Genomic DNA, 144,179 nt, shown 5'->3' with positions numbered 1-144,179 from the left:
TCTCTGGCCTCCTCTCTGGCCTGTCTGGCTCTCTCCCGCGCTGTGGGTTAAACAAACAAAATGGTTGAGTGTCATTTGACATTCTAATCACTATAACAAGTACATATCATAACCACATTATAGATGTGTTATATATCACACATATAGTATATGGCATTTCTATGTCATCAACACCCAATTGACATCATGTAATATTAATATTAAATAATGTGAAAATGATAACATTCACTGGGCCAGATGCACTAAGCTTCAAAAGTGATAAAATGGAGAGTGATAAACAGGCAGCCAATCAGCTCATACCTGCCGTGTCACAGACTGTATTTGAAAAATGTCAGGTAGGAGCTGGCTGTTTATTACTCTCCATTTTATCAATTTTGAAGCTTAGATAATCTGGCCCACTGTCAATTATGTGTATTTTGCGAAAATACTTACAGCGTTGAAGACGCCGCCTCAAAGCCTGCAGCCGCTCCGGCTGCCGCCTCCGCAGGTCGGACCATCGCCTCTCCAATTGGGCGATGGTCCTTCGCACATTAGTGCGGGCAAATATGCGGCGTCGGGCTCTAACATATGCCCGGCGCTTGTCACTATTTGATATGTAGTTGCCTGCCTGCCCCAGCCTCCTCTCCATCACTGCCACCAGCGCTAGCAGCTCCGCAGTGGAGAAGGGTGGTGCTCGCTGGTAGGCAGCAATAATGCAAGGTGAGAGCGGCAGTGGTGGACTCCCAGAATAATGCAGGGTGAGAGTGGCAGTGGCAGACTCCCGTAATAATGCAGAGTGAGAGCGGCTGTGGCGGACTCCCGGAATAATGCAGAGTGAGAGCGTCAGTGGCGGACTCCTGGAATAATGCAGGGTGAGAGCGTCAGTGGCAGACTCCAAGAATAATGCAGGGTGAGAGCAGCAATGGCGGACTCCCAGAATAATGCAGGGTGAGAGCGGCAGTGGCGGACTCCCAGAATAATGCAAGGTGAGAGCGGCAGTGATGGACTCCAAGAATAATGCAAGGTGAGAGCGGCAGTGGCGGACTCCCAGAATAATGCAGGGTGAGAGCGGCAGTGGCGGACTCCCGGAATAATGCAGGGTGAGAGCATCAGTGGCAGACTCCCAGAATAATGCAGAGTGAGAGCAGCAATGGCGGACTCCCAGAATAATGCAGGGTGAGAGCGGCAGTGGCGGACTCCCAGAATAATGCAAGGTGAGAGCGGCAGTGATGGACTCCCAGAATAATGAAAGGTGAGAGCGGCAGTGGTGGACTCCCAGAATAATGCAGGGTGAGAGTGGCAGTGGCAGACTCCTGTAATAATGCAGAGTGAGAGCGGCAGTGGCGGACTCCCGAAATAATGCAGGGTGAGAAAACAAAATACTGTTATTATCTGCAACTGAGTCCACCCATTGTTATTATAGCCCTGTTTGGCGCTAATGCTCTACCTCGGTGTTTCTCAACTTGGGGTACTCTGCCAACAGATTGGGGGTACTTTAAAATAGTATTTATGAGGGCAGAAGAAGAAGTCTCCTGATGGTAAAAGAAGTCTCCCATTGCCATGGAGATGAATCAATGTGTCACTTCCGGCTCCGTCTGCAACGTCATCAACGTCTCCTCATGCTTTTTGCCTGACCAGCAATACACTGGGAGCTATTTCAGACATAGCTATCATATGCCCCACACTGACAGGAGGGGAGGTAGCAGGGCCATTAATCCTACAGGCAATAGCGGTAATCCCAAAGATGGTACAGACACAGACAAAGAGGGATGAAGACGGAACCACGAAGATGGCCACAGAGGGACCCAATTCCTGGCAACACCTCTGTACTCCTTAATATAATCATGTGTTGAAAAACTTTATCTCCGTCTCCTGGTGGGGAGCGGAGATAACTAGGGGCGCAATGAGTGAGCTGTTCCGCTTTATTTGGCTGATGCAAAAGAGACAGGTCTAGTCAAACCTGAATAATACCAAGAAACAAAAGAAAATAAATGCAGAGCCTTAAATGTAAATAATATATATGAACAATTGCAGTGACTTTACAATAACGTTTATATCGAGAAATAGTATTAGTAATACATTATAATAAAGGGTATATTAAAACACATAAACTACTTTTACTGAGCATAAAATAACGCATGCCTTAAAATAAATGGCAGCACAATGGACACTGTGCATTCCTATATATGCCTGGAAATATCTAGGGCTGACTTGGAATAGTATATTTACCCTCCGCCTTTAGGGAATAAGGGTTCTGAAGCTGAACTTTTAGTTGACACCCGTTGGTATGGGTGAAAAGTAGTCTGTGCATCCAGGCTGGTTCGGAATGTGCATAGGGGGAGGGGCCCTAAACTGCACACCCTGGACATATGAGGTGCTACCTGCTGAGACTTGTAGTGCAGCAAGCAGGAGGAGGAGTTTGCAGGTGCACACTAAATATATATGCTAGACCTTTTAATATCTTGCTATATTGCATTTGAGGTTATTAGCATAGTAATGGCCATTAGTATCGGCTTGTCCACCGCGTCCAGGTTACCTCATTAGGACAAGTCCCTAACACTACTCTGGGACAGGTCCAGGGCACAGGGCAACCTGGACGCGGTGGACAAGCCGATACTAATGGCCATTACTATGCTAATAACCTCAAATGCAATATAGCAAGATATTAAAAGGTCTAGCATATATATTTAGTGTGCACCTGCAAACTCCTCCTCCTGCTTGCTGCACTACAAGTCTCAGCAGGTAGCACCTCATATGTCCAGGGTGTGCAGTTTAGGGCCCCTCCCCCTATGTACTATATATTGTGTATTCATACACACTGGAAGGAACTAGAGACGCCTTCCTCCTAAACTTGCACCCCACCCACCTGTCCCAAATTGATTTTAATTAGGTTGGAGTCCCAACATTCAAGACTGCACACCTCAGCTTGGCACTATGAGGGTAAGTCCTACTATACATATATGCTGAGTGTTAGTCTGTGGGACCGTGTTTGGGGCTCAGGGCTCTTTGGGCTGCTGTTGCTGGGCTGCTCCATGGCATCATATCGTATACTTTCAATCACCCCTTTAGTTTGTTTAATATATATGTAGCACCCTTCACATTTATTATTACTTCTTACCTTGGTAAGTCCTATCACATATAATTTCCCCTATCCCTTTTACTATCACTTTAATTTCACACTAATGTGATGCCATGGGGTGGTTCTGCTGGGCTGGCCTGGGGGGCCCTGTGCAATGGACCTGTCCCAGAGTAGTGTTAGGGACTTGTCCTAATGAGGTAACCTGGACGCGGTGGACAAGCCGATACTAATGGCCATTACTATGCTAATAACCTCAAATGCAATATAGCAAGATATTAAAAGGTCTAGCATATATATTTAGTGTGCACCTGCAAACTCCTCCTCCTGCTTGCTGGTTCGGAATGTGTCCTGATTGAGAAGTTAGTGCCGCCAAGAATAGCTCCTCTGATGTGTTTTGCTTTTATATAGCTTTTCCAAAGGTAGTGTTCGACCTCATAGAGTATACACTATAGTCCATTTTAGGCATAGAATTAACAGGAACAATGTAAAGAATAGTAAGCCTGTAACGATCACATGACGTAACAATTTACATTACCCTTCATACAGTAGAGCAACCCTCTGTGAAACTGCGTAATATTTAAAAGTACTTTAAGGTAAGGAAAGTAACGTATGCTGAATGCTGCTACAATGATATGCATATGTATATTACTGTATAACCTAATGTCCAATACAGAAATGTGGGAACTGGGAGTTGAAAGTAATGCAAATACGTGCAGTATTCACAGTGAATAGTTTCCCAAAGTGAGCAGAAGAAGTGTCCGTGCCTAGAATATAAACGTTTTAGCCACTTGTAGATTACTCAGAACACTAGAAATGTTTCATTAATTACAGCTTTCTGATGTAAGTCAGCCGTTCAGATGGAAATTTACCCACAATGACAGCTTATATTAATGTTCTTTCAGCTGAGAGCTTTTGGATTCTTTGTGAGGAAAGAGTCACACAAAGTTTGAAGTGATTGGGAAACTAAGGAGGTCATTCCAACGCTGCTTGTGTTTGTGAACTGAGAGAAGTTCATTCCCACAGGAACAGAACATTAATAATATACAATATTACACTTGACCACTCAGTGTTATTTTTCGATTTTTTGTTGCATTCACAGGTTTTTTCAACATTCATCTTTTACTTAATGGACTTAGGCCATTATTCTGGTTCACTCACAAAGGCAGATTCCTTCTCAAATGAAAAAAATCATGTGCACTGCAGGTGGAGCAGATGTAACTTCAAAGTGAGATCTATACTGCAGTGTAAAATAAAAACATGGTTTTGTCCATTTGAGAAGGAATTTGCCTTTGCGAGTGAACCAGAATAAAGGCCTTGATGTTTGACCATTTTTATTAGATATTATTTTTCTTAAACTGCTTTGTGAAATATTCATTTTGTTCCACATTCAGATGTGAATATTTGCACCATTCACAAGCAGGAATGGCATTCAGGGGGTTATTTTGGTTGATTTGCAGCCTTGCGAATGTCCGCCCCCGCCCCCCCTCACAGCGTGGGTTCGCCCACAAAGGCTACTGGGTGTTTAGTATAAACATCCATTCATATGCCGCGGGTAACCTCCCACATCTTTCCATGGTCGCCGACCATCGAAAGTTGTGGAAGGTACACGCATATAATAGTGACTTTCAAGTCACTTCCATATGCATGCACGCTGGGACGGATATCGCAGTATGTCAGCTGCCAGCCCCCCACACCCGTGTCACCGCCTCATTACCCCAGCATTCTCATGGGAACGCCTATGTAATGCTGGGCATTCCCATATGGTAATGGGGCATCCCGGCACCACCCACAGTTCTCCGCCTCCCGCACACCATGTAGGGTGCGTGCACCCGGCAAACCGAAAGTTTACCGTGGGTGCACGCACACTATGTCTGCACATGCGCAGAAACACGCCTGCGCATGCGCAGATGCACAACATCGAATGAACTAGAATAACCCCCTAAGTCTTCCCAGTAAAAAGTAATGTATGTGATCTAAGTTTTACTGGTTGGTCCACAAGTTCTAGCCCTAAACCTGTGCCATAAGTTTTTTCCTCTCTCCCATTACAGCTCTCGTTTATGATATAGTATATGGACTGTGGGCTAATGCTTACAAAACTGTTGTCATTGATACACCTGAGGTGGCCATACATCAGAAAGACTGCTATTACAATCATGATTGTGTCAAATTTCCCTTCAACTCTTCAGCAGTCCTTGGTGGTTTTTGGACACACAATGTACTCACAATCTGTTATACAACCCGTCATACAATCCATCTGCTGAATGATTGTATAAGATTGAAGCTTCATTTATATAGGGTCTGGCCTACTAGGATCAAAAGGAGAGGAGTACCAAAGATCCATTTTTTTGTTATTTACAGGTTGCCAGCAATTACCAATCTGCTCACATCTGCTGTGTTATGCCATTATTAAATAGCCCAAATGCAGCAATGCTCTGAAAACTGGAGAATTGTGCAAAAGGACATCCACCGCTCTCTTCAGCCACCCGCCCGTCTGCCACTTGGAAACTTCTGCGGCTCCAAGCATCTTCACTGCCACGTGCTGCCCGGAAGCTGCACCTCTCTTCTCTGCTAGTCAGGGAGGGAGTGTCATATGACTCTGGTTGTATGAGCCATCTAAAGACAAATTGTATGTGCTTAAAAGCACATACAATCTGCTCCCAATCCCAACTGATATGACATGCAGCAGTCAGATCAGAGGACCAATCCACCAATCTCCGGGGGCCGGCATTGTATGATTGTGTGCACACGATGTGCCCTGGTGAGGTCTACCTGCCAATAACAACAGCTCCTGTTTCCATAGGTCTGCAAACGAATCTTACCAGCAAAGCTGTGCAAGACTAACTGTCTTTTAGCAGGAGGACTTACAACTTAGATTGCAGGTGTAAGCTGCACGTACACAAGCAGCTTCTCGGCTGCTTGGCAAAAGCATAGGTTAAATGAAGGACCAACAGGGGCAAATTGCGATGAAAAACCGTCCTGGGAAATTGATGGAAGCAGCCCAAATGGGGGCAGGGCCTGTTGGGTGGGGTGGGGTCGGGTGGCATCTATCGGGGATGAGATCTCTCCTCATAAGGCCTGATTATTAGTAGGAAGCAGTTGCAGCGATCTGTTCATTTTTTATTGCAATCGCATTTAATCCTTCCTTGGTGTACAAGCGTACATACAAATATTCAAGGACTGAGATGTCTACAGAACCTGCAGTTATGCTTTGTGAGTCACCATTGAAATTTTTGCCAGTTCAATGCTAAGTGCAGATTATCCATCTGAATATGGCCTCCAATGTGAGTGATTCAGCATCTCTTTAAACAACTACTATCAGCAACATTTCCCCTTCCCCCTAACACGCCCAAACTATATTACATCTGTATCTTATTAGTGAAGCTCCTGCAACCACCAAGCAATGCCAAACACATTCCAAATACTGTACATTTCCTGGTACATGCATCTGAATCTATGCTCATGCAGATCTGCAGATAGAAGTATATATGCCTTTTAGAAGGTGTATGTGCCTACACACTGACAATACAAAATGAAATAGTGCAGTATGGGTCTCCGACATGAGTCTGATGTTCTTTGGGGGTAGGGAGGGGGGTGGTGATGGCCTCTGTTTATCCAAATGCATTGCCCATGTTGTGGTGGAAAGAGAAGGCCATGATCTCTTGAGATTTCCTGACCTCTTAATTGTTGCTGTAGTAGATGGGATTGTGAGACCCCATGGTCATGCATCTGGCTGACGTTGTAGTAGTTGATTCAGTGTGGCAGCCTAGGACACAGCTCTGATGAGTGAGGCCCCCTGGACCTGCTACATTACCATATTAGTCCTTTCACTGTTGCTTACATGTAAGCAGCAGCGAGCAACTCCAACCGCATCAGAATTAGGCTCAGTATCTGTCACTGTTAAGCCAATTAAGTAAAAGGGCTTCACTCAAGTCTGCGCTCTGTTTGAACCTTTTAATTTCCTTCAGATGACCTCTCTAAACTCTTTTGAATAAGACACACAACTTTGCTGGAAGAATTTTTCATTGATTTCTTCCAAAAGATTGAAGGATCAGTAAAAACAATTGCAGATTACTACTCAAATTTGGCAAGTGTACTGGGTATTTCCAACCAACCCCATCCACAGGTGAGCATTGATAACCTCAATCCTAATGACTTCAGTCACTCCTTCCCCACTAGTGGTTTGATGGTCTAAGTTTAGAACCTATGCCTTCTGATGGTCAGTTTGGGAGGATCAGCCTGTACGGTATTGTTATAGCCAGGGCTGGTGTAAGGCTTCTCAGCACCCTAGGCAAAACTTCAACCTACTGCGCCCCCATCCCCCTGTGGCCACTAATACCCATTTTCCAACCTTTTAAGGCATACAGATGGGGCAGGTCCCATCTTGGCAGGGGATGGCGATTGCGACGCCAGCCGGCATCCCCCGCCAGCACCATCTGCATAACGAGAAGGGGACGTGCGCGCACGAGAGGCGCGTGCGTCCCCTTCCGACGGCGCTTCCAGTCGCTCCCCAGGGTCACTGCCGGCTTGTCGACGGTAACCCAGGGTCCCTGCCGCCTGCCTGCACCCCCCCCCCTAACCATGTCCGTCTCCCTGAGGCGGAGACGGACAGGGTTCCCGTCGCCCCACCGACGGAGATTGAGACGCGCGCGCGTCTCAGTCAGATGGTGAGGCAGGCCGCTGGCGGATCGCCAGCGCTGACATTCTGGTGATTCGCCAGAAAGGAAGAGGCCTGCCCCATCTGTACTTCCCAAACATTCCGGAATGGTAGGGAGGCTCCCCAAAAAAACAGGTGTTCCTCCCAGCCCCCCTGGGAAGGTGGGCAAGTCTCCTGCTTTCTCTGGAGGCCTTCCTTTGCCACCCACAACAGAGTACAAGGAGTTCAAGGGAAAGTATGAAGGTGAAGTTCCAAAGCAACCACCTGCATTAAGTACAACAAGGATCCTCATAGACCTCCTTGATTTTTTGATAGGAAGACTCAATGGTGCCCCCCAGATCCCGGCACCCTAGGCAGTTGCCTAAATCTGCCTTATGGTAAAGCTGGCCCTGGTTATAGCCACCTCTGGCAGGTCTGTGTTACTGCAGCTTTGCTCGTGTGTTTGCTCTGTGCACAAACCTGTCACATAATTAGTCCATTACCATGGGTTTGGCTACTCAGCTGCAGTTAATCTGTCTTTGAGGAGGCTTTTGTTTTTTCAGCCATCCTGATTGACCCATGATCACTATAACTTCCTGGTCTTTATATGCGAGTAGAAGTGTTTTATATTGAATATGGTAAAATACAGGCAACCAATGGAGGGACTGGCAGAGTGGATCAGCAGACGATGAGCGTCTTGCAAGGAAGATCAGCCTAGCAGCAGCATTTAAAATGGATTACAGTGGCGAGAGTATGTTCTTGGGAAGACCAATTAGGAGACTATTGCAATAATCAATGCAGGATATAATTAGTGCATGGATAAGAGATTTAGTAATGCCATGTGTGAGAAATGGTTGTAATTTGGATATGTTTTGTTTAGATGCATCACATGTAACATGATTTGGAGACAGATTGAATGTGGAGAACAAAGTACAGTTCAGAGTCAAGGATGACCCCTAGGCAATGAGCTTGAGGGGTACAAACAAAATGTATCTCCCTGGAACCTAGATAAATCATCAGCTATGTGATTGACTTCTCTTGTCATGACATGTCTCGATGTGAATGTAATGTTGTTTTGAATGCAAACCAGGACCATCTGCCTGATGAGTCGCAGTGCTGAAGGAGATGATGTGCACTGATTGTTGATTGCATGCACTACCCCTAGATTATCACACCACGCAGTAATACAATATGCATGTTTTTCCAACATTTTGCAGATACCTCTGCCGCTATGACTTTTGAGAAGAGTTCTTGCACCTACAGATTCCTGGTCAAAATCTGATGACACCCATTCCCTGGGCCAAGTCACTGCACACCATTGTCTTTCATAGATTGCACCAAATCCATTCTCAACTGCTGCAGCGCTGTGCAGCTGTATTTCTGGGCTAGCTAAATACCTTTTCTGCCATACAGTATGCTAACTTCATATAAATCTTTTGCAAACACCACCCACAGTTTCTTAAATCTATACCTGGTGATGTGGGATCTTTAGCTCATGGTTGCCTTCTCTGTGTGACAGCAGAACACCTTACCTATGGGTATAACCCTTCAGATGAAGTTAGTAATTCATAATAATAAATACATGGACTATAGAGTATTTTTAAGACGGCAACTTCATTGGAGTGCTGATCAGTGGTATGCTTTCTGTATTAATGGGGGGGGGGGGGGGGCTTTGTTAATACCTTTTCTCCTGTTCCCCATCTGCTGCAAATATTGATGGTGCTGTGACATTTACTGTCCGGTGTGCTCCCCCTTTGTTGATAGCAACATCCTGGTTTGAGAAAGAGCCTATTATGCTTTACTTTGTATGCTGATTTATTGTCGCTTCTAACTTTTGGTGTGTGCATTTTGTGCTCATTAACTGTGAATAATATTTCTAAGTCCAGTTTCCCAAAGTCAATATAATGCCCGCCTTCTTGTTTCTTCGCTATAGGTTTCATCATATGCTATAGATTGTAAGCTTGCAGCAGGGCCCTCCTACCTCCAAGTCTGTATGTTGTTACCTAGTTTGTTTTATCACTGTCTACTATTGTAAAGCGCAACGGAATCTGCTGCGCTATATAAGAACCTGTAAATAAATAATGCTAGCCACTTTTCTTAGTCTGTATTAGCCCACATATTGTGAATCATTGGAAAATAGTTAAATACAGAGGCTTTACATCCTCACCCTGTCTTCTCACGGAAGCATGCTGTAAACACTAGTTTATCTCTCATCCAGTCGAAGACGGACTTCTATGTCTCTTCACCGCAACCCTTCTGTCATGAGCCACCACTTTGACTCATTATTTTTATGTCAGTTTCTGTGAGCTTTCCAAGAGTCTGTTTCTAGTATGGGGCTTGCTTTTGGCCTCCTGTGGTGAGTCTGTGCTACTGCATTTCAATCCTGCATGTGTTGCTCTGTGCACAAGGCTGTCCCTTAAATAGCTCGTTATCTTAGGTCTCAGCTGCAGTGTTTCAGGAGGCTGGTTCCTGTCCAGCAGTGCTATTGGTGCTTGCTCCTGTTATAGTCACTGCAGATACAGACCCTGATGCTGGTTATAGCTTCAGATCCAACTCCTGTGTCTTGTTCCCAGCTTCTAGTACCAGCATTTTGCTCACTGCTTCCAGCAGTCTAGTTCCACCTTGGTGGTATTCGCTTGCCCTTCAGTTTGTTCCAGTTCCCTGCAGCAGCTTCTGGTCTCATTTGCTTCAGGACATTCCTGCCTGCTTCAAGTCCCAGTCCTAGGACAATGTAATTGTTTCACCTGGAGCCCTGGTTTATTCCTTTCCTAGTTGTTTTTGCCAGTTACCGTGTGGACGGTATTGCTGTATCTCTCTGATCCACATTGGTACATTCACTCTGGGATTGCCAGAGGATTGATGCAGGTCTGCGCTACCCATTGGTTTATTTCTCACCCATGCATGGTGGTTTCCTGGATACTGCAAGTACCCATATATTTGTGTTGTTTTGCTGTGTCTTATTGTGTGGTGTTATATTATGCTTTTGTGTGGTGTCTTTTTTTATGCTTATGACTAGGTTGTCCTTATATGGTTTTTTTTACTCATTTCCCTGGGATTGGCTCAGGAGCTGTTAGTGTTTTTCCCAGTCAGGCCACTGTTAGTCAGTTTCACCTTTTGACTGTATCTGAAAGATCTCCAGTACCTTGCCCAACCATAAGACCTGGTTGCACCTGAGCTGGGGCAGACTTAATTTGCCTCTTCAAACTTGGCAAGTAAAGGTGAAGCCTTAGCATCTGCAGGTACTGGCCATCATATGAGACAGATCAATAGAGGCAGTGTAGGGTTCGCTGTGGCCATCCTGGACAGCGGCCACAGCTGCCGGGGTAACACTGGTAAACCATAACACCTCCTTTCCTTTAGGGCTGAAAACCTTTTGCTGCTGGTCATGTTATTGCACCATCCGTTGTTGTAGCTACACCTTGACTTCCAACAGTCTCTTAATAAATTAGATAACTATGATAACTTGTGACCCTTCTGCAAGCTGTAGTTAAGCCCTCTTGTTTCACTGATCTGACAGACTGGCACACTGTTCCATCTACTTCAGCTAAACATATCATTGTAATCATCCTATTTGTATCAATATTAAGTTATATTAATTTCTTGTCTGTCTTGATGACATGATGGGGGTGACCAATAAATGTTATGCCTAGGGGCAGGCTGATTACTATATTGCCTCTGCTCGCATTATGTGTGTGCTCATGCCTATGGTGCTTTCCTGTATTCTCCAAACTCAGCTCTTGGCTTTGTCCACAGCCTCATTGCTCACCCATGATGCACCTGGCCTCTCTTCACAGGACCCTTCCACAGGCCTGCTCTGTGGAAGAAAAGGGTTAGGACTTATCTTTATATATTTACCCTGTGGAGTATATGATCTACAATGCATGTCTTCTCTTATATAATTGCTTGATGGATCATATTTCAGGGTAGGGTATAAGGGATAGCTCTCTCCTATATATTGCCTTGTCTCACTATGATGTCAAGTGACCACCTCTTACCTCAATGTCTAACCTGTCTGTATCAACCTTTATGCCATCTGTGGCCAATAAAGAACCCCTATCATGATGTATGCTTTTTTTCCTGTAGAGACTCCCTGTTTGTTACTTGATTTGAATAAGAACTCATCGCTCTGTATTAGTTGTTCTCTGTCACTCTGCTCTGCAGGCCCTACCTGTGGTAACTGATGTGGGGCTATCACATTTCTGCTCTTCTACTCCCATGGGCCCACATAAATGTCCTCACTCACCCTGTCCTTGGCCATATGACACAGGTGCTTTGATTATGGTTCCACAGGGCTTTCTGTTACCATCTGTCAGATTGTTTATAATAATCATAAGGATAAATATGTTATTAAATGATAGGGAAACAGGATATGGTTATATCTGCCTGATATTATATTATTGCTACTGTGAGAGGGATATCGGTTACCAGATCCTCCCCTCATAAACTGGCCCCTGCACTTCGGTGGGCTGGGTTCTGACATATAATCTCTGCTTTGAACCAATATGGTCTCCATGCTGGTGGAGGCAGGGGCAGAAGAGCCACATTTGCTCACTCCAATATGGCTGTTGCATTGATGAAAGGACGGGGCAGTGGACTCTGATCCAACCTTTCCAATATGGCTGTTGTGCTAAGGGGGAAAGGCTAGTTCAAGGGAGGATCACTGACATTAGGTTCTACTTGAGTTGACAAAAGTTATGACAATGTTTTTGCAGTTGAATGTTATTAAGAAAATGCACACGTGTATGTTTTCCACTGTGCATGCCGCAAAGTACAATATTAATTCTGCTTGCAGTGCTTACCTCAATGCAAGCCGTTTGTGGTTGTTGACAGGTAAGTGATGGCAAAATCACAGGCATGTCACAGTTGTGTTTGGGAATGTTGCTGACGTGCCTGTAAATCCATACTCCGATAGCATGGCTGTAGTTTTACTAGAGCTGATGATTATTGAAGGATCTGCATTTATACTGGGAATGTGCACACAGTTGCCATGTAAAGGTTCTATGGTGTAAATTTGCTAAGATGGGAGTTCTATTGAAGATGAGATGTTGCCCATAGCAACCAATTAGATTCCAATATCTTCTAGAAGGTGCAAAATAAAGATCTGAGAGGTTGCTACTGTATCTTCAATATAACTCTCATTTTAGTAAATGTACCCCTATGTGACAGGTCTTCATTACTTGATTTTAAAAAATGTCTAAAGAATCCTAAAACACTACAGGATTTGCGCACACCTCTAATAAAAAGGCACCAAATCAGGTGGTTCAATGTGGCTGTATGAATTTGGGGCCTGCTTCTGAGATGGTCACAGTGCACATTGCTGCTGTTTTTTTGGGTTCCTTGCCCTCAAATGGTGGCAATATGTGGCTTAGGAGGCACTGTGTGTGATGATGCAGGACCCTTTCTGCACATGTGCAGAATGGGTCCTATGTAGGCGCCCCACCATTGGGGATGTATGTAAACCATCGTAGGTTCCCCACTATTGAGTCTATTGATTCCCTGCTGTTGTGGTCATGATCAAGGAGAGTGTGCTATGGTCAGGTCAAGGAGATAATGGGGCCACTCCTCATAACTGACAGCTATTGCAGGTTCAGAACTTACCCTTTCTTGCTCTCTGAAATGCTTCCTCCTATCCATAGTACGGGGTCTGCCCCCTTCAACTAGCCCCTTCTTCCTTCTAGCCCGCTCTCCTGTCCATATGCCCAGGCCAGCTCTCTTCAGCCATGGGCGGGTCTGCTCTTTCCTATACAGAGGACCAATCCCTGTACACTTTTTCTCCACTGTCAATACCTGCTTTCTCTGCTCTGTCCTGGATTGAGAACCAGGCCCCACAGACTTCTTCCCCTAAGTCATTCCCCACTTTCCTTCTAACCTGCTCTGTTCTGGCCAGATGAGCTGTCCCTATCCCTGTCTTCCCCTCAGTCAGTCCCCACTTCAATTCTTCCCTACTTTGTCTCTGCCTTAGGACATCCATCCCTGTTTTCCCTTAAGCCTGCCAACACTTACTTTCTACCCTGCTCAGTACCAGACCAAAGTACCAGACTCCACCTCATTCTTCCCCTCACCCAGTCCCCACTTCCACTTTACCATGTGCTGTCCTGGCTGAAGGACCAAGCATCACCTCCATCTTCCACTCTGCCTGTCATCACTTCTCTTCTGCTCTACCCAGCAGTGTCCTACTTGTTCTACTCTGATGCTTCGGAAAGAGGACTTTGTCATGTTAAGTTCATGTGAAGGGAGTCCCAAGGATGTATCATATAGAGTGTATTGAGTGCTTCACAGTAGGGATCTCTCCTTGGGTGTATACGCTGGGGTCTATCCCTTTTGGATCAAAACATTGAAGCCAAACAATGAAAAGTGGTATACGCTGCTTGGCGCTCCCTTTTTTGTGTATAGAAAGAATGAATATGGAGATATAAGGAAAAAATACATTCCTGTATGTTGCGGGTATCGGTCTTCTTTGGAAAGGATGGATGGTCATCTGGATGCTCTCCCAACCAGATGATAAAAAAGACAACCAATGTGAGGTTTGATCTACCAATTAATATGTGACAAGAAATTGAAAAAATAACAGTATAAGTGGATGATTACAAAAAATGAATTGAATATTCCCTCAGAAAATATGAGAGATGCATACCACAACTCACACAAGAGATGTTGTGACCAAGCGTATCATAAGTATTTTAAAGGATCCTTGAACTGAGGTAGGGGATATAGGTTCATACCTCCACTTATAATTAAGGGGTGATTAACATTTTTATCAAGGTATTTTTCGTATCCCTAGAAAAGCTGTGCCAGGGATTACATAACCTTCCTCTCAGCATTTACTGTACTGTATATACTTACTGCAAACAATGAACTCTAATTTCTAATAGAATAACATAATAGTTGAACCGAGGAATTCAACAGACAGTATGTGATTCCCTCTTTACAGATTCACATAAAGCACAAGAAGTCTCTTGACCTGAGCAAGTCATTTAAATATTTTCCCTAAGCTGAATTAAACAGTTATTTTGACTGATTTACCCTCCTGGTTGATATTCACATATTCAGCGCTAGCTGCTGTGTGGTTAATAGAGTACTGGAGCATGTCAGAATGAACAATTAAACCTGATTGTTATAGCAGACATGCCGTACTTATCGCTGACATTACTGGTATTTTTCAAAATCATGTTGTGTGACACTACATCTACCTCATCATCATCCTGGAATCAAAGGGCTGCATTTCCTTCTTCATTGTGATATATATTTAGTCAATGTTAATGTACAGCTATTGTTCTCTCTGTGCGGCAGAACATTGATTAGTGTCAACAATGGCAGTTCATGTTCTTTTGTGAGCTCAGAATTCAGTTATTGTTCTCTGAAGAAGATGGATTTTGCTACTGCTGTGAGACAAATTACATCAAAGTTATACTTATAGCAAAAACTTAGTAGATCAGTTTCATAAGATAACATTGATGGTGAACATTGTAGTACATAGGAAAATCTGGTTATGCAGAAAATCTGCTGCTCATCTTAGTAGATATACTGTATATGAAAATACAATAATAGAGGACTCCTAATTAGTGCTCTAGTAGAAACAAGGTAAATTGAACAATAATAACAATGGGCCTTATTTTGGTTCATTCTTTCTGACAAAATCCTTCTTAGATGGACAAAACCATGTGCACTGCAGGGGGGGCAGATGTAACATGTGCAGAGAGAATTAGATTTGGGTGAGTAATTTTGTTTCTGTGCAGGGAAAATACTGACTGCTTTATTTTTACACTGCAATATAGATCTCACTTTGAAGTAAAACCCCACCCAAATCTAATTCTCTCTGCACATGTTACATCTGCCCCACCTGCAGTGCACATGGTTTTGCCCATCTAAGAAGGATTTTGTCAGAAAGAATGAACCAAAATAAGGCCCAATGAAACGGACCAGTCACAGAAAGCCCACACTCTGGAGGAAAAGGTCCATAGAAGTGATGTTTGTTCCTTGTAATATTCCTCATATATAAAAGCCAAAGACTGTGACAAACAACAAGTATCATAGTGTAGTAGTTCAATAATTCCAAGGAATATTTTTTTCATCCAAATGGGAAAGAAGGTGAATGGTATTCTTTTGAAGGTTTCCCGTTGTGTAGCTTTATAGTGACTGATGCTCCCACTAGGCTTACATTCATCCAGCAGACTGAAAAAATATGAAGGTATCTTTCACACCAAGCTCTTGGATATAATATGACAAATCAATAAGCTCACATGTATGTGTGCTGTGCATCCTCATATACAGGTTTCTTTACTTGTTCAGTAGTATACCAATAGACTATATGACGTGAGTATTGACAGATACTGTAATAGGAAGAGGGAAATATAACCCAGGTATGGCTCACTATAAACAGCTCTGATGGGTGGATGTCAAACACTCAAAAGTATAAGGGATAAAAAAGGCATTTTGACAACCAGTGTCTTTATCAAGGCATAAAAGTATAACACTCCTATGACTGTATTTGTACTAGTACCTAAATAAGGACTACCAGATATATGTTTGGCTTAATACAGTATGTTGGCTGTAGGTATAACTTATTGCTCCCTATTCATGCAATTTGGTCGCAACAATTCCAGATGAGGGAGCGCAACAATTCCAGATGAGGGAGCTGTTGCATTGTTGTGGTGGAAATAAACGAACCTATGAATCAATCTGAAATTTGGCATGGTGCTGTTTGAAAGATGGTAGTACACAATACTAATACAAACTATTCTCAGCAATGCCACCTGTCTTCAAACACAGGTACTTATTGATCCACCCTCATACATATTACTGCAACACCTACTATAAACACCTAGGCTACCCACTTTATATTTTAGCCAAAGAATTTAGGGACAAAAATTCCTTGTGGGGGTGACAACTACAGTACAGTATATATGTTTTACTACAAATTAGTGAATCTGGTATTGATATAAAGGAGGATTTTCACTGGATGTTGGATAACTGTTTGAGTATGCATTTGCTTTGGTCTTGACATGGTGCTAATACAGGTGTAAGGAACCAAGCCAAACCCAAATTGTAGTTTGCATGAAATCATATACCAGGTTATCAGGTAAAATATCAGATCTACAACAGTGTTGAAAAAGTTCTTACTATACTATTACAGTCGCCAAGGTGTTCATACGGGTAGGGGAGGGAGCGTGGGGGGGGGATGCCCAGCTTTTCATGGGTGTCCCCATTTATGGGCCGATGCCTGCCTGGGGCAGGCGCCTAACATTACAGGACATCAGAACCTACCCCCTCTTCAACTAACATCAGTTCAGACTTTTTTTCCGAACTGTAGAGAAATCATTCAATGGTCGAATGATTTCTCTCCCCTCTGGCCACATGCCGGGATGTGTTCACGTACATGCCCTCGCATGTTACCAAGGGGATTCAGCAGCGGGGGAGAGGTATTAGGACAGATGGCTGGCCGCATTAAGCCGCTCGGAAAGCAGTGAATTACCTCTACTTACTAAGCGGTGTTGAATCACCCCCTTAACTAGCAAGAGTCTAGGACAAGTATTCAAGAAATATTGCTAAATGTCCAGAATACAGACAGGGGTCAATGGCTATGAGACATCAATATAGACAAGAAAGAAAGCGCTCAGGTTTTTAGGTATTGACAATAGCCAGTTTGAATTTAAAAACACACAATATTTATAAACACAGAAAGCAATAAATCAATGTACATATAGCAATAATAAATCTCATTAGGTACCGGCCGATACCAATCATTAGTAATACAGGATAAAAACTGGTTTTACAATATGAGTCAGTAGTAAAATGGGGTATTATGGATAAATCCAATAATAATAATAATAATAATAATAATAATAATAATAATAATAATAGTAAAAATAGAAAAAATGTATAAAAATAAAAATAAGAGTTATTATATTTGGATTGCTCCTTCTAAAGGTTAGTTCCAACTCCAATAAAGTCTTGCTTATTTATCCAGATATTGCAACTTTCAAATAGTTAGTGGGGATGCAGCCAATTTGTTAGTGTTGTATTAGTAAACAGACATTACAGCAATCTGGGTAGTATAGATTGTTTTTTAAAACCAAACAGTAATATATATTTTTTAAACACGATATTTACCAGTTCTCCGATTGTTCGTTTGTATGGCATGCAAGTATCGGGAGAGAAGATGCTCCCACAATTGTATTCCCCAAATCTATTTCTGGATTGCTGTAAACAAGCCAAGCTCCTCTTAGGTGTGCAGTTGAAGTTCAAAAGGAACGCCGGCCGGCTAATCCTTATGGGCAGAGAATGGAATTATCGACGAGTTTCCCCGCCTACTTGTAACGGCGGCTTCTTCAAGGATCAAGTGCACTACAAACAGCAAATAGCGCTACAAGCTCTCAGCCATTGCTGCCTGGATGCATTCCTCGCTGCTGGGAGCTTGTAGTGCTATTTGCCGGGCAGTGGGTGGGAAGCACTGCTGAATTTTAAAAGACTGGCTGGACACTGATTGGCTGAATTATTAGCCAATCAGCATCCAGCCAGTCTTTTCAAATTCAGCAGCGCTTCCTTCCCGCCAAATAGCGTTACAAGCTTTCAGTGCTGCCAGGATTCCACACATGCTGCCCACCAATGCAGCCTCAGCAGCTCACTGGGCTGCCGTCTTCCCCATCGGGGTGGGTCCCTAGAATCCTTCGGCCCCTGGGCAACTGCCCATTAAGCCCAATGGGAAAGATGGCACTGGGAGACGTGGCTAGTCTCACTTACTGGTCAACATTACAGACTAGCACAGTAACATAATAAGTGATGCTGAACAAATTCCATAAAGTTGAACCTGTAATTAATAAGCTTTAACCTGGAGCAATGTAGTGAATTTGTTATCAACATTTATGCCCCTATTCCCTTCATTATTCCAAAAGGGTGATGGTTATAAAACAGAATGTTATTATTCAATAAATACTTCTCCAAACTTATCTTAAATGTATTTTTTGTGTCTACCAATACCACCTCCTCTTGCAGAGAGTTCCAAACCTTTAATGCTCTGACCATAAAGAAACCCCTTCTTTGCAGGGTCCAAAATCTCCTCTACCTTAGTCTAAATGCTAAATGGGTGTTTTTGTGTCCTGGTCCCCGACTTCAAGGTAAAGATAGTTCATTATATTTATGCATGTTGAGCATATTGCCTTTAAGAGTGTTTTCTTGATGTGTAAACTTACCTAATTTGGATAGTCTGTCCTTATAGCTCTAGGACTCCATCTCCATCACCATCTTTTGCCCATCTCTGAACATTTTCCAATTCTAACATGTGTTTTTTGTAGTGTGGGGCCCAGAATTGTACTTCAAATTCTAGATGAGGTCTAACCAATGCCCATTTTTATACAGTCTAATACCCTGCTGGCCTTTTATCACTGCTCCTAGACACTGAGTACTCCATTCCAGGTTGAAAAGTCTGAGCTTGGCAGGATATATGAAAGCAAATTTTGGCTGTTCCATCACCAGGCATGAGCAGATTGGAGAAAAGGGTTTCCGAGCCCGAGACAGTTCCACTGAAAAGTCTTGAAACAAGAACAATTTGGATGATTCCCATAGAACTTCTTTTTTATTCTGTGAGGCAGACCAAATGGCTTGTTTGTGGAGATAATTGAGACAACAGAATAGCACAGCTTGAGGTCGGTTTGATGTGGAAGGGGAGTGTTGGCCTACACAATGAACTCTTTCAATTATCAGGTCATGGCATTCCGCTTCAATGTTTAGAAGTGTAGGTAGGGTATTTCATATGAAATGAGCCAAGGCCGGGCCTTTGACTGATTTTGGTAGGCCCACCAGGTGGATATTATTCCGTTGTGAATGGTTCTCAAGGTCATCGACCTTATTCCATAGTTGGTAATTGCTTTTATCCAATCTGGGAATGACTTGTTTAAGGTGTGAAACATCTTGGAACATCTCACCGACTCTATGTTCAGTTTCCTCTACCCTATGCGTGATGTGTTGCAATTGAGAGGTTATGTCCAAGACTGTTTTAGTCAGTAGTGGACCCATGGTCACTTTTATGGCATCCACTACATCATTATAGGTAACATTGGAGTCTTGAGCGGCTACAGATTTCTTTGACGCCGGTGATAGGGCTGTAGTTTCCAAATCAGATGTTTGGGTCAGCACGTCATTTCTCTTGTCGTTGCTGAAGGTGTTGTGCTGAGGTAGGGGTAGAGAGAATCAAAGATATTCAATATAAAGAAGTGGGTATCAATCTCAGAGTGTCTCTGGGGTAATGACCAAGGGGAGGCCTTATAATAAGGCATTTTATCACATGATATAAAGTTGTTGCATGAGGGGCACATGGATAGGAATGCCTGTGATTTTAGCCAAATAGAGATGTATTAAGAGACTGGAGACAAAATACAGGTTGTATCCTGACCTGCAGGCCTGCAGACTGTCACAGCTCGCAGAATGACTGGCTCTGCACTACTAAGGCTCAATGATGTTTCATATATATACAGAGCAAGACTGGATCACAGAAAATTCAGGGGGGTCTGGTGGAAGATGACAGGTTCCACTTGCAGCTATAGACCAGGGAAGGAGAACACAGTTTTGATATACAATGCAAATCACTGTGTACACAGTAAGACAGTCTTGGAGCCTGTATTTGTTTTCAGATAACTTGGTTCCAGGCTTGATAAATGCCAGAATATGTCAGGCTGGGTTATATAGGGTTTGAGCAGATTGTATAAAAATCTATTATAAAGCCAGGTATCTGCAGAGTGTAGAGAAGGATATAAAAATGGCCGCCAATGTTAAGGATTTATATCTTGTGAAGGGCAGCTAAGTCAGTTCTCCCTTCTCTTATAGCAGAGTAAATGTGGCTCAGAGATCCACTGTGGGTAGAGGAGAGGTTGGAGGGGGAGGAGAGAGGATTTGCTACATTCGAGGGTCCGTTCGCCTGCAATAACCGCTCTGGAGCTTAAATCCCGGCAGGCCTTCAAAATTTAGTCCCCGGCTTTTCCAACGGGGTAGGCCGCAACCCACAGAAATGTCAAGCAGCGTCTCCCGGCTTCACAGCTTTACCCATCAGGAGTCTTTAGTGTCCAGCTGTTGTAAGGGTGTGCTCTGGGGGGAAAACTGCAGTCAGGAATCAGCAGTGAGAGGCAGAAATAAGCAGGTTGGTGGTGGAGCTCTGCTAAAACGCTGCTGCTCTTGGTCCCAGTTAGGCCATGCCCCGCATATATGTATATTTTTACGATAAAGAATTTTTTCATGTTTACATTTTTTTTTTAATTAATGTTTTTTACTTATTGGTTGTTTTGTTTTTGCTATACTTAAGCTGTTTTTTTACCCTTATAGACATGTATAGTACATTAAAGGCTTCAAGAACATATTGTGTAAATCCGTACATTGAGTTCTAGCTAACTCATTTTTTAATCTGCAGCAGCGGTGGTATAATTATTGTCTTATCATTTTTATTATATCCCATTACTAAGCGCCAGCACCTGTCGGCTGTGAGTGGCCCAAAAAAACCACACACTGCCTTCAGAATCTCCCCCCAAAATATTGTGTAAATGCCTTGTGTGACCATACAGTATGTGCATATGGCTAATGGAAAAGCAGATTGTAAACACTACTATACAGTATGTTTTTATGTCAAATAGACAGTAGTGTTGTTCTACAGGAAACTTTGGATTAGCAATGAGTGAATAGTCATCAGCTTATCAACACTTATAGTGTTTCCATAGTGTTATACACAAATACAAGTGTTATATCCTATCAATGGCAAATGTATTTTTAAAGCAGAGAATCAGAATCCCCTTGTGACATTAGTGACAGTTCCATTTATAAAAGTTGTTTGGTGCCAAAAACTCCTAACTACTGTTGTTAGGAAATATTTCGTACAGATTGTACTAAATACATCAAAATGTATTGTACATTACGATTATTTTAAAAGTTACATCTCTGCGACCTCATTACAGTCAGTGGCATACTGAGCTGCAATTCCCCCCCACCCTGGCTGCAACTAGTTTCACTTCAGCTCTTAGACATGTCTATTTGAAGATAGGTGAGGAGGAAGAAGATGAGGTGAGCAACCTCTGGAAAGTGGTGGAGGGCAGTGTACCCAGGCAGATGTCACAAGTAGAGGTAGGCAAGGCAGAGAGCTCACCTGAAAATTGTGTGGCTTCACCAGGGTGGTTCAAGCTAAGGGGCGAGGAGTGTGGCAGATATGAAAGTAATGTGAGGGATCCAGTAGAAGTAGCAGAATCCCAGGTATAATCAGCAGCACCTGGGATTTCCTGATATAAAGGTTTCCAGGGCAGAGTCACATTGCTCTTAGCGTTAGCCTATGGACTATGGGAGCATTTTAAGAGTCTGCTATTGTGAGAGAATAAATGTGTATTCTGAGAGAGCCTGTATGCTACTGCCTTTAATACTGACTGCATGTGGATTGAACCTGCTATACTGTAACCTGCTGTTGAGATCCTTGTCACAATGTTTTGTAATGTTCCTTCTGAATACATTCAATTAATGGGTACTTGTGTATTATCACGGCGCCAGCCTATGCTATATTTTCAGCCTAGTGTAGTCAGTGTAGTGTCCCTTTCATGCAGCGTTGTCACCGTACTGTCCCCGTGATCTGCAGCTCTGTCCCCAGCATCCCTGGCAAGCCTAGTGAGCACCTTTAACACAGCACACAGCACCGGTAACCACCAGATCCCCAGCGCTGGCAGATGCCAGTGGAGAGGCGATCATGTGGGTGCCGGCGGAGAGGCGCTCCATCTGCCTGAAACGCACAAGCGTCTCAGAAATTCTTGCGGCAGGGTATGGCAACACTGCCTGTGTCCACTTCAGGGTGACGGGGTTAGGGGTTTGGTAGCACTTGCATCTTGTGCACAAAGGGTGGTGTGGCAGCAAGTGCATCTAATACACAATAAAGGATGCATTGGCCAGTGCTCCATGTTACATACTGGCAAATGTCTCCTTTTCAAACCCCCACTACCCACGCCAGCCCAAAGCGTGGCAAGGGGATGCAGAATACACGTCAAGTAATCTGCATCCCCTCGCGGGGTTCGCTGCGCTCACCACGCTTCGGGCCCGGTGGCTCACTGCGCTTGCCACACTTTATAAAATCAACTCCATGCCGAAAACATTCACACCTGGCATTTCATACATCTGAAACAGTAATGACGACATGCGTTAACTGGCAACTGGATTTTAACAACAAAGAAGAAGAAAACCAATGAATAATGTTCCATAATAGCATATAACAAGTCCAAGAAACTTTAAAAACAGTCATTCTTCACTTTCTGCATTCCCATGAAATGCAGATAATGTTGATGCAGCTGAGTCAACATTCCTGTCGGCTGGTTTGTCGGCCATTGGGACCAGAGTTAGTGCGTGTAATATACACAGGAAAGCGGTCTCTGCACCAAGGGTGTTGAGCCATATAAACTCCTGCAGGTAGGAGTCAAGGTATTGGCGTGCAGTGCCCCTCTGTCTCTTGTTCCTCCACTTGCATGAGCCCCAGAGCCTTTCAATATTTTGGGTATGAACCCCAGTGTCTGGGTCCATGAAATTGTAGAGGTGGTTGACGCGTGCATGATGGTACCCCACCTGCTCAAGTTGTTGTGTGTTGTACGCGCGCCAACAGTCTGAGTATATGGTGGTACCTGGTTCAATATGCATCTGGATGGTGGACATCAGGGTGCTGGCATCACGGCTGGTCACTGGTGTTATGAAACATTCACCTGTCTCATGGGATATGCCACCAAAGAGCCACTGCATGATTTTTGCACTGGACAAATAGACTTTCGTCCACCTCTACAATTTTGCAGGATCCACCAATCCGGCGTTGGGGCTGGGACATCAAATTAAGGGTGCAGGCCTCATACATCAAATTATTATACAAAATGGTGGGGTTTTTTTTTTACAACTTTAGGTGTCGCTCACAAAATGAAATGCTTGTAAGCTCCTCTGCCCACGAAAACATTAAACGCAGAAGGGTCAGAAACGTGTTGCAACAGCCATGAAACCAATGTGCCGCACATAGACTGACCTTCTTTCTGCATTTTTTTATGTGGCAGCGCCACATACACTCCTTTATGCTCAAAAGCATTGGGTGGCCATTGAGACAGGTTTGCGTCTGTGGCAGCAAGTGGTGCTCTTAAAAAAAATGCCGCAGTCAAAGTCACTTCACCTTCACCTCTGACTGAATACGCTAACTGCGTAAGCGTTCTGACTGACTACGCTGAGTGAGTAAAGCTCCACATGCGCAGTCGCTTCACCTTCACCTCTGACTGAATACGCTAACTGCGTAAGCGTTCTGACTGACTATGCTGAGTGTGTAAAGTTCCTCATGCGCAGTCACAGTCACTAGCACAGTCACAGTAGCTTCATCTCTGACTGACTATATTGACTGCATAAGCATTCTGACTGACTACGCTGAGTGCGTAAAGGTCCGCTAGCTTCGCTTCGAAGGGACAGAAATACAGCCGCAGTCAGTCGCTTCACCTGACTGACTGAATACGCTGACCCTCAAGAGGGATGCTATGCTGACTACCTAACTGGACAGTACAACTACGCTGACACTACTGGCGCCATGATAATACACAAGTAACTGCCGCTATGCTGACTACATTGACTACGCTGGCCACAAGAACACTGCGCTGATTTTGACAGGGTCACTAAACTAACTACTTAACAGGTGCCAAGATAAAACACACGTACCAATTATTGTTCCCCCAAATATTGTATGCACTTAAACAAACCATCAAAACAAATTATCCCTAAATAAACTTTTAAGATAATTTATGTTTTATATACAAACCACAAACACATTTTGAGTAAATCTCTTTACAAAAAAACAAAACAAACACAAATAATAATCATGCTATGGGAACCTTTATGTGCAGCTCTTTGTGCTTACAGCACCTTCTGCTGGGCCACCATCATCTGGAAGTGCTCCTTGCTAACCTGCTTGCATTCCCATGTCACCTGCATTTGATCCCAGGGACCTGTGACCACTCCTGTGTCAATTCCTGCAAGCATCTATTTATTTGTCACTTCACCTGTGAGAGAGGGATGCCCTGCGCCACGGCCACTGTCCTATTGTTGCAACACATTAGCCACCCAATATGGTCCATTTGACTGATTTGGCACTCCATAAACACCATCAGTTGCTCCCAAGAATACTTGAGGGTCAAGGCCTGTTTATCCAAAGTGTATTAGGTAATGGTGGTTACAGCTGCTGTGGCAGTGGTACATGCAGGGCCATCTTTTCATATGGGCTTAATGGGCACTTGCCCATGGGCCCAAGTGCTGATAGCTGAGGATCCCCTTTTTCCAGGGATACCAGAATTTTGAAAATCGGCCCTGGGGAACTGGAGATATCCAACTTCAAAGCAGTAGCCCACATCCGACCTGTTAATTGCAATTCCCAGTCATATTTATCAGGTTCTCTCTGACTTAGAGATTTTCTGAGAGTATATTCCAAAAGCTGGGACTATCCCCTTTCTGTCTCTAGCGGCTTGTCTCTATCATGCCCAGAACCAGAGATATCAGCCTTCCAGCAGCCAGTTCCTGCTCCAGCTCCAAACATCTGGTGTGCAGTTTTATATTTTTGTCAATGGATTGCTCTGGCTCCTGATCTCTGATCCCCAAGTTCCCAGCACCTCCTGAAAGTTGGGAGTCTAGGTATTTATACTATCGAAGGCTAAGAAATCTATTTCCAGATAATGGCGATATCTGCAGTCAAATAAGCTGCCCTTCCACCGGAAAATGACGAATATTAACCCCACTCCATTATCCAACCCTCCACAGTCTATAAAACACCCCCTAGCTCCCTGCAAGTTATTTACAAGGGACCCTTCATTCAGCTCAGTGCCCCTTCCACACGTTAGTGTTCCCTCTCCCACCACCTGTGCAGTAAAGGAGTAATTAGCAGAAGTTACTGCTCCAGGTCCTACATGTTGAATGGAAGATAGAGCACCCCTTGCCACCCATGGGACATCAAAGCTGCTGCTGATAGCACCCCCCACCCCTAGGAGGGGAGAATGGGTAAGGGCCTCAGTGCATTGCTTTGCCCAGGGGCCCACACTGCTGTTAAGAAGGCCCTGGGTACATGAGGCATAGGCTGAGTGAGGATGAAGATGGTGGTGTCACCCTCCCCCCCTTGAATATGCCATTAATTAGCCATTAGCTCTCAAGTAGCACGCTCAGAGGCGCTGGTGATGGAGAGAGTGGTGGTGCACAGGGTAGAAATATAAAAGAATAAATGCTTGTAATGGAAAATATATAAAACTAACACTAAATTTGTAACATCTACTGTACCAATGTACATGCTTTAAAAAATGAACCTAACACAAATTAAAAATAAGACCTGAAAAACATGTCAGCATGGATTATTACAAAAAAAAATTTTGGGACCCTTTTAAAAAACTACTTCACATACAAGTTTAATGATGGCTGCAGCCAAAAATTAACTTACAGGTTGGGCCCAGATGTATAAATGGTATGCTTGCAGGCCTTAATATGTGTATAATCTGTAGGGTTTAAAAAAAAAAACACACTTACTGCTCTGTGTCTGTCTCCTACTGTTGCCTCTTCGCATTATTTTGTCATGTGCCATAAGTATTATTGTTTAAAAGCATTTTTCAAGATGTGTTATACAGTTAAAATGAATCATTAAATAATGTACAAATGTCCTTCCCAACACAAAACAAGTGGTTGGTATGTTCACATTTTCACATAGGGCCTGATATGCATGGGAGAAGCTGCTTACAAGGGTGCCGGACGGGGTCTCGACAGTCGGGATCCCGACAGTCATTTTCCCGATGTCGGGATCGCGACAGTCAAAACCCTGACACACAGGGTCCCGCCGGCCACTGGCTATTCTCCCTAGTGGGGGTCCATGTCCCCTATAGAGGGAGAATAGAAAAGGTGATGAACGTAGCGAGCCACCATGCCCGCAGCGTGGTGAGCGCAGCGAGTCCGCAAGGGGCTTTGTTGCGCTCACCATGCTGTCTGGGTCCGGCCAGTCAGGATCCCGACATCAGAATAATGACTGTCGGGATCCCGACTGTCGGAACCCTAACCACACCCGCTTACATTGGGATGTGTGATATGTATACAATTTACATGGTTTGCTGCATCAATATTATAGCTTTATAAAAAGGTCTATCTTCAGGTTCCAAGAACATTCGGTTTTAGTGCGCTCCTTTTCTGGTTCCATTGTGGCAGCAGTTACCTTCCAGTTCCATTTCATTCCCAATCGTCTGGTTCCAGTTCAGTTCTAGTTACATCCAGTTCCAGTAACCATACATTCCAGTTTTGGTTACCATCCATTTCTATCCTGGTTTCCTTCCGTTTCCAGTCAAGTTTTAATTACAAACCATCTCCTGTCTTCAATCTGGTTCCAGTATATTTGCATGCATAATTGAATCAGACCCTACTGAATATCCAAAACAACACAGTCAGTGGTATATCTTCTGCATATTATTTGTCGGCTTGATTTTGCATTTTCTACCCATTTGGTGGGTAATGTTTTCATCCTGCCACTTTCTGTGTCCAATACAGGCATGTTCCCAACAAAAACAGCATCTCAAAAAAAGAAATACATGAAGTAAAAATAATTTAGCTTATAGTTAAATGTTTATTAAAGAAAGCAGAAAACTACACAGCAGGCCTTTTCTAGGGCCGGGCTTGTCGTGCAATCAGACAGACAGTATTCCATGTGAGAGGAACATCTGCATGAAACACTGTTGAAAATGTCTCTCACAAAATGGCCACTGCCTCAGAGGAGACAATAAAGCAGGCATTCCCAACCACGGTCCTCAAGGCACACAAACAGTGCAGGTTTTAGTGATATCCAGGCTTCAGCAGAGATGGTTTAATCAGAATCACCCAGGTACTAATTAAGTCACCTATGCTCAAGCCTGGATATCGCTAAAACCTGCACTGTTGGTGTGCCTTGAGGACCGTGGTTGGGAATGCCTGCAATAAAAGATGCAAGAGAATGTGGTGGCCATTACTGGAGAAACATTTGTAATGGAGACAGGCACTTACAATGGTTTTTGGAATGCCAAGAGTCCCAGTCCTGGACTGCTGACCTCCGTGGGAGATTCGGAGGAGTCACAGTGAGTCACATGCTGCAGCTAGAGCAGGACTGCCAACTTTTATGCTACCATCTCTGGGAGAGATCAGCCAGCCCCAGGAAAAAGGGGAGCTGGGTCTGTGGATGTGATACAAAAGGGTTAGGATGAGAGGTGGAGATAACCAAAGTCACCTTAAGTGGGGGCATGCCCATTGCGACTGCATTACCATAACCCCCCCACTGGGGGCAGGGCTGTGATGACACATTTCAGACCCCTCGACACAAGGGGATTGCGGGAGGCTGGAACCATTGTGGGGAACTTGGCCACCTTTCCAATTTTCACAACCATTCCAGGAAAGAGGGCAAGAATGAGCTATAGCAGGTAGTGTGGCATCATAATTCTAATGCAGGCATGTCCAAACTCTGGACCCCCAGCTGTTGTGAAACTAGACATCCCAGCATGCCTTGTCATAGTTTTAGCATTCCCTAATAGCAAAACTGTGGCAAGGCATGATGGAACTTGTAGTTTCACAGCAGCTGGAGGGCCATAGTTTGGACATGAATGTTCTAATAGGTGTAACTGTGAGGGTCATATTTCTTTTTTTTTTTTTTTTTCGTTTTTATTTACTTTTTACAATACCAAATACATACACAACAATTACACCATTAAAAACACAAATCACAGCCAAGGAGTATTATCTTAAATAGTTTTACAATCCTCAGACTATTTAATTCGTCATACCCTTTTTCATCAAATCATCGTTTGCTTATCCCACTTGTTAACCGGTTCTCTGCTCCTTGGCCCTCCTCTAATCCCCAATGAATCCCCCTTTCTCCCTTTTGTTCCGCTATTTCTCCTGGCCCCTTCTCTTTCCTTTTCCCTGACTAAGCTTATTGTCTCCTGCTGCCCTACCCCCCTATTGACTTGGAGCGAACTGGCGTTTCACCCTTTATGCCCCACTTCTCTATCCCTTTTTCCTTTCCGTGAGGCTCCCTGGCCAGACTGTCTCATACAATTTACCCCATAGGCCCCCATTTTAACGTTCCCAACACACTGGGGACAGACATCCACTATATAGGGCATAAGGACAAGGGCGAGAAAAAAATAAATAAATAAAATAAAATAAAAAACCACTCACATTTGTGTTGGTGCATATCGGTTCATTCACTAAGTGTGTGTCGACCTTTACTTTCATCCCCAAGGTGACCGTGGACTCTATTAACAAACTAAGAGCATTCCGTTTGAGCCTCGTATGCTCTCTATATAGAAGGTATCTTTTGTGTTCCCATAACTAATACCTCTCAATCGAGTATGGGATATCGTGTCTTTCATACAGAAAGGTTTAAATTAAGTGTCACCCTCCCCCTTTCTATGTGGGCCAAACTCCCCCCCCCCCCTAACTACCAGGATTTATCCTACTGATTACCCTTTAAATCAACATACGTCAGTGCACTCCTTATCAGTGGCTCAGTGCTGAGCCTACATACGTGTCCTATGAGCCTTATTGCCAACTGGCCATGCATACTATCTCGACCTTCAGGGCTCATTTTCTAGCTGCGGTGTCTCATGTGAGGCCGTGCATTACCCCCACCCAGTGTGTAAATGTGCTTATCTAAGCAATTTATTTATTTTGGGGCATAGCACCAAAACTCTATGCCGATCTGGTGGTCCCCCCGTTCCTCTACCTCACCTAAAGTAAACTAACAACACAACATTTAAAAAAAAAAAAAAAAAAGAAAAGAAATTAGATTTTTCCCTCCCCGTTCCCCTCTCCTCTCTCCTCCTCCCCTTCTCCTACAAATTTGCCCTCTCCAAGTTACAGACTTTATAGTATCCTGACCTATTCCAGGGACCCCAAATTCCCAGATACTTAACAACCGTACCTCTCGAGGCATATAAATATTTTTCATGTTCACTGGTCTGATTTACCAGGTTGACCCATTCTCCATGGTGCGGAGCCAGTGGAGACATCCATCGTCGGGCTATTACCACCTTGGCTAGGGCCACTAGGCTTCTAGCCAACTGCCTCATCTCACCATTAATTGCTGCTTCCTTCCATATACCCAAGACCATATTTATTTTAATTAGCGCATCTCTCGGAACCCCTATTTGAGCTAAGGTTTCCCTTACCTCCCCCTAGAACCAACTAATATCCCTGCAGCTCCAGAGTAAGTGATCGAATGTGGCCGGCCCGCCCCACATTTGGGACATCCATCGGACGCTGACCTCGAGTATTTTTTCATTCTGACCGGGGTAATATAGGTCCTATGGAGAATATTGAATTGGACCTGTTGTGTCCGCATTAAATTAGTCGACTGCCGAGGACTTGCCACAGCCACCCTCCAGCCATTCTCATCCAACTGGGGGATATCCTCAGACCATTTGGCCCGAAGGGCCCCCAGTTCCTCGGATTGAGAGAAAGACTGAAGGTACTGGTACATCTTAGACATTCGCTTCCCCTTTGCAAGTTGTTTTATAAAGGTTTTACATGGGGCCTCCTCCACTTCCCAGGTTTCGGCCCTACCCCCCTGGGTCATCGCACTTCTTACTTGCAAATATCTAAAAAATACCTCCTTGGGTAAACTAAAATCTGCTTGTAACTGGGAGAAGGACTTTACCATCCCATCTTGGCACCATTGTCCCACATTAGTAATACCATAGAGCCTCCAGACTGTCCCACCTTGTTGTTCTTTAAGTTCCCTCATTCCTGGCAGGGATAGGATAGGGGTGTCCGGGTCCAAACCCACAGTTTTTGTTAATTTACAGGACCATCTCCATACTTTAACCAATTGGCTGATTAATGGAGGGAGATCACGACGGAGCCCTCTCACAAACAATATTTGGAGAGGCGAGAAGTCTGGGTCCACCCGCTCCACCAGGCTACGTAATTCATCAGAGTCTTCCTCTGGCTTGACCCATGCGCAGATTTGTACCATCTGTGCGGCCATGTAGTATAATTTAAAATCTGGGAGAGCCAGACCACCCCTTTCCCTATCCCGGCACATGATATCCATTCTAACTCTGGGCAGTTTGTCCCTCCATATAAATGAGGAGACAATACTCTTTATCTTCCTAAAATGTTTGTCCTTAAAAAAGACAGGGGAGTGTTGGGCGATATACAAGAACTTGGGCAATATTGCCATCTTGACCAGGTTGACCCGGCCAATTTGTGAAATCTGAAGCCTTGACCAGCTTCTACACTTTGACTTAAGATCGTTAATAAACGGGATGAGATTATCGGGGATATATTCAACTGAATTCCTGGCAACCACAATTCCCAAATACCGAAATTTCTCCACAAGTTTTAACTGTACGTCTAACGCTGGGTTTGTCCCTCCTTTTCCCCCTATCTGCATATAATTGGATTTGCCCCAATTCATTGAGAGCCCAGAGTATCCCCCATACTGCTGAATATATTTTATCACCCCTGGTAGGTCTCCAGGCACTGGCAGACCAATCAGGAGATCATCCGCATAGAGCGAAACTTATTTTCTACAGGGCCCCCCTTCCCCGTTCCCTCCCCCCAGAGCCGCCCTCAGGACGCACGCCAGAGGCTCCACCACCACTGCAAACAGCTGGGGGGATAGAGGACAACCCTGGCGCGTACCTCTGGAGAGAGAGAAGGGGGGAGATGTGAACCCATTTATGGTCACTCTAGCTTTAGGGTTTTGATAGAGCAAAGATATCCGTTTGATAAACCTTTCCCCAAACCCAAATGCCCGCAGCACCCTCCACAGGAATGGCCATTCGACCGAGTCGAACGCCTTGTTCGCATCAAAGGATGCGAGCAAAGCGTCCGACCCTCCCAGCTCTACACCCTGAAGGTAGGTATATGCCCTTCTGAGATTAATCATAGTGGACTTCCCAACCATAAACCCAGTTTGATCTGGGTGAACCACTTGATGTATTACTGTCTGGAGTCTGGTTGCCAAGATTTTGGCATATATCTTTGCATCTGCTGTTATTAGAGATATAGGCCTGTATGAGTCAACTCGGTTAGGGTTTTTCCCACTTTTGGCAATCATTATTATGGCAGCCTCGGTCATTGACTGAGGAATACACTCCTCGGCCTCCATGTGCTGAAAAACTTTCAACAACCGGGGGCCTAGATTATTTATAAATTTCTGATACACCTCCCCGGGAAGACCATCCAGGCCGGGGGCTTTACCCCCTGGAAAGGAGTTAACCGCCACTTTCACTTCCTCTTCTGACAGGGGGGCCTCCAAAATATCTCTTGAGATGGGCAGCAAATTGGGGAGATCTAGCTGTGCCAGGTATTCATCGATTTCTTCATTGCTACGATTAAGTTTGGATCTATAAACTTCTTCCAAATACGTGGAAAAAAGCTCTGTGATCTCAGGGGTCTTTGTCACCGCTTCGCCATTTTCTAACTTAATCATGGGAATTATATTAGGGGGGCTCTCCTGCTTCATTAAGTGGGCCAAGAATTTCCCAGTATGATCAGAATTAGCATACCACTTATGTGACCCAAAACCCAACCTCCGACACGTCACCTCTTGAAGGTACTCTACCCACTCTTTTTGGGCCGACTGCCAATCAGACCTAGCTTGATCGGTCTTATTTGACAAAAAGATATTCTCCAAATCAGTCATTTTTGTTTCTAATTCCTTTGCCCTTTTACGATTCAAGGTCTTCAAAAAAGCTATCCTTTTGATAACCACCCCTCTCAGATAGGCCTTAAAGGCATCCCACACGCAGCCATTTGGGGCGGACCCTTCATTTCCCTCGAAAAACTCCTCTATCATAGCCTCCATCCCCACCTGTTCTCCCAATTGCTCAAGCCAATAGGCCTGTAATTTCCAGTATCTAAACCCTATCGGGGTCTCTAGGTCCACCTCCATTATAACCGGGGAGTGGTCCGAAATCCCTCGGGCTTTATAGTCTACATGTCTAATTTTAGTAAGGGTTTTATCTGAAACAAGAATCAAGTCGATCCTGGAGAAAGTTTTATGGGAGGAAGAGTAGCAGGAGAACTGCTGTACATCGGGATTCCTCATTCGCCAAGGATCCTTCCACCCTATTTCTTCAATGAACTCAAAAAACCTATTTCCTTCACTACTAATTTCTTTCTCTGACCTGTTCCATCTATCCAGACGCGGCTGGAGGACCTTGTTAAAATCCCCCAGACAGATTACCATATTTTCGGGGAAAGAAGCTGCAAATTCCACAGCCATTCTTACCACATCATAGGAGAATGGGGGTGGAATGTACACTGTAAGTATACAAAACCGCACATGGTCAATAGCACATTCCAAAAATATGAATCTTCCCCCCTGATCAATCTTTACAATACCCACTTCAAATACCACAGTTTTTTTATAAGAATTGCAACCCCACGGGAAGAGGAGGAGAAGGGAGCTTGGAAGATATGACCAATCCAGGGACGTTTTAAGGAGCCCACCCGTTCCTTCGTCAAGTGGGTCTCTTGTAAGCAAATAATATCGGAGTCTTGGCTCCTGCACTGCTTCAGGACAAGAGCTCTTTTGACCCTACAGTTCAGGCCTCTAACATTCCAGGTCATGAATCTAACCATCTATGAGGCAAAAATAGAACCAAACCAAATTTTACATTTATCCCGTCCTCTCCGACTGGTATCCGATACCCCTCTTGAACCAACCCGGAATTCTTGGCCCCTTAGGAGCAGACTAGAGAAAGATTTTATCTTATTGTTGCTGTGACTAGACAAAAACAAATACAAAAACATACATGCACACAAAAACACCCCCCCATCCCCCCACCCCCTCCCTGTATACCCAACCCCCATGGTATACCTGAAATCCACACAGAGTCCCTCCCCTTACACTAATGCATACAACCCAGGGGCAATTAACTAATGACCACCAAAGAAGCCCTAAATTTAGCACGGTCCTTCTGGATCTCTAAGGGAAAATCCAGGAAGGCGGAGAACCTACTGCCATTGTAAGCAAAGTCCACCTTGTCCCTGGCCAGTCTTAGAACCGTGTCCCGATCTTTAAAGTTTAAAAACTTCGCAATCACAGTCCGGGGAGGACCTCCTGGAGGGGGAGCCCGACCAGGAACCCGATGAGCTCTCTCTATTACAAACTGGGCTGAAAAGGCCTTATCACCAAACATCTGAATCAACCAGTCTGTCAGGAACTTTTCCGGGGCATTTCCCTCTATCCTCTCTTCGAAGCCTATGAAACGGATATTATTCCGTCTAAGCCGACCTTCCATGTCCGACATTTTATACCGTATTTCGGTCATTTGGCCACTTATAGTTTTGACCTGGGACTGCAAGGGGCCAACCAGATCTTCTACAGCTGAAATTCTGGTCTCGGCCTCAGTTACTCTCTCACGCAATAATTGGGCATCGTTCCTAAGCAAGGAAATATCAGACTGTACTTTGTTAATCTGCTCACAAAGGCGGGTTTCACATGTGTTAATCGCCTCGAGCACTTGTTGCAGCGTTACTTCGGGTAGCACCGGATTTTTACTCTCTTTAGTGGGGGTAGATAGTGGGGTACTGGACTGTGAACTATTACCCGCCTGCGATCTGGCGTATTTCTCCAGCTTAGCTGCTGCTGCTGCTGTCTGGCCGGTTTTCCCCATGGTTACAGTCAAATCAGCCGCCTGACGTTCTCTCTCACAGGCCGTGAGCCCCCCCTGGTTCAAACTGTAAGGTTCTAATGCACTTTGGTACTGACCCAAAATAGGGTCCCAAGCTGTGGAATAAATGTACCCCCAGATTACACAAACTGATAGACTGGGTTAGACTGGGTACTTCGCATTACACTTTTTCCCCTTTCTTACAGGGTATTTGCACTTGAGGAACCCCAGGACAGTTTATTAATGGCTGCCCCACTGTGTGGTCCGGCCGTGGGCCTTTCAGGTCCTCAGTCCAAGGCCACCATCATGCAGTTCCAACCAAGGGACACAATATGCTCCGACCCGACACACTGCCTCACACCCAGGGGCCGGGTGGAGGACCACGTATAGAAAAGCCTGTTTCCCCGGCTGCCACTGTGTGCCCTTATGTATGACTGTATGCCTCAGAGTACCTCTATAAACCGCTGGCCGAGCCTCAGCTGCACCTTATCACTGGGGGAGCTCTCCTCTCAGCCAGGACTCTTCACCTGTCCTGCTGGATTGATGCGGCCACACGACAGTCAATTGCTGGTACAGGCAGACCCGGGTCTCTGCGCCTCTCACCCGCAGGCTCCCGGCGTCTGAAGGGGGTCAGAGCAGGCTGTCCTCGGTTGCTGCGTCTCTCACCCGCAGACTCCCGACGGGCAGCACTCAATCCCAGCGTTGTTTCAGACCTCCGTGATTCTCTTAGACCGGCACCGCTTAGGCGCACTGCCTGGACCTCTCGCCTCGCGTCACCTCGCGTCACCACGCCGGACGCCCTCTCTCACCGGGCGCCTCAGCACTTCCGTCCGACTTCCGCCAGGCAAAGGAACTCGGCAGCAAGGGTCCCCGCACCGACTGCTACAAACGGTAATAGACGGCTGTTTGGTGCAGGTTAGGGCTTATCACGCTGGAGCTTCCATCAATACAAGGGAGCAATCTCCATTAGCGTGGTGTGCACGGGGGAGGACAAACGCGCACTCTCACTCACGTCCTGCTGTGGTCACGCCCCCGAGGGTCATATTTCTAAGAGACATTACTGTAAGAGGCATTACTTTGTGAGGCCTAATATGTCTACATGGGGAACACATGAGCCACATGCATTTTTTTAGTGTTGGCACTGGGAGTCAAAATGTCTAGAAACAGCCCAGCTCTACAATAGTTCTATTGATTAAGGACTGAGCGTTTCTTTCCACTAACTGCGGACCTGGTGATTTGCCTCTGTTCCCGTACTGTAGAAAGCTTTATAATCGCACTAAGCACTTTCCTATTAAACTGAATGCATGTTGATTGGATGGTGTCGATTCTGTTGCAGAAATAAGATTTACTGTTATCTGTGTAGTAGAATCTAATGACTTTTTCCCAAGCCCTGAAGTAAAGGAAATGGTTTCATTAATTTCTCTAATAGCACTAATATAAAACTGTGCTAGAACTTTTAGCTCCTTGAGAATCAAATTATTTTTATTTGCTGCAGTTTTTCCTGTTTGTTCTACAGACAAGAAACAGGAGCAGATTGTAATAAAAGACACCAGAAGAAGAATATAATTAAAGTGATATAGTTTCACATTTCCTACAGTACAATAAAAACGTTTACAACACATATAATGTACATGCAATAAGGTGTTTTCTAATATCCATTATTTTGCTACTTTATTTAAAGGAATATGTCATATTTTGGACAATATGTGAAGGATTCGGAGTTAGATAAAGTGGAAATGTCAACAAACTTCACGGATATCTGCAAACTGTGCTTTTGCCCTAGAAAGCAATCACTGACATATACGCCAAATTATGTATACCCACATTGACAGGAGTTGCGAGTGCAGTCGGATTGATCCATCCATTGATTGATTGATGACTCATTGTGTGACATACTTGCCAACTGGGTGGTTACCGTGCGATCAAACGGATCTCAACCATCTTGTGGGATTGTCAAGGGTCGACTTCTATGCTTGTACATGTTAATAATGTTTAAATGCGGAATGTGGACATTCTGCGTAGATGGACCAGTTAGGTTTAGGCTATTAGAGGAGACAGTAAGGGTTAGGTTGTGGGAGGGAATGTTAGAGCATACTCATCTATTTTTATGATCTTCTGCTGCCACTGCCACCCTTTGGAGTTGAAGGGTCACTCATCACTAAGCCCCACCCTGTTTCAGGAGTAGGGGGTTTCCAATAAGCTATTCACCCATAGATACACAAATGGGGGACTTCTGACAGTCCACTTCCCTTTCCACTATACCACACCCCCTTGTTTGGATTTGACAGTTTGTCACTGACACTGGACACAACGGCTGCTCTCAAGGATGGAACACGGGGGCAGGCATTGCATAGATGCATACAACTCAGAATACAGGCTTATAAACACATTAATATTAATTTCACGTGCCATTTGCATTACATAATGTAACTACTAGTCAGGCCCTTCGTAGATTAAAGTCTCAAAACATATGGATGCTGGCCCAGCAGGGGCCTGTTAATCTACAGTATTTACACTTCTTAAATAAGATGGAATACAAAGGTGAATAAGAACATTTAACAGTCTATAAAGATTACAGCATAGTGCAAGTATAAAGAGTGACCCTGAACAAAATATATTACCTCCATTGTTTATATTCAAGTGTTTTTTTTTTTTTTTTAGGGTTTAGTGGCCCTTTAAATTCTAAATCAGTTTCAAATTTCTGTGTGAAACAAGAGTAATTCACTTGTGATTCCACTGTGTATTTTTCCAGAAGATCTGTAAGTAACCTAAAGTACAACCTAGAATGACAGGGAAGAAAATTGTATTTATATTCATTGGTTTTAATGATCGCCCTTAAGTGTATAGAATTGTAAAAATGTCTCATTACAGAGTAATAAAACATTTGTATAGTAAAATGTTAACATGGATGGTATGTTTTATTAACACTGCATTAACATTATGTGGTGATAATGCAAGCCTAGCTTTTGTTACAAATATTGTTTTATTTATATAGTATGTAGTCAGTAAAATAAGGATAACATGGAAATTTATGGCAATCTGTTTGCAAGTAAATTTTAACTACTTTTTTACATAAAGTTGTACACTGAAAAGTCTATTGTAAACATTTAAAGTAACACACTTTTATTTGCTTTCCTGTAGGCTACTGAGTAGAGGACAATGTGGGAATTAAGGGGGCATATACAGGAGCGATTCTGTGCTCTTTTCTAAGCAATCTGAATAGATTGTTTACAAAGTAAGCTCAGTTTGCTTCGTGTGTATGCCCCTTGAGCAATGACGATGCACAGTTCCACATGTCGCTATAGCCCGCTAGTTAAGTCAGTGCATGCAGTTAATATCTAGTCAAATTGCTTAGTAAGTGACTGCAAAGCACTCTGTATGAACAGAATGAACAGCAATGGCAATCATAATCTAAGTCATCCTGAAGCACTATTGAATTTATTGTGCTTAAGAAAAATCACTTAGCACACATTGCATGTTTATGGTCTCTCTATGGGCAATGTAGACACTGCAAAATCGCCTACCATAAAAAGCTTAGCAAAAACGCTTAAGCTCTGTACACACGGAGCAACCTGGCACTTTTGCTCAGCGACGTGCAACGCCTGCACTGCAGGGCATACACACAGAGTCATCTGTGCTCCTTTTTTAAGCGATCTAGAAAAGGTTCTGAAATTGCCCAGCGTGTATGTCCCCTGCACACATCTCAACATGTGCATTCTCTTTTATATAGATGAGGATGGAGCTGCATTGCATGTTGCAATGTACTGGCAGATATATCCCAGACCCCAATTTATACAGGCTACTGTCTAATTGGCCTTATTGGTTGCTACATACCATTGAAAACTGCACCCCAGTTTTTTGGCAACTTGGACTCCTACTGTAGGTCCTTTTCCAAATCTGATTTATCCAATTCTACCCCATTTAGATTGTAAGTAACACACTGGTTATGTCTCCCAAGATGCATTGAACCACATTTTTCATTTTTCCGCCCATTCTAGTTTATTTAATTCTCTGTGTAGCGTGGAGACATCCTTATCTGTTCTAATAACCCTACACAGTTTTGTGTCATCCGTAAAGATGGATACTTTGCTTAGTATTCACTCTTCTATATCATTAATGAATATATTAAATAGAAACGGTCCTAGCACCGATCCCTGTGGAATGCTACTTAGGACAGTATCCAACCTGAAAATTCACTTTTTACCACCACTCTCAGTTCTCTATCCTGCAGCCAGTGTATTACCCAGCTACACAATTTTACCCCAAAACCCAAATCCTCCATTTTGTTGATCCACCTCTTAGGTAGCACAGTATCAAAGTATTTTACAAAGTCCAAGTAGATCACATCTACACCATACCCTATATGAAATCAGCAGGGGCCTTCATCTTCCCATGACCTTTGAATTCACAACCATGCTCATGATTGGGAATTCAGATTTGCAGCCCAATGATCAGGTCTGAATTGGGCCCTAACTACATGCACGTAGCCTCACACACACACACACACACTCTAAGGGGGATATTTACAAACCTGGCCAATCTGATGTAAGAACAGTGCCTGAGGATTTACAAAGCTAATTCTAAGGATTTGTATTCTACGATGGCAAAGTCAAATATGGACGAATGCTTATGAATGGGGCCATTCATACACATTTGATCTTAGTAAATTTCATCCATGTGCAGTAAACCTATAAGGGCTACTTTGCAGTCAGATATGGAGGTTCGGCGGTAGATATCAGAGAATTTTGCTGTGAATCCTTTTATCTCAAAGGCTGAGGAAACTTCAATTTTGCAGGGATTTCCCACAATCTCAGTTTAATAAATATGCCTTTTAGACTGGTACACAATATTCTTATCCACTGAACCTTGTTTTGATGTTACAGCTGAGTGGCCTTTTACAAGGAATTTTGTTTTATTTCAAACAAATAGCACAGGAGCTAGGTGCCAAACACCTTTAAAAGAAATCATAAAGGACAACAATGGTGACACGAAAGTGTTGAGGAAATAAAAATAATTTACACACTGCAATGCATTTCAGAGCATGCCCCATTAGTATAACACTGTTCTCCAAATGGTGTTATACTATAGTAGGCTATAGCTACTAATTCACAAATGGTTATCAAGTGGGAGTCTCCGGCTAGCTCTTTGCCACGCCCCACCCGCAGTGGCGCATGCACTGGCCAACAGCCATGAATTTCTTTTGGCACCGCGCTGTATTGTAATAAGAGCAGCTCAATAAAATTGAAATAGTTAAGAAGTAGTGGGTGAGCACTAGGTAATAAAAGATATAGAATGACAATAGGAAAGCGGAAAGGAGAACAAAGTGTAAAAATCAAAGCACCTAAAAAGAAAAATTGCTTGGTTAAATGAATGTTTACACTCTTAATAGAGTGGTTAGAATGTCCGTGACCTGCACTTTCCCTACCTATGATGGGATGCTTGCCGCTTCTTCCTCTCCTCCATCCTGTCGGCGCCAGCTGATAGGTGACGTCACTTGCAAGACGTGTTCTGCGGCTTAGAGAAACGGGCTCTTTGCACAGGATGGCAGGTCCTTCACAGTGGCCAGCGGGGGGTGACGCGTTTCGTACATGAAGCACTTTTCAAAATAAAAGCATTATATTAGCTGCTTGAGTCTCGAAGCAGCTTCATCAGGATGTGCTATTTTCAGAACTGTCCTCGCAAGGGAAAATTACTACATTTGTGGGAAACTCTAACAGTTTCCATTTTGCTAATTTTCTGTGAAAAAGATTTATCACATATAGTACACATTAAAAATGCAAATTGTGATAAATATGCTCCATTGGGAGCTGTACACTAAACTTTATGGGAATTATTTTATGGCATCTACGCAAGTCTGTTTTTTACCTACAGTATGCTTACAATATACATTTGGGGAATAATGCACCACATAGGTCAAATCACAACCTTCCCCCCATTTAATCATTAAGCAACACCAGTATACTCAGCCTAATTTGGTTTTAAAGAATAGCATTGCAAATTTGAATGGTGCGCTCCTTCCCCCCAAACACACATATTTTCCAATAACCAACACTAGGCTGAATCAGCAGGGGCAGCCAATGCTATAGCCCGGTCAGAGGGCGGCTTCAGGGGAACAACCATTGTTTTAAGGTGGTTCCCCATGAAAATGCTGGGCATTCCTCTGGGAACACAGGCGTGGCGTTCCCTGCTCAGGGCGAACTGCTGATGTCACATGATGTCAGCGCCCGCCCCCCAATTTGGTGGTCAGTGGGCAAGATAAAAGTCAGTCCAGACTGACTTTTTTCTGCGAACGACAGAAAAATCATTCGTTTGTAAGGAACCATATAATTATTTTTTCGGCCATGCGGCCTCATGCAAGGTGATGTGTTTGCCTACACATTCTCCCGCATGCTATCGAGGGGATTTGGGTGGCAAGGGGGCAGGCATTTGTCAGGACCGCGGGTGGCGCTTACCCGCTCTCTAACCAGAAATATACCGATATAAGCTGCCCAAGGAGTGGGTCTAAATCAAACCCTAAGTTTGGGGGAGGGTTGAAAGATGCTGTTATATCAGCTCAGTGAATTGATGTACAGTTTTAAGACTCTGGGAAGCCCAATAAGTAAATGGGGAGAAAGCCATGCGTAATAGAGGTTTTATTATCATTATGAAAGCTGAAACTAAAGAGCAAATTTACAAAAAGCATGAATTGCTGCAATTGCACAATCATATTTGCAATGAGTTGTGAAATTGTGTTGAAAATTGGACAAAACATTTATAAACTCATACTTAAATTGGAGGGGGATTGCCAGAAAATACATTCTTTTTCAGTTGGATTTTGCGCTGTTTACACTGAGCAAGCACCATAATAATGTTGTGCATTTATGGACAATTTAGTCATATTGCAAGCGGTTCCCAACATTTTTTAAGCATCTATCCTCAGAACACACACACACACTTCACATTTCAAGGTCACCCGGCTGGTGCACAGGTGCTCTCATTACTCACTGACACATTTTAAATGAGAAACAGGTGGAGCTAATTACTTAACTTGCGATTCTGTGAGGAGAATTGCAAAACATTGGCCCTTATTCTGGTTGGTGCGGCCAGAGCCGCACACGGGGCTCCGGCCGCACAAACCAATCCCCGCCCACGAGACGGATCGCCACGGCCGTCCGTACACGGACGGCTGGCGATCCGCATAAAAATGGTGGAGGCGTACGCCTCCACCATGGTGGGAGCTGCCCCCTGCATTCGATGGTCGTCGACCATCGAAGGCAGGTCCGCACGCCCCAGCAGCTCCCGCAAGCTGAGACCACACGGACAATCGTCCGTGTGGTAGCTTGTATGGGGGCTGAAAGCTGACATCCGGCGACGTCAGCTTTCCGCCCCCATGAGCTGCGTCATGCCCTCATTTCCATGCATACGCCCCGCGTTTGCATGGGAACGCCCATGAAACGCGGGGCGTACACATAGGGAAATGAGGGGATGAAGCCCCTCACGCCCCTATACGCCCCCTTTGCGGCGGACGAAATACGTCTGCGGCGAAGGGGGCTGCACATGCGCAGAATGACCTCTGCGCATGTGCAGACTGTAAACATCGGCGGTACGGCCGCACGCGGGCCGTACCGCACGAAACAGAATAAGGGCCATTGTGTGGGGTCCTGAGGACCGCGTTTGAGATCCTGTGCCCTAGAGATTCAGATTTGTTTTCACTCCACCCCAAGGCCAAAAGTTTCTTATTAAGAAATTCTGGGAAAAAAAAAGAAAATTAAATAAAATGTGCTTATGCCATCCATGAACTCAGTTATCTGGGGAGGGACAGGATTTGGTACTTGTGTATTTTGGCGGCGCCCATCGCATCGCATACCATAACGCATACGATGGTATGCGATACGACGCCATATCGTTCGATAGTGTACATACAATGCCATACGATGCGATGCGATTAAACATTGTATAAGCACCCTAATGGGTGCTTATACAATGTTAAGCACCCTAATGGGTGCTTACAATGTTAAATGCACCCCCACACCACCCCCCCACTATAAACGTGAACCCGAAGCGTGGCGAGCGCAGCGAGCCCGCGAGGGGCGGCGGTACGCGTCCTACGACCTTTTCATACCCCCACTATCCACGTCGGCGTGGAGTTGAGAATAGAATAGTGTGGCGAGCGCAGCGAGCCACCGAGCCCGAAGCGTGGCGAGGGGACGCGGATACCTGTGAAGCCCGCGAAGGGACGCGTTTACCTGTGAAGGTATCCGCGTCCCCTCGCGGGGCTCGCTGCGCTTGCCATGCTTCGGGCTCGGTGGCTCGCTGCGCTCGCCACACTATTCTATTCTCAACTCCACGCCGACGTGGATAGTGGGGGTATGAAAAGGTCGTAGGACACGTACCGCCGCCCCTCGCGGGCTCGCTGCGCTCGCCACACTTCGGGTTGACGTTTATAGTGGGAGGGTGGCGTGGGGGTGCATTTAACATTGTAAGCACCCATTAGGGTGCTCAAAAGCACCCTTTAGGGTGCTTATACAATTTTTCATCGTATAGGGCAGTGGTTCCCAAACTGTGTGCCGTGGCTCCCTGGGGTGCCCCGAGACACTTGCAGGGGTGCCTCGGGTTAGTGGTCCAGGACCAATTCAAATAATTTATGATCAATTATTTACGGACAAAACCAGTGCGCGTGGCTTCCAATCATAAACTATGTACAATCAGAAGCAAATTCTGCCATTTAAAACATAACTGAACCAAATAAGCACATATAAACACAATCTACTTAATTTTATATATATTTTTTTGTGCCTAGGGGTGCCGTGGAAAAATTCTGATACTCTAGGGTGCCGTGATTCGAAAAAGATTGGAAACCCCTGGTATAGGGGGTCAAAATCGCGTCGCATCGCATCACATGCCATTGGTTACATGGCATGCGATGCGATACGTTCATCGTACGATGTACATCGGGGGCGCCGCTATAATACACAAGTACCCAGGATTTGCTTCTGGTTGTTCACATATTTTATGATTGGAAGCCACAAACATTGGTTTGCCTATTACATTAATCATAAATAATTTGAGTTGGTCTTGGACCTTCAAAACAAGGCATACTGTACCTTGTAAGTGTCACAAGGCACTGCTGTAGGCTACGTTTTAGTAGGGGCATGCTGAGTACATGTAAATTGTAATTGAGGGCAGGCAGAATTGTTTAGTTACAGGGGGTGACATTTAACAGGATGCTAAATTATTTTTTGGGCGATATTTTTGCACTTTTTCCGAAATCACACATTTTGCTGCAAATTTGCACATTCTAAAGTGGCGATTTTTATTAACGCTGGAACTCGCATCCAGATGTTTTTCCATGATAAAGTATACAAATCGTATATATATATATATATATATATATATATATATATATATATATATATATATATATATATATATATATATATATATATATATAATAAGATGCGAAATCGGGAAATGTTACTAAAAATTGCAAAAAAAATAGCCAGTTCCTAAAAGGCGAATTTGACAGAACAATGCACAAATCATTGAGATCTGTGCATGGTTCAATGTTAAAATATGTGTACAAGTTAAATAAAATTTAAAAAAAATGTTGTGGGGTCCCCTCTCCTGAGCAAAACCAGCCTTGGGCTCAAAGAACCAGTCCTGGTTTCATAAAATCATGGGAAAAACCGAGTATGGGTCCCCTGGATTTTATAAAACCAGCATCAGGCTCAAGGGCTAGTCCTGGTTCCCAAAATACGGGGGACAAAATGAGTAGGGGTCTTCCACATATTTTAAGAAGTCAAAAAGAAGAAAAGAGATGTCCTTTGTAGGTGCACCAGAAAGGGGAATAAAACTTGGGGTTGTCAATCCCCTAATTTATCAAAGAAAGAAAGTACAATGAGCCAGCGCTGGCTAAGTCATTGATTCAGATGGTAATAAAATCTAAAATGTATAAACTCTAATTATACAAATGTTTAAATTAATAAAATAACTTAGAGTAATGCATAAATCAATACATAAAAATAAAAATAAAGGATGGGGGATGTGTCACATAGGTGACATCAAATTGCAGATTGCAGGATTTAAAAGTCAAATGTCAAAATGTTTTGCCAAAAGTATTGTATTGCATATTACCAATTGGGAATCCTCTCCACTGATGTATACTGGTGGATGGGGTTGTTGGAAATCCCCTCCAGTTGCAAATGGAAGAACAGCAATGATGTAATTTGCATGCTCTATTTTATTGAGAGCAATGGCAAACCACTCATTTTCTGGTAAGTCTCTTTAGGTTCAGGTGGTGCTCTATGATAATCAGGAATATTGATGAATCATCAGTGGGTGTGGGGGTTTTAAATAAAGGTACTCAACGCGTTTCCCAGGATAAGTGTACTTCTGGCTTCTTCAGGAGCACAGCTGGGTGGTAATTAATTTATTCAAAATGGGAAGTGCTGATATGTCACATGACCGCAATTATTTTAGATAAATAAATGAACAGGTCATTTGCCAAAGACATTGTATATCAGAAAGTAATCAGATCATGGAATTGTGAGCACCTATTTGATCGTACTCACAATTCCATGATCTGATTACTTTCTGATATACAATGTCTTTGGCAAATTACCTTTTCATTTATTTATCTAAATGAATTGCGGTCACGTGACATATCAGCACTTACCATTTTTAATAAATGAATTACCACCCAGCTGTGCTAAGCCTGCTTTGACTTTTTTTCTCAACTGAATTATTGTATAATAGTTAAATATATTAATCCACTAGAATACTATGACTGCCTCCTTTTTATATATATTAAATATGCTTGTTTTTTCATGACGGTTTTTATGCCAACACCCAAGCCCCACACAGGTGATGCAGGTCACCAATTCAGGAATGTGGTATATATATATATGAGCTCTTGGCCTACTCCAAATCATTCACTCCTGAGGAAGCCAGAAGTACACTTATATGGGGAAACGCGTTGAGTACCTTTATTTGAGACCCCCCACCCACTGATGATTCATCGATATTCCTGAATATCATAGAGCACCACCTGAACCTAAATCAAGTTTCTACACCGTTTGGGATACTATGCCAGTTCCCTAAAGAGACTTACCAAAAAAATGAGTGGTTTGCCAGCAGGATCCCTATTGCTCTCAATGAAATAGAGCATACGAATTACATCATTGCTGTTCTTCAATTTGCAACTGGAGGAGATTTCCAACCACCCCATCCACCAGTATACATCAGTGGAGCGGACTCCTAATTGGTAATATGCAATACAATACTTGCTTTGGGCAAAACCTTTTGACATTTGACTTTTAAATCCTGCAATCTGCAATTTGATGTCACCTATGTTACACATCCCCCATCCTTTATTTTTATGTTTATGTATTGATTTATGCATTACTCTAAGTTGTTTTATTCATTTAAACATTTGTATAATTAGAGTTAATACATTTTTGATTTTATTACCGTCTGAATCAATTACTCAGCCAGCGCTGGCTCATTGTACTTTCTTGCTGCCTAACCCACCTGCTAGGTGGCAAGCCTCCCGAAGAACAAATATATATTCATTTTACTTTAAACAGAACCAATGTAATATGACACTCTGCATTACATAAAAACATTTGGATGCAGAAATGAGAAATTCCTTACTTACGGTAATGTTCTGCACCCTTCATCTGCCTTTCACACTAATTGTATCAATCCAGCATTGATGCATAACATAAGAAGGGTATAATTTAGCAAACTCTTCTGAGTGCGATTGTTACCCTCCACAGTTTGTGTGGCAGATCTCAAGGGAGTTCTAAAAACTTTACAAGCAAGAGACACGCAATATAATATATTATTGTTCCATATGCTTATAAATATCCAAAGACATTACGCTACTCAATTTATGTTGACAAGCATCAATGAATTATGAGAAAGAGATTTAATTTGAATAAATTACAATATTTACATGTGCTGAAAGCCATAAAGCATAGCAGTTTGAAGGAACACTTACATCATGATATGGTGTGCTGTACAGAATGTCTCCTGGGACTGTTTTTTATCATGGATCTGCCTAAATTGCAAGCACTCTGCTTTGGGAATTCATTTGCAAGTAACGTATGTCTGAAACAGTTATTGCTTTTTATGGTACTGATGTGTTACTGTGGGGAATGCCTGTGTTGATGGGCTTTACTTTGTACTTTATATCTATGGAAGATGCACACAAATAACGTACAGGTGCTCAATCACTCTGTTCGTCTAGTCCAAATGTGTTCCATCTGTTTAACAACATTCCCTGAAATAGTAAATCAAAGCCATCAAGAAAAATTATTACAATCCATGAAAATTATTTTGCAATCTTATAGGGCACATTCCCAAAATCACCATCAAATTATATCTTTCCAATTGTAAAGCACAATGGAATATGCTGCACTATTTAAGAAACTGTAAAAAAAAAAAAAAAATTTTTCAAAAGATTATTTACTCAAACTACATAAAGGAAAACAGTATGTATTCTTTAATGTCTGAAATCAGACTCTCGCTGCGCAAGATAAATAATTGTATTCAAGCTAATGAGATTCAGGGCACAAATACAGTATACAGTAGTACTTTTAAATGGTGGTTTTCCAGTTAAAAAAGCAATAATGTCCTTACTTTTTTCATGGCTGCCAGTCAACTTGCTCGAGTTAGTAGAACAGTTTAAAATGATTGAATTTTGCCAGAACAATTGCCTTTAACATAACGTTTGGACAGCACAGACTTGGATTGACTACAACAACTGAAACTGAGTAAGAGTTCATTAAAATAATAATAAAATGTGTTCCATTTAAGCTGAAAGCGCTAACTTTTTTTGCATTTGTAAAATATTTTTTGAAAGTTTGTTTTCATTTGAACAGTGAACTTTACCGTATATACTGTATGTGGAAAACTGAAATTTGCATATTGTAGCCTTTTAAGAAAACATAGATTTGATTATGGTTCAATCTGTTCACTGTGTTTGAATGTAGTTACATTTGGAAAATGTGGGAATGTATTTTTCTTTAGAAGATTAGATTCTTTTCAAGAAATTAGTGAAGAGTATTTTTTTCACAAAATAGAGCATCTCTACAACCATAGCAATTTTTAAAATTGACATTTCAAAGGGGTATGATTCACGTATATTCACGATACCCTTAAGTGACAATCTTAGAGGGGCCACAATATTACATTTTGCTCATCTCTATCCTAGGATTAGTTAGCACTTTGGTGGGGGACTCCAATCTGATTGTCTCCCATTCTATTATAACGCCAGACTTGGCTTGTATAGCCTAGTGGGGAGGGTATTGGAAAATATTCCAACAAACGATATTGCGCTTGGTGTGTTTTAGCAGCCCTGTAGTGGTGGATGATTGCGGAGGTATTTTGCTGTGAAGCAAGAAAATACTGGGCGCTTGTAGGGAGAGGAAGGTGGGGAAAAGGGTAGGTGAAGGAGTTGCTGGGTTGAGATTTAAGAGACTAGGGTTTTTGGAAATAGAGAAAAGAAGTAAGAATAAGCAAAATGACAATAAGAGTGAAAAAATAAAAATAAAAAGATAAAAATAAAAATATTAATAAATAAAATAAAATGAAAAATATATGCGCTAATGTTTACACTCTCTTGAGTGAATGTTTTGTGAGAGGCAGCAGTCCAGAGCGTATCGCTAACTTCGCTAGTCTAACCCTTGCATCTGACCTGGTTGACAGGGGAAGGCAGCGGCGTATCTCTGATCTGTGGCTTCCGTGTGCGGCGGGCGGCTTCCGGTGACGTCACCCTCGTTTAGACTTGCGGCGTGTAGCTGGGGGTGAGCGGTGCGGCACCCCTTTAGTGACTGTCTTGCTCCTCTCTTTCAAACCAACGCGTTTCACATCCAGTAGGATGCTTTTTCAAGGATGGTCTGATCTAGAAATGATTTCTTTATTTATAGAAACTTTATTGATAAAAGCGGAAGTTGTCACTGACAGGTGACTTCCATTATGGCGGCAACCTCATGGTTTGGATAATCCATTGGAAATGGGATATTTTTGTTGTTCCCATTTTTTCGCATAAGAACAATACAAAAATTAATAAAAATTGAAAATAAAAGAAAAATTAAATAGAAATAAAAATAAAACGAAAATAAATATAAACAAAAATAAAAATAAAAATGAAAATAAATATAAATAAATAAAAGTAAAATAAAATAAAATAAACATGAAAATGGAGACAAAAAATAATAATAAAAAATAAAAATAACAGTAGAATTGAAATCACAATAGTAGCAAGAGTTTAAAAAGATAGGGTTTGTCTGCTCAGAGTGGCAAGAAATTGCTGAAAGTGGGTGGGAAATGGGGAGGGGGGCTGAATAGTTTTCTTTTTTCTTTTTTCACAGGAAGACTTTTAGTTCGATGTCTATATTAAGTCCTTTTGGCTCTAATGTATTTAACAGGAACATTCATTTGGTTTCTGATTTTTTTAAGGATGTGACTAGGTCTTCTCCTCTCCAGTGTGGTTTAACGTTTTGTATTCCCATGAAGATGAGACCTTTTGGGTCTTTGTTATGTCTTTCTACGAAGTGGGCTGACACACTATGTGTTTTCAATCCCCTTCTTACATTATACAGGTGTTCTGCGATTCGGATTTTCAATTTCCTTTTGGTTTGGCCAACGTACTGGAGCCCACATGGGCACTCCAGGAGATATATAGCTCCTTCTGTTTCGCACGAGAAGTTGCTTTTTATCTGAAATCTTGTTTTGTTCTGGTTTGACATAAAGTTTTTTATCGGTTTAGTGTTTGTTTTTTGGTTCTTGCATCCCTTGCATTGCATTGCATTACATTGCATTGTTCTTATGCGAAAAAATGGGAACAACAAAAATATCCCATTTCCAATGGATTATCCAAACCATGAGGTTGCCGCCATAACGGAAGTCACCTGTCAGTGACAACTTCCGCTTTTATCAATAAAGTTTCTATAAATAAAGAAATCGTTTTTAGATCAGACCATCCTTGAAAAAGCATCCTACTTTATGTGAAACGCGTTGGTTTGAAAGAGAGGAGCAAGACAGCCACTAAAGGGGTGCTGGACCGCTCACCCCCAGCTACACGCCGCAAGTCTAAATGAGAGTGGCGTCACCGGAAGCCGCTCGCCGCACACGGAAGCCACAGATCGGAGATACGCCGCTGCCTTCCCCTGTCAACCAGGTCAGATGCAAGGGTTAGACTAGCGAAGTTAGCGATACGCTCTGGACTGCTGCCTCTCACAAAACATTCACTCAAGAGAGTGTAAACATTAGCGCATATATTTTTTTATTTTATTTTATTTATTAATATTTTTATTTTTATCTTTTTATTTTTATCTTTTTATTTTTATTTTTATTTTTTCACTCTTATTGTCATTTTGCTTATTCTTACTTATTTTCTCTATTTCCAAAAACCCTTGTATAGCCTAGTGCCAGTAAATTGAAAACTCACACCACAATGATTTTTCCACTGTCAACAAATGGTTAAATGCCTAATATTAATGTGCACATTGAAGGACATCACATAATTTTCTCTTTTATATCTAGTGGCCTTATTTACAAAAAAATACAAAAAAGCCTGCACAGATCATAGGGATCTCTACAGCAGGTAATGCACGCATAGCATTCAGAGGCAAGTCATCTTAACAAAATCCCTAACAGAACAGAAAATTTTGTCACAAAAAGTCTCAATCACTTTTTAAAAGCCCAGCGTAAGAGCAAAAAAATTAGTACTGGTGGAACGTATTATGTTTAGAGACAAAATCAAGCATTTGTTTCTTGTCACATGTGTACTGTGGTTCCCATGCATTACGTTCAGGGCCGGCATGGCCATCTGGCCCTTCTGGCAAATGCCAGAAGGGCCGATGGCTTTGTGGGCTGACTTTGCGGGCTGAGCGTTGGGCAGCCACTCCTGCACCCCTATGTGCACATCCCACGCGTCCCCACCACCACTCTACACCCACATCAGGCATTAACTGTAAGCTAACTTAAAAGTCACTCACAGTCAGACTCCTTCACGGGTCCCAGCGATACACCATAGTCCGGTCTCAGTATAGCCGCAGCCATTTCCCACCTCTGTACTGGAGCCGGGAGGCCGGCTCTCAATATAGCCGCGGCCATGTCCCAGCACTACACCAGAGGCAGTTATCTGCAGCCAGGTCACAGCCACAGCCGGGTCACAGCGCTGATGTGTGCCCGGCTCTTGGGTGTGTGCCTGTTTCCAATACCTGCTGCTGCTGCTTTAGCCATACAAAAGCGCCCATCAAGACTGGTATGTTTTAACATTAAATCAGAGATTGTGTCCTGTCCCTCCCAGTCCTGTCCCTCCCAGCCTCCCTCTCACATAGCATCCTCTCGCACCCTGCACCCCTCCTTGCACCCTGCACACCTCCTCTCACCCTGCACCCCACCTTCTAACCCTGCGTTCTACTCCACCCTGCACCACCCTCTCACACTGAAATTTTAATTAGAGGACAAGGGGCTTTTAATATTAATAATACTGGAGGGCTGTTATGTGGGCAATGTTTAAGGTGCACTACTTGGGGGAATTATGTGTAAGGGACATTACTAGGGGCATAATATGGGCATTACTTGTGTGTCATAATATGTAATGAACATAACGGTGTGTTCCATAATGTGTAATTGGGACTATGGTGTGTTCGATAATGTGTAATGGCTCCTTTTTATGATGCCATGCCTCCTTTCCATAAGACCATTCCCTCTTTTCGCCACGCAAGGGTCCCGCCTGCTACAGGTTGGCCTGTGTGCTCAAAATGCCAGGGACAATTTCTGGTCCCAGTCCGGCCCTGACTGCATTCTTCTTAACATGAGTTCTTCCTGTATATCACAAGGAGTGGCTGTAAACATTCCTAGTAACAACCTGTCTATGAGGCAGCAGTTTGAGGTGCCATGATTTCTAGTGAGTATATATCATCAACAGCGATATCAAAATAAGGTACAACCAATACAGTTGTCAGACATCTTGGAAATCTATCTGAGTAAATATACTGTATGAAACTTTCGAACAGAAAATAGTTTATGGAGAAAGGCAACATCTTTAGATATTAGCATCAATGTACCCAGGTGAGTTTGTGAGAAAAATATCAGTTGTATAACAAGATGTCGGACTGATTTTCTTACAGCCAAAAAAGATGATAGTTATTCCAGCAGGGTAATGTTTTTTTATTATTATTAATCATTGATTTTGTCTACATAATTACACATAAATTTGCATGGAATTTGTTGCTGAGCTGTACCACACAAATATCTCCATATGCAGAAAAACAAGATCTGCTATTATTAATTAGATTTCATTGCCACATTTTATACATAATGCAGTTAGTTCCGAGATGCACAATGTGTCCCTATACTGTGAGCATGAGCTCATACAATGGAAATATTTGTATTATGACAAGATTAGGCTAAACCTTCATGACATCAGTTAATTTATAAATTATAAAACTCCCCATTATCTACTCAGCTCTATCATTAAGCTTTGGGGACTATTTGGTCTTCAGATATTTCCTGACCTACAGTATAGTAATTTAAAACACACATTTCACATTAATCCATTAAATGGAGATTTCAAAGATGAATAAATTAATATAGCGAAAAATATCAAACAAAAAAACGGCACACAGAAATATACTGTAGTTACAAAAAGTTCCTTAAAATAGAAATAACAGAAACAGAAATCTCACTTTTTGTTTTAAGTAACTGCTACTGGGGAAGGTTAAAAAATGGAGAGACTTCAAAAGTTGGTCAGCCCTCTTAGAAGTTCACATAGGGGGGTATTAAAATGTTGGTCTGTTCTTTTTTCACACCTATTCTCCCTTTTTTTCACAACTGTCCTGATATTAGTTTGCTATTCAATTCTTCCCCGTCTTTTAAAAGTTGACAGTTTTTTAAACATCTTTTACTTCACGGTCATTTTCAATGGTCTTCGTATTCAAATGTTTGGTGATAAGTTTCACACCTTTTAATAGTCGTCTAAAATTGGTCAATTTCTTGTCATTTTGTTCACCAGGGTGTCAGGTGGTGATAAAAGTGTTCTTTTTTTTTTAATGATTGGTTTATTTAATGAAATTTCCTTTTTTTTTTTATAAGGGGGTAAGGCAGTGGTTCCCAAACTGTGTGCCGTGGCACCCTGGGGTGCCTTGGAAGACTTGCAGGGGTGCCCTGGATTGGTGGTCCAGGACCAATTCAAGTTTTTTTATGTCCATTATAATAGTCAATTTGTGGAAAAACACAAGGGAATCCTGGCCATTACCACATAACTGATCCTTTGGATGAGATATTAACACAATTGATTTAACTTAATATTTGTGTCTTACTTTCTAAATGAGAAACTTTTAGCCTAAGGGTGCCGCGAAAACATTTCTGATGCATTGGGGTGCCATCATTCAAAAACTTTGGGAACCCCTGGGTTAAGGATAAACTTTAAAAATAATTAAATGCAATAGAGCAGGGGTTCTCACACTCGGTCCCCAGGACCCCACACAGCTCACATTTTCCAGGTCACCTGGCAGGTGCACAGATGCACTCATTACTCATTGACACATTTTAAAAGATCCACAGGTGTAGCTAAGTATCTTACTTGTGGTTACTTACTTACTGTGAGGAGACCTGAAAAACATGCCCTGTGTGGGGTCCTGAGGACCGAGTTTGAGACCCTGTGTAATAGAGTATAGACACACATCCCCCCATAGAGTATAGGAACACCGCCGACATAGAGTGTAAGCACACCGGCAAAACCCGTATGGGTCATTGGGTCGACCACTGAAGTTCAACAGGGCTTAGGTCGACACTTGGAAAAGGTCAACATGGTTAAGGTTGTCAGGGTCAAAAGGTTGACACATGCATTAGGTCAACAATGTGAAGGCTGACAGTCAAAAGATTGACCCTTTGACTTTTTTGTCCCTAATGTTGGCATACACTAGTCGACATGGACACTAAAAAAGTGCCCTGTGCTTGCGATGCTTCGGGCTCGGTGCCTCGCTGCACTCAGCCCACTATTATATTCTCCCTCCACGCCCTAGTGGATGGTAGGGCATGAAATACCGCCTGTCGGCACAAGTCGGCTCAGAAAAACCGTGAAAACCCCATGTCACACTTCAACTATTGACCTTCCCAGTGTCGACCTAATGCTTGTGTCAACCTTTTCCATATTGACCTAAGCCCTGTTGACATTCAGTGGTTGACCCAATGCATGTCAAACTTAATAGTGTCAACCTAATGACTGTATACAGTGTGTGAGACAGACGGATCACCCTGGTGGGTCAGCAGCTGCCGGCTCCCTGCACATTGCAGCGGCTCCTCTTCTCTCCTGTGGGCGGTAGGTTGTGGGTCCATGCACAGCGCAGCGGCTCGTCTTCTCTCCAGTGGGCGGCAGGCTGCAGCACACAACCTCTGCTCTTCGTCTTCCCCAGCAGCTCCCTGAATGTGGCATCTGCCTGCTCGCACATCTTCTTTTCAGAATTGGGTGTTTTATAGGGTTCCGACAGTCATGCTCCCGACAGTCATTAGCCCGACATCGGGATCCCGACTGGCCGGAGTCAGACATCATGGTGAGCACAACAAAGCCCCTTATGGGCTCGCTGCACTTGCCACCTATTCTATTCTCCCTCTATGGGGGTCGTGGACCCCCATGAGGGAGAATAGCCAGTGGCCATGGAAACCAGTCTGTCAGGGATTTAACAGTCGGGATCCCGACATTGGGTAAATGACTGTCGGGATCCCAACTGTCGGGACCCCGTCTGGCACCCTTCAGAATCACAGTACAGGACACATCAGGGTGTAGTTGGGCGAGGGCAGTGCAAATTAAATGGCGCCTGCTTAACGGGGTGAGGGGTGCTCTTATAATGGAGACAAACTTGTATTACTGGGCAGAGGGCAGGGTAAAAACAGGTGGAACAAAATAGGAATAAAAAAAGAATAAAATGGCACGCAAAAAAAATATATGCAATCCATGATATAAAAAAAGAATAAAATGGGCGTGAGATTAAAAGAGGGGAATAAATGGGTGTGATAAATAAGACAACTATAGCAGATTAGACATCTAAAGAAAAAACATTTGAATAGCAAACCCGACCATTACTTCAAAATACATCAGATTTGTGAATTTGAAAGGTGTGATAAATATGATGCCCAAAAGTAAACATTTGAATACCCCCCCCCCATACTGTAATAATAATCATCATCATCATCATCATTTTAGCATTCTTGAACAATTTTTTTCCACTCTATCCTTATGATGTCACTACAAAATGTTATATATATAATAATGCGTTTTATGACTTTTGTTCGGCATACATCTCTACTGTACCTCTTATGACTTTTTTTTTACGTAATAGGAGTATAATATTACAGTATATGCAATTAATAGAGTACATTCTATAGAAACAACATAAGGATATAAATGTATTAAATAGACAGAGGGCAGTTCTCTGCCTGGGCAGTTCTTTAATTTGAGAAATATCCGAAGTGAGAAATTACAAAGTGGGAATTACTTATAACGAACAGTTATAAAACAGTTATCCTGCATGAATTTCCCTGAATATGGACTGATCTTCTGTTTATTTCTCTTCTCACAGGTATGTCATTTAATTGGTCTGCTTCCCTACAAGTCCCACCTCTCTGCTCTGCATACACCCCATTGCAGTAATATACAATGTATGTGATTTAATTGGTCAGCTTCACTACAAGTCCCAGCTGTCAGCTCTGCATACACCCCATTGCAGTAATATACAATTTATATGATTTAATTGGTATCTAAAACACCATAACTGATCATCTGTATTTTGCCCATTGTGTAACAAATGTATTGTTAATGTGTTTCTAGTCTTTGTAGTACCTGGTTGAAGCTGTGTTCAGCGAGGCATAATTTATTGGAGTATATGTTTTGGCTAGTGTTTATTTTACACAGGCTTTGATTAGCTGGTCATGTGACCTCCGCTGTAGGCTCTCCTAGTTAGACCTGGTATATCTGTTCACACATAGAGGGCAGTTCTCTGAATGGGCAGTTCTTTAATTTGAGATATATCCGAAGTTAGAAATTACAAAGTGGGAATTACTTATAACGAACAGTTATAAAACAGTTGAAAAACATTGAACAACATCAAGCAAGGTAAATGCAACACTTATTACAATACTATATCCACTCTACTTAACCCAGTCTCAAACAAACAGTCAGATCATGCTCACCAAACTACTACTTCTCATTTCACTACATGGAATACTCACCAAACTTCAACCATCCTATAACCTCTCTGACACTCACCACTCAGTGCACATTGCCTCTTCCATTATTCACTCCCCTCTTCTAAACACTCATGAGCTCTTTACTTACTTCTCTACTTGTACTTTCACATCCACATCCCATAACCAATACAAAAAACCACAAACATTTACCTATATCTATCTCTCCTTTCTAATCTTATTAGCTGGTGAGATATCACCAAACCCAGGCCCCAACCACCTGTTCCACTCAGATTTTACTGGTTCTAAGCTTAGAAATTCAACTAACCTCATAAATATCACATGCCTTCCACCACACACCAAACAACTTAAATGTGCCCTATTGAATGCACGCTCTGTTTGCAATAAATTAACATCCATCCATGACCTCTTCATCTCTCACAACTTCAACCTGCTGGCCATTACAGAAACCTGGCACACACAATCAGACACAGCCTCGCCTGCAGTCACATGGTGGTTTCCACTTCACTCACACCTCCAGGCCTGGTAACTGTAAAGGAGGTGGAGTTGGTATATTACTGTCACAAGCCTTCACATACTCAGTTCTCCCACCAGTTCCTTCACTCACATTTACATCATTTGAAGTACACTCCATTAGGGTTTTTTCCCCTTTCTCTCTGCGTGTGGCTGCTATCTATCGCCCACCTGGGCTCCTGAAATCTCAATTTCTGGAAGATTTCTCTGCCTGGCTCCCCCATTTCTTATCCTCTGACATCTCCACTATCACCCTGGGTGACTTCAATATTGATATTGACAGTCCACCATCTTTGCATGCTTCCAAACTGCTCTGTCTATCCTCCTCTCTCTGCCTTTCCCAGTGGTCCAACGCCTCTACTCATGAGGAAGGCCACTGCCTTGACCTTTTTTTTTCAACAGGCTTTGCTCAGTCTCTGATTTTACTAACACTCCCTTCCCTCTCTCTGATCACAATCTAATTACCCTCTCGCTCTCCTCCATTACCCCAAGCACACTGACACAGAAATCATGCATGCCTATTTTAACCCGCAGAAATACTAATGCTATTAATTTTCCACAACTTTTCACCTCCCAGCAACAACAGCTCTCACTAATTTCTACATTTACCTCTCCTGACTCTGCTGTTTCCCACCTCTACCAGACTCTTGAAACAGCCCTTGATGAAGTGGCTTCAGCTACCCATTACACCCCACGTAGGCTTAGATGCCAACCGTTGCACTCCAAAACAACAAGACAACTACGAAATCAGTCACGCAAAGTAGAACTCCAATGGCGTAAATCTCGTACTATGACTGATTTCCTCCTATATCCCTATAGATTGTAAGCTTGCAGCAGGGCCTTCTAACCTCCAAGTCTGTCTGTTGTTACCCAGTTTGTTTTATCACTGTCTACCATTGTAAAGCGCAAAGGAATCTGCTGCGCTATATAAGAAACTGTAAATAAATAAATAAATAAATAAAAATAGATACAGTATGTTATTGTACTTCGTTCTTTTTTTTTATATTTAAATCTTTATTTTGGTATTTATACAAGTACAGAAAGAAAAAGTACATAGACATACAGACGTACAGACATACAGTGGTACAGTTCATCATAGTATTTATTTCAGGACTGCTCTGTTCAACTGCCCCTGCTATACGGAGGGATGAGATGATTGGGGGTAACCCAAAGCCCTCTGTTATATATTCCGGGGCTATGTCTGGGTGAAATAGAAAACACTCTTGGAGCTTAACAGGGGAGAACTGCTACCTCTTGTTGGGATGGCCCAGGGTAGTCTATGTTTGCTCTATGGATGCGTGGAAGACAGGCCGTAGGTTACTTTTAATTCCCTAGATGAGGCCTGGTTCCTGGCCAAGACATGGTCCCAGGTAAATGGTCCGCTAGTATCCCTCAGGGGGTAGTATTTGGTTGGCATTAACTTATTTCCTATTTTATTCCTGGGTATTAGGGGTCCCCTAGTAAGCTAAGAGGAAATATACACCTCAGACTTACGTGAATGGTGTGGCTGTTATCGCGGCGTAAGTGGTGCAGGTGAAGTGACTTGTTGTTGCCAAATGGGCGTTTATACATCTCATTTGTTATCTCATCAACAGTATCATGCAATTGCTAAATTATCTTGTTTATATTGTGCACCTCTATTTTTCTTTATCTTATATACTCAATTTTTTTTTATATTTATGTATCTAGTGAGGACTACGGTGCTTATTAATGTGCAAGTGTTGGTGTTCTTGATGGCGTCATGGCGTTTACCAATTCAACCTTATGCCCTTGCCATTGTTATATAAGTAATTTTTTTTCTATCTAAACAAAAAATTACTAGAAATATCGGGTTTAATGTATGTCGTTAATATGACACCTATTTCTTATTTATCATGCTTTGTGCCCTGAAAAAAAGTGGATTTTACCCAATAATGCCAGGTCAGATCGAATCTGGCTCTGGCATTTTGTTTTATATATATGGGTGTTTCTTGTCTGTAGGTGTAGTTAACCAATGATGTCCAGCTATTAAATTCAGGGGCCTTATTGGACATCCATGTCCTGCCGATTATTACTTTCGCCAGAGAGAAAATATTGTTTATATACACTCTTTTGTTTCCCAGGATTCTATATCCCACTATCCCCAATAGACAACACTTAGCAGAGAAGGCTTCCTTCGAGAAGCCAGTATCGGCGATTGTTTGAATAACTCTGCCCCAGAATTCTGCTATTACCCCGCATTCCCACAACAGATGTATAAAGGTACCCGGGAGGAGCCCACACTTCGGGCAAGTGGCAGATGCTCTGCCCGGGAACGGAGAGTATTGTAGCAGGCATGTATGCCCTATGAAGGATATAAAATTGTATCTGTTGGGTGCGTAGGGCATTTGTGGCTTTCGCCGCCATTGTTTTTGCCACTATCCATTTTTCATCCCTCAGGGTCCCAAGATCTACCTCCCATTTCTCCCTCAGCACGCTCAGGCCATCCTCATATTTCTTTTTGCCCAGGGTGCGATATAATCTAGACACTAATTTATTTCTGTTGTCCGATCTCAGTATTAACTTAATCGGAGAATTACCAAAGGATGGAAATTGACCTGGGAAATGCTCCTTAGCTGTAGGAAGCGAAAGAAGTATGTATACGGTAGCCCAAACTCCTCCTTTAACTGAGTAAAGGATTTGAGGCCCGTTGTATTATACATCTGTGAGAGAGTGGTCACCGTGTATGGGTGCCATGCTTCCTTAACTTGGGGTTGTTTAAGTTCTCGATCTAATAATAAAGCTTCCACTGGATATTCCTGATCTATAAAGTCAATTTCCATCATTTGGTTTGCTTCGCGCCATATCTTAATAGATTGAACCAGGAGTGGAGGATCTCAGGCCAGTTTGGTTCCCTGTAGGACCCTATATTGCAGTGTTTTAACTGGGGTTGATGAGTTCACCAGGGCAATGGCCATATCATTGCCATGTGCCTTCTGGTCCAGCCATACACTTAATTGTGTTAACTGGGCAGCTATGTAGTACCTTCTTATATCTGGTAAACCCAATCCACCCTCCCCCTTCAGCCTCATTAAATTATTTAACTGAATTTTGGGTCGAGCCCCGTTCCAGATGAATGAGGAGATTATACTGTTTAGTTTCCTAAACATTGATTTGGGGAGGTAGATTGGTGAGTGTTGGATTGCATATAAAAATCTTGGAAGGACTGCCATCTTGACCAGGTTTATCCTGCCTGATACTATCAATGGCAGTTTCCTCCAGGATTTTATTTTTTTCCTCAACCAGTCAGTCAAGGGGTGAATATTCAGGTGTACATAATCCTTTGGATCCCGGGACACAATAACTCCTAAGTATTTTAAAGATGTAGCCCATTGCAATGGATGGGCCACCGCTGTCAAGTAGTTCATCGCAGTACTTGCCGGGAAAATAATGGATTTTGACCAGTTGATTCTGAATCCGGCGAAATCTCAGAATTCCTAGATTAACTTTAAGACCATCGGTAGTGAAGAATTATAGTCCGACATATATATTAAAAGATCATCGGCATACAGTGAGACCGTGTCCCGCAGTTCGCCATGGATGAATCCGAAGGCTGTGGGGTGCTGTCGTAATAGACAGGCAAGGGGCTCAATCGCCAGTGCGAACAGGGCAGGGGATAATGGGCACCCCTGGTGAGTTGAAATGCCGGAGACGTCCAGCCGTTTACCGCCACTCGGGCGGAAGGGTTGGAGTATAACATCTGGATCCACTTTATGAAATTATGGCCCACCCCGAAGGCATGTAGTACTGCCCATAGGTAAGGCCATTCGACGGCGTCAAATGCTTTAATAGCATCTAATGGTTCATTATTGCCCTTTTGTATGAGCAGAAGATGGCTGTACACTCTTCGCAGGTTTATGGAGGTGGACTTTCCAGGCATGAAGCCCGACTGGTCCGGGTGAACTAATTTCGTTATATGTCGATTCAATCTGTTGGCCAAGATTTTTGCTAAAATCTTGGCTTCCGAGGATATCAGCGAGATGGGTCGATATGCGTCCATCTCCTTAGGATTTTTATCTGGTTTTAAGATCACCACAATTTTTGCCTCCATCATTGCATCTGGTATGGTGCCCGCCTCAAAACAGCTACACTGGGTCTCATGTAGGAGAGGGGCTAGAATTTCTATGTATTTTTTTAGACTTCTGCTGGGATCCCGTCTTGTCCAGGGGCTTTCCCATTGGGCAGCTCATTAATGGCATTTTTTTACCTCTTCGATGTCTATGGGGGCATCCAATTCTGTATTAGCATCCTGATTTAAATTTGGCAGTTCAATGTTTTTTAAATAATCTGCTATTTCTCGGGGATTATGTTTTAACCGGGTTGCATAAAGCTGTGTAAAATAGTTTTAAATGCATCCTCGATCAGTGGGGTGGTGCTGACTAGTATCCCCGACTCGTTCTTAATTGTACTAATCGTGTTAAGGGGCTGTTCTACTCGAGCCAGAAAGGCTAGGTATTTTCCCGATTTATCAGAGTTTTCATAATTTGCTTGCGACCTATGGGTCATGATCTTGGCGTTCTCTTTTTTAACTGCGTCCAGCCAGCTATTCTGCGCCTGCTGCCATGCTTGATAGGAGGGGTCAGTTTTATTTACAATATATTCTTCTTCTCTAGATAATGCTATAATCTCTTTCTCCTGTATTTCTTCCCTACTTGCTCTTTTTAGTTCTGCGATGCCTTTTCTAAATGTGCCACGCATATATGCCTTAAAGGCATCCCATACTATGGGTGCAGTGGTTGAGCCCTGATTCAGCGCCCAATATTCTTGCCATTGGGCCCCAAGATCAGTTTTATCCTCTAGACTTCGTAGCCAATTGGGGTTAAGTCTCCAGAAGCTACATCCCCAGTCATTCTCTGCCAATATTTCCAGGTACATGAGAGAATGATCGGATATACCCCATGATTTGTGTTCCACCTTCTGGACAGGGGGGTGAGGCTCCTGGAGACCAGCATATAGTCCAGTCTAGCGAATGTATGATAGGAGGTAGAGAAGCACGTATATTGAAGAGCTGTTGGATTGAGCTCCCTCCATGGGTCAACCCAGCCTATGTCCTTTATGAAATCGGCAAAGCCCTTGTTGTTACCTGCTGTGGGGGAGGGGTTACTTTTCCACCAGTCGAGCTGTGGGTCTAAGATGTTATTGAAGTCCCCCATACATATGATCGGGACATTCGGGGATAGGGCGGCAAAATCTACTGCTTTTATCAGGACCTTATAGAAGAAGGGGGCGGGATATAAACTGAGAGTATTATCAGTTGTTGAGCCTCGATAGTGCAATCTAAGAAGACATAACCCCCCCCATATCTATACTGATCCTGTTACAGGTAAATTAAAAAATTTTTTAATTAAGACAAAAACCCCACGGGAAGAGGACGTGAAGGGGGCATGAAAGGCATGACCGATCCATGGTTTCTTAAGCGCCATCTGTTTCCCCCCAATCAAATAGGTTTCTGTGAGCGAGATAATATCAGCCCTGTACTTTCTCACCTGGTTCATGACCAGCGAGCATTTTATTTTTTCATTTAAACCCCGGACATTCCAGGTGAGTATTTTAATCGTCCCACGCTCTCTATTAGTCCCTGTCATGTCGCCTTCACGTCCCCGCCAGGGCCATTGCAATTCAGGTTATGTTGGAAATTGAGCCAACGCAGAACTCTTATACTACATACAACATATATTCCCTCCCCCCACCCTGTATACCTCCTAGCTCTTGGCATACCTACAACCCCGACACACCCCAAAAGGGGAAAAATGAAAGGAAAAAAAGAGAAAAAAAAAACAAAGAAGAAGAAAAAAGCTTCAACCTGCAACCTGGGGGCTAAAAAATGTAACAAGCCACCAGTTTACGGGGGAGTTCCCTGGTATGATGATTATAATTTCTTAACAGCCTAGCCCTCTGCCAGTTGCCACCCTCCTGGGACATGATTGTCCAGCCACTTGGCTGCTTCTTGTGGAGTTTGGAAGAAAACGGTCTCATTGTTATAGATCACCCTGAGTTTAGAAGGGAATACCATTGAGTATTTTAAGTTTTTTTCCTTAAGCCATTTTTTTCCGGGCATATACTTTGCCCTCTCTTTTTGCACCTCGAGGGCAAAATCAGGAAAGACTGAGATTCTGGCCCCATTGAGCTCCAGTGGCCCATTACTACGAATCAGGCGCAGCATAGTGTCTCTACAGTATCTTCAGGATTTTTGCTATTAACATCCGTGGGGGAGACCCAGGAGGCAATGGTCGGGAGGGCACTCTATGGGCACGTTCTACTACAAAGTGTTTGGAAAATGCAGCTTGTCCGACCTTTGTAATCATCCAGTCCACAATAAACTTTTCTGCATCGGCCCCCTCCTCTTTTTCCGGTATGCCCACAAAACGTAGGTTATTCCTTCTTAGCCTGCCCTCGACGTCTAGCATTTTGGACTTCATATCGGATACTTGCGCGGACATCTTGTTTACCTTACTGAACCACTGGTTGTTGACATCCTCAAGTGCTGAGATCCGTGCCTCAGCTTGAGTGATTCTTTCTGCTGTTACTTTAAGCTCAGATTTAATAGAGGCGATTTCCACTTGTACCCCCATTATTTGATCCGAGAGGCGCTGCTCAGAGGTGCCTATTGCCTCTAGTACTTGCTGGAGTGTGATTTCTGGCATGGGTGGCGGGCTTTTACTTTTAGAGGGGGTGGACTGTGGAGTCGTGGTGGGAGTTTGCAAAGTATTCCCTTCTTGAGCCCTTGCGTACCTCTCTAAACGGGCGGCCGCTGAGGTGTTTTCTGTTTTACCCATCTTCATACACAAAGCGGCGGGGGTAATCAGAGATCAGTGGTATTAGTAGCTTTGTAATTTCTGACCACGCTGTTATAGGTGGGCAATATTAGGTGCACTTTTGCCTGGATTATGCTATAGGTGCATTCGAGCCGTCCGACCAAAGTGGGGGTAGATATGGGTCAGGTATTGAGGAATAGCGGTGTCCCAGTTTAGCACATCGTGCATAGGGTAGGTCATAAAAAAGAAGCAAGGGAGGTACCCAAAGTCTGGTTAGTACTCCACTCGACGGGGCCTTCCAGGGGTAGTTAACCACCGGGTGGACCACTGCACTCTAACAGTGAAACTCTGTATGTTCAGTCAGGGCTTCCCAGTATCAATCTATATAGTCTGAGTATCTCGCACCAGGCACGGATATAGTGCGACAAGATTTCCTAGTACCAATGTCTAATTTTAACAAGACACTCGCTGACACACAGAGTATCGACCAGGAAGGGGCACAGCAATACTGCCCAGGGTCTGTTTAAGTGTTTTCAGCTGAAGGTGCCTTTCCAATGACAGTTACCCATGGGTTTGCCACCGTGTGCAGACAAAAGGGCTGGAGTTGCCTGTTCGCAGTTTACCCAATAATGTCGACACAGTCTTGTTTGCTCACTATAGGTGACACCCAGGCTTTTAGATGTGGGGCCACAAAGTTATTTCCACATGGACTGGTCCACTGAGGGTTCCAGCTCCTAATACACCACTGTATTCGATGTCAATTAGGTGCAGCACAACCAACAAGGTTGACCATATAAAGACACAGTCTAGCAGCTACCAAATAATAAATTATACTGCACCGGTTTGTAGATCTGGTATTTGGACCAATGTTCTCCTATGGGTCACTGGTAAAGAGTAGTAGCTTAAGAGCGTGGTCAAACTTAGGTCCCTGTGGCAGTTTTTCCACTTGTGCCCCCAGCCCTGCCACTGCGGGAGATAGTATTATGGGGTGTATCTGGGTCCACCGTACTGTTTCACAGAGCCCTCTGTGTTTTCTGTTTCCATACCCACGTGCTATATGTGCCGATATTGAGGGGGGGTGACCCTGGTCAGCTGCTCACTTTAAACTTGCCACACTTGGCACCAACTATACGCAGGGAGTCAGTGATCCATCTGCTGGAGAGGAGACACAATCCCGGCTTAGTTCAGTGGGCCTGCAGACAGACAGCCCACCATGCTGCCGCATCTGCTACTGCAGCGCCGAACAGGAAGCGGTCAGATAGGGTCTCGCACTCTGTGACCCCCCGGAAGAAGATACGGGGGAGACCCTCCTGCTCGCCGTCCCACGCTGCGTCCTGCTATACTCCCGATATTAGGTCCCCATTTTAGGTCCTTGGCGATCGTAGAGCACAAGAATCGGAAGGATTGGACCATAGTTACTACGCTGTCCTCGATAACGAGTGGGAGGAGAGAGTGTGGGGACTTTCTGAAACCAATGATCATGTCAACCATTTTTGTTTTGTTTAGCAGTATATTATGCATGCTGCACCAGGAGGTCAGCTGCTTGATTTCCATCCTGTAGGCAGACTTGTTGCCCTCTTTGATGAGACCTATCAGTGTGGTGTCATCTGCACATTTTAATAGCTTCACAGAGGTGTCCACCGAGGAACATCCATTGTTCTCTTGGTGTAGATAGAGAAGAGAAAGGGAGAATGAACGCACCTCTGCGGTTAGTTGTCCTGGCCTCTGAGACGAATTTCCCCGCGTTGACTCTCTCTAGACTCTCTAGCACTTTAGAAGTGCTAAGCAGTAAACTGGGGGGGGGGGCATGTGACTATGCCTAGATTTGGACCTTGCATATGATGCAGGGTGAGAGTCTTCAATCCCTGGTAAATTAGCTTTCCATTTAAAAACACAACCTAGATAATGTAAAACATATGACTGAATATCGCAACTCTCAAAATATTAAATGCATATGAACATACAGTATTTGCAAATTTGTGTAACTAAGACTTCTGCATTTTATTTATACGGTAAGTGTAATGGATCGACAGAATTATTTATAAAAAAAAATCTTTGACTACTTAATATAAATGTGCTTTGTGATTTTTGTGTGTCTTTGTTTCCATGCCTCTCTTTCACCTGCTTTTGATTATAATGATTCAGTAAGTTTAATTTTGTGTATCAGTAGACAATTATCCGATACTTCCATATCCGTGTTTAAGCAGACAAGGGTCGCAAATTATTTTAGCCCCAAACATCTAGTGAAAATATCCCACTGTAGGGATGAAATGCAGGCTAAATGATTGAGCAACATCTATTTACGCTCTTAGAAATTCTGTTCCTAGCATGGGCAAATTTATACCTATAGTAGTCAAAAAATATAAGGAAGCAGAAATAAACATTTTTTCAAAAGCAAATACAAATTATTTAGCATTTAAAAGGAAGGGAATCTGTATGTAAATGTTCTAAAATTTCAAATAAAACCATCATCCAGTTTAAGGGAAACTCTGTGCAATGTACACTTCTTATGGAAATGGTATTATTCATCTTAGCTCCTGATATGATAATGTTTCCTTTTGGGTTCTTCTTAACTTCAACATAAATGGACTTTCATAAAACTTAAACTTCAAGGGTTTCTGTGTGGTTGAGTGGATAAGAAGCAATGGGGAAAATGTCTATTAACACTTCAGAACAATAAAAGAACCAATTAAATATTTGGTCACCTTTTTTTAAGATTAAATGTAAAATTGTGAATACTTTGCAGTTTTTCATTCTGTTTCTGTACAGACTTTTTTTTATTAAAATAAATCACTGAGATTAATAGACATTAGACATGCACAGTGCAAAAATGTCTTACTCCTTTGTGTTCGGATCTTGGAAAAAAAGGAACCAAAGCACAAAAATGTCTTCTTACGAATGAATATGCATATATTGTCGGTTACATTTACTAGATTTTTTTTTTTTTTTAAATCCTGATTTTTTTTGTCAAAATATATAATTTTTATATTTAAATATAAACCCTGAAATCACTTGACATCAAAAGTGATATTGATCATAAAAATCAGATGAAAAAACAGTATGAAGAGGATCTTCTGATACAAGAAAGAAATAATGTTGGATGGCTTTAATGTGAAAAAGAGAAGGAACTGTTGTCCAATATAATTATCAGCGGTAAAGAGCATAAAATGTTACTAAAGATGAAACAGTATTTTGACAAAAAATGTGGGCATCCCTAGATATATGTATTGCACGTTTCAATACACCTCTAAAACCCCTCACATCGCATATGCCGGTGAAAATGTCATACCCGGGATTTGGACTCAGGTCCATCCCTGAAGCACCCTGGCATTTGCTATGTTTGGCTCCCCACAGTGACGCAGCAATAAGCCTGGTCACTGACGTCAGATGGGGACGAAGTGGCAGCTTGTCATTGGGGGCAGAGGAGGAGGCAGCACTTGGTGTTGATGATGTCTCCAAGTGTTGGCTCCCCCATAGTGTGAATAGGGCCCGGGTCGCTTGACCCAGGTACCCATTCACACTGCACAGCAACCTTGGTCCAACCCTGGATTAACCTTCTTTTAACCTGGGTCAGACTACCAGATTGCTGGACCCGAGAAATTTAAAAATGGTGGTTTCACACCACACTTCGACCCGGGTTGATAGGTCATCAACTAAGCAATGACCCAGGTAATGGACGCTGTGTGAAAGGGGAGATAGTTAAAAGAAGTTGAAATAACCTCTGCGAGTTACAAATTCATTTCAAAGTATTAGAATGTCTAACGTACTCTTAGGGAGGAATTCAATTAGGTGCAAGGTAAAAAACCTTGGGCTTACCTCGTGCTCAAGTTTGGATTACTGCGGGTATGTTTGCTCCCCATGCTGTACCTGCGATATCCAACTTACAAAAATACTGTAGTTGCTGGTTTTTCAGCACTGAAAACCATGTGACGTGAGAAAAAAAATTACTCTTACCTGTCCATTGCTCTCTGGTGGCATCCTGGACTCCCGGAGTCCCAGGGGCTGCTGGAATGCGCAAGAGCTGCTGGAGATTGTAGTTCTCCTTGTGGTTCTAGGGGGTTTACACTTACAATGGGGGCACAAACACCATTATACACTCATACTCGCAGACACTCATAAACACACACACACTCCTTCTCAGCTCTTTCTAGTCTATAGCAGCCCATACACGCTGCGATGCCGGGCTGTGCGTTCCTTGCTCTGAGGTGCGCACTCCCGCGGCACCTCATCGCACAGTACAGAAAGTATGTGCTTGCACATACTTTTTGTACTTAGTTCTCATCACAGTGCATCGCATTGCATGTACAACGCATGCACATGCAATGCAATGTGATGTGATCTGTGCTATTTAAGCCCACAACGCACGCCCGTATCGGGGCGTGTATGGGCAGCTAACCACCTATATTCTGATGACAACCAAATTTAGCTCTCCTATACTGATGTAAATACATGTTTGTGGTCTATTGCAACTTGCTTGACATTTCTGGGGGGGGGGGGGGGGGGGGTGATTTCAGTCTTAAAAATGGAATTTACTACTCATCCATTTTCTGATTTCATTAAAATCTAGCTACACCCTTTAGCAAAAGCATTCATGATGGAACCTGCAGTAAAATGTAACTTTAATAAAACAAAATATGGCATGGATTCCCCCCATATTGATAGCCAGCACATGGCCTCCAAAGCTAGGCAGGTACTTACAGTAAATAATGGGGGGGAAACTAGCATGGTGTCCTCATTATGTTCCAATAACTAGCACTAGGTTGACCCAGCTGTATTAGGCAGATACAATAGCACTTTAGCAAGGGGACACACTGCATGGGGTTTTCCCCCCTGCAACCATCCCTCCAATGATCAACCCAGTGCTAGAATTATTAAGGAAATGGGATTTAAAAAGAAAAACAACAAAATAAATACATGTTCCACTTTACCAAGGACAAACAGCATTGGTATGATATCCCAAAATTATGATCATTGCCCTCAACCACTTCTATTCTTCCAGTGACTTCTGCCTCATCTCTGGTTATTTATTCAGTTATCCAGGTTTGCTTTTTTTATCTTCTATCTTTTTTATTTATTTCCTCAGCCTGCAAATGTGCCCTAACACTTATTCCTAACTTTTATTGTTTTTTAGTCTACCATCCCTAATGCTCCAGCCTATGCAATATCCAACTCTAGTCCCATCTCCCTTTTAGTGTCCACAATGCAACCTCTTGCAGGAAAGGCCTTCACTTCTTCTGCAGTCTCTATATAATTAGGTCACCTGCAGGTTATAAATATTTTAATTATGTATATGATTCTTTAAACACAGTGACACACCCTCTTTGGCTTTGACTCCTCCTGTTACCTCCCAAGAATATCCATAAATTCAACACACCTTTTTCTGGTCCCCTTCACGTCACCCACATGGCCTGCCGCACACCCCACACCACCTCGCACGTCAGGATCACATGCAGGGCTGCAAATGGTCAAATTGCATAATCATCTATTTGCAGCCTTGGGGACGGGGGAGAAATCATTCAATGGTTGTCTACCATCGAATGATTTCTCCAGCGCTTGCAGATCTGAGACACCTCTGTGGTGTCTCAGATCTCCGAGCGCCCTGTATGGGAAGCGGGCAGGCAGTTGACAACTGCTGATCACCATGGAAATGCCCAGTGCTCTGCCCCCGGCTGCCACCCCCCCCCCCACCCCCCGCCGCCTGCAGTGCTAGGTGTGAGCGGGACGGTTAACACACATCATGAACGGTGAACACACATTCTAAGATGACCCATGCTAGCAGAGTTGCTCGGGACCTGGTGACTGACTCATGACGGGCACCTCACTCTCCATGGTGTATTGAGTTTTGAGTATTGAGGAGGGGACATCTTTACTGCATGTTTTTTGGTACTTTGCAAACTGTAAGATCTACATGTGCCAATGCCACAATTGTTTTTTTTTTTTAAATATATATTAAGAGAGCAATAAATGAAGGTGGGCCCACTAAATGATTCACTTACATAAAGGGGGTACTAATGTAAGATTTCTTTATTTGGGGACCAACCATTTTAGTGCCCAATATTTTTTTATGGATCCATATGCTGACAATGTAAGGGGCAAAGAGCTTAATTAGAGATTTACTCAAGCATGATGCTTTGCATACATCTCCAACATTTAAAGTTCTGATCATGTGCAGAATGGATCATGCATTGTCGCATTCAGAGCACCCTAAACTCCAATATGATTGACATGCTGTAGTTGCTTGGGGGCAGGAGGTGCAGAGACAAATGCCATTTTGCCACATTTTGTAGATGTGCTGAGGCTTTAATCTGTATCTTCTTGTGGGAGAAGGGCTTGTGAGGATTCTGGGTGAAATGAGTTTCCTGGGGTTCAGGCATAACACAGAAGAGTGGGTTACCATATAAAACAAGGGGAACTTTTTTTCAGGGAGATCCAGCAAGCAGGATTATACTAACAAAGTCCACGCACAGTTCTGTAGTCCTTTCCAGCTACTCTATACAGTATCTCCTGCAGATCTGAACTGCAATAACAGCTGTAGCAGGGCACACAGAATGGCTGATGATTGATAACACTGAGAGGGGATGACACCCCAACCAGCAATGAGTTTAGAAGTTCACCCTTACCTCCCCACACACAGTCTCTTTCTTTTTCTGTGATGTCATTCTTTCCAGAGGTGAAGGAAGAGAGTTTTTTCTAAAAGGAATACTTCCTTACTGTCTGCATCTGGAAGGCTACCTGTGTGGGACTTCTGTAAACTGAAGGTTTTAATTTAGGAACACAAACCTTGGGCAAAGGGTTAATTATTTTCTTTTTAACATACATACAAGTCCTAGATGTCCCTTTCCCTTACCTCATTACATTGCTTATTGCAGGATGCCAATTACATTTCGGAATATTGCTGCAAACCCTCCAACTTTGTCAGGTTCCTGGTTGGGGTTCCTGTATGGCCCACCATGCCACGAAGCCACTCCCCAATTTTTGCTGCTGTGGTGGAATGGCCAGCTGTGTTGGCAATGGTGCTGCTCATGCCTAAAGCCAGATTAACAATGGAGCAGATGGAGCTGTAGCTCCAGGCTTCCACATAAAAAAGGCCCATCACCAAGAAAACCTGATGATCACCAGCTGCCCACATCCTTTTCCACACAAAATGATGCAATGTTTTTTTTAGCACCTTCTAGAAGAAAACAGATAGAATATGATTGGTTGCTATGAGCAACATCCCATCTTCAATAGAACTCCCATCTTAGTTAATTTACCTCATAGTGTCTGGGTCATACATGCCTGCATGACTTTGGCCTCACCTCCTTCACTTCTCATAATAGGCCCTTGAACATTTTCAGCTCCAGGCCCATTAGGTCTTTAATCCAGCCCTGGTCATGCACCCTGTCCCTATGCCTCCTGTGAATAAACGCTGTGCTAGGCAGAGCAGTGCAGTGCAGAGGAGACTCCAAATCCCCCCCCCCCCCACAACAGCCGGACACTGCTGGCCCCATGTGGGATGCAGAAGTGTCCCAAAAAATGGGGCAGTGTTAACTGTACTCTTATCTCTTCACCAGTCAGGCTTAAACTTTTGTGATCCTTTTTTTCTAATTCAAACATGTGCAGAGGACCTGGAAGCCCGGACTTTAAGTCCTATGTCCAATAAAAATGACAGTTTTTGTTTAGCCAAGAGAGAGAGAGCGAATGAGAGAGAAAGAGAGAGAGAGAGAGAGAGAGGGATACAAAAGAAACAGGAGAGAAGATAAATAGAGGATGTATAGCCTGAAACACTGCAGACATACTTATATATATTTATTGCTTTTCTTCAGGTCTCAGTGATTGACAGTAGAATTCTATTCTTCATTTCGCAGCCCAACTTGATGCTTAACTTCAGCAGTATCCCCTAATTAAATGTGGACACAAAACTTTTCCAAACATTATACTGTTCCATAGCCGGAGCATTAACCAGGGGATTGGGTATAAATACCAGGACAGGTTTTAGTTGTAAAAATTCATCAAATTGCGATTCACCTGAGATCAGAGCTTTGACAGATAGCACACATTTCACTTTTTTATAGCCTCCAGTCTCAGATCCAAGTGAAGTATCTGACGGAAATAAAGTGAACAAATATATTGAAGGTCAACACAAAGGACTTGCAGATGGATTTGTAAATAGAATACATGTATCTGTAGATTACAGTAAAGACTTCATCGCCAGCAAAGGACAATCATCCACAGTATACAGTGGGCAATAAAACATGACATTGTGAAATTAAGAAAAGAGTTAAATGTCTGAAAATACACTCTGGATATACAGTATAAAGACAGTTTATCAACAGAAACTGTTATATCTACCCCTAATTAGAACAAAGACAGTTACAAATTCTGCTTTAGATGCTTACCCAAGAAGTGAAATAGTGCTCTGGAACATTAAATGTAAAAAATGCATGTGTTCTGTTTAACCCATTTTTACATGGTATCAGCTGTGTGGCAGAATGAATGCTAAAAAAACAAAAATACCTTTGCTATCGGTGCTAATAATAATTTACTACAAATCTGTGTGCAGTGGCGGAACTCCCGGAGGCAATGGAGTCATGTGCCGCCGGGCGCCAGCCTCAAAGGGGGCACTGGCTCCATTGCCCCCGAGTCCCAATGTTCCGCTGATCAGCCCTTGATTAGTGGTGCTGGTGGGGATGCCCCCCACCCCTTTCAGTCAGTGGCCGCGAAGCGGCACCGCGCAGCGCCCCCCTCCCCTGATCCACCCTGTCACCTGTGATGTCGCTGGCTGCTCACTGCTCCGTGGAAGGGCCTGACATCCGCCTGAGCTAGTGAGAGCCAGCGAAAGCGACGATGAGCCAGGAGGGAGGCAGGCCACAGCCAGCGCGGGTGAGCGAGCCCCTGATGCAGCAGTAAGCCAGGACCTGGGAGCCGGGTAAGAGACCCCCCCCCCCCCCCCCCCGCCGGGCATCTTCATGTACTGCGCCCGGCTCTTGCCTGCTACCACCGACTTTCCCCTTCCCTTCTGCTGCACTGGATACTCTCGCAGGGCGTCCGCAGGCAAGATGAATGCTAGCGCCCCTCCAAGCCCCATACGTGTATGTATATGTATAAAAATATGTTGGGAGTTTTGGGGGGGGGGCACCGGCATTCATCTTGCCTCCGGGCCCCTGGGATGAACTTACGCCACTGTCTGTGTGTACAGTATGGAACAAATTAAATGGGTATTTTGTCATGTTTTGATTTTAAAAAAATCCCTCTTTCATTTATTTGCTGCCTACAGATTTGCTAAATACTATTGTTTGTGCAATACAAAATCTTTCTGTAATATTAAATACTAGATGAATTGTTTATTTTATAAAGAGTCTATTGATGACATCCATTAATTTATTGTTTGCCACTTTACAGTATTTTCTCTTTATTAACCTGAGAGGAGATTTCAGGAATGAGAAAGATAAGAATGAGAGGAAGTTAAGACAGTGACAAGCATTCATTGACTTGTGGTTACACAACAATTCTTATTGTATTGTATATTACTAACTAGGTGATTCATCGCGCCCTCCGGGCGCTCTTCACACCGTTGTGAGGGGCTTCGCCCCATCAGAAGTAGAAATATATGTGAGTGTGAGATATAGTGTGAGGGGAGGTGACGTTGGGGGATGCGGGTGGGGCACTGTGCGCATCCCCCTTGGTGGTGGGCAGGCGCTAGGCTGTTTTTTTTGCAGGGGGGGTCTGGCGGACTATACTAATGTCCTCCCCCCTCCTTACAGCAACAGCCTGTAGCGTGCCCCGGCTCCGTCACCAACATGAACCCGCCCCCCTTCTCACAGAAACCCGACACGCAGATCTGTGTTTGGTGACGGGCGGTAGCCGGCTCAGGGTGCAGTGGTAATATAATAACAGACCCTCGGAAAATGGCTTCCCCCATAATGCTGTATTTGGGCAGCCATTTTCCGACTGTGTGTTATTATTGGTGCCGGAGCCGGGTACCGTCCGTCGCCCGACACTGATCAGCGGGTCTGAGGGGCGGGTTTTTTTATCTGCCTTTGCCGGGGAGCGCTGTGGCAGAAGGGAGCCATGTTGACAAAGATAATGTGCCGCAGCGCCCCAGATGAGCGTGTCGGGGGGCGGGGTTAGGCGGGGACCGGTGTAGCAGAAGGGGGGGCCTGGTAATGTTGCTGCATGTGTGAGGCAGCAGGGGGGCGGGCGAAATGTCCTGCGGGGCGGTGGGATAATGATGATGTGCCGCAGGCGTGGTCCAGCCGTTGCCCGACCCAGATCAGCGTGTCGGGGGGCGGGGTTAGCCGGGGACCGCTGTGGCAGAAGGGGGGGCGTGTTAATGTTGAAGGGGGACGGGTGAAATGCTCGGTGGGGCGGTGGGACGGCGCGCGTATATGAGGGGGGGCTGGGCGCGCGGTGTGTAGATGCCTTATGGGCGGGCAGGAGATGAGTGTGTTAGGGGAGGGGTTGTGGGTGGTGAGCAGGCGTGGATGGAGTTAGTGGGCAGGCATAGGGAGTGGTGTGCGAGGAGGGGTGTGTGCTTGTGGAGAACAGTAGGAAGGAGGTGCCTTGCTTTTGCAGTGTGGCTGACGGTGGATGGGCCTGTCAATCACCCGTGAAACCCCGCCCACCGTTTGCCACACTGCTTGACTGACAGATCTGGCTAAATATATAAGAGATAAGCCCGCTTGAAGCAAAAGCTTCGAAAGCTACTCTGCTACTGTACCTTCTGTGTTTGTGCATTTGTGAGAAAAGAGATGTGGTTTCAATCTCTCTACCAGCAGATGGCAGCATTTTGGAGACTCAAGTACACTAGACAAAATATATATATATATATATATATATATATATATATATATATGGTGTGTGGTGCACAAACAGCGCTGCCACTCACTAAGTGTTAAACCAGTGATTTACAAATATATAAAGTGCACAGTGCAAATGTGCAAAAAACGCAAAAAATGTCTATATTAAAAATTATTGAAAACACTCCAGAGTTCAAACTGTGTCATCAGATGTCATCAGGTTGGCCTAATTTCCATAAGACCAGTAAGTAAAAGATAGAAATGTGGTATGACTTCTGCGCCTTCAGTGTATCAATAATCCTTCTTAGTGAATCAATATATGCGTACCATCAAATGAGTGAGGAATTCTCATGTAGTGATATCTTTCTTTGCAGCGATCTCCTTCCCTCGCTTTCTCTCCTGTAGACACGTCTCAAGAAGGCGTTCCAGGCATAGGGAAAGTCGATGGGGGAGTGTATTATTACAAGTGATCACTATTTTGGTGACTTAGTTAAATGATATTTTAAAGTGCTTGTGCATAGGAATATAATAGGTGAACAACGCCACCTAGTGGACTATTAAAAATGATCCACGTGATGATCACCTCGTGAAAAAGGTTTTATAAAGGGTAAAGACAAACAACTCACACTTGGAGCCTGTACCTCCAGGTATTATCCAATGGGTATTGTCCAGATCCCTTAAAACCAAAAAACTCCCAAAAGGGAAAAGAATATAGCGTAATATTGCTTATAAACAATAAAACATTTATTTCAAAAAAAGGCAATGTACATTAATTAAAAGAAAACATGCATGAGGACAGTAGAAAATGAATGGACCCGTACATTGGCAAAAATAGATATAGCTCTTATCTGATTTATGATGCCAGTGGGGGATGGAGAGGCAGTGTTACCCGACCGGTTTCGTCCCTTCTAATCCTTATGGTGGGACTTCCTAACCCCTGAGGAAGTCCCACCATAAGGATTAGAAGGGACGAAACCGGTCGGGTAACACTGCCTCTCCATCCCCCACTGGCATCATAAATCAGATAAGAGCTATATCTATTTTTGCCAATGTACGGGTCCATTCATTTTCTACTGTCCTCATGCATGTTTTCTTTTAATTAATGTACATTGCCTTTTTTTGAAATAAATGTTTTATTGTTTATAAGCAATATTACGCTATATTCTTTTCCCTTTTGGGAGTTTTTTAGTTTTAAGGGATCTGGACAATACCCATTGGATAATACCTGGAGGTACAGGCTCCAAGTGTGAGTTGTTTGTCTTTACCCTTTATAAAACCTTTTTCACGAGGTGATCATCACGTGGATCATTTTTAATAGTCCACTAGGTGGCGTTGTTCACCTATTATATTCCTATGCACAAGCACTTTAAAATATCATTTAACTAAGTCACCAAAATAGTGATCACTTGTAATAATACACTCCCCCATCGACTTTCCCTATGCCTGGAACGCCTTCTTGAGACGTGTCTACAGGAGAGAAAGCGAGGGAAGGAGATCGCTGCAAAGAAAGATATCACTACATGAGAATTCCTCACTCATTTGATGGTACGCATATATTGATTCACTAAGAAGGATTATTGATACACTGAAGGCGCAGAAGTCATACCACATTTCTATATATATATATATATATATATATATATATATATATATATATATATATATATATATATATATATATATATTACTGATTTACAGTTACAGGCACAGGTTGCTTCTTAGGAAATTGCCTTGACAAAGCAACTTGTAGTTCTAGTTATAACTAATGTTAGTTTTCTTTAGATCACATAGATTTTTTTGTTGTAGATATTTGTCCTGGAAAAATTATGTTTTGCGGTGAAGTGATTAAGGGTGGTCCATGCAAATGAAACTTGCCAGACAAATGGGTTAATGATATAATTATAAAACCATCAGATGTATAAATATATTAAAAAAATAATAATATGGATCTATTTTGAGTGTTATCTACGCCTTTACAGTGTAATTGTTTAGACTGGCACAATCACTTTTCTGATTGAGCTGGTTTGTGACTTCTGGTTAAGGGTGGAGCAGGTTTCCTAGATTTACCCTCAATTTCCTGTACATAAGTCACATATTTTATTAACATGAACTCCACTAGAGGTGACCTTGAAAACTTAACAGATCAGCTCTTCATTAGGGGAAGGTTAATACTAACTGATACATTCACAACTTTTATCACAGTACAGATGCCTAGTGGACAAGGCGAATGATGGGAAAAAATATATAATGGAAAAAATAAATGACCTAGTAATACTCAGTGAGGCCTGAACACCTTGGCCAGAGGCTATAATGGACTCATATATATGGAGGACATTGGAGGTCATGACTATCAGTGTAGATTGGAAAATCAACAAAGAGTAGGCAATAGGCAGGACATATATTAACACTCTTATGGCAAAGGAAAAAGTTATCATCAGAATGTACTTTCTACTAAATATTCAGAAATGATCTAATCTGCATCTAAGCACATTTTAAGCCAATTAAAAGATAAACAAGTGGAGACAGATAATGTTTGCTTACGGGTGGCTTGAACCCTTTCTCTCTTGTAATTAATGCTGCTGTACAGTGAAGGAGAGGAGAAGGTACAGGAAACAGGCACAGTAGTCAGCTGCGGAGCACAGTCTTATGCTGCCTTCAGACCGCAAAACTGGCTTTGGCCAGGTATTTTGAAACGTTTCTAAAAACGGGTCTGCCAGGTAAAACCCCTTTCACACCGCATCTCTTAAAAGGGATATTACCATTTAAGTGCCGTTTTTTGACACTGGCAGACCCGTTTTTGGAAACTTACCAAATACAGGATCAAAGCCAGTGCGGTCTTCAGCAACCCCCCCCCCCCCCACTGTAACACGCTGTGTGGCAGCGTGTTACAGTTTTAACACACACACCCCCCCCCCAACCAATAGGGCTAACACACTCTCCCCCCCCCCAATGTGTTTAAGAAAGCCCCCCATGCAGCCGGTACCTCATGCCTTGCGGATCCCGGCTGTGCAGACTCCTGCTGCTTATAAAAAAGTGACTTTCGGAAAATGGCTGCCCCCATACCAAAGACAGTTTTTTCAAACAGTCTTTCCTATGGGGCAGCCATTTTCCGAAAGTCACTTTTTTTTATAAGCAGCAGGAGCCGACAGCCAGGATCGTAAGGCATGAGGTACCAGCGCATGGGGGTTTTCTTAAACACATTGGGGGGGGGGGGTCCCCTCTGAGCCAGGTTCCCTCTGCGCTGGTCCCTCTGAGCCAGCGCAGTGCATATTTAACAAGCCGGCCGAGCATTACATATGCACATATGTAATGAACGGCTAATAACATATGCACATATGTAATTATCGGCTAATTACATATGCGCATATGTAATTAGCGGCCGGCTCATTAAATATGCAGGCACTGGGGACCAAGAGTGCTCACTGCTGCCTGGGTACCATTTCAGACCCGTTCAGACCGCAAAAAAAAACGGGTCTGAAACGTGTAGGACCCTGCTTTTTTACCGTTTTAAAATACTGGTTATTTTAAAACGGTAAATTCACTCTGGACCTTTCAGACCGCACATATTACCGTTTTAAACGGTAAAGAAATGGCAATATACCATTTAATTTGTACGGTCTGAAAGGGGGGATAGCCATGTATGGGTAAAAACCGGACACAGACAAGACCAAGGGGGATGTCCCGTCTTGGGGGTGTCCTGTCCAGGGGGGGGAGGGGGGCTTCACATGACATCCCCACGTACAAGGCACACCCAGGACGGGACACCCCCTGGACCAGACACTACAAGCTCTGGACTACAGATTTGTATGTCCTGTCCGGCGGTCCAGGTTTGGTTTTTACATAGTTTCTGGAAAGCCTATTTTATTTATATCATGTGCGGTAAATGGGTTTGTTGTTTACTACTTGGTGCAAATAGGGGTGTGGTTCATTTAAAGAGTGTGCTATTGGCCCACAAAGTTCTAATTATGCCCCTGGTCTCCCCTTTACAAGTCTAATGTAAACTGCAAAGAAAATAGATAAATGAGACTTTATATAATGTAGTGAAAAAATGTATGATTTACGTACTGGAGGAATATTATTATTATTATTATTATTATAATTTTATTTATAAGGCGCCACAAGTGTTTCGCAGCGCCGTACAAAGGAACAATACAGGGAAACAAAACTTGGCATAACATTGAATAAATAACAAAAATACAGTACAAATAAAGAGCGCCACAGATCAATACACATTACAGCTTGGATATAAGTAGTGAGGACTCAATCAACATACAACTAGAGGCTTGAGGCCAATGATGGAGGGGAGTATGCAGACGAAGATGGTCACTGAGTGTTGGAGTAAAGGAGAGCTGTGAGTGAAATGTGAAGAGAAGTGGGCTTTGACAACAGGAGGGAAGAGGGCCCTACTCGGAGGAGCTTACAATCTAGTAGGAAGGGGAGACAGACAGATTACAAGAGGTGCAAGCGAGGGGGTGGTGGTTAGATAGCAGGATGTAAACAGGAAACAGGCAAGGGGTCGGAGAACCAGCTGGTTTATGCAGTGGAAGGGTACGCTTTGATGAATAGGTGAGTTTTCAGTGCCCGTTTGAAGCTTTGCAAGGTCGGGGAGAGTCTAATGGAGCGAGGGAGTGCGTTCCACTGAAGGGGTGCAGCACGGGCAAAGTCCTGTACTCTAGCATGGGAAGCAGTGATCAGGGTGGAGGAGAGACGACAGTCGTCAGCTGACCGTAGAGGGCGGGAGGGTGTATGAATGGAGATGAGGTTAGAGATATATGGAGCAATGGAATTAGAGATGGCCCTGTATGTGAGTGTGAGGTGTTTGAAGAGGATTCTGTAGGGGAATGGAAGCCAGTGCAGATTTTGTTGAAGGGGAGTGGCAGAATTAGAGCGGCGGGAGAGGAAGATAAGCCTGGCTGCAGCATTGAGGACAGATTGGAGAGGAGCTAGTTGGATAGCTAGCTAGGAATAATATATTTACATCAGCCCTGCAAGCTCTAAAACAGATAGCAGGTATTTATCTGACTCCAGGCCTCAGTTACACTAAAACCCCATAAAAAAGGGCAATATGTTAAACAATATCGCTCATTGTTTCCCTTCTGAGCGATATTGTTTAAAATATTGCTTAGTGTGTTTGCTGGATATTGTCAAGGATGCATACTCCCCTGGGCCATTAACACCTTCCCGACCGGGCGTTTTTTGTTAACTTTTCTTTTTTTTTTCCTCCTCGCGTTCAAATAAGCGTAACTTTTTTAATTTTCCGGCTATATAGGCACATGAGGGCTTTTTTTTTGTGGGACAAGTTGTACTTTTTAATGGTGCCATTTACTATACCGTATAATATTCTGGGGAATCAGGAAATAATTCAATGTGAGGTAAAAAGGAAAAAAAAGCGATTCCACAATTTTGCGCTGGTAACGTTTTTTTTGGAGTTCATAGTTCGTTTAAAATGATAAGTTATCTTTATTCTATGGGTCGTTATGATTCCGGTGATACCAAACTTATATAGTTTTCGTTACGTTTTACCACTAAAAAAAAAATATAAAATTTTACGGTTTTTCTAATTTGCGGCGCGTCGCCATGTTCTGCGGCTTATAACTTTTTTTATTTTTCCACCTACGGACCTGGTGAGGGCTCATTTTTTGCGGGCTGAAGTGTACTTTTTAATTAATACCATTATGGGATATGTGCGACTTTCTGATCTCTTTTAGTTAAATTTTTTTGGGTAGGCGATGCGACCAAAAAACGTAGTTTTGGCGTTGGGAATTTTTTTCCGTTTACGCCTTTAACCGTGCGGGATAACTAATGTTATATTTTAATAGATCGGACTTTTAGGAACGCGGCGATACCAAATATGTTTATTTTTTTTATTTATTTTTTATTTATTTTTATTTGTGAAATGGGGAAAGGGGGGTGATTTGAACTTTTAATATTTTTTTATTTTTTTTTATTTTTTAACTTTTTTTTATTTATTTTTTTACTTTTACTACAAGGCCCCCTAGTGTACTTGACCACTAGGGGGCGCGATCGCCTGTACTAGGTTCAGCCATAGAGCTCTATGGCTGAACATAGTGATTTTCAGCACTTCCTATTACATCCTGCCTCAGGCAGGATGTAATAGGAATGCTGACATGGCCAGCACAGGGGTCTACATTAGACCCCTGGCTGCCATGGCAACCAATCGGCACCCTCCGATCTCGCCGCGGGGGGCCCCGATCGGCGCCGGAGGGGGGCGCCCCCCCCTCCGATCAGCTATTTAAGCACTGCGGGCGCTTTGCCCGCGGTGCTTAAAGGGTTAAACGGCCACGATCGGCGAACTCGCTGCTCGTGGCCGTGAGAGCAGGTACCTGGCTGTAATATACAGCCATTACCTGCTCTCTTTCAAGCCAGCTCACTCCGTGAGCTGGCTTGATTCCCCCGCAACCGTCATATGACGTACATGTACGTCATATGTCGGGAAGGGGTTAACATTACCTCCATTGTCATGCATATACAAGTGACCAAGCACATCCTTAACGAGGACCTTGCTGCAGATTGCTCCCCCTCAATTGCTCCCTCCTGCCAGTATCGGCAAGTGTGTATGCACTTTCACATGCCAGCACTGTGCCACATTCCCTCAGCAGCCATTTTCACTGGGTACACACAAAGACAGTGTAGTGTGTAACTGCCTTTAAATGAGTCAACATTCTATTTTAGCATGGGTTTTCAAACTGTGTGTCCTGACCCCAAAGTGGGTCCTGGCCTTCTCAGCTCGGGGTCGCAACTCCATGTTACTGACCATCAGGCTGATGAATTTTCTAATCTCAGTGAATCAAGACGTCTGGAAAATCTGTTGAACTATCTGTTAGTTTAGACGGCACTTGTGTAGTTTCACGGCGCCAGCATGCTACTTCCGGTTTCTATGCTCGGCAAACTATCTAAAATAAACTAACTTAACTCTATGCCAACATGGATAGTTCATATATCCATGTTGGCATGGAGTTGATTTTAGATAGCGTGGCGAGCGTAGCGAGCCACCGAGCCCGCAGCGTGGGCGAGCGAAGCGAGCCCCGCAAGGGGACTCAGACGCACGGCGCCATGCTGGCGCCGTGAAACGACACAAGTACCGTTTAGACTCCTCACATCATTTTGTTCCTCCACAATGCATTGTGGTAGCATTGTGGAGGAACAAAATGATGTGAGGAGTCTAAACGGTACTTGTGTAGTTTCACGGCGCCAGCATGGCGCCGTGCGTCTGTGTCCCCTTGCGGGGCTCGCTTCGCTCGCCCATGCTGCGGGCTCGGTGGCTCGCTACGCTCGCCATGCTATCTAAAATCAACTCCATGCCAACATGGATAGTGAGGGTATGAACTATCCATGTTGGCATGGAGTTAAGTTAGTTTATGCCTGTGCTATCTGATGCCTACACATGTGATTTGATGACCTTCTGCAGTAACTTGCTGGTGTCCTGTAGTTATTTTTATTGTCTGGAAAGGTCCCAGAGCAAAATAGTTTGAAGACCCCTGATTTAGAGGTACCACAGAAAGGTGGCACACTTTAAAGTAATAGAGGAAGAAGGAAAAACAGAAATATTCAATTACTATTTTGCTTCAGTGTTTACAAGAGAACATTTTTAGATGTTTTCCCTCAAAAAGAAAGTGCAGCTCTTGATAGCTTTGCAGCTTTATGTTTAAGTGAGAAAACAGTTAAAAATAGATTACTTGATCTAAATATTAACATGTCTCTAGGCCCTGATGAAATACATCCAAGGGTACTAAAAAAAACACTGCTATTATAGCTGATCATCAAGGAATCAGTAAATGTAAAGATTGTAATGAGGGACTGGCATATAGCAAATGTTGTGCCAATATTGATAAAGTGTGGTAAAAAAAATCCTGCAAATTAAAGAATGGTCAGCCTAACATCCGTTGTGGGAAAAATATTAGAGGGGATAATATCCAAAATGTATTAGAACACAACAAGGTGATAAGTAAGGCTCAACATGGGCTCATTAAAAATAGATCATGCCAGACAAACTTGATTAGTTTCTACGAAGAAATCAGCAGGAAAGTGGACATAGGGAAATTAGTGGGTGTAATTTTTCTAGATTTTGCAAAGGCATTTGACACTGTGCCACATAAAAGGTTGTTATGAAAACTTCGTAACTTAGGGGTAGGGGGAAAAAATGTGCAGTTGTGCAGTTGGGGAAAGGTCCAAGGTGGAGATCCGCAAGGATCTTTATTGGGTCCCACCTTTTTAAATCTACTCATAAACGATATATAGGTGATGGCATAGAAAGTAAAATTGCTATATTTTCAGATGACACAAAAATGGGATGTGGAAGCACTGCAAAATGACTTATTTCATTTCGAAAATTGGCCAGTTGGATGGACGATGCAATTTAATGCAAAGTAATTCATTATGGAACCAAACATTAACATGCTAGTTTTAAGGTATATTAAGTTAATATGAAAAGTTCTGCAGTGGAAAAAGATTTAGGGGTCAGCATAGATGTTAGGTTGAGTAATAGTGCACACTGCTCAAGTGCTGTAACAAAAGCAAACAGACCCTGGCATGTATTAAAAGGGAAAGGACTCAAGAGATGCCAGTGTGATTGTACTCTATTAAAAATTCTTTGTTCGGTTCTGGGCACCTCACCTTAAAAAAAGAAATAAATTAATTCATAGAACGGCAACTAAACTAATAAGGGATTTTGAGTCACTAGAATATAAAGATAGGCTATCTAGGCTGAATATGTATACACTGGAAAATTTGGGGTTGAGAGGAGGTTGATTAGTACTGTATGTTCAAATACAGGATTGGAAATCATAAGGAACTAGGAGTAGACTTATTCAGTACAAGACTGTACTTAGGACACGCGGGCACACATTTAGGCTCGAGGAAGAGGTATTCCATACCGAATTAAGAAGGGGTTTCTTCACCATAAAAGCAGTTAAGTTCTGGAACTCTTTGCCAGAAAATGTGGAAACAGTGATTGCAGTAAATGAGTTTAAACTAAAACTTAATAAATTCTTAGCCATAAAGGGAATCATATAGTTATTACTTAGTCTAGTCAAATGGTTTGAACTTGATGGACTGACATCTTTTTTTCAATCTAAGTTAGTATGTAACTATGTTACAAGTATTGGGTGGGCATGGGTCATTGGGTCAACCTAAATTTAGATTGACATATATTGTGTTGACAACTGAAGGTCGATAGGTCTAAGGTCGAAACTTTAAATAGGTCAACATAGAGATGGGGCAGGTCCCATCCTTGCTGGCGGGTCGCCAGAACGTACGCGCTGGCGACCCGCCAGCAGCCATGCCAGCGAGGAGACTGAGACACGCGTGCGTCTCACGCGCACGCGCGTCTCAGTCTCCGTCGCTACCGCGACGGAAACCCTGTCCGTCTCCGCCTCAGGGAGACGGACAGGGTTAGGGGGGGTTAGGGGGGGTGCGGGCAGGCGGCGGGGACCCCGGGTTACCGGCGGCAAGCCGGCGGGGACCCGGGGAAACGTATGGAAGCGCCGTCGGAAGGGGACGCGCACGCCTCTCGTGTGCGCGCGTCCCCTTCTCACCATCGCCATGGCGATGGCGGGGGATGGCGGCTGGCGACGCCAGCGCCATCCCCTGCCAAGATGGGAGAAGACCCATCTGTAGGTAAGGTCGACGGGGTCGGAAGGTTGACACAAGCATTAGGTCAACAAATGTACCATGTCCCCTCACATGGCTCACTGCTCTTGCCCCTGAGCTCGGCACACTATTTTATTCTCCCTCCATGCCATAGTGGATGGTAGGGTATGAAATACCAACTGTCGCCACATGTCGGCTCAAAATAAAGTGGAAAATGCATGACGACATTTTGACTGTCAACTATCCCATTGTCAACCTTCCGACCCTGTTGAACTTTCCCATGTCGAGCTAAGACATGTAGACCTTCACTGGTTGACCCAGTGTATGTCAGCTTCAATAGGTTTGACCTACTGACTTTATCCTTGTTAGGCTGCATGCACTCAGCATATCATGCAATAAAACATGTCAGACATTCTTATGAAGTTTTAAATCTCTATAAAGGAAAATTGAAAAGAATATATGGTCTTCATTTTTTTCTTTAAAGAACAAAAACATTTATTGCTTTTTCCTTTGGGGCACTGCACAAGTGCTGTCTGGTTATATGAGAACATTTATTTAACATCAAAGAGACCAAAATAATTCTCAATTTAGATACAAAACCGCTCTGCGGCACAAAGACGCTTTAAGCTGCTGTGTTTCACACAGCAGATTTGGACGGCATTCATGCCGGGGTTTATTGTGCAGTATAACTCTGTCTAATAGACATTTTCTGGCGTGAAGGTGCACATGCTGATATGAGAAAATGATCATTACATTGATCTCCTATTTAAATGAGCTTGTTTTATTGACCACAAAAAGTTACATTGAAGCCGATGCAAATTTAGCATGATTTACTATTCCAGCCTCTGCAGAAAGCTATTATTAAAAACGAGTCAATGTGATTTCTTAGGCAGTTATAGATACATTCAATTGTTCAGGAAGTGCAATAGCAAATTAAAAATAGTAACAGGAGACTGTCTACAGCCCGTTACTCCACAGTGATTGCCTCAATCGCCCATTCACATATGTTTCTTTCTTTGCTTAAACTCCTGTCTTCCGAGTCTTATTCTGTTGTTCATCTGCTCAAACAGTTTATGCAGACGGTTATTGCTTATATATTAATGGATGGGTTTATTTCATTTTTAAGGCTTATTGTGGGAGAAAATAATCATGTTTATTTGAGTGATATATTCTATGAAATTAAATTTTGGAGTATTTATTTTCTGCTGTTATTTAATGTATGAAAACTTCTGTAAATGTATTTTGTGTTACTGTTCAGGTAAAAGTTAGATAAAATACTGCACACAGTTTTATGTCCTCAAGAACATACTAATGGACATTTACATAAGGGAACAATTGTAAGATGAAGCTTAAATGCTGATCTGTCTTGTTCCAGGGCACAACATTTACAAATTTAAAATATGCACAAAAATGTTTCAGGAAAGTGTTCTAGCTCAAGTAAATCCTAGACCATAGTTGCCTATCCTCCCGTATCCTGCGGGAGGCTCCCATTTCAGTCATAAAACTTTCCAAAATATACTGCTACTAATGTTACATAGATTTTTTAACAAGCAGAAACAAGTATTTCCTTGGTTCTAGTATTTAAAAATTGGCAAGTATGTCTTAGACCGGGGGAAAAAAAATTGTCTGCTAATTGTCTGTATGTACAATAAAATTAGGCAATACTTTCCTATTATTTTCCCAGCTTCAAAAACTTAAATTGCATTTATACACCTTGCATTACTACATGATTTGTCTACTCACAAACTGGTGTCCTTTGGCAATTTTTTTTGCAGCTGCTGCCTCTCTCCCCAACTTAGGGGGGGCGGGAGGGGGGGCAATACAGATGGTGTAATGGTTAGCATTATTGCCTCATAGCACTGATGTTATGGATTCAATTCCCACCATGGCCCTAACTGTGCGGAATTTGTATGTTCTCTCTGTACTTGCGTGAGTTTCCTCCGTGTACTCTGGCTTCCTTCCACAATCCAAACATATACTGGAAGGCTAATTGACTCTCAGCAAATGAACCCTAGAATGTCTGTGTGTGCATGTACATGTGGTAGGGAATATAGATTGTAAGCTCCACTGGGGCAGGGACTGATGTGAGTGTTCAAATATTATTTGTAAAGTGCTGCAGAATATATGAATATATAAGAAACTATTAATAAATAAATAATAAATAAACTTAGCACACAGTACTGAGCAGTGTGTGCTGCCTGGGCTGGGGAGAGAGGCTGTGCTCCAGTCGGCAGCCTGTCCTCTCTTTTCCACTACCAGGCTCTTTGCAACAGGGAAGGGGTAGCAGGACCTGGGCCCCTCCATCAGACCCAGCCCAAGTAAAAAGTAACTACTCCCCCTCACTCTCTGTGCCACTATCTGTTGTTACTATAATACAGGTTGTGCAGTCTATACTGTTACCATAGTACAGGTAGTGCAAACTCCATTGTTACTACAATTCAGCAGCAGCAGCACCAGCGGGCACATTAAGCCACTCGGCCCAGGAGAGGAAGCGCCGGACTTGGTCAAAGGCAAGTGCGGCAGTGGAAAACCGCCACTGTCTCTGTCAACCTGAGCCGGCCCTGGGCAAGGCATGCATGCGCCCCTAGGCATGCCAGGTGCCCTAGGCATTTGCCTAGTCTGCCTATGCCTAGGGCCGGCTCTGTAGAAAAAGTCAGAATGTCATCATCCCATTGTTGGATTTTCGTGAGACCCAGACCCTATATAAGTCCTGGCGATCTGCACCATTTTTATTCTGGTTGTGATATCAGACAGCACGGCTGTGGAGGGCACCATGGGACATACTACAGGGAAACACTAAGGGGATTACTATGTAATACTATAGGGAAATGCTAAGAGGGATTACTAAAGTGGAATACTATAGGGGATTACTATGGGAGGCATACTATGGGGAATTAATATGGGCGAAATACTATGGGGATTAATGTTGGGGACTGCTGAGGGGACTACTAAGGGGCCACTTTATTTTTTTAAAGTAAAGAAAAATATCTAAAAAATTGTTTTTTTTTACTGCAGGTGCCATATAATTCCAGGGGTGCTGCCATGCATTGTATATAATTCCTGGAGTGTCGTCATATGCGCTGTATAAAATTAGGGGTGCCACCATGTGTGCCATATAATTCCAGGGGTACCGCCATGTGTGCTGTATCATTTCAGGGGTTCCACCATGTGTGCCATATACTTTCAAGGGTGCCATCATATGTCATGTATAATTCTAAGGGTGCTGCCATGTGTGCTGTATAATTCCAGGGGTATTGTCTGTCTGCTGTTCTGTGGAAAAAAACTAGTTATCTGGTGAAGACAGACTGGAGTACAATCTGGACACATGTGGGATAAGGATAGACAGCCAAATGAAGATACAGTCCATAATCCTGGAGCAAGTCTAAAGGCATAAACACTGGCCAAGGCCTTAGTCTTTCCTTGCCACTTCATGTCGTTGGCAGCTTGTTTTTTCCTCACTGTCCCCTTCCTCTTGCCTCTTCTCATAATGTGAAAAGTCATGATATATAGAGGTTGTATATTTTTAGCTAGCTACAATTCAGAGGACTTGCCAAGCTTTTTCCAGGGGAACCACATGTCACGGAAATTATGGATTTCTGGTACTTGTTTCCTAGCACGGCGCCCACTAAGCAATTTGGTTAGTCCCTATTCTGCGTAGTGAAATCACATGGGCCATTTTAGGGCCATGCGATGTGCGATGCAATGCGATTTTCCTATGTAATTTATTCACTGCTCTCTCAGCCCCAGCCCATCGCATCGCATCTGACGCAAAATCGCATGCGATCGCATGCAATTTTTAATCATATGCGATTGCATGTTATTTTAAAGGGTGTGTGATGCCATGACATTAGGTATACAATAATATGATTGTATGTTCCAAAAAATAGGTCTAACGCACGCCCCCACTATCTGTGCCACCCCGAAGCGTGGTGAGTGCAGCGGAACGCATCCTCCGAATTTTTCATTACCCCACTATCCACATTGGCACGGAGTTGATTTTATATAGCGTGGCGAGCACAGCGAGCCACCGAGCCCGAACCGTGGCGAGCGCATGCAGAATACATGAAAAGTAATCTGTGTCCTCTCGCGGGGCTCGCCATGCTTCGGTTCCGTTGGCTCGCTGCGCTCGCCACACTATATAAAATCAACCATGCAATGCGATGCGATATTGTAATGTAAAATGAGAAAAAAAGACATGAAAAAAATCGCATCGCACACCCCCACTATCCACTCCACCCTGAAGCGTGGCGAGTGCAGCGGAACACAACCTCCGACTTTTTCATTACCCCACTATCCACATCGACGTTGAGTTGATTTTATATAGTGCCCGAAGCGTGGCGAGCGCAGCGGAATACATGTAAAGTAATCCACGTCCGCTCGCCATGCTTCAGGCCCGGTGGCTCGCTGCGTTCGCCACACTATATAAAATCAACGATGATTGTGATGCGATATTGTGGTGTAAAATGAGAAAAAAATACATGAAAAAAAATCGCATTGCATCGCTATAATGGCCCATGCAATGCAATGCGATTTTCCTACGGTGCCGTACGTAGAAAATCTGGGCGTCGTGCTAGGAAACAAGTACCAGGTTTCTTAAAATGGGCATGTCCAGCATAGGAGTGGGTGGGAGGACCCAATGACAATTCAGTCTGGCAACTCTTTTATTTGCATTATGTACTCTTTGGAGCATTACCAACTTGTTTTGTGGGGGCCCAAACAAACCAAAGATGCTACGTCACTGTGAACTAATCTCACACATTTTAAAGAAAAATTTAAAAAAATACTCTAGGTATATTGGGCGCAAATAAAAAAAGATTTAAATAATGAGTTAATTGATCAATAAATATTTAATGACCACAGCTACAATTAAACATTGTGCTGCTCCCAAAATAATTACTTAAATTCAACCTAAAAATACTACACAATTAAGAGAGCGCACTGTGTTGATCTATCAATTATTTCTTTAATGAATATAAAATATTAGCACATAGATAAAAACAATACGTACAGACAGTAGATGATTAATAATAAAAATCAATTAATTGATGAGGTCCAGCATTAAACCACACATTATAAGTAATTTCTCCTATAGATTGGTCCATCAATTTTAAATGAAACTCTTTGTTGCTCATACCCACTGGGTCTCAAGTTGAAGTCTCAGGGCGGTATTCAATGAGAATACCTGCGAGGTGCAGCGAATCCTTTTTAGGATTCGCTGCACATTCGCCACGTTCCGGAGCCGGCGGGCTCCGGTATTCAACGTGTCAGGGGCTCGCTGCCCCTGACCGGCGAATATGAGCTCCTGCGGCGTATGCCGCAGGGAGCCTCAGGATGGTGGCAGGCAGAGAAATGGAAGTCTCTCTGCCTGCCCCAGAACGTTTGTGGGGGTTAGGTGGGCTCCCCGGGTGCCAGGCAGCACAGGCTGCCCCCCGGGGGTGCCAGCAGGGGACCTATATTCACTATACCCGATCGTAAAGATCGGGTGCAGTGAATATATGAATATGTAATGAGCGGCTCGGCTCCGGCGCCCCCTGCTGGCTGCTGTGTAAAAAAAAATAATAATAAAAAAAAAAAAATTAAATATATATTCATGTGCTTACAGCACATGAGTAAAAGTAGCATGCCCCTTCTCAGAATAAAATTCCTGATTTTTTTACACCAAATGTAAAAAACAAAACACTTTATTTTAAAAGTTCACATTCCACTTCTCCATAAAAAGATAGCGATTGCTACTCGGTGAATCATGGCGAAAAAAACCTTCAACTGTATTCGCCATGTGGTCATTGAATAGGGTGATTCACCGTTTTAGTCAAAAATTCGCCAAACAGCACAAATTCGCCGTTAAAAACATGGCGAATCAGGCTCATTGAATACCGCCCTCAGTCTCAATAGAGGTGGGGAGCTCCAAATAAATTTGTTGTTGCACAATTAAGTGTCTCCAGATACTGTAATTGAAGAGAAAGGGACCTCCTTAATAATTGTACTAAGGTTTTAAACTTTTACATAACTAACACTAACTTTGTCAGTGTCAGCGAGTGTTAGTTACTTAAAAGTATTTACAGCAAGTACTTGAACTTTTCAATGCTTGAAACTTGTAACAGTAGAATATAAAAATTGAATGTGTTCTTTACACAACCACAGTGCATTTATTAGTCCTGAAATTTGTAATATTATTCTTTGCTGTCTGCTATTAGTGAGGTTGCCAACCCTTTAAATTTTGTTTTTTGCTGCCATGTGTTATTAAATATTAGTAACTATACCCCTATGTATTTGCATGTTATTAATGAAATGTTAGATATCAGGAAAATAACAGCAACATTTTATGTAAATTATGTTTTGCAGGAGTCATTTCCCAAAGGAATGAATTTCTGGTGATACAATCTTCAAGTTCCAATTCTGCACCGTATTTGTATTTGCAGAATTTATCCTATATAAAATAGGAAAGGAAGCTCTTCATCCTTATGGGGGGAATTCAAGTGCATGGCGCCTGATTGAACAGTTCATGTGTTGCTCTATTCAGGCATGCACAGCCACCAGTAACACAAGATAAGTGGTGCTTAAATCACTCTAAACAATACAAATAAAAATAAACCAGTTGTCAAATTTATTAAGTTTAATAGCGCGTAGATTTCCTTGGATATTTAATATTAATAAAAAATAGACGAATTAAAAAATTGGAAAAAGGGATAGGCTAGTAGAAAGGCTTGTTAATATTTGTTCAAACAGACAGAAAGTTCCAAGGAGGGTCTCCAAGATGGAGACACTGTGGTATACATCACCAATTAGAATCCAGCCTGTGTTGAAATTTTGTTGGTGGCTCAAGAGTAGAGCAGACAGAGTCCACATGATTGTGCGGGTGAAGTGTGTCCAAAAGTTAATGGTGGATAGATGCAGTCCGTAACCCAAGCAAGGGTTGGTGATTTGAGATGGAACAGTGATGATCTGATGAGTTGGTTCAAGCTGAATTAATCGTTTGTGTCCTTGTAAGTTCCGATGGTTCTGCTAGTACTCCTGATGTGTTTCGTTAGTGGAGTGTGGTGAGGAGGTATTTATACCTCCCTAAACTGGAAGTCCAATTAGTGCAATCAGTTAAATTGATCCAGTCAATCTTACAGTACATAACTTAAAACGCACTTACATAAATATAGGAGGCAGACCCATATAACCTTAAAAACTGAAAGTGTGTCGAAATTGATATATTATTAAGGAAGTTTGTAATAATATTGTCCGCATTTGTGGACCACTTCTAGTTAGTGGAACGCACCCAAAGCTTTGGTTAGCAGGTCCACTGGCCGGAGATGCACCCCAAATATCTGGAGAGGGCCTTAGTGGCCAAATAGTACTTGTATGGAATGATTAAATACTTTTTACCTTGCCCCGATGCCTGGGTAATCTCCACGGACACCGGAGTGTGTCGGAGCTCGAAAGAGGAAGTGAGCATTGTAGTCTGCACGTCACTTACCCCCAATTAAGCGCATGATGGCATCCAAACAGCTTCTTAAGGTTGAAGCGCACACATCATTCCGCTACTGGCGTGCGTCTGCAAGTTGGAGTAGTTCTTGGAACGCACAGTTTACTGATCTTTGGAGTGCACTCATATATACAAACATGTTGCAATATAATTGGGCGTAGTTCATATATACAATTATTACATTAGATGTCTCACATATGAAAAATATATATTGTATTAATAAAGAATAATAATAAATAAACAGTGCACAACCACCAGCACTGACATCACTGTTACATCGATTTGCCATTTTGTCGTAGCCTATAAATACTGTAGCTCTGGGACTGTAATAGTCAAGTTACTGTGCTGTTTTGTGAGGGTCAGTTAGTACCAGCAATGTTTATTATTACATTAAAATGTGAAATGTGGAAAATGCCTGCAGAAAAAGCTTGGAAGGTGGCAAATATTTAATGGAATTGTGAAAGTTCACTCGCCACTACTAACACTACAGTAAAAAAGACAGTTTCTTCCAGGTTCGCTCACAATTTAAAAAATAAAACTGGGGTGGCTAGGTTGCTGCAACAAAGTTACAGTAAGTCAAGTTCAAATAATTGGCACCATGGTATGAAGTAATGACTGTTTCAGACAGCTTCTCATCACAAAATGTGGGTGGTGGGAGAAAAAGCTTCACTGTGTTAAATTCAAAAAGAAAAGAAGATGATAGTCAAGGTAAAAATCTTTTACGATGACAGTAACTATGTGCTTTATCTATTAAAATGTGGTAAACCAACGCGCTTCATCTATTAAAGACTTCACTGAGGGTTCTACTATGACAACTGATTAAGGGGCAGATGCCCTAAGCTTCAAAAGTGATAAAATTAAAGTGATAAACATCCAGCCAATCAGCTCCTACCTGCCATGTTACAGACTATGTTTGAAAAATATCAGGTAGTAGCTGATTGAAAGTGTTAACATGTCTAAAAGTCATGGCTAGACTGTATTCAAATACAATAATTTTGTGTAAAAAAGTTATAACGATACACTCAATAATGTGGTGGACAAAAATGGTAGGAATAGGTGAGCAGTGACTATTGAAAGGAAGAAAAAGGAAGGTACTTGTTTCCTAGAACGGCCACAATCGTGAGTGATCGTGGCTCTTAATTAAGGGACACGATCCTCACGATGTGGCCGATTTTTTACAATTTTTTCACTTTGAATGACAGAAATCGGGTCAATCGGTCGGTCGCGACCAATTAAAATCGGCCGCGATGCGACCGACCGATTCACCCGATTTTTCCATAGACTTCAATGTTAAAAAATCTTTTAACATTGAAATCGGGAGGATCGCGTTGGTCTTGTGCCATTATAATGGCACAAGATGAGATGGACTTGATTAAGTCCATCTCACATAGGGAAAAATGATAAAAAAGGTGAAATGGGCCAATATGACCCATTTCACATTTTTTATGTGCCCGCCATGACCCCACGATAGACGTCAACCCGAAGCGTGGCGAGCGCAGCGAGCCCGCGAGGGGCGGCGGTACGCGTCCTCCGACCTTTTCATTCCCCTACTATCCACGTCGGCATGGAGTTGAGAATATATAGTGTGGCGAGCGCAGCGAGCCACCGAGCCCGAAGCGTACCTGTGAAGTTATTCGAGCCCGAAGCGTACCTGTGAAGTTATACGCGTCCGCTCGCCACGCTTCGGGCTCGGTGGCTTGCTGCGCTCGCCACACTATATATTCTCAACTCCACGCCGACGTGGATAGTAGGGGAATGAAAAGGTCGGAGGACGCGCACCGCCGCCCCTCGCGGTCTCGCTGCGCTCGCCACGCTTCGGGTTGACGTCTATCGTGGGGTCTAGCCCGCTTAGTAACATTTGGGGGGGCAATTGAAAAAAATGGGTTGAAAAAAAAAAAAATCGGGTGAAAAATCGGTCGATCGGATCGGTCGCATCGCATGCGACCAAATCGCATGCGATGCGATCGATCCGATTTTTTATCTTACGACCACAACGATCTAAATCGTTGTGGCCGTGCTAGGAAACAAGTACCAAAAGGAAAGTAAGAATCATTTTAATCCAGTGATAATAGATCATAGTCATACATTTTTAAATCAAATCAGTTAAAGGTAGTGTAATAAAGGTGAAATATTCCTTTAAAAGAATATTGTGTTAAAGTGATTATGTACAGTATTATACAGTATAAATACATAGATGATTAATATGAAAAAAAAAATGGTTGTAATGTAGTGTATGGGTGCATACTTTACCTACATTTAAAACATTACAAATACAATATGATGAGAAGGCCCCCATCTTTGAGATAGGATCAAGGGATCAAGAGCCTAAATCATTTATATAAGTATGAGTATTACATTCAAAAAGGTTTGGCATTAAATAATAGAAAATGTAAATTTAAATAGACTAGCGGTCATATAGAAAGATATCAAAGCATACAATATTATAAAATAAATGTATGTAAAAAATCAAACAATTATGTAAAAACAATAGTAGTAAAGGATGTTGTTTAAGTAATATCATACGTCAGTCCAGAAGTGTTTATCCAGCAAAGCTGTTTCCAAAATGGTGCGTGCTGTGTCCTCATTAGTACATGTTTCAGTATTTATAGGAAGTGACAGGTGATATTACTTCCTCCATTATTGTGATAGGCTGGTAATTTATATAATTGATAAATTATAAAATCAATAACCTATGGCTAACTAAAGAAAGGGATGGAAACTGCTATTCTCAATAAAATGTGAAACGTAATTTTAGATGGAAAGTTCCATAGCCAGTGAGAAAAAACATAATTTAGATAGTATCTTTAATGTAAAGCGTGAACATTAGTGCAATGCATTGCGTGAACAATAAGATGCTTGGTTGCATAGGGAGAGGTATCAGCAGTAGAAAGAAAGAAGTAATAATGCCACTGTATAGGTCATTGGTACGACCTCACCTAGAGTATTGTGTTCAGTTCTGGAGGCCATATCTCCAGAAGGATGTAAATACATTAGAGACTGTACAAAGAAGGGCAACTAAAATGGTGCATGGCCTACATCACAAAATGTACCAGGAAAGGCTAAAAGATCTTAATATGTATACTTTAGAGCAGAGAAGGGAAAGGGGGGACATGATAGATACTTTCAAATATATCAAGAGTTTTAACAAGGTACAGGTGGAAGACATTCTTCACAGGAAGTTGAGCAAAAGAACACGAGGACATGCACTGAAACTAGAGGGAGGAAGATTCAGAGGAAATGTGAGGAAGAATTACTTCACAGAAAGAGTAGTAGATAAGTGGAATAGCCTACCATCAGAGGTGGTAGACGCAAATACAGTAGTATAATTTAAACATGCTTGGGATAAGCATATTGATATCCTTACAAAAAAATAAAGATCAAATATGGTTTGAGGTAATATGTTTAAAAAAAGGGGCAGACTAGATGGGCCAAGTGGTTCTTATCTGCCGTTAAATTCTATGTTTCTAGGTTAAGGATAAAGTTGAGCACCACCCAAAAGAGACAATATAGTTGAAATGAAGGTGAAGTCCTAAGAGAGCAAGGTACCGGGAAGTGTAAACAATAGCTTAATTCTATTGTGTTGCTTTCGGCTAGCTTTCCATAGCATAATCCTAACATAATCCGCCCTTTTCCCCAGCCTATTGCCCAGCTTCTGAAAGGCATTAGGAACCCTGACCCACTGCTCCCAACAAACATACTGTATACCTGGGACTCACAGGTGTTGTTAATTCGCAGACAGTGATTTACCATAGATCTTAAGAAAAATTGGACTGGATTTCATTAACCCTGTTGCTGATGCTGTTCTAAATCCTAAACTGGATCTTCCACAGTCCCTGCAACACTGGCAATAACTTTTCTGCATAGATCAACTTGAAGGGGAATTGGACCCCCACTAATGGACCATGATTACAATTCATTCCCCTGGCTCCCCCAGTGAGTGGAACAATCCTTAATGGGATGGATACCTCTGTAATGAATATAGTGATGAAAGCGACAACGAGTTCCTAAAAGAACATTTATGGGGTTATTCAGACCTGATCGCACAGCTGCAAATTCACAAGCCAGGCTATTATTAATAGACTGTGCATACATATGGGTTGTAGTACACATGCATGCAGGCCATCCTACGATAAAAACATGCGATCACAGCTGCCACTTAAGTTCTGAGCTGCACAAAGACTGTGCAGACTGGAAAAATCATTAGATGGCAAGCGTCACATTCACAAAAATCTGGACAACTTTTGTGCTGAAATCCATAACCTCCTTGCCATGTTGTGTATGATCATATTCTTCATTATAAACTCTCCACGCCTTCCCCTGGCCAGACCCTGCTAGGTCATGAACCAGGTACAAGCACAGTATGAGGTTCATATGCTCATCAAGTCTGGGCTCTGAAAGCATGCTGCAAAAACATACATCCCCTTTCACCAATTGCGATAGGACATGTAAGCATCCAATGCTGCATTACCTATTCGTTTCATCACCGCTAATGCCTTTTTCCCTTTACTTGTAAGTGAAAATATATTTACATAATACCCAGTACACATTCGGTTCCTGATGTGTTGGGGAACCCCCTGAAATATTGCTTTGCTTGTTTATAGAACACCATTGGATTTACCCGATTCCACTGAAATATTGCTGCTGATGTCAACCATGCTTCCTTAGATTTTTCCCACCTCTTTAGCCTTCTCTCCCTCAAATCTGACCGTGAAGTCAAAGATGTGGAGGAAAGGCAATCCCTGATCAAAAACTTGGTGATCACCTATGCTTTTATGCTTCCTGCATGCAGGGCTACCTTAGCACCATTATGGGCCCTGGGCAAAGCAGTGCAGTGGGGCCCCTATTTACACAACCTCACATCTTGCAGCATTCCTCACTGATAACTTCAGGCATGATGATGTCAAGCTCGACATTTAGTGCAACCACTGGGAAGACAAGGGGAGGAGGGACAGTGGCCAGTGCTAACGGGATTGCCGTAAGCAACATTTTATTTGTATTTTTTTATTTGCCCTACCTTAAGCTGCTCTGCGGCACCTATGCTTGTGGAACCCTCCCAGGCAGTATCCCACCCAGTCCAGTGGAAATGATGGCCCTGCCTGCATGTGGCCTTACCAATAGCCTCACTAGGAGAACCCAAGGTACTTGTTTCCTAGCACAGCCACAAATCTTATGGATCGTGTACCTTTAAGTTAAGGTACACGATCCATACGATGGACCCGATTTCCTTTGAAATCAGGTCCATTTGGCCGGCTAGGACAAAATATCGGGGGCATCGCGTCGGTCGGGACCGTTAACAATGGTCCCGACGCGACCGACGCGATGCCCGCGATTTCCCCATAGGCTTCAATGTTAAAAAATATTTTAACATTGAAATCGTGTCGGGAAAGGTAAAATATCGGGGGCATCGCGTCGGTCGGGACCATTAACATAGGTCCCGACGCGATGCCCCCGATTTTTACATAGGCTTCAATGTTAATAGATTTTTTAACATTGAAATCGTGAAAAAATTTTAGATGTCCCCGTCGTCACCCCACGATAGACGCCAACCCGAAGCGTGGCGAGCGCAGCGAGCCCGCGAGGGGCGGCGGTGCGCGTCCTCCGACCTTTTCATTCCCCTACTATCCACGTCGGCGTGGAGTTGAGAATAGAATAGTGTGGCGAGCGCAGCGAGCCACCGAGCCCGAAGCGTGGCGAGCGCAGCGAGCCCCGCGAGGGGACGTGGATACCTTCACAGTTATACGCGTCCCCTCGCGGGCTTCACAGGTATCCGTGGCGACGCGGACACCTGTGAAGTCCGCGAAGGGACGCGTTTACCTGTGAAGGTATCCGCGTCCCCTCGCGGGGCTCGCTGCGCTCGCCACGCTTCGGGCTCGGTGGCTCGATGCGCTCGCCACACTATTCTATTCTCAACTCCACGCCGACGTGGATAGTAGCGGAATGAAAAGGTCGGAGGACGCGCACCGCCGCCCCTCGCGGGCTCGCTGCGCTCGCCACGCTTCGGGTTGGGGTCTATCGTGGGGTGGGGTGTACGCCGTGACATTTGGGGGGGTTGGGAATATTTTACATTGAATCCAATGTAAAATCGGGTCCCAGGGACCCAATTTACATTTCATTAAAAAAAAAAATCGGGTCCAAAATCGGTCGGTCGCGTCGATCGCATCGCATGCGACCAAATCGCATGCGATGCGATCGACCCGATTTTTCCGACACGACCACCCCGATGTAAATCGGTGTGGCCATGCTAGGAAACAAGTACCGAACCCAACTCTGGTGACCCTGAACTAGGCATCCAGTCACTATCAGAAGAAGACTCACCGGATGCCATCATACCTTGGTGACTCTTTTCACTACCAGACTTGCCTACAATGGCTTCCTGACCCATTGGGTTTTCTATGATTATCCATACCTTCTGTAGTCGAATGTGAAGCACCAACTGCAGAGACAAAAGAAGACACATCCTCCAGAGCTCCACAACCAGATAAGCCAAAAAACTAAATTGTTGAGCCCCGAGAACTGCTGTCACTGCTGGTATTACAGGCTGCATTAAATTACCTGCATCCTCGGACACAACAGATCTGCTCATTGCCCCTAAAGACCTCCCACCTGGATCATTAGTGAGGGGATGTGCCAGTGGCAAAACAATGGGAGCACAAACCGCTGATATCCAAAAATCATAGCCAAAATTGAGTCAGCCAATAACTCTGCAGCTGACACCTCAGCACTTACCTGTCCTGACATTCAACTATGAGAGAACACAGGACATCGCTCTTCTGCAAGTCACCTTACAGCATATGCATATGACAGACCAGGATATGCATATGACAGCATGCCAGCATGCTTACCACTTGACACAGCTTACACACTAAGCACTGAGAGGGTGATTCTTTTTGGCTCTTTAACAAGCCTTCTAACACTACCCTCTGGCAGGCCCATGAGAACCTTAATCTGGCACTGTGTGTACCCACCCTAATAATCATTTTGCCCACCAAGCACAATGAAGTGTGCAATCAAAATAGTTATTAAAAGAAAAAAACACATTATTGAAAACAAGTTGCCACTGACATTCTTCTACAGTAAAAAGCATGAAATGATAAACATGACAAATATAATAACAATTACTACCGCAATGTGTTTCAAGATCTTTACAGATTATGGCTTGTGATCAGATCTTGTATTATGCGAAAGTGAAATTAAGTTTTAAATGTAAAAAAATTGTTTATATCACTTGATCTATTGGAGTAGCATTCTTTTGTCAGAAGCCCTCCAATGCATGTGAGTATACAGGATACATCTGTTTGTCCTAGTGGCTTTGCCAGACTGGCAGTGTTGCAGATGATTGCTTGATAACATAGCTCAGTAAATGTGTTTATATGGATTCTGTGCTGTTAACTCGTATTGATTTGTAGTTATTTTGTAGGTTTAGTGTAGTGATTTTTATATATATATATATATATATATATATATATATATATATTTAGTGTATAATATGTTATAAAAGACTTGGAACATTTACAAGGCAGAATATAAGCAGAGAAGCAGTTTCATGTGTACCACTTTTAGTAACACATACAAGGGTTAGCAATGCTAGGAGAGTTGCTGATTTTAGAGAGGCAATGTTTTCTTATGATGTGTACTCTGATGTCCACCTGCCAGGACACAAATAGCCCCTCCATAACCAGAGGTAGTTTGCATATTTATTATTGAGCATTTTTTTTTTTATGAATTTATTGTTGTTGTATGATAGCTTCACCAGTACTAACTTTTCTATGTCAGTGCCAGAACTCAGGGCATACTCAGTGCTGCCGCTACCATTACAGTAAGTGGCACACCAATGATGAGCTGCTGAGGCCACTTATCAAAGGAATCATCAAGATGATGCCAAGTACAGCTGCTTATTTTATCAGCTGCATCTAGAACCACAGGTCTCTCCTGCTCTCAGACACAACAGCACTTCACTTACTTAAGTATTTCTAAGTATTTCCCATCAGGGTCAGAGTCAAACACAATGCAAAATGGCCTATACTTTCCAAAACATTGATTCTATGGGGTCATATAGTTTATTGCACTACCATCCTGTCTGTTTGTGTCTAGCTTTGTTGCTTAGCCAGCCACCCATATTGGTGAACAATAATGTAACCTTTGAGGTAGTCAAAATTACCTGGAAGTGACTGGAAATTAATGTATTTGAGGGTAATTATACTGAAAAACAAAAAACAAAAATGGGACCTATTTAAGTGATATTATTTGTTTTTATTATTTGTGAAAAAAACTAAAAACAGATCCAAAGCATGACAGGTTTGCAAAATGAAAAGCCAAAGATGAATCAGGATCTAAAACTAAAACCAAAATAAGGGATTTGGCGCAGATCTCTGCTTACAGTACATGTATGCTGTGAAGACACATCTCCTGATTCCTTTTCTTCTTTTTCCTCCACTTTCTTCCCTCTTGGCTCCTAGCCATCCCCCTTTCTTCCCTCATGGCACCTAGTCATCTTCCCAGATGTCCCCCTGGGATTTTCTTTCACCAATTGGTATGTTGATACTGCCATATGAGAGGATATGAATTCCTCATGTATTCTTCAAGAAAAACTGGAGGATACATGAACAAAACCTACATTGGTTTGGAATATACTACTACTGTACAACAGATTTCTCATTTCTAGATCTGGAGATCTATGTCAGAGAAGAATTTATTCTGACCAAAACCTACACGAAGGAGGTGGATGGCAATAATATTCTCCCATATGGCAGTAATAATCATACTAATTAGCGAAACAGCATCACAGGGGGACAGCTTAGATGAATAAAGAGAAACGGCACAGAAATACCATCTTTACAGAACAAAGCACCACCATGAGGAATAAATTCCTCAGAAAGGGCAATTCAGAATACCTACTGAATAAAGAATTGGAATAAAAAAACAGAGAAACTCAATCGAACAGAACTAGTACAATACAAACAGAAGAATAATAATGATACAGAAGCTTCAATTTCCTTCACAACACAATATAATTCAAACCATAAACAGATTGAAGAAATTTAGACCAAACACTGGCATATTCTTGAACAAGATGAAGATCTAAGGACCACCAAAACCAAGAAACATTTACAGACTAATTTGAAACAAGAATTAACAAGTAGCTTCATTCCCATTAAAGCACCACAAAAAAGGCTTCCATCCATGTCTGAACTGTGTCAGCTACAGAGCAACAAAAAACAAACCCAAGACCATTGAACATATTCCAATGAAATCAGACAAAAAAACTGTAAACAAAACCTTAAAAAACAGTAACATGTAGTTCAAAAACTATAATATACTTAATGGAATGTCCATGCAGTCTGCAATACTGTATGTCAGTCAAACGACAAGGAAATTGAAAAAAAAAAATGCACGGAGAAACATATATACAACATTAAGAAAGGCCTGCAGACACATAGCTTATCAAACCACTATGCCGAAAAACACAATAGAAATCCAGAAGGTCTAATAATTAATGCCATTGGACAAGTTACAGTGAATTGGAGAGGTGGAGACCTGGAAAAACAGAGACAAAATAGATATATGAATTAGACATCCTTGAACCAAGGGGGTCTAAACATTGACATTGAATTACCAGCATTTCTAATTAATAAATAATTCATAATAACAAACACACGAAGACCTACACATGTGCATGCTGCAATTTTTTTTAAATAACTTTCATTTTTTAGCCCTCCAATTTCCGTTTTTAAATAATAATTTTTTAAATAGAAAAGAAAAAAAGAGACCTTAAATAAAGAGGAGTGGGACTATTAGGCATCTTTGACAAAGAGAGGAGACTCCTGAAATGCGTTGGTAGCCGCCAAGCTGCCGCTATGGAAGTCACCCTTCCTGAACTTCTGACCACTGAACGATCTGCTAGCAAGTTAGAAGGCCAGAGGAACTAGTTGATAATAGGGACAGACCGGGCACCCTAGATTCCTCATCATAGTGCTGGACTTTGCACTGCTAAGCCCTAACTCGTGGATCAAAAAATACACATGTAATATACTAACTTTCCATTGACAAAAAAAGCACTTTTATCATCACATATTCATCTCCAGTCGTAACCCAGTTCATGATATGCAGTACAGGTCCCTTATCCAAATATCCTTTATCCAAAATATCCCTTATCCATAGTTTCCAGAATGCAATTTTTTGTTGTTGTTGTTAAAAGCACTTCTAGAACTGGCATTACTGAGGATATGGTATGTAAATGGCACTAAATATGTGCAATAAAATGATTAATTGGCATTCAAATTCAGTGCCTGAGATTGAACGCAAACCTTGTTTCATGATTTGAAACCTTGTTTCATGCACAAATAAAATACACTGCTCAAAAAAATAAAGGGAACACTAACATAACACATCCTAGATCTGAATGAATGAAATATTCTTAATAAATGTGTTTGTTCTTTACATAGTTGAATGTGCTGACAACAAAATCACACAAAAATTATCAATGGAAATCAAATTTATTAACCCATGGAGGACTGGATTTGGAGTCACCCTCAAAATTAAAGTGGAAAAACACACTACAGGCTGATCCAACTTTGATGTAATGTGCTTAAAACAAGTCAAAATTAGGCTCAGTAGTGTGTGTGGTCTCCACATGCTTGTATAACCTCCCTACAATGTCTGGGCATGCTCCTGAGGGATCTCCTCCCAAACCTGGACTAAAGCATCTGCCAACTCCTGTCTGTGGTGCAACGTGGCATTGGTGGATGGAGCAAGACATGATGTCCCAGATGTGCTCAATTGGATTCAGGTCTGGTGAATGGGCAGGCCAGTCCTTACCATCAATGCCTTCTTCTTGCAGGAACTGCTGACACACTCCAGCCACATGAGGTCTAGCATTGTCTTGCATTAGGAGGAACCCTGAGTCAACCGCACCAGCATTTGGTCTCACAAGGGGTCTGAGGATCTCATCACGGTAGCTAATGGCAGTCAGGCTAACTCTGGCGTGCACATGGAGGGCTGTGCGGCCTCCCAAAGAAATGCTACCCCACACCATTACTGACCTTCTGCCAAACCGGTCATGCTGGAGGATGTTGCAGGTAGCAGAATGTTCTCCTTGGCATCTCCAGACTCTGTCATGTCTGTCACATGTGCTCAGTGTGAACCTGCTTTCATCTGTGAAGAGCACAGGGCACCAGTGGCAAATTTGCCAATCTTGGTGTTCTCTGGCAAATGTCAAAGTCCTGCACGGTGTTGGGCTGTAAGCCTAACCCCCACCTGTGGATGTCAGGCCCTCATACCACCCTCATGGAGTCTGTTTCTGACCATTTGAGTAGACACATGCACATTTGTGGCCTGCTAGAGGTAATTTTGCAGGGCTCTGGCAGTGCTCTTCCTGTTCCTCCTTGCACAAAGGTGGAGGTAGCGGTCCTGCTCATGGGTTGTTGCCCTCCTACGGCCTCCTCCACATCTCCTGATGTACTTGCCTGTCTCCTGGTACCACCTTCATGCTATGGCCACTATGCTAACAGACACAGCAAACCTTGCCACAGCTCGCATTGATGTGCCATCCTGGATGAGCTGCACTACCTGAGCCACTTGTGTGGGTTGTAGACTCTGTCTCATGCTACCACTAGAGTGAAAGCATCACCAGCTTTCAAAAGTGACCAAAACATCAGCCAGAAAGCATAGGAGCTGAGAAATAGTCTGTGGTCACCACTTTCAGAACAACTCCTTTATTGGGGGTGTCTTGCTTATTGCCTATAATTTCCACCTGTTGTCTATTCCATTTGCACAACTGCATGCAAAATTGATTGTCAATCAGTGTTGCTTCCTATGTGGACAGTTTGATTTCACAGAAGCGTGATTGACTTGGAGTTACAGTGTGTTGTTTAAGTGTTCCCTTTATTTTTTTAAGCAGTGTATATTTGTGTGCATCTCATGTGTTTGATGTGTTTTTTACATAAATGCAAGATACCTCATTGAAATATAAAAATATTCTGAAGCACAGAATAATCCGTTATCCAAAAATCTTCTTGTCCCGAGCATTTTGGATAAGGGATATTCTACCTGTACCAGTCTAGGCCAGTTTCTGGCATGGTTCACCGGTTACAGCCCAGTTACATAAATACTAGATCCTAGTCCGTTGTTCTCCAATTATACTCATCTTTCTTCATGTGGAGGAACTTAAAAAAACTCATTCTACTGTCCATTGTATTCTCTAATCCAACTACTACCAGAACACTGTGTATGTGCATTTCTTCAGTGTGCATCAACATTTTCTCACTACACATCTTTTCATGGCCACAAGTCTACTTGCAAATGTGTATGACTAGTGACTAGACTGGGTATATACATAAGGGGATGAGAAGTGGGTATTGGGGTAGCAAGAACAGTGTTACGTACTGTAGCTTTGCTCAAGGCACCTGGAAAGCTTGCTGTACTGTATATGTGCGCACCAGACAAACAGGAGCATATTCCATTACCATAAGCACTGAATGAGCTACAGTTTTCCTTGTACATTACAATAAAAGGCTTGTGTACAGAACCACATCACAAAAGTTATTTGTGATATCTCAGACTGGCCCACAGGGTTAAAGCCTGGTGGGCTCCAGTGCCTAAGGCCCACCCCCTCTAGGGATCAGGTTCAAGACCGTACAATATACTGTATTTATACATTGTACATAGGCTATATTATACTTCACATAACTATGGTGTGTTTTCTACAGTGTATTGCTGTTATTAATCTAGCACCTTATTTTTATCATAGGGCCAAAACCATGCACTATTTCGGGCGGACCACACACTTTTTGGAGGATGGCCACACCCCTAAGCATCAGCCACATACTCTGAAATTCAGAGCCGAATTTCCCATTAGGCACGTGAGGCACCGGCCTAGGGGCGGCACATGTTTGGGGGCGGCACTTGGATGCCTGTGATAGTACTGTCAGCCCAAAATGTACCAATAACTGCAAAATATCCACTGTACTTTACTATATTCCATCTTAAATAGAATGTAAATGGATAGGACATGCAGATACTGCCCCTATAAACTGTCCTACTTAGTAAACATTATTGTTGTGCCTAGGGGCGCCCTCATCCCTAAATCCGCCCCTGCTTAAATTTCCTGGTGTGCCCTTCATGCCTCAGTGGGACACTGCACACCACATCCTGTCTCACTAAAAATAATAGCATAATACTGTAGCTAGCGGTTGACTGGATGTCATTGATTATTTTCCGATTGTGTGACAGTTAGCCATTTTATGTCTACTGCCTTCTTTTATGCCCACAATAATTCATGCAGTCTGGTCAGTGGAAGTCACTAATAATGGTCCCAAAAGCCTTCTGAAATAAAACACATTCAGTATTTATTCTGACATCTATCACTGCCAATTAAAAGGTAGAAAAAAACTTTAGTTTATCCGTATGCTACTTTAACATGTGTAGCAATGGTTTTTATGGATGTTTAATATCAATCATTTTGTGGACCCCCTAGCTTGATTATAGTATTATGCACACAAGGGTAGTTGCAAACATATGGAAAGCCATCAGTCATGCCAAGTCGTGCTTTGGTGGTCCTATGCATGATAATAGCACCTACCTTAGGTCATAAGTTTATGTGTTTCTAAAATAAAAACAAACCTACCTGGAGGTCCACTAAGATCCTCCAGTATAGCATTACAAGGATCAGCAGCATACTTTCCAACTATTGGTCCTATCCACGCCTCGCAGTACAGTCCAATCTGGTCAAAGAGGTATTTTCAGTCTGTTTTGCTGACACCTGTTTTGTTGACTTGTAAAAAACATCTTGTATCATTAAAAACAATCTGCAGTGTCCCAGCCGTCATGGTCAGCTAATTGATTAAAAAGACCCACATATCTTCACACATAGGCCCTTATTCTGGTTCGCTCGCAAAGACAAATTCCTTCTCAAATGGACAAAACCACGTTCACTGCAGGTGGGGCAGATGTAACTTGTGCAGAGAGAGTTAGATATGGGTGGGGTTTTAGTTCAAAGTGAGCTCTATATTGCAGTGTAAAAATAAAGCAGTCAGTATTTTACCTACACAGAAACAAAAAAACTCACCAAAGTCTAACGCTGTGTACACACGGGGGCGATAGGGACTATAATCGCTGGGAATATGGTCGCATGCGACCGTATTGCCAGTGATTGGAGTGCGCACCAGCGATAAATCGCCGGGTGCACGCTCCCGTTTTCTGCCCCATTATAATCGCTGTTCGCAGGAGCTTGCTCCTGCGACCAGCTAATTACCTCTGCGGCTCCCCCAGCAGAGGTTCCTTTTCATCAGCGACCATCTCTGGTCGCTGATGCAAAGGAGACACTGGGCAATATATTGCTCAGCAATATATTGCTGAGCAATATATCTCCCCCGTGTGTACGGGGCTTTAATCTCTCTGCACATGTTACATCTGCCCCCCTGCAGTGCACATGGTTTTGTCCATTTCAGAAGGAATGTGAACCAGAATAAGGGCCATCACTGAACACATTTTTAGGAGCCCTGACACTTTTCTCTATAAATTGAAGCATATTGTATTTCTCATAATACAATGCTTACTTCATATATATTGGCAGGATTATTTGTGTAATTCACCGAGCAACTGCATCTACAGATCTGATACATAATTTGTAATTGCTTGCAGGACGTTGCACAACTAGTTATTTGATTTGTGAGAAAGTCATATATCATTGTTTTTTTCCCCTTCCTAATTGCTTCTCTATTATCTGGCCCTTGAAACAGAATCCATTAATCACTTGTGCGCTGATAATACCACCACTGAATTTCTTCCATTATAACAGAGAAACCATTAGCATGGGAAAGATGGCAACAGTACGTGACAAGCAATAAATGTGCTGGAAAACAGTCAAGTAGAAATTCTGTGAAAGTGCACATAATAACCCCATAAACAGCCCACAGCTCCCTTGTAAGGGTCTCATCTGTCACATATTATTTTAAGTGCAAAGTTACTGCACAAATTTAGCTGCAGTCAATTAATTCATTATTGTACAGTAATAAACACCTGTGGCCATTGTACAGTTTAAATGGTATTATGCTGATATTATTATTCAAGTACAAATACTGTTTCTAGGATTAGTGGCCCAGTAGAGGGTTGGAATCTCCCAGCACAAAATACATTTTCTTTTACAAAGCGATTTATTCAGGGCCAGATTAACAATGGGCCTGATGGAGCTACATCTCCAGTCCCACTCTCCAAATAGACCAATTTTGTAGCTGAGGGCCAGGGCTTTCCAACGAGCCGGGCCCCGCGTTGCTAGCCCCCGGGAACCGGAGATACTGTCAGGCAATGCTGGATCGTTTTCCCCATTTCCCCATAGGACAATTCCGACCCCACCCCGTTCTAAAATGGGTCAGTTGGTTCTGAAGATATAGCTGGTTGTTTGAAGTGTGTGTGTGGGTGGTTCTCTCCCTCACACCAGAAAATGCAGGGACTAGACTGGTGTAAAAGGGACCGACCTGGGAATGTCCCTTCATGCTTGTGGGACCATATTACAATGTAAGTCCCTGCATTTTCTGGTGGGAAAGGGGTATTATTTCAAATAGCAGGGACCTGCAGAGCTCTGAATACAGCCGGGCAGCCCCCCGCTCTCTGCCCAGCTGTCAATGGCTGTCCTTTCTGCCCGGCGGCGGCTGTCCCCCAGTTACCGCGAGCATGTATTCCCCTTTGGTGATGAGCATGTAATCCCACATGGCAACGAGCATGGAACCCCTGGCAATGAGCGTGGAACCCCAGGCAATGAGCATGTAGGTAAGCAGCACTTATGTAGTATACTTTTTATTAGGCATTATGGTGTTTGGCATAATACGTCATGGACATTATGGTGTGTGGCTTAACATGTAATGGGCATTATGGTGTAAATTTTTAATGCACACCCTCGGCGAGCAATGCCCCTGTTTATGAAGCATATTGTGCATTATTGCTCAATCTGTTTGGTATAGTGTTTGTTTTGGCTCAGTCTGTTTGGTATAGTGTTTATTTTGGCTCAATCCATGTGGCAAAATGTGAATTTTGCCTTAATCTGTGTGACATAGGGGGAGATTCTCTAAGAATCTCCGCCCCCCTTCGCTGCCCATCGCATTTATAATTATTGCATATGTTGTAACATATGCGATAATTATAGCAAAGGACAGCTCTTGCGTTAAGAGCTGTCCTTTGTGGTGAGAGTCGCCGGGTCCCAGCAGGTCCCGGCGGCTCCCCCCTCCCTCACACACCCGGCGCTGCTGCTGCTGCACCGGGCTCTCCTCCTCCCTGCACCCGGAAGAGGATCAGTGCAGGGAGGAGGTCACAGGTTCGGGCAGCACTGCGCTGTGCTGCCTGGACACAGGTGAGGGGGCGATGCGGGGCGACGGGGGTCCGTGCGTGTCGGCGGGGGGTCGTTGCGGGGCGGCGGTGGGATGCAGTAGAAGCCCATTGGCTTCTATGGGGCATCGCCAGATTTTTCTGGCGATGCCCCCCGCCACGTTAACCCCGATAACGAGGTTTTTACCGCATTTCTTGCTTAGAGAATCTCCCCCATAATGTGAATTTTGACTCAATCCGTTTGCCATAATGTGAATTTTGGCTCAGTCCGTGTGATTTTTGGCTCATGCCATGTGGCATAATGTGTAAGAGGCAAGTACAGTATAAGGGGGTTACTATTGTGTTGCATGATTTGTATAAGGGGTATTTGGTGTGGTAAACTTAGGTGATCTAAAAGGTGCTGAAATGTTGTCTACCAAGTTTCGCATTTCAGTATTATTATTTGACTGGAGTGCCGCCTCACCCCGCAAGTATCTTAGGACATCGGCATCCTGCGGGTGCACCTTTTGGGGGGCACCCGCCAATATATCTCCCTGCATTTTTCCTATGCCACACCCATGAGCACACCACCCAAACAGAACACTGGTCACACCCCCTGATTAATAGGTGCTGGCCACATCCCCTATTATTGCGCATAAGAGGCCCTTGATAATTTTCAGCTCCAGGCCCATTTAGACCGTAATCTGGCACTGAATTTATTCATCCTGTACATTCAAAAAGCACTTCAGAACAAAGGGCTTGTTGCTACTGCTTTTTTTATATTCAAGAATGGAGAAGTTAAGGTTTCTCCAGCAATGCAGATGATTAGTGTTGGAACTGCTTCCCATACACCAGAGGTGGATTAAGACCTCATGGGGCCAGGGACGTGTGGTAAGGTAAATGGCTGAGGTGTCCCTGGCAAGTACCAGAGCCAGATTTGCACACATTTTATGAGCCCTGGGGTACATGTGGGCATTATACACAAGTGCAGCAGTATACACTGCTGGAGATTTGCTGAGTTTTAATAAGAGATGTGCAGAAAAGGTAGCCAGGTGAGGCACTGCCTCACCCGCCATAGACTTTTTACTCCAGAGTTTTGACTATAAAACTAATTTGAATAATAAAAATAAGATTTTATATATATATATATATATATATATATATATATATATATATATATATTCTTTGTATTTTTTACATACTTTATAAACTCAATACTCCAGCATATACGTTAGTATGGCAGGAAAGGCTGTGCCTCACCTGCCTCACCCCACCGCATGCCACTGCATGGGGCCCTATTTAAGATACCAGTTTTGGGCCATCTTCAAACAATCCAAAACCCTATATATTTTTGCTGCTGATTGCAGGCGGCATCAGTAGAGTACCTTGGCGCATGCACAGTCTATCGATAAATGCTCATTTGCGTGAACATCAGCCTTGCTTACAAATCTGAATCAGACTCTAGGTCTTTTAAGTAGGCCTAACACCTGTGCCACATTTAAAGTAAACAGATTGCCCACATACTGTACAGTGGATGAAACCATGTTCTGTGACCAAGCAATTTTGATTGTATCAACGAACATCAAAAGCACTTTGGGAGTGTGGCAGGTCTATGGTGTTTACTGCCCTGCACAATAGAATATGTTGGGAGTGCTGCTGCCTTTTTTTCAAGGCATGGTCATTTTGTTGGTGTTGTGAAATGATGACAGTAAGCTACATGGGGTTGGAGGAAGGACGATTTGCTCTGGAGTGACAGAGGGAGCAGTATTCTGGAGGTAACACAGGGACATGAAGCTGGAGGTAACATGGGGAAGATCCCACCCCCCCCCCCCCCACCCACCCCCCAAAAAAAAAAAAAAAAAAAATATATATATATATATATATATATATATATATATGGAAAAAGAGAATACCCTTTCAATGTACTGTTTCAAGACGTGTTTGTTGGCTGCAACTCTGTTTGACCCCTCTGTTAGTAGGGGAAGAGTGGGAATGGATAGAAGCAAAAGGATGACAGTGGACAGTGGATGACAGACTGTGAGCTCCAGCACTTTTTGCTAAAGGCATATTTTGGGAAAGAACGATTTGTCTCCCTCTTGATTGAACCCGGTTTTTATATAAAACTTTTAAGTGAAACAATGCTGCATAACCGCACATCCCAGTAGGATCCATTCGAGGTCCATCTTGTCTGTAAAGTGGAAGTCGTTCCGTGTAGTATTGCCATACACTACACTAACAACATATTGAAAGTCACCCCTGAGGAAGTCAGTGTGACGAAACGCGTTGGTTGTTTCAATCGAATACGACACAAACTGCAAACAAAGTTTTAATATATTACATTTTTATTATGAATTAAATTGTGGAAAATTGTGATAAGTGTCATTACAGTTTTTTATTGGTGGTGGAGAGTTAAAATATTGGCGCACTCTGTCCTTTTGCTTATATATATATATATATATATATATATATATATATATATATATATATGGTGAAAAGAGCGCCTCCTAGTGTAGTAATTACACTGAGGGAAAAACACCAAAAATTACAAGAGATTGTGGGAAGGGGGAGCTGGAAAAAATAAAGGCAGGTAGCGCTCTCTGCACACAATCACAGGCTGACTTTTACAAGAATTTTTCTCTTCTCAACCCAGCTCTAATTTACCAGCTAAACTACCTTTGCCACCGACTCTAAAAAAGTTTGCACCCGCGTCATCATTTGAGCCACATTCCAACAACGCCAGCATTAAATCTTTTTCAAGAATGCTGGATGCAGGTTTACCTGATATAATAGAACGCTCCTCCAATGTCCACCCTAATCTCATGCCATCTGAACGGCTGGCATTACAAAATCTAAGCAACAACAAAAACCTCATTATTCGACAGGCGGACAAGGGTGGGGCTGTGGTCCTCCAGGATCTGTCCGATTATCATTCAGAAATAATGAGGCAACTGGCTGATGTTGACACTTATCGTCAGTTGACAGTTAATCCCACTCTACAATGTCGACAGAAATTGTCCAACATTCTTCAGATGGGCGTTGATGCTAAGATTATTTCCAAGGATATACAGATTATCTTAATGCCGGATTTTCCTATTACCCCGTGCCTGTACACACTCCCTAAAATTCACAAGGGTTTATCCCCTCCCCCGGGACGCCCGATTGTGTCGGCATGTGGGTCCTTGCTACAACCTTCAGCTACTTATCTGGACAGCATTTTGCAGCCACTCATCAAGACACAACCGACTTTTCTTTTGGATACCACAACTTTTTTACAGATTCTTCACCAACTCCCCAATTTGCCCGACAGTTGCCATTTGGCCACTATTGATGTGGTAAATTTGTACACTGTCATTCCACACTCCATGGGTCTTACTGCTTTGAGACGTTTTCTTATTTCTTACAGTGATTTTGATTCGGTGAAAATTGACTTTTTGGTTGAACTCATGGACTTAATTTTACATAACAATTTTTTCATCTACAATAATATTTTTTATTTACAGCTACGGGGCTGTGCAATGGGCAGCTCCGTAGCTCCGTCATATGCCAATATTTTTATGTTTTCTGCTGAGTTTGATATTTTTTTGTCTGATTCTTTGGTTGCAGAGCATTTTATTGTATTCAAAAGGTATATAGATGACCTGTTTGCCATCTGGCAAGGTGACATCGCTTTATTGCACAATTTAATATCTCAACATAATACCACTAATAATGCAATTAAGTTTACCTTTGAGACCTCAAATGTGGAGGTCCATTTTCTAGATGTCAAGGTGACCCTTGCTTCAGGGAAATTTACTACCAGTGTGTACACCAAGACAACCGACCGTAACACCATGCTATCACCAACAAGTTGTCATCCCCGCAGTCTTGTCATGTCACTGCCATATTCTCAAATGTTGCGCTATTATCGCATTAATAGCGATCGCGCTAACTGCAATCTCCAGCTCGATGCTCTTATCGATAAATTTTTGGCACGTGGCTTTAATCGCCAAGACCTGTTGGCATGTAAAAATAAAGTCCTACAACTTAACCGTGAATCTTTATTACAATCTAGACCTAAAGATAAAACAATGTCTAAGATTATGCCCTGGGTTAATCGGTATAATGTTGTCTCCACCGATACGGCCACCTTGGTCAAAAATAATTGGCCCTTGATTAAAAGTGACACGACTCTACCGCTTGGTGAGCATCGCATTATGCCCTGTTACTCTAAGGGTCAGAGTTTAAAGGACATTCTGGTTAAAACCAGTGTTTCCTTTGACCCTGCACCTCAAATCACGACATGGCTGGGTGTCAATAGAAAGAAAGGCTGTTTTAAATGTGCATGCACCACTTGCCAATTTCTCCTGACAGGTGATACCTTTAATCACCCCCACACTGGACAGGTTTTTAAAATCCGGCATTATTTAACCTGCAATTCTTCTTTTATTATTTACCAGTTGATTTGTCCGTGCAGTTTGTCTTATATAGGCAAAACCATTAGGAAATTTAAGGAGCATATGACCATGCACAGAAGTACAATTCGACAGGCACTGACTTCTGGTGCCAGCGAACACCCTGTAGCGAGACATTTTGTTGAGCATAAACATCCTCTACATAGTCTTAGATATAGGATGTTTGATTGGGTGCCTCCTAATATCCGTGGTGGGGACCGTGGTACCCAATTGTTGCGCTGCGAAGCGCGGTGGATTCACCGCCTTAACACTATTGCGCCGAAAGGCCTTAATGAGCAAATCTCGTTTGCTGTCTTTCGTTAATGCTGCTATGTTTTTACATGTTTTTCTTGCTGCTATTATTGTATTGTCTTTTTTCCTCTTTATCAGTACTGTCTCTGTTGTATATACCGTAATTATGTTTATTGTTTGGTTTGAGCTGCCATGACATCGCTATATTTGCTCTTATTTATCTTGCAGTTGCTACATATTTTGTACATCTTATTGAGAAGTGAGTCTGAGATCGCGTGCAGACAGCGCTGCCTGCACGTTTTTGTAAAAGTCAGCCTGTGATTGTGTGCAGAGAGCGCTATCTGCCTTTATTTTTTCCAGCTCCCCCTTCCCACACTCTCTTGTAATTTTTGGTGTTTTTCCCTCAGTGAAGAAGCTGTCCTTGTTTACCGTTTCTATGGTAACTCCACTCTCCATTCACTGTTCACTGGCTGAACAAGTGATGTCATCATATGGCGTCCTGTGGGCGTCGCCCCAATCCTTTGGTGTCTCAGCCTCACTCCTCTGGTGTAGTGTGCTATAAAGGTATGTTTTTATCTTTGTTTCTGTGTAACCTGACGAAAATTTGAAGAAATAAATTGAAACGTTGCTGCTATCTCCTGTTGGCTAGCTTTGTTCTGGATTATAATTGCCACGAGTGCCTCACCGCAAGTCTCCTCCATATATATATATATATATATATATATATATATATATATATATATATATATATATATAAAATGTAGATCCAGACTGCGCACAGCCACAAGCTTCAGCAAATAGGAGTGTGTCCTTGGGTCAGGATGTAGTGCAGCTCTCTCCAAATAAAGCCAGACCTTAGCTTTAATTGTCCCAATCACATGTAGAAAGAAATTGGAGAAAAAGCGCAGATATGAGCAAAGTGTAAAACAAATTTTACTAAAAGTGCAGGCTCACATACATCATAGATAACAGCAAACAGCTTGCCACAGTGATATCCAACACGGTGCACCAACGACTTGAATAGCCGGGACCAGCCTTTTCGCCGCCGCCAGGGCCTCCATGGTCAGGAACTCCAAAAGCACAGCGTTGTCAGTTTAGGCCACGCCCAACCGGTTTCGTCATCTGGGGACTTCGTCAGGGGGTGTGGCCATCCAAAGTACCGGTGTTATACTTATAGTAGGTCGCACAGCTGATATTGAGGTGCTGACGAGCTGCTTCAGTCATGCTCCAAGCTCTCACTGATACCTATCAACATTGTTAAAGCTAATTGCCTAGCAGCAGTAATAAACCATTTATAAAGACACAAAGAAAGAAAAAATATATGTGCCTCTTACACACATAAGTAAAATACAATCAATACATAAAAATACAAATATAATACAATACAATTAATATACAACAATTCAAAAATACAAAAATACATAAATATAAATCTGCACAATATGCAGGTATGTAAAAATATCATAAAATGTTTATTGATTTTTTTTTTTTTAAAAACGGCTATTCAAGTTGTTGGTGCACCGTGTTGGATATAACTGTGGCAAGCTGTTTGCTGTTATCTATGATGTATGTGAGCCTGCACTTTTAGTAAAATTTGTTTTACACTTTGCTCATATCTGCGCTTTTTCTCCAATTTCTTTATACACCTGCATAGGTGACACGCAAGCTTGAAGTTGCCTGGCAACTAGCTGCGTGTCACTGGGCGGAAGCAGGAAGCTGCGCGTTGTTCCGGCCAGAGCGGAGGAGGACGGGCGGCGTGTCCTGTCTGCCGGGGGATGTCTGTTTGTAAGTATATATTTGTGCACTTTATGTATGTTTGTTGCTGTAGGTAAGAGCTGATGAAGGGGCTCATACCCCGAAACGTCCTCTATGCTTTAATATAAGCCACGTTATTAAGCTGTCTGTCTCCTGAGTGCCGTTTTTCCCTGCGGGGATATTTGGATATATATATATATATATTCAGTGCTATTTTTCAGCAGAAACCACCAGGAACTCAGTTCCTGAACCTCTAATTAAATATGACATCATCAGGAACTGAAAATGTACTTTTCATAAGATAAGTTTTATTTTAAAGTCACCTGTGAGTGCCTTTGTTTCTAAATACAATATATACATCTATCTCTCCCTCCCTCTCTCTATTATATATGTTTTTTGATTTTTTTTAACCACCCCCAGACCTGGAGTTCCTGAACCTATTTTTCCAGAAAAATAGTACTGTATATATTCCACTGGTGCTTCCTGCACTGAATCTGCCAGTATTATTTACTCAGTTCACTGTTGCCACTGGCAGTGCTACTGCCTAAGTGTACCTACCCAGTACATACTAGGCTGCTATATATAATTTAATAAAAAAAATAATACCTGTGCTGCTGGTGCACTGACGTGTGCCACTGAGTGCCACTGCCAAGCAGTACCTAATAATAAAATTAATTATTATAAATTCTGCTGGTGCATAATAGTCTGCTACTGGTGGTGTGTAACTACCTTTTGTGGTGACCACTGGCAGTGCTACTGCCTACCTACCTACCTAGTAGTTTAGTTTCTCTACCTACTAGGCTATATTATACATACTTAATTAATTTAATTATATATAGTCCACTGGTGCTGCCTGCACTGAATACTGTGAATAGAGGTTGCCAGTATTATTTGCTCAGTCCACTGTTGCCACTGGCAGTGTTACTGCCTAAGTGTACCTACCTAGTAGTACAACTACATACTAGGCTGCTATATATCATTTAATTAAAAAATAATACCTGTGCTGCGCGTGACTGTAAAAAATTATTCCATGTTGCTGGTGCACTGACATGTGCCACTGAGTGCCAAGCAGTACCTAATAATAAAATGAATTATTATAAATTCTGCTGGTGCACATATACTAGTATTGCTGACGTATCTACCTGTCTTGTGCCTAGTACTGACGTATCTACCTGTCTGGTGCCTAGTAATGCCGTATCTACCTGTCTGGTGCCTAGTACTCCTGTATCTCCCGCTGCAGTGCCACTCTTACATGAGCTACGTGTTTGTGCCGCCAGGGGAGCCGAGAGAGGGGGGGAGCGGGTACTAATTACCCGGGCCCACGCTTGCTGAAGGGGCCCCGCAGGGGCCCTGGTCTGACCCCTCCCTTCCCCCTCCATCCCTCCCGGGTAGCAACAGTAGCACACACTTCTACAGCATGTGCTGTGCTGACAGCAGGCTCAGCATGAGTGTCTCACTGACAGCGTGAGAGGTCATGCTGAACCTGCAGTCAGCACAGCACATGCTGTAGATGTGTGCTACTTCTGAGATTACAGTTTTTAGAGTTTTCTTTCACCCTCCTCTAAACATTTTGGGGGCGTGGCCTGAGTGTGGGAGGTTCCCACAACACACACACACATACTTAGGCCATGCCCCCAAAATTTTACTGGGGCCCAGCATTCCTCTCGGCTGCCTTGTGTGCCGCACACTTGTGTGGCTTAGCATAGTTATCCAGCTACCTCGGTGCAACCTTTTGCCCTAAAAACAATATTTTGAGGTGTTCAGAATAGACTGGAAATGAGTGGAAATGAATGTTATTGAACATTTAGGGGGTGTTTTGGCAAAACCCATTAGAACCCAAAACCTCAAGGTAATCAGAACCCAAAACACGAAAAGTGGCCAGTGCACATCCCTAGTTAAAATGTCTGTACTGTGTGTCCATCTAAAGCAGGGGTGGGGAACCTTTTATGTGCCAAGGGTCGTTTGTATGGGGAAAAAATCCTTCGGGGGCCATAAGTAAAATTTTCTCTTACAAATTGTCCTGCTGCAGCCGCCGCATGCGATGCGATGAGATGGCATACAACTTAATATCGTGGGCGCCATGCTAGGAAACAAGTACCGCATTTTTCTTTTTTGACACTTTTAAAAACTTTTCTGTTTTACTTTTTTCACAACTGAAAATGACATTACACACTTTAGTGCTTCTTGTGAACAAACAGACACTTTAGATCAGGGGTGGGGAACCTCAGGCCCTGGGGCCGCATTCGGCCCCCGTAGCCGGTCTGAGTGGCCCTCCCACCTGCCCGGCGGCTTTGCCGGGAGTCAAGTACAGGGGAATTATCGTAAGTGGTCAGTAGTTCTCGCGAGATTTCTCCTAATCAACAGCAGCCGGAGACTGTCAGTCCTATTCACTGTCCTATTCACAATAGGACTGACAGTCTCCGGCTGCTGTTGATTAGGAGAAATCTCGCGAGAACTACTGACCACTTACGATAATTCCCCTGTACTTGACTCCCGGCAAAGCCGCCGGGCAGGTGGGAGGGCCACTCAGACCGGCTACGGGGGCCGAATGCGGCCCCAGGGCCTGAGGTTCCCCACCCCTGATCTAAAGTGTCTGTTTGTTCACAAGAAGCACTAAAGTGTGTAATGTCATTTTCAGTTGTGAAAAAAGTAAAACAGAAAAGTTTTTAAAAGTGTCAAAAAAGAAAAATGCGGTACTTGTTTCCTAGCACGGCGCCCACGATATTAAGTTGTATGCCATCTCATCGCATCGCATGCGGGCGTATGGCCCAGATCCTCCGCACAGGAACCACATATGTGACTGAGATTTCATCATTCCACTCTAGCTGCACATCCCTGCAGCATTGCCATCCCTCCCTACACCTTCCCATTAACCCCTTCCATTAGTCATTACATCGAACCACTAAGTGGTTTACCTGTACAGCACTTCTCATCAATAAAGATTATAAAGATTATAACTGGTTCAGTGTGCTTAGTCTCAGTTCTACAGGCAACTTAGCAGCTTATTATCACCCTGCCACATTTGGGTTCACATACTCCGTAACCACAAGTCTGCTCTGCAGTTACACCAGATCTACATTTACCCTTTAGTGTTGCTTACATTAGTAATTATTGTCGCACAGAAGGTAAGCGCTTGGCCACACCCCTGTCGTGACAGTGGGCGGGATGTACTAAAGGGAAAATGCGGTAAAACCCCCGTTTTACAGCATTTTCCTATGTATCATCACCGGTTCGCCCCGTTTTCGCTGGCCAGGGTAACGCCACCCAGAGGGTGGCGATACCCTATATAAGCCTAGGGGCTTCTTTCGCCGCCCCCCCCCCCCCCCTCCCGTCCTCCTTTATCCTCCTCCTCCCCCTGGTGTCACAGCCGGGAGTACATCCGGCTTCAGGGGGGAGGAGGAGATGCAGGGGACGCTGGCAGCCACCAGGAGGTGACGGAGACCACCGCAGCCCACATCACAGGTATCGTTAGTATGGTATGTTAGTACATATGCGGCAACATCGCGGCGGATGCCAGGCGAAGGGCGGCGATGTATGTTGATACATCCCGCCCAGTGAGAGTTGAGCTGCAAAGTGGAAATAAATATACTATTGTATTGTTTGTGCTGTTTGGTGTGGTTTACCCTAGTGTCCTTTGGGCTTGTTTAGGCAAAAAAATGTTGTTTCAATGACCATGCTGATTCCCTATTATCGAAAGTACTGTACCTGAATTCCACTACATAAAGGCCCTTATTCAGATCTGATCGCAGTACAAATTTGTTCTCAAAATGGGCAAAACCATGTGCACTGCAGGTGGGGCAGATTAAACATGTATAGAAAGAGTTAGATTTGGGGGAGTTATTTTTTTCCTGTGCAGGGTAAATACTGGCTGCATTATTTTTACACTGCAATTTAGATTTCAGTTTCAACACACCCCACCCAAATGTAACTCTCTCTGCACATGTTACATCTGCCCCATCTGCAGTGAACATGGTTTTGCCCATTTTGAGAACAAATTTGTACAGCGATCAGATCTGAATAAGGGCTATCGTCCACTTCCACTTCCCTGTACTACTGTATCCATGGGCGTCTGATCTAGTTCTTGATTCTATGGGGTTGTACAGTTTATAAAAGCACCACACTTTTTACCACATCTGTACTACTCTCTTTGTAGATGTGTTATATTCTTTTAAATGGTCATGTGTTTGTGCTCATGCTCTATCATCATCAAAAATTGATTAAGGGGCCAATTTATCAATATCTCGTAGTGAGAAAGATTTATTTTTGATGCTTTTGCAATGAAAGAAAAAAAAAATTGAGCCAATTTATCAGTGACAATTTTCCAAGCCTGCTGAGTGATGATTAGCCTCCTGACGATAATGACTGCAGGACAGGACTGCGTCGCAAGCCAGTCTGCATAGTTGTGAGCTGGCTTATGATGGGCTCATACTGCAGTTATTATTGTTATAGCATTTTATTTATAAGGTGCCACAAGTGGTTTGTAGAGCTGTACATATGGTACACAATAGAACAATACAGGGTACAGAGAACTCAACACAACCTTAACTACTGTAGAATTAAAACAGAGGACAGGAAATAAATAGCTATTCTCAATACACACTACAACTCATATGTACTACCAAGGGCGGCTTGTCGTTGGAAGAGATGAGAGTTTAAAAGTGAGAAGAGATGCAGGTATAGACAATCATAGGAGACATCTGTAATTGAAGTGCGAGGCAAAAGGGGTGTGAGAATAGGAAGGAAGAGAGCCTTGCTCCAAGGAGCTTACAATCTAGAGTGAGGGGGAGACAGACAGGTAAAATGAGATGCAGACAAGGGGGCCTGAAGGCAGGAAGTGAGAATGGCAGGGATGGCCAAAACATGAGGCGACAGGAAAGCTTTTGCAAATTTGCCAATATAAATGATATTGGCAAATTACCATTTATTGGAATATCTATCTTTTTCTTGTTTTTTCTTGTTTTTGAGGTAAAGAAAAATCTGAGAGTTTGGATATAAGAAGAAAAGTCTGTGATCTAAGGACAATAGCACAATTTGATAAATATGCTGTACTGTGTGTTTAGAATTATCCCAATTGGAAGGGCTGTTCCAAGTTTCCTTGTGTGTAACATGGGGCAGAAGGCTAAAGTGTCACAGTGTGGACATCGCACAGATGACAAGATGCTGGATATAGCACAGGTGACAGTAGTTTTATGAAACTACTACATTTTAATTTTACCCTCCCTGAAAACTTCTGTTATATCAGTGATGTACAGAAATCTCTGGTATTTTCAGATACAGTATGCACACGTGCAGATCTGTTTGTTATGTTGCTTAAGTAGAAAAAAAGTTATCTCAAATGTTGGAATGTGGGCTAATGAAAAAAAGAGACTAATACTCCCCTGTTTATATGCTGTATCCTAATGTGTAACTTCAATTTCTTCTTTCCATAATGGATGTTATGAAACTACAAGAAAAGCGGAGATGGAGGGCAGATCTCCTTGTGTAATACAGTTACAGCAATGGATCTTTCAATAAACTAATTTTCAAAAAAATCATTTTTTAGAGTAATATTTGATAATATGTCGGGGTGTTATCCCCTTTACAGTACACTCACAAGGTTTATAAGTTAAACAGGCATATCATATCCCTCAATCGTATATCAGGATCCCCGAATAATGAAGATGCAGTGGGGCAGAGACGTCTAAACAAATTACTCACGTGGAGCTATATAGTAGATTGCATATCAGGTGGGTCTGTGCAGGGGCGGATTGGGAATTAAAACCAGCCCGGGAAATATCTTGAAGCAGCCCTAAGTGGGGTCGGGGGGGGGGGTGTTGTTGCGCGCAGCAGGCGCGCCCGATTTTTTTGGGGGCGTGGCCTATCAATATGGGGGTGTGGCCTATTTCAACGAGCTGCTGGCTATGTCCCCAGCCCCTCAGGCTACAGAATAGGCACATGCGTACAGCGTTTATTCTGCAGCCTGTGGGGCTGGGGAGATAGAGACAGGGGGGGGAGTGACAGGGGGTCTCCCAACACAGTAGAGTGGCAGGGAGGGAGGGGAGATGCAGAGTGGCTGAGAATGAAGGGAGTGAGGACTTACGCAGGGTGGCACAGGACACAGAGTGTGAGGGGGGCATGGTGGCACGGGATGCAGGGAGGGGAGTCACAAAGTGGTGGAGGATGCAAGGAGGGGAGACAGTGATGCCCATTATACATATGTCACACACCGTGATGCTCCATTATACATATGCCACACACTGTGATGCACCATTATACATATGCCACACACCATAATGCTCCATTATACATATGCCGCACACTGTGATGCCCATTATACATATGCCAAACACCGTGATGCTCATTATACATATGCCACACACCGTGATGCCCATTATACATATTCCGCACACCGTGATGCCCATTATACATATGCCACACACCATAATGCCCATTATACATATGCCACACACCATAATGCCCATTATACATATGCCAAACACCGTGATGCTCATTATACATATGCCTCACACCGTGATGCCCATTATACATATGCCGCACACCGTGATGCCCATTATACATATGCCAAACACCGTGATGCTCATTAGACATATGCCTCACACCGTGATGCCCATTATACATATGCCGCACACCGTGATGCCCATTATACATATGCCACACACCGTGATGCCCATTATACATATGCCACACACCGTGATGCCCATTATACATATGCCGCACACCGTGATGCTCATTATACATATGCCTCACACCGTGATGCCAATTATACATATGCCACACACCGTGATGCCCATTATACATATGCCACACACCGTGATGCCCATTATACATATGCCGCACACCATGAGGCCCATTATACATATGCCGCACACCGTGATGCTCATTATACATATGCCTCACACCGTGATGCCAATTATACATATGCCACACACCGTGATGCCCATTATACATATGCCACACACCGTGATGCCCATTATACATATGCCGCACACCGTGAGGCCCATTATACATATGCCACCCACCATAATGCTCGATTATACATATGACGCACACCGTGAGGCCCATTATACATATGCCGCACACCGTGATGCCCATTATACATATGCCGCACACCGTGATGCCCATTATACATATGCCGCACACCGTGATGCCCATTATACATATGCCGCACACCGTGATGCCCATTATACATATGCCGCACACCGTGATGCCCATTATACATATGCCGCACACCGTGATGCCCATTATACATATGCCGCACACCGTGATGCCCATTATACATATGTCACACACCATAATGCTCCATTATACATATGCCGCACACCGTGATGCCCATTATACATATGCCACACACCGTGATGCCCATTATACATATGCCGCACACCGTGAGGCTCATTATACATATGCCACCCACCATAATGCTCGATTATACATATGCCGCACACCGTGAGGCCCATTATACATATGCCGCACACCGTGATGCCCATTATACATATGCCGCACACCGTGATGCCCATTATACATATGCCACACACCGTGATGCCCATTATACATATGCCACACACCGTGATGCCCATTATACATATGCCGCACACCGTGATGCTCATTATACATATGCCTCACACCGTGATGCCAATTATACATATGCCACACACCGTGATGCCCATTATACATATGCCACACACCGTGATGCCCATTATACATATGCCGCACACCATGAGGCCCATTATACATATGCCGCACACCGTGATGCTCATTATACATATGCCTCACACCGTGATGCCAATTATACATATGCCACACACCGTGATGCCCATTATACATATGCCACACACCGTGATGCCCATTATACATATGCCGCACACCGTGAGGCCCATTATACATATGCCACCCACCATAATGCTCGATTATACATATGACGCACACCGTGAGGCCCATTATACATATGCCGCACACCGTGATGCCCATTATACATATGCCGCACACCGTGATGCCCATTATACATATGCCGCACACCGTGATGCCCATTATACATATGCCGCACACCGTGATGCCCATTATACATATGCCGCACACCGTGATGCCCATTATACATATGCCGCACACCGTGATGCCCATTATACATATGCCGCACACCGTGATGCCCATTATACATATGCCGCACACCGTGATGCCCATTATACATATGCCGCACACCGTGATGCCCATTATACATATGCCGCACACCGTGATGCCCATTATACATATGTCACACACCATAATGCTCCATTATACATATGCCGCACACCGTGATGCCCATTATACATATGCCACACACCGTGATGCCCATTATACATATGCCGCACACCGTGAGGCCCATTATACATATGCCACCCACCATAATGCTCGATTATACATATGCCGCACACCGTGAGGCCCATTATACATATGCCGCACACCGTGATGCCCATTATACATATGCCGCACACCGTGATGCCCATTATACATATGCCGCACACCGTGATGCCCATTATACATATGCCACACACCGTGATGCCCATTATACATATGCCGCACACCGTGATGCTCATTATACATATGCCTCACACCGTGATGCCAATTATACATATGCCACACACCGTGATGCCCATTATACATATGCCACACACCGTGATGCCCATTATACATATGCCGCACACCATGAGGCCCATTATACATATGCCGCACACCGTGATGCTCATTATACATATGCCTCACACCGTGATGCCAATTATACATATGCCACACACCGTGATGCCCATTATACATATGCCACACACCGTGATGCCCATTATACATATGCCGCACACCGTGAGGCCCATTATACATATGCCACCCACCATAATGCTCGATTATACATATGACGCACACCGTGAGGCCCATTATACATATGCCGCACACCGTGATGCCCATTATACATATGCCGCACACCGTGATGCCCATTATACATATGCCGCACACCGTGATGCCCATTATACATATGCCGCACACCGTGATGCCCATTATACATATGCCGCACACCGTGATGCCCATTATACATATGTCACACACCATAATGCTCCATTATACATATGCCGCACACCGTGATGCCCATTATACATATGCCACACACCGTGATGCCCATTATACATATGCCGCACACCGTGAGGCCCATTATACATATGCCACCCACCATAATGCTCGATTATACATATGCCGCACACCGTGAGGCCCATTATACATATGCCGCACACCGTGATGCCCATTATACATATGCCGCACACCGTGATGCCCATTATACATATGCCGCACACCGTGATGCCCATTATACATATGTCACACACCATAATGCTCCATTATACATATGCCGCACACCGTGATGCCATTATACATATGCTACACACCGTGATGCCCATTATACATATGCCTCACACCTTGATGCCCATTACACATATGCCGCACACCGTGATGCCCTCAGGGCGGCGGTGGGGTTGGTGCCGCTACAGGGGGGGGGGGGGGGGGTTGTTGCTGTCGCCACAGCTGGTGGGGGAGGGGCGGCGGGGTTGAGGACACTACTCACCACCGCCTCCGTTGACATCCAGCGGCATTGCCCAAAATATATATACACACACACACACACACACACACACATATATATATATATATATATATATATATATATATACAAACACATATATATATATATATATATATTGTATATTGTATATATACACACATATAATATGAGGCAGGCTGCATTATTTATTATTATTATTATTTGTGGCACTCACTTTACCCGCGTCTCCTGTGGCTGCCCTCAGAGTCAGCAGTCAGACTTTTTCTGCTGCTGGCCTGCTGCCCATGAAATCCGGCTCCCCAGCCCAGCGTGCAGTCCGACTCATGCACGCTGCTGCAGCTGGGGAGCATCACGGGCTAGGCAGCACTTCATCCAGACCGCGGGAGCAGCTGTGTGCGCTCGCGCATGCGCACCAGCCCTCCCGCGGCCATGTTAAGTTTGGGAGCATACGAGGCCGGCCGCGGCCATCTTTAATGAGGTAATAGTGCTGCGGCCGCGGACAGCACGGAGACAGCTGTTCGGCGGCCCGCGGCCCTGATAAGGAGGGTGGGCGGCCACTTCGGCTTTAAAATGTGCCGGCCCACCGGGAAACGGCCCGGTTTCCCGGTGGGCCAATCCGCCCCTGGGTCTGTGTCTCCTCCTGTGTTTTCTTCGATTTTAAAAAAGTGGTGTAGGGTTTAATTGCCTTTATAAGCAGATAGGCATACACAATGGATACTGTATTATGCTAAAAACAAGTATCCTTTATTTTAAATGACAACAAATGATAAAAACATTATATTGGGACCACTTGACTGGATAGCACCAGACTGGGCTGAAATGGATGGTGAATACCTGAAGTAGATTTTTGGTACTTGTTTCCTAGCACGGTGCCCATCGCATCGCAGACCATAAGGCATACGATGGTATGTGATGCGATACTACGCAATGGCAGGCGATGGTATACAATTTTAAATTGTATACCATCGCATTGTATGGAATTGTATGCCATTGTATCGCATATACAATAGTATGCGAATTAAAATTGTATAAGCACCCTAATGGGTTTTTCAATGTTAAAAGTGCCCTCTATAAGATAAGTAACTGTGATGGGTGCTTAGTATGTTAACGGGACCCCCCCACTATCGACGCCAACCCGAAATGTGGCGAGCGCAGTGAGCTCTCGTGGGGCGGTGGTACGCGTCCACTATCCACGTCAGCGTGGAGTTGATTTTATATAGTGTGGCAAGCGCAGCGAGCCACCGAGCCCGAAGCGTGGCGAGCGGACGCGGAATACATGTAAAGTAATACGTGTGCGCTCGCCACGCTTCGGGCTCGGTGGCTCGCTGCGCTCGCCACACTATATAAGTTCAACTCCACGTCGACGTGGATAGTGGGGGTATGAAAAGGTCGGAGGACGTGTAGCGCCATTCTGCATGGGCTCGCTGCGCTCGCCACGCTTCGGGTTGGCGTTCATAGTGGGGTGGCGTGGGGGTGCATTTAACATTGTAAGCCCCCATTAGGGTGCTTATACAATTCAAAATTGTATAGGGGGCTTATACAATTTAAAATCGCATTGGGTGTATGGCATGCGATGGCATGCGATGGCATGCGATGCGATTATATGTCGTACGACTTAATATCGTGGGCGCCGTGCTAGGAAACAAGTACCAGATTTTTTATTTCTCTCTGTAGTTTTTACTAATTTGGGTACTCTTTACCTAGAAGGGCGCCCATCGCCACCATCGAATGCACTAAAAATCGGGTGCGACGCGATGCCCGCGATGGCCGCGATTTCCCATAGGGATCAATGTTAAAAATCAGATTGGACCCGATTTTAGTGTTCAATGCCTCAATGCCCGCGATTTTTACATAGGAAACAATGTTAAATGGGCCACAGAGCCCTAATAGTCACCGTGAACTCTGAAATGGCCCCCACAATTGTTAACGCCACCCCACGATCAACGTGAACCCGAAGCGTGGCGAGCGCAGCGAGCCCGCGAGGGGCGGCGGTACGCGTCCTCCGACCTTTTCATGCCCTACTATCCACGTCAGCGTGGAGTTGAGAATAGAATAGTGTGGCGAGCGCAGCGAGCCACCGAGCCCGAAGCGTGGCGAGCGCAGCGAGCCCCGCGAGGTGACGCGGATACCTTCACAGTTATACGCATCCCCTCGCGGGCTTCACAGGTGTCCGTGGCGAAAAGCGGACACCTGTGAAGCCCGCGAGGGGACGCGTTTACCTGTGAAGGTATCCGCGTCCCCTCGCGGGGCTCGCTGCGCTCGCCACGCTTCGGGCTCGGTGGCTCGCTGCGCTCGCCACACTATTCTATTCTCAACTCCACGCCGACGTGGATAGTAGGGCATGAAAAGGTCGGAGGACGCGTACCGCCGCCCCTCGCGGGCTCGCTGCGCTCGCCACGCTTCGGGTTCACGTTGATCGTGGGGTGGCGTTAACAATTGTGGGGGCCATTTCAGAGTTCACGGTGACTATTAGGGCTCTGTGGCCCATTTAACATTGATTCCTATGGCCAAATCGCGGGCATTGAGGCATTTAACATTAAAATCGCGGTCAATCACCGTTTTTAACATTGATCCCTATGGGAAAATCGCGGTCATCGCGGGCACCCGATTTTAATGTACCCGCGATTTACCCGCGATGCCCGCGATTTTTTACCCCCGACGCCCGCGATTCCAATCGCGGGCGCCCTTCTAGGTAAAGAATACCCTAATTTGATCCCCCAGAAGCCTTTAATTTCTTTTAAAATGTGCAGATTGTGTTTCTAGACCTTTTCTGACATTTCTGACATTAAATGTTCCCCAATTCTTGTTTTGAGTGGCCTCGATGTGCGTCCAATATAGAATTTATGACAGGAACATTCTATGGCATAAATTATATTTGAAGTATTGCAAGTGATGAATTCCCCTCATTCTCACGTTTTGGCCATTTATAGAAATATAATCTATTTTTGACAGTTGGGGGTTTGTAATATTTCTACATCCCAGATAGAGGCCACACCTATAAAAACCAATGGATCTATTATAACTTTATCGGGATGCCTCAGCTGGACACAGACTTCTCACCAGTCTGTTTTTTACAGTGTCTGATCTTCTGTAAATGTGTACAGGTTTTTCTGGTATTAATTTCCCTAGAACAAATTCCTGTTTCAAAATAGACCAATTTTTCGAAACGCTTTTTCTACAGCATTTCTTGATGTTGTGCATTGTACTTCGTTATAAATGCCATTTTACTTTATCATTTTCTTTGTTTTTGTGTGTGGTTGAAGTAGATTCTTTCTTTCAATGACCCTAGCCTTTTCCAGACCAGACTCGATACTCTTTTGTTCATACCCACACGATTCAAAGGCTTCCTTTATTTTTACGACTGTTCTTCAAAAGTGTTGTCTTGCATACAGTTTCTTCTTATTTGTTTAAATTGGCCTCCTGGAATTCCATTTAGCCAATTCCTATGGTGGCAACTGTCTGCTTGTATGTAGGCCATTGAATCTGTAGGTTTCTGATAAGTTTTGGTACATATATTCTCCTCTTTGATGTAAATGGTGAGATCTAAAAAATTTATGGAGCTCCGATCTATGTTAAAAGTTAATATGATATTAAAAGGATTGTTATTGTGATTGTTATTGTTCCAGACTCTCCATGTCTCCACTCCAAATAAAAAGAATATTGTCAATGTAATGGAACCAGGACACCAGGTTTGCCCCATTCTGGTTATTGTTCCAAATAAATTGATCTTTCCAATAACCCAGGGCTGGGCAATTGTGGCCCTCCAGATGTTGATGAACTACACATCCCAGCATGCCTTGCATCAGTTTCAGCATGGCCACAAAGCAAAACTAATGCAAAGCATCCTGGGATGTGTAGTTCATCAACATCTGGAGGGCCGCAATTGCCCAGCCCTGCAATAACCCATAAATATATTTTCAGAACTCGGGGCAAACCTGGTGCCCATGGCAGTTCCCCTCAATTGGAGATAAAAGTCACCTTTGTTTTCTAAAATGTAGGGTATTGCCTCTAAAATGAATTCCTGTAATGAAGGACTAAGAGTTGACATCTTCAAAAATTATCTTACGGCCGATGATCCATGCGTATGTTCAATTATGGTGTATAATGAGCTAACATCTGCACTAACTAAAATATAATTTGTATCCCATGTGATGTTTTCCAACTTGTTTAAAACATCTTGAGTGTCTTTAAGATGTGATTTATTGTTTAAAACCAGCGGTTGCAAATAAAAATCTATAAATTCTGATAGATTTGCTGTGAGTGAGTCTACCCCTGAGACGATTGGACGTCCTGGGTAATTTATTGGATCCTTGTGTACTCTCGGAAGTATGTAGATAGCCAGAATTTGTGGATTTTCTACAATTTAAAATTTATATTCATGTGAATTCAAGATGCTGTTGTTTTCATATCTTTTAACTAAACTCTCTAGGCTCCTCATTAACTCTCTGTAGTAGGGTCTCCAAGTTGTTTGTAGACCTCCTCTACGTAACTAGTATTCATTAAAACAACCCCCCCCCTTGTCAGCCGGCTTACTGTAATCGTGATTTCATCATTCTTCTTTAGTGTCCACTGCCAACATTTCCTTAAGTGTGAGGTATAATTTTATTTTATTTTTACTCACATCCTTGAGTTCCTCTAAAACTTGTGCTGCAAACATGACTAAAAAGCTTTCTTTAATGTGTGCGAGGAAGAATGTTGATTTTGGTTTGAACCTGGTTTGGCCCACTTCTTCATTATCTGTATTTGGTCTTTCAGTTTCTTTCATGATAAAAAATTCTTTACAGTCACTTTGCGAATATACTTCTGAATGTCCACATATAATTCAAATTTGTTGATCTTGGTAGCTGGTGCATATACTGTATAAGACCTTTCTCCAAAACGGACCTCTCTTGTGCATTTAGTATGTGTGAGCTCAAATTAAAGATCTTAACTTTCCCTTCTTGTTGGTTAGTAGTTACCTTATTGTTTTTTGTCTTATTGACTTTCCTTTTGATTTTCTTTTTCTTTTTCAGTAATTTCGATTGGGTTTTCCCCAACCTATTTTTCCTCTTTTATGGTGATGTGTTACCTTCGGGTTTCGATGTCTCTCCCCTGTCCTAAAAAAACACGCTCTGCGGTTTTAATTGACGTTCACTAATGGTTTAAATCTGTTATAAGTTTGGATGTCATCTGTTAATTCATCCCTCCACCTGTTTCTCTGTCTATGATCCCTTGTGGGTTCATTTCTTCATCTCTAGTCTAATGGGGTGTCTCATTATTTTGATCTATTGGTGGATCTTCTTCTATGATTATGATGTTCTATTGGTCTTTGTCGTAAAATGTCCTCGTTGGTTTGATCTACTAGGGATCTTCTTCTGTAGTTCTGCTGTTGGTCTTGAATTGTTTCTAGGTGACCTGCATTCCCTATGATATTCCTGTTGAACTCAATTCTGTAGTGTATTGTAGTGTAGTAATTCTTTATAATTTATATATTTCTTCTTTCTTATTGTTTTTTGTATCAGGGGTGATCGTTCATCTTTAGTAATTTCGCCCTCTGATCATTTTTTATCGCTAATGTATTTTCAGATTTTTGTCTCTTTTAGGGTGAAATGTAATAGGATGAGAGATTCAGAAAGTGAGAGATTGGGTAAGAAATCTCCAGTTTTTTTAAAGCGGCAATAATTTACACTGTAAAATCAAACTGGTTTAGCAGTGTAAATGATTGCCGCTTTAAAAAAACCTGGAGATTTCTTACCCAATCTCTCACTTTCTGAATCTCTCATCCTATTACATTTCCCCCTTAGCGTTTTCTCTATTTTTCCTATATTAAACTCCATTTGTTCCTCCATTTCTTTAAATTCTGGTAAATGTCTAAAAGGTGCAATGCTGTTTTTTGTCTTTTCTATTTTTCCTTCCAAGTCCTTAAGTTCTTTTTATCTTTCTTTAATGATGAGATCCATCAGAGAAAAGGAACACTGTTGGGTGATCCTATCCCAATCATTTTTGAATTCTTCCACTGAATTGGTGAATTATGCTTTTTTATCTATAATAAGGCCTTTGGGGACTACTTTACTAAAATAGGTATTTTTCTAGGGTGGCTATTTCCCACCATAGTCAATATTCTTTCGTTAAATCTTTTTCTAGATCCTCCATGATGTGTTCTAGATTATCATCCAGGGAATCGTAACTATCCTCAATTACCAAGAACAGAGTTTCCAATTTAGATTTCCTTATTTCTCTGAATCCAAACATTTTGCTGCGGACTGATTTTTTCCCCTAGGTGGATTCACAAGAATTGCTGTATGGAAAATGGGGTAATGCGCAAATAGAGCTACCAGTATTCAAAATGAGATAAGGGTACCACCTAGTACCCTTATGATGCATAAGTAGAAAAAAAGTTATCTCAAATGCAGGAATGTGGGCGCTAATGAATAAAAAAAGAAACTAATACTCCCCTGTTTATATGCTATATCCTGATGTGTACGGTATCTTCAATTTCTTCTTTCCACAATGGATGTTATAAAACGACAAGAAAAGGGGAGATGGAGGGCAGATCTCCTCATGTAATACAGTTACAGCAATAGATCTTTCAATAAACTAATTTTCTTATTCTTTTTCTTGTTATGTTGCTTGCTGTGCCCCCAAATCTATAGCATGTTTGAATGCTGATTGCATTTGTGGTGGCAATGGGTTCATTTATATAAAACAGGGCTTGTCAGCCTTGTCATCTGGGCATGCTGAAGCCATTGGCTGCATTTTCAGATGCAACTTTACTGGGCCGGTTAGAATGATTTGCTGAAAATCCTTAGTAATGGAGGCCAAAGTGTGGGAGCACTTACATTTATGTTTGCTCTCCTTCCTGTCAAAAACTAGCTTCGCCGATGACTAAAGCCATCAAATATAATAAATATAAAGAAACTTTTGCATTCGCCATCAAAACCGACCAAAAAAAGTTTTAAAAATGCATTTTGAATAAGTATTTCACATTGCAAGGGTCAGAAAATAAAACACCCTTCAGTGCCTTTACTCAATGCTATTTTGTATGTCACCATCATCTTTATTTATAAATACAATATGAACTATACAAGTTATATACCCTCCAACATGACCCATTCCATTAGCTACAAAATGCTCTGTTCCAGGATTCCCTCTTACTTATATGATTGTTGACACCTGTGTTGACACACCTTTCTTATAAATTAACTAGTTCAACACAGGCAATCATAAATTAAGAGGGAAGTCCAGGAACAGAGCATTTCGTACCTAATGGAGAGGGTCATGTTGGAGGGTATAAAGTTATATATTAGAGCTCCCAAGACTGAATATATTGTATATCATATGGACATTTACTTGTGGTCACGTTCACTGTCCACATAAAATCTATATCACATGCTTGAAGCAGTAAAACACATTTTGGTATTGGATTTTTCTTCATTTGCTCAATACAATCTTCAAGCATCATAATTAACACTTAATTTAAATTCTTCGTTGCCACTGACAATACACACACAGAAAGTAAACAATAGAAATACCGTGGGCAGCTCAGAGGAGATGAAAGCTGTTCTTTCCTTATTAGCGCTAATTTGAAATTAAATTACTGAATCATATGGAAATGACAATGCATCATTGTTACTAGAGGGTAATCACCAAGATGAAGGTGTTTTCGTTAACCCCCACTTTAGTTCAACACAATTAAAATGCAGTGTTTGTTAATGCAGCTCGCGTGAAGAGTAACTTGTGCTTTGCATCTTCTACTTCTGCCTGTGTATATACGGATGGTGCATAATTAATGCAATTGTAAGGTAAGAATGTTTCTGAGCTCTCTGAATTTCCAAACCACTTAAGCAGTTTTTATTATGTTCTTCCTTCCAAATAATTTCTGTGGTGCCAATTATGTTATATAGGGAAAATGTCTTTTGCATCTTTGTAGAGTATTTGTATGAAAATGATTAAGCTTAAACATGTTGGAGCTAGAAGAACACTACTTCGCTGTATCCTTATTGGTTATTTTAGGAAGACTTCATCCCATAACCAAGATGGTCACTGTCTGTACTTCTGTTTTATATACAGTGATATTTTGTAACTGTGTTAGAACGCTACAGAGGGACACAGAAGTGTTCCACTTAGCTCCGTGAGACCCTGTGATCTATATTCTCTGCTCGTGCTTTTAATCTACTACATCCATACTGTAAGCATGAGCACTGATGTTCACTGACTCCAGGGGATCCACCCTGGTGTGGATCCTCTGGAGTTAGTGGTGTGTACAGTGCCGTCTTTCCCATTGGGCACGATGGGCAGTTGCCCGGGGGCCCTAGGACCTAGGGGCCCCCGGCCCAGCCCAATGGGAAAGATGGTGGCCGGGGTCCGGGAATCCGCTCACCCTCGCTGGGGGATCCGGGCAGGGGGATCAGGGTGGTGGCGGTAGCTAGAAGCCTGATTCGGCGAAGCTCTATTTGCCGGCGGGGCGGGAAGCGCTGTTGCATTTGAATAGACTGGCCGGACGCTGATTGGCTGAATTCAGAAAATCAGCATCCGGCCAGTCTTTGAAAAGGCAACAGCGCTTCCCACCCCGCCGGCAAATAGCGCTTCACCTCCTAGCTAGCAGTGAATTTAATTTCGGGGGTCCGTGTGCCGGGGTTCTGATCACCCTCACTGGGTGATCCGGCAGGGGGATCAGGGCATCGGTGGCGGTAGCTAGGAGCCCGAAGCGGCAAAGCGCTATTTGCCGGCAGGGGGGGCGAGAAGCGCTGCTGCATTTAAAATGACTGGCTGAATGCTGATTGGCTGAATTCAGCCAATCAGCATCCGGCCAGTCTTTTCAAATTCAACAGCGCTTCCCGCCCCCGCCCCCGCCGACAAATAGTGCTTCGCCGCTTCGGGCTCCTAGCTACCGCCACCGCCGCCCTGATCCACTTCCCCAGCGAGGATGGTCGGATCCCCGCCACCCGGCCACCATCTTTCCCATTAGCGCTATTTGCCGGTGGGGCGGGAAGCGCTGCTGCATTTGAAAAGACTGGCCGAACGCTGATTGGCTGAATTCAGCCAATCAGCGTCTGGCCAGTCTTTTCAAATGCAACAGCGCTTCCCGCCCCGCCAGTTAATAGCGCTTTGCCACTTCAGGGCAGGCTCCTAGCTACCGCCGCTGCCCTGATCCCGCTGCCCGGATCCCCCAGCGAAGATGATCGGATCCCCGGACGCCGGAAGCTGACTGGCTGCCGCACGGAGCCAGAGAGGTGAGGGTTGGGGAGGTGACTGTGGGCTCCTGGGCAAACTAATTTGGGGGGGGGGTCCAGTGAACTAGGTTGCCCAGGGGCCCTTCCTAATGTTAAGACGGCCCTGGGTGTGTATCAGAATCAGTTGTAGTTTTGCAAAACTAGGACCGTTCCTTATAGCAGGTGGGGGCCATTCAGCACAGGTCAAAACCAACCCATATGCTGGGTCTATCCCCATGATTGCATGATCCTGTAATTGTATCACTATTATTCAAGTGGTTTGCTATACAACAATGGGCTTGAATGTTAAACAAAGCCCCCTGGCTGCGCAGCCGAGCTGCAAAGCCAGTACCCAGGCCAACATGTTTTTGGTCGCAGCAGCTGCATGTGTCATTACACAGCCAAAAAATGGCCTAGACAATGCCATGTTGGTGTCCCCATCAGCCCTTAGACTGCAGTCACATTTTCCTGAATGCGACCACAGTTTAAGGTGTCATTCCTGAGCACTTCTGCATGATCACATGTTTACATTACTGAAAATCAACTAATCATATTTGGGTAAGCAGTGCATGATGCTGAATTAGACTCATTGATTGAATGTGGAAAATCCATATGGAAACACACCAGATAATTGTTACAAAATATAAAAGGGACATTAAATGTGTGACCCAATTTATGAGCTCCGTTGAGAAACCAAAACTCTCTCCTACCTTGAAGACTAAGGTATTATATGTTTATTTTTTTCCCTTCAAGATCATTACATAGCTATTCTAAGTGTTATTTGGGTATTCTATTTTGTATCTAGGGATGAGCGGGTTCAGATCTCCGACATCGGATTGGGTGCTCGCTGTCTGCTGTCTCCCGGGACCTCTGATAAAGCCACAGACAGTGGCAAAACACGTCAGGTGTTTATTCCCTCTACTTTAGGATTGGATACATAATCACCAGAAGCCTTATACAGGACTTCTTGTGACCCCTGACCAGACATTTAACATTTGGACACCTACAGGTGTATCTAAAATCTAGTCACCTAAAAGAGGACAAATCCATAATTTCATTGAAATAGCTCATTCCATCATCCTCCAGAGGCTATCGGGGGGCACCACAACCAGAGAGGATTCTGGGCATATTCAAGTCAAGTCTGTGTACATGTGTTATTTCACAGATACCTCCAGCAGCACCGGATTGGGATACCGTATCAAATAGAGAGGACCTGTGACTTTTTTCCCCAGACCCAATTCAGTATCTACAAGCAGTGATACCAATACTAACCATTGTGGTAAATTATACATACTCTCTACTGGTTTGCCTACTACAGAGCCTTTAGATTTATTTTGCTCCACTATCCATCCTGTGAGTGAGCTTTACCCATTTTTAAACCATTTATTTAATTATATATTGTTATATGTATGTGTATGCCAATTAAGTGATATCACTTTTAATATAAAAATATTTATTCAGTAGTTGGTTTCTTTGGATTCATTGTAGTTCCAGTGCTGCTGTTTTGTATTTTTAAATAATTGGGTGCTGCCTGTCTGCCAAATAATTGGGTGCTCCCTGTCTGCCATTAATTACATGGTTGATAAACCAAAAATTAGGTTGCATTGAATACACTTCACTGGATCCGGGAACTTTGGGACAGGGGTGCTGTACCAAAAACTAAATTGCAATGAAGACACACTGGAGTATGAACTGGGAACTGTGAGATAGAGGTGCTGTACTGGGATGCTGTCCTGTGGGCTATAGAAATCCAGGGGTGTTGTACTATCTGTTGTATACATTAAAGGGGTGCTACTAAGTCTTGTAACTAAAATGATTTGTTTGTTTGAGCCCCACAAAACAGAGGCAAGTAATGTTTCTGTGCACAAATAGGGGGTTATTCTAGTTCACTCTTTCTGACAAAATCCTTCTTAGATGGACAAAACCATGTGCACTGCAAGGGGGCAGATGCAAAATGTGCAGAGAGAATTAGATTTGTGTGAGTTATTTTGTTTCTGTGCAGGGTAAATACTGGCTGCTTTATTTTTACACTGCAATATAGATCTCACTTTGAAGAAAAACCCACCCAAATCTAATTCTCTCTGCACAAGTTACATCCGCCCCACCTGCAGTGCACATGGTTTTGTCCATCTAAGAAGGATTTTGTCAGAAAGAGTGAACTGGAATAAGGCCCATAGTCTCTATAGAGGCAAGATGTCATCATGTTCCTGCGATTACTCACCCCCATCAGTGTGTCTATCCTTGTGTTCACAGACTTTGAATGTGTCCCCACTGTACTGCTGGTACAGGTCTTCCTGGTGGAATTTATAATTCATTTTGATAAACATCATGTTTTCTGCATTTTCGGGAAGTAACCTCATATGCCAATCACTGACAAGTTTGTGCTAAAAACTCTTTCTGAGTATATACTGGAGGTTGTGCAACTTAAATTAAACAAAGCCAGTTTGTGCAAGGGCCAACCAAAAATTGCCTCTTTTTCCAGCCAATATATTAGGTTGTAAGCATGCAAGCGGGGCCCTCCTACCTCTACTGTATATCGGTCTGTAAATACCCAGTTACTTTTAACACTGTTGTTCCAATTGTAAAACTCAGTGGAATATGCTCTGCTATATAAAAAACTGAATTGAAATAATAAATGGACTGTCTGACATGCCTACTTGGATGCTGTCACTGAAATAATCCACCATTCTTTCAATGGTGACAGCCTCATATGCAGTTACAGTAGACATCTCAGTAATTGTAGCAGGTGTGTTTGGAAAAATCTACAGTAGTTTTCTCTGTCAGTTGCCAGAGAAAATAAAGAAGGAGATGTTGCCATGTCAAATTTCACGTGAACTAACAATTTTCGGTACTTGTTACCTAGAACGGCACCCACGATTTTGATCCTAGGCATCGCAAGGAAAAAAATTGCGTCGGTCGCATCGCATGCGTCCAAAAAATCGCATACGATACAACCGACACGATTACCGCGATTTTACATAGGGAACAATGTTAAATGGCCCAAATGACCCGATTTCACATAGGGAACAATGTTAAATGGGCCACAGACCCCAAATAGCCACCCTGAAGTGTGAAATGGCCCCCCCATTTGTTAACGCCACCCCACGATCAACGTCAACCCGAAGCGTGGTGAGCGCAGCGAGCCCGAGAGGGGCAGCTGTACGCGTCCTCTGACCTTTTCATACCCCCACTATCCACGTCGGCGTGGAGTTGAGAATAGAAAGTGTGGCGAGCGCAGCGAGCCAGCAAACCCGAAGTGTGGCGAGCGCAGCGTGCCCCGCAAGATATCCGCGTCCCCTCGTGGGCTTCACAGGTATCCGCGTCCGCTCGCCACACTTTCTATTCTCAACTCCACGCCGACGTGGATAGTGGGGGTATGAAAAGGTCGGAGGACGCATACCGCCGCCCCTCGCGGGCTCGCTGCGCTCGCCACGCTTCGGGTTGACGTTGATCGTGGGGTGGCGTTAACAATTGGGGGTGCCACTTCACACTTCAGGGTGGCTATTTGGGGTCTGTGGGCCATTTAACATTGTTCCCTATGTGAAATCGGGTCAATTGGGCCATTTAACATTGTTCCCTATGTGAAATCGGGTCAATTGGGCCATTTAACATTGTTCCCTATGTAAATCGCGGTAATCGCGTCGGTCGCATCGCATGGGTTTTTTGGCCGCATGCGATGCGACCGACACGATTTACCTTTTACCATTCATTTCTATGTGAAATTGCGGGCATCGCATCGGTCGCATCGCATGCCATTATAATGGCATGCGATGTACATGCGATGCCCGCGATGGGCGCCGTTCTAGGTAACAAGTACCCAATTTTCTTACCGACAGCTCTTCAGATTTGTGCATGTCTTATACATGGGATTTAGTACTATGGACAAAATATTGTGGTCTGATTTCAACAAAATAACCACCCTTTCCGAGCCACTGACAGTATCTCCAGCATGCCCTTGTCATTTATCAAATAAATTCTGCAAAACTGTAAAATCATTATGCCAGCAAAACATGTAACTTGTAATGTCCCAGATGTAATGCTCTCAAAACAATGGTGTCATTGTCAGATAGGGCAGAAAGGACAGAGTAATGTGTTTGATTCACATCTTGGCCCTAACTTTGCAGAGTTTTTATATTCTCTCCATGCTTGATAGGTGTTTCCTCCAGGTAATCTGGTTTTCAATCACAATTCAACAATAAACTTGGCAGTTACTGGGCTCCCAACATAAATTATTCCTACAATGAAAGTATTTGCATACAATAATGCATGTGGTAAGATAATATGGATAATAAGCTCCACTGGGGCAGTGACTGATTTGAATGTACAAATTTTGTCTAATGTGGTAAGCCATTGTGAAATGATGTTCCTCAGTTTTTCTAAAGACCCATACACACTGGGCAACTTTGAGCTGAAAGTCGCTCAAAACGGCGGTGAGCGCTGCTGAGCGCTCCCGCAACATCGCCAGGAAAACCACTCATCTTCTGGTAATACCAGCAAATTAGTGGTTTTGAGGCCGGCTTTGCATAGCGCTGCACTATCCAGTACAGCACCGGGCAGGGGGAAAGCTGCTCAGTGTGTATGCACTGATCTGCCTTCCCCCCCCCAGCGATGAAAACGATCATTGATGTCCATACACACTGGGCATAGTCGCCCAGTGTGAATGGACCTTAAGAGTTTCTGAACTATCTCCTTTTAATCCGGTGATATCCAGCATAGCCTGCCTATGAAGGAATGAATGAGATGATGCTGCTGCTGTTGGTGGTGGTAGGCCATCACAGTCATGTAGTCCTTAGTTTGCCCTGTTCCACTTGTCCACATGTTGGTGCTTAAGTGAACAGTGGGAACAACGGCATTTCTGAGCACACTAATGACACTTTTTTATAATGTCTATGTACAGTCTGGGAATTGCTTGTCTAGTGAAGTGGAATGTAGAGCTGGGACACAGTACGTCAATCAACTGTGTAATACAGCTGCATTAATGGTACATATTGGATGCCCATCTAACACCAGCATACTGTAGTTGTTATAGCCTCAGTAATCTCTTTATATTACTCTACACTGTGTCACTTCTTCTAGAGGTAACCTATTCTACCCAGGGGAATCCTAAGCATTGCGTCCAAGATGGCTGCCTCACCTGGTATCTTGTTAGTGTGGAATACACAACTGGTGGAAGTTATTATCCAACATGCCTGCACCAATCCTGCATTTTGCTTACTCTTAAGGTTTTCTCTTATGTCTATGTGACCTATTTCTGGACTACCCAAATACTATGTATTATGAGCATTGTGTTGTGGCTGTAAAGTTCCTTGAGTCCAGTTGGAGAAAGTGTGCTATATAAATAAAACTTAATTACTTACATCCCCATTATCAGAATTCTTATTGCCAACATTCTCGTTATATGTATATATATATATATATATATATATATATATATATATATATATATATATATATATATACAGCTATACCAATATCCTCCTCATCCTGGTGTACTTTTAAATTGACCTCCTCAATGTCAGCACGTTGAGTGGCGCTGCTCTTCCCAACACTTGCAGAGCACATGCAAATGGTGGAAGGAGCCTTCTCTTCCTGTACAGTATTGGTAGGGTCAGGCTTATAAATCCCAACTGTGGACACACTTGGACTTTAATTGGGGATTTGTGATATCTCTGAATGCACAGTTGCTTCATGCGCTACAGTTGGTTCATGTGCTTTAACAAGGGAAGAGGGATTCCAAATTCATGAGAAGCTGAATCACCAGCCATGAACATAGGCCAAGCCCTTAGCCTTTCATTGCCACTTCGTGTTGTAAATGGCATACAGTATTGTTAGTTTTACATTTCTCCTCAAATCATATTATTTATTTTTATGTTTATTATTGTAAAATGTTGCTTTTGGTTCTTTTCATGCTTTCTACGACATTGGGCATTGGTCATAGAGAACGACATTGATGGATTTGTATATGAATGTCATGACTGGTTGCACTAGTATAAGGAAGTAGTTCCTGGTCTTTTAATAATTTTTCCTCCATTTCTATCAAAACAAAGTACCCCTAGACTGATACAGCAGACTTAGGAGCACCCTAGCATCTCACATGCAGGTGCATCCCATTCTCTGTGATCAGCTTGTGGAGGTGGGACACCGAAGCATGCTTGGAGCAAAGATAAGCTTTGCTTCATCTGTAGCTTAGTCTTCCATCTAGCTTGGGGCAACATTTTGGCCTAAAAACTATATTGTGACGTGTGAGGTGTTCAGAATAGACTGGAAATCATTGTTATTGAGTTTAATAATACAGTAGAAACAAAAAAAAACAAATTATGTGATTTTAGCTGTTTTTTTAAAAAAAGACATCCAAAACAAAATCCTGAAAGGGTGGTTTTGGCAAAACCAATCCAGATCTAAAACACGACAGGAGATCCAGATCCAAAACAAAAACACAAAATCCATAATTGGCCGGTTCACATCCCTAATTCTATCAAAGTGAGCAGCAAGACCCCGCACATTTACTTGAACATCTTCCTGGGTTAATACAAATTAAAAATCTTTAGGATTAATACCATAGATACAGAAAAAAAGACAAAACTCCTGAAACAACATGTATACACTTTTGAAATAGACCTGGCCCCATATAATACTGTAATCAGTGTAAAAGGGAATTTTAAATTTTGTCAGGAACTAGACTTCTAGTCTGTAGACTTACTTCTGTCTGACCAAGTCAGACTCTCCCATTGATGTGTTGCTAAAACTTTATTGATCAGTTCCAAACTTGATAGACTCTGCTTGCAGAATGCACAGTCATATAATTATCTCCCCACAACAACAAGGTCACTGGAAGTTAAAATTGACAGCTGTCACCCTCCGTCTGTAAGACGTTTAATTTCCTATCATGCTGATACTCATTATAAAGTAATTATTAGATGTATTTGTACAGCACAGAGAATGGTATTTATTTATCACAATCATACAATGCAGCACTTAATAACTGTAAGCAAAAACAGTACAAAAAAAATAAAAAAGAATACTGTATATATAAACAGCCAGAGTATCAAAACAGGAAGAGGACTGCTCGCAAGTCTAAAATGTATAATAGCAGAATAGGTGTTTGATACATGAGGTTACGAGTCTACCGAACAATTATCTATATATATTTGACCTAACCTTTGTCATTGATTGATCTGATGATATATATGATTAAAATTGTTACAATACACATAGCTATCACAATAATGTTTGATTCTTGTCTATAGCTCACAGCAGACTATGCTTTTAAAGGTTTTAAAGGTGAGCAGTTACCAATATATGATATTATTTCCCCTTCTGGGAAAAATAAAGGAAGCAGCATATATATATAGTGCTCATAAGTTTACATATTGGCCATTTGGCAAAGAATATGAATGAAAACTCACAAACTTTTCTTTCACTCATGGTTAGTGGTTGGGTGAAGCCATTTATACCACTTTCACACTGCCTAAACATTTAAAAAACAGTATTTTGAAATGGTATTTAAAACGGGACTGAGCCTTCACATTGCAGTAGATTACCGTTTTAAATACCGTTTAAATTCCATTCACATCAGTCAACCCGTTTAATCCCCTGAACACGTTTCAAGGCAGAATGCAGGGGCCAGCCTATCACAGGTCTGTAGTCTGTTGATTTTACTAAATACAGTTTCAGAGCCATTCTCACTGCATAAAACACGGCTCTGAAATGTGTAGGACTCTGCTTTTTAAACGTTTTGAAATACCGGTTATCTTTAACCGGTAAATCAACTCTGGTGCTTTCCCACTGCAGCCTTAAACATTTTAAAATGGAAAAAACGGCAATATACAATTTAAAAAGTGCGGTGTAAAAGGGGTATTATTGTCAAACAACTGTGTTTACTCTTTTTAAATCAAAATGACAACAGAAAATACCCAAATGACCCTGATCAAAAGTTTACATACCCTGGATATTTTTGCCTGATAACATGCACACAAGTTGACACAAACAGGTTTGAATGGCTACTAAAGGTAACCATCCTCACCTGTGATCTGTTTGCTTGTAATCAGTGTGTGCGTATAAAAGGTCAGTAAGTTTCTGGCCTCCTGAAAGACCCCTGCATCTTTCATCCAGTGCTGCATTGACATGTCTGGATTCTGAGTAATGGGGAAAGTAAAATAATTGTCAAAGAATCTGCAGGAAACGGTAATTGAACTGTATAAAACAGGAAAGGGATACATATACAGTGCACCTGGACCGGAGAACCAGCATGGAGGAGCATTTCTAAACGTAATTAGCAGCGGTATAAATATGAGTCTAGGACAGCTAGTTGTTTATGTTCCTACTGCACATCCACCTTGACAAAGGGGTGATATATACCCCGCAATGTTTCTTTTTTTTGCTGAAATATACTTTTCTGAAAATTTCCCAGAGTGCCGCTGCTTGTTTCTTCGTTCACTGCTATATATATATATATATATATATATATATATATATATATATATATATATATATATATATATATAGCTAGGAAATGCCCGGCACTCTGGTTTTCCTCGGGTATTATTGTGCTGCCTGTGCCTTCTCAGGATACCTCTGTGGGTCCAATTAATGTGCGTTGAAGGAGCGGCACTATATACCCTGTCTGGTATATAAATATACATTGCCAGTTTAAAATAGTTTAAAATATGTTAATATCGATCTTCGCTTTTCACAATCATGGTGTATCTGCCTGGAATTACAGGCAGACACACCCATAACAGCTAGATTGCCACGCATTCTTAATTATATGTTTTATGTTGTCATTATTTGTTTTTTAAATATGATCATGCTTTGGTAACATTAAATTGGCGGCGCTTTGTTATTGTTTTTAGATTGAGACCGCGTAGCCTAGCAACCAAGCTATCATTGTGTGGTGACGTCACTGGTCGGCGCCGCCGTCCCACGTGAGTTATGCACGTCGGGTGAAGGAAGGAGGGAGCACCCGGAGCGGGCGGCGACGCTGGACAGGTGAGGCACCATGTGTTTTAACTTTGTAATCGTGTCTATGCCTATATATATGCATTTGTCTATGTTAGTTTTGTGCTATAAGTCCCTGAAGAGGGGGGATATACCCCGAAACGCCGTTGGGCTCAATAAAGGATTTTTACTTCAACTACAGTCTGCAAAGTGCCGCTCCTTCAACGCATATATATATATATATATATATATATATATATATATATGTTAAAATAAAGAACAGGAGGGGCGCTCCATAGTGTATCACACAGACGTTTTAATAGTAAAAACACATCCAGGTTAGGCAACAAATGGACTCGTACCAAAAAGAACACTGCTGTGGGCTGGGTACCACAAGATTCAATATATGAAATGCCAGGCAACCTCCTACCGCTGATCCGGGGCTCTGCTGGAGACCACGACCTCCCGCTGAAACGAGCAGCGTGCTGGGACAACCACACAGGAACAGACGCGGTGGGGGAGCTGTACAGGGTAAGAGATGTCGTCAAGGGCGGGGCTTGTGACGACATCTCTTACCCTGTACAGGGCGGGGCTTGTGACGACATCTCTTACCCTGTACAAGGGCGGGGCTTGTGACGACATCTCTTACCCTGTACAGCTCCCCCACCGCGTCTGTTCCTGTGTGGTTGTCCCAGCACGCTGCTCGTTTCAGCGGGAGGTCGTGGTCTCCAGCAGAGCCCCGGATCAGCGGTAGGAGGTTGCCTGGCATTTCATATATTGAATCTTGTGGTACCCAGCCCACAGCAGTGTTCTTTTTGGTACGAGTCCATTTGTTGCCTAACCTGGATGTGTTTTTACTATTAAAACGTCTGTGTGATACACTATGGAGCGCCCCTCCTGTTCTTTATTTTAACAGATTATCTTTGCTTCTCCCGTGAGTCCTGGGAGTATTGGAGGAGGCTGCATCCAATATATGGATCAAGTGTGATCAGCTACAATTATCGATTTATTGGCTGATTATTCATCTATTGCTGGTGTGGTCTATAGCCTTACTCTGCGCCGTATATCCACCCATCTTTTCTTCCATATATATATATATGTATACATATATACATATATAAATATACATATATACACACACATATATATATGTATATATATACAGCAAGTATACCCAGCGTAAAGTCCTCAAGATGTGTAGTATCAGTCCAGAATGAATATTCCAATGTGTGCCGCTTTTTAGGAAATCCTCTTGTGTTTCATCACAGTTGTGGTGTGTACACATGGTCAGATGTGCCTTCAGATACTATCCACGATCTGATCAGAAGGCACATCCGATTTGCATACCAGTCTGACTATATAGTGCAGATCTGCACTATATAGTCAAGGCAGACAAGACTTTCTGCCTTGCGATACGTGAACGCGCATTGGAATCGGATCGGGATCGCAAGGGTTGAAACCCTTGCGATCTGCATCCGATTCCAATGCGCAAAATTCAGAAAATGGGTGCTGGGCAGAGATTAGCGTATAAGACAGCTGATCCAGTGAGGCTGGATTGTACAGAGTGCGGCTAACAGCTATGATTGCAGCCATGCTATCATTGCCGCAGTGCTATTTGTTATGGCGGAGGTACCTAATTATTTACACATTCAATATATTCAATACATATACATTGTCTTATTGCATCACATTGGAAATGCGTAGAACCCCCTTCGTCTCAGATCTTATCAAATAGAATTTGGTTTATTGCTTCAATGGAAAAGATTTCAGCATTTTTACAAAATAGATCCGTAAAATTTATTCAGATTTGGAACCCTTGGTTTGTTTATGCACAATCACTACATGGTGGGGAAAAACGTGCCAAACTTGATCAATATGTATTCTGAATATTATATATGTCCTCTGTAAATAAGAATAGATGGGATAAGGGAAACACTTAACTGTGTTTTGTTTTGTTTTTCTTCTTTATATGATATGTATATAAATATATATATAAAACCTTCCGGGCAATTATTGTTTTTTTTTTTTTTTTTTGTTTGTCTTGTTTTAATGTCATTTTAGAATTTTAAGATTTGTAACTAATTTTGAGTTGAAAATAGAAATTCCAATATTCTGAAAAATGTCAAAATGTTCTATGCAAATTATAAAACTGTAAAGCTGAATATCTCAAACTATATATATGTATATGTGTCTATTGATACGCTTGAACATTGTAAACTGTATATTAAATGTTAAATTGAATAAAATATATCAGTTAAAAAAAATACATATACATTGTTTATTAAATATGAACAAGGACTCCATAACGCCGACGCGGATTTCACAGATAACAGTTTTATCAAGAGCCTTGATAAAACTGTTATCCGTGAAACACCCATTGGCGTTACAGAAAGTAAATAGGCTAATCTGACAAGCAGTAGCAAAGTTGTGGCAATACTGTAGAAAAATATAAACTCATTATATTTTAACAACCCAGGCGGGCAATACATTGGAGGCCAAGGCATATATTTCTTGAAATGCACTAGTGTACTATCTGAATCACTCCAAAAAGTTTAAAATAATATAAAAAAGACAAGGACACCATATTTTAATAATAACATTGTTTGTTTATTTTGTACATACCACAGAAATATTTCACACATTTGACAGTTTTTAATGATTTCAAATAAAATATTGGATTTTTATTATAAACTCACAGACACAATTCTCTTATTCATTTCTGTGCGCCAACAAAGAAATACATTCTTCTCTCTCCTCTTTTTTTGTGCCTGTATGTGTGCTGTGTAATTCCATGGGTGCCCTCATATGTCCCGTCCCATCAGTCCAAAGGTGCCCGCATGTGTGCCGTATAATTCCAGGGGTGATCCAAGTCTGCCGTATAATTCATGGGGCGCTGCCAAGTGTGCTAAATTAGTCCAGGGGTGACTTCCGTATCAGTCCAGCGGTGATGCTAATTGTTCCGTATCAGTCCAAGGGTGATCCTAAGTTTTCAGTATCAGTCCAGGGGTGATGTTAAGTGTGCCATATCAGTCTGGTGTTTGTGCTGCACACTTGTGTGGCTTAGCATAGTTATCCAGCTAC

The sequence above is a fragment of the Crinia signifera genome, chromosome 7, assembly GCF_055691185.1.
Source record: "Crinia signifera chromosome 7, ASM5569118v1, whole genome shotgun sequence".
Lineage (NCBI taxonomy): Eukaryota > Metazoa > Chordata > Amphibia > Anura > Myobatrachidae > Crinia > Crinia signifera.
This window is presented reverse-complemented; position numbering follows the sequence as displayed.